Below are 144,179 nucleotides of genomic sequence, written 5' to 3' on the forward strand. Positions count from 1 at the left end.
ATGGGAGTGTTATAGAAAAGTAAAGTTTTTAGTTCATGTGATTTGTGGAGTAAGCTTGATTGATGGCTGTAGCAAAGTCCAATGCTTATATTGAAATATCTCTCGCATATGTGATATTTTCCGCGGCTACAAAGGAAAAGAAGAGATGCTTAAGTGTGATAATAAATGTCTCCCAAGTAGATTGACCATAAATTGGGTTTGGACCCGTCGTAATTCTTCCCAATGTGTCTGAATCTTTATCGTCGACGTGGAGACTGGCGGTATTCTGAGTCCTCTTGTGAATGCATCAGTCAAAACAAGCAGCAAATTTCTCATAGGAATTCATGCCACGGAATCTAACGCTTTGGCTGAAAGCATTCTTCATAGTATTGCAAGCATAAATAAATCTAGCGCTGACTTTATAATTAAGATCATGTACGCTTTAATCAAGCTGCCAGGTATGGGTAAGTGAAGAAGTAAGTAAGGTACTTTTGGCTCATTGAAGCACTTTCACGATTTTTAGCTCATTAAAGGCATTTCTCCCTGTCAAGTCCTTGCCGGAAATCAAAACTGTCCTGATCGTTTTTATAGTTTTTACGGGTACCATTTCACATTGAGTGATTTTAAGAAAAGACCCGTGCTATTGTGATTCTATAACTTTGTATGAATATGGGTTGAGATACTTCATTGTTGTTTTTTTAAATAATGTATGGCAATAGTTTTAAATTATGCTTCCGTCAAAGATTTATAGTTGTATGACCAAAATAATAAATGAGGGAATGTAAAGCACTTGCCTGCATAAATTGCCATTAAAATTCCTGTGAATAAGTTTCATCTTCAGTAGAGGATGTCAGTATAATTCCTAAAAATTTGACTGCTTATTTAATAAGCAAATCAATGACTTGTGTTACATCCATTCCGAGAAATTTAATAGCAGAGCGTATCACGAAAAATAAAATCGGCGTTGAGAGTATTCCGTCTAGACTGAAATTTTAGTGCTATGCGCAGTGGCTGGATTGTGAGATAGAGTAACTTTACAAAGCTATCAAAAGGTAATCGTTAAGCTATTTTACATAGCTGCAGTCGTAAAAGTTCTTCGTAACGTTACTGCCATAAAACAAAAAATTGCCTCATGTTCAAAAGTTACTCCCATCAAAAACCTTGCTTTTTTTCTTTTTTCAGAGCTTAGAATAAAACTTACTTGAAAAAATTGGTTCTAAATTTAACAGAAAAATATACCTCTCTACAATGACTTATTGATTTATGACCTGTCAATAATATTTTGCATTTTTTTCGAATAATCAGTTGTCTTTGGTTTGCGCTCGTAATCAGTACTCTTTACGGCTTCAAATGCAGGATTTGTAAGCTGAGCTAGCACCTTTCATTTCTGTGGGTGTTTGTTTGACATCTAATTGGGCAATTTTCTTAATAACATATTAGAAATGTGAGTGCTCTTGGGCCCCATTTTTTTTCTTCCTCCGTTTCAATCGATGCTCTATTGTTTCTTCCCGTTTCCCCTTTTCCTCTTTCTACTACTCATTACTCCGCAAACCGTCTTGTGGCGGGGACACCAACAGTTGACAAATATGAAGAAAATGCTGTGACGAAATCACCATTAGCATTTTATTTAAGCCCTATATTTTTATGGACAAAAAGAATTCCCATTCCTAACCGTTCTTCCACACATCTCTCTTAGTTTATCGTTTCTGTCGGATATGGGTTAATATTGTGGTTCTAATATAATATTCTCCGTGTCACTCTTAAAGATATCTTTTTCGTGCTCCCTAATCACTCTTCACTCTATCCATAATCTGAGAATACGTTCCGCTTCCATATCGTGCTAAATAGCGCTCCGTATCTATATTCGGTTGTCATATTTCTAATCTCTTACGGCTTTTAATGTCGGGTTTGTAATCTAAACTGGCACATTTTACTTTTATTCCTCTGTTTATTTGGCATCTGATTCGGAAGTTTTCCTACTACCATGCTATAAAATCAAAAGTATCACAAATGAAGACGTATTAGGGTGAAGATATCAACGTTTACATTATTTTTTATTGGAAAGTATCAACCGTCTATGACCACCGTGAGTTTTACGTCACTGAAGACCTTACTATAATTACCTTGTTTACTTTCAGGGAATAATCTCTTCGAGTACTCCACGAATTTATTGTCAAAACGAATTCCGTATTGGGATTGAATTTATGCTGTCGAATAGTATTTCGATGGTACTCACAATTGGAATATGTTAATTGTGAGGGTAGATCCTTTAATGAATACCATCATTTATAAAAAGCATTGCAAAAATAATTTCTACATTGGGGAAGATATATAACCAAAGGTACGACATTTAAAGAAAGAGAAAAGGTACGACATTTCTTAAGCTTTAAAAGAATGAGTAGTAAATTTGGGTTAAACGCCTCCTAAGAAAGAATTATCTTGGTCCTATCAAAGTTCCGTTTGATATTTCGTTCAACTGCAACACTCACAAAATCCAGCTCACCTCAGTTCATATTGAAATGAGAAAACTGGTAAAATTACACACTAGCGTATTTTATACACTGACTAGCATTTCAACATAAAGTGAAATCATATAGGTAAATTCAGCTCACGAATTTCAGCGACATATGTATAAACGGGGAGGAAAAGGGAGGGTGTAAACGGGGTGGAGGGATTCAAGAGGGAGAGAAACATTTTTTTTAACGGGCAGAGAAAGGGGGGAAACTTTTAACTTCAAGGCAAGGAATGGCGTAGACACCTAACGTAAAGAAGTGATTAAGAGATAGCAGATTAAAAGAAAAACAATGGAAAACAGGCCGCACAATCGACAAACGGTTGACAGAACACCAGAGATGCCTACGCTTGTTCTACCCACAGAAATCAGCGGTGGCAGACTATTGCCTGGTCCTCAGCTACAGAATGAATTTAAAAAATATAAAAAATAAAGGTTCTATACCGCAAGAACAATTATTGGGATCGCATCGTCAATGAAGCGATAAAAATCCGTCAGTTTCCGGTCCCCACCCCACTGTCTGCCTCGGCTCTCGCTCGCGACATCTGGTGTAGATAAGAGTGGCCTCTCTCTCTGAAAGAGCTTAGTGTCAGTTGAGACGTCAGTGTTGGTACAACATGCCTAAGTATCGTTCTATAGGAAGAGGGGCTCCGCGGAGACCTGTGGAGAAAATAATAAAGGATTGTACTGTGTTGAAGGCTAATCATTCTGGTGCTGTTAACGTGTGGGCTGGTGATACCATTGGAACTCTTTTTGGATTTAAGTTTACGTTTGCTGTTGGTAACGACCATAATGCACAAGGGTCTTATTGGCTCACTATTTGCTTTGCAAGGATTCCTAATAATGTTACAATGAATATTATATTATCAATGAAAAACAGACCAAGGCTTCCAGCTTAGCAATGCATCTACATAATCTATGGAAGAGCATAATCAATAACTAAATACTAAAATAACACCAATCGAGAAAGAACCGATCAGGACACTCGAGGATATAAATAATTAAAATACCGACAAGAACTTATCGCCATATTCTACCCGTGAAGACTCATCCTTCGAAACGTTGCGATCAATTGCCCAAAACTACACTCGGTGGGAGGCCCGAACTTTATACCTTCTGAAATTATAAAATGTTTATAATGCAGGGTTTAGATAGCAAGCAAGTTCATAAAAATGAAGACGTTGAAGTCAACATAAGTAAGGACTTAATGGTCACAGTTCAACCAAGGGCCTAATGGTCACACAAGTGAATTTCTAGGAAGAGCAATGATAAAATGTTCATAATAATGTCAGATAGCTAGCAGGTTCATAAAACGAAAGACATGGAAGTCAACATAACTGAGGACGCTAAAGCACAGTTCAATCATGAGCAAATTAAGAAAAATGCTTATAGAGAAACCAGGTTAAAAGAAGGAATCTGAGGGGAATGTGTGGAAACGGAGTTCAGACTTTAGGGTTTAATTGCCACCGAATAACATTGAGGAACGCAAAATTTCTCCTTGTCGTCGTTTTCCCCGGCGGAAAAATCGCCTCGTTACTGTTTTCCATTGCACTTTACGAATTCAAACTCTACGATAGAGTTTTAAAATGAAGGCACTAATGAACCAACGTAATAGATAAATCTGCACCAATGTATTGGAGTGTGGTTCAAAAAACGATGTATGTTGAGTGAAAAAATACGATAGATCCATGGTAATTTTACGTGCAAATACGATATTTACGCACGCAATGGATATTAAAGAAGTGGATGAATTCTGTTATTTGGGAAGCAAGATAACTAGTGACGGGAGAAGCAAGAAAGAAATTATCAGCAGAATAGCCCAGGCGAAGAGAGCATTCCACCAAAAGAGAGACCTGCTTACAGCGGGAAACTTAAATATGGAAGTAAAGAAACAATTTAGAAGAACCTAAATCTGGAGTATGCTCTTATACGGAAGTGAGGCATGGACAATGACTGCAGCGGAGAAAGCAAGGATAGAGGCCTTTGAAATGTGGTGCTACAGAAGAATGATGAAAATCAAATGGACCGACCGAGTTAGTAACGAGGAAGTCCTAAGAAGGGTAGGAGAGAAGAGAAGCCTCATGAAAACCTTAATAAGAAGACGGAACAACCTTATAGGCCACATCTTGAGACATGATGGCCTGATGAAGACAATCGTCGAAGGACAGGTGGAAGGCAAGAATGGAAAAGGAAGACCTCGAACAAAATATATGGAACAAGTAAAGAGAGATGTGAAAGAGAAGAAATACGTAGGAGTGAAAAGATTAGCTGATAGGAGAACTGAGTGGAGAGCTGCGTCAAACCAATCCTAGGATTGTTGACCAGTGATGATGATGAATGGATATTAAGAAATAAATAACAGATAATGGAGAAATATTGCCTTAATAAGCTCGTCGCTATCAAATATATAAACACAATTTATCACCATTGTGTCGGCCATTTTGAAAATTTACGTCACCGACGCTAGCGCCGCTAGTGGTGATTTGAGTTGCCAATACGCCGGGAAAACTCAAATTCTACGGATAACAGGTATTCTTTTATGTTCATCTTGGTTCATCCGATGGATTTGGGTATATTTGCATAAAGAATGAATGTTACCCTTTTACCTTATTAGTTAAATTAGGAAATATTTCTGATAGGGGAGGTCAAACATCTTCATTCTCTCCCCTACCTAAGCCACAGTAGGTATGTCGCAGTCCAAAACCCCGGCCTGCATATAGGTCACGCACGCATGCATTGAATCGCTCCATCCTCCTGTGTTTTAATTGGCTCGGATCCCACCGTTCATTCTCCTCTCATCGAATGCACGTGTCATTGTGTGAGTGCTCGTGACGTATGCACTCACGGCACATCACCCTTTCTATCCTCGGCCCTCTTTCTCAATGAGCGCTGGCACTAGATCGATCCTTCGTCTGCGTTTTTTCTCTCTTTTATTTTTACGATTCTCCGAATGAAGGCTCACTACGTGCACATGTGTGTGAACAGGGGAGCCCTTTCCGCGCCGTCGTCTTGCCTTGCGCTGAGGGGGCGTTGGATGTTTAACCGCGGCTTCCTTTCCGTGAAAGTAGGCTGATCCCCTCCTGCTCAGAATTATTCACACCTCTCCCACACTCTCACCTCGGTGACGACATTCGGTTCACCGCCTCAGAGATGTTTCAGTGGTTTTTCTGGACGCGTGGGGTTTTGTTTTTTGGTTTTCTCTCCTCGCAGGAAATCAAGTCTATTAAGAAAGACCCTCTCTCATCAACGGAAATATTCACCTATAGCTAATAGCCTGCTCAGCTTTGTTCATCTACATCTACATAATACCCCGCGAACCGCCTAAAAGGCGTGTGGCAGGGGGTGTTAGAACACCAGCCGTTTACAACTAAAAAAAATTAAGTGCTCTAACGAGGTTGGGACTAGCGTTTATTAAAGTTCTTCATGGTTCGGGGGGAAAACGAATTCCCATATCTATCTGTTCGGCAAAACATCTCTCTTAATTTATCACTTCTATCGGACCTTGAAATATAGTGTGGCTCTAATACTATGTTCTCTGTGTCGCTCTTAAAGATAGGATTAAGATTCATCTGATGGATTGGGGTGTATTTGTATAAAAGAATAAAGGCTACGCTTTTCCTTTATTTAATACATCAGTCAAAACAAGCAGAGCACTTCTCATATTTTCTCAAATCGTGCCACGGAATCTAACACTTTGGCTGTAAGCGCTCTTTAAATTGTTGAAAAAAATATTTATCTAGCAATTACTTAATAATGACGATTATATAAGCTTCACGCGAGCTACAAAGTGGAGTGAAGTGATCAAATACCTGAATTTAGTCGAAACTAGAAGCCTGAACGTATTGGAAGACCTCCCTATTAGCGATGACCTCACTTCGTGACTTTCACAGTTTATTAAAATCACAACCGGTTTCGGCTATCAAGCCATTATCAAGTACAGTATTTTTTTGAAGATAAAAAACAACGTTTTTCTCTCCTCATTCCGATCCTTAGTTCGCTATTAATCTGCGCTACTCCGTTAAACACTTCGAGTGCAATGGGCGTAATATTACGCCGCGTGAAATCCTTCGATTTCTGCTACGGGTGTCCATCTGTCTTTTGAAAAATCTTAGCCTGCTATTCTTTAAAAAAATGGAGTGAACCTCTAAATTCATAAATTAAAAAAACAGAAGCCAAATTCATTCTTAAAAATGCTACGAAACACCTATTCCCCGCATCAAAGGTTGGTTGTTAAGAAATAAAACAAAAGTTTTGAAAACGGTCTACAATGGGGTACAGATCTACAGTATTAAGGTCAGCATGGCAAGTGTTAACCGTCTGTCCACTGTGTAGGGATGCAATCGGGTCGCAATGTGATCCATGAAAATAGTATAACAGACATTTAGGTAAAACATACAGTTTCCGGCGTAAATTGGTGAAAACTATTGATTTTTAGAGTCATTGATAAAAGTACTTTTGCATTTCCCACACTTCTTTATCTCAACTGACCCAGGATTCAGCACTCTCACATTGAAATAAACGCATAGGTTGTCATCCAAAGGCGTGTCCCTTGAAAATGCATTTATGTGCTGAAACCTGTTTGAAGTAAAGAAGTGTGGAAATAGACAAGTACTTTCATTATTTTAATAACGGAATTTTGTTATTGTAGCCTAATTTTATTAGTGAGATATTTTATATGCGTTAACATTGTTATATTTCTAACTCCTGAGTTTTCAACTAGGCCTTTGATCATGTAGGCAGTATCAGATAGAAACTTAAGGATTTTTCCACTTTTTTTATTTTTTTAAACCCACTACTAGTAAATTCTACCGATTCAAGCGTGATAAAGTGGAATTTCGGCGTATTGAATATTAATGGTAATTGCACTTTTCATCATATTGTACTAGTCTTGCACCAGATGATGGCCCTGTGAGGCGGGACGCGTCGCTCGTACGCATGAAATAATTGTGGGAAAGTGCAACTGCCTTTTTTTTCAATTTGTCGAATTGCCACCATATCACGCCTGGATCGATTTCATCAATATAAATGTGTTATTGCAACCTAATTTAATTAGTGAAACATTTTATATACGAGAACGTTATCATATTGCTAGCCTCTCAGGATTAAATTTGGCCTTTTTATCACGTTAGCAGTGAATGATAAAATTACTTTTCCACTTTCTTAATTTTTTTTAACTTGCTAATGGCCGTTACTCACAAAGCACTTTTCACCAGATGATGTGCCCTGAAGATGTCTCTGTGATCTGAAACTAGTAGTGTTTTTTTAATAAAATATGGAAAATTGCTTCTATTATGGATATCTTCAAAGCTTTAATTTCCGTTATTTTCTGAACAGACCTCGTATGGAGTGAATTGTCCCACATAATATTTTAGTTATAATTTGATTGCACTGTAAAAAATTAATATTGTGTTGATGCCAGTCTCTTCAGCTATTAATTCCAAAATTAAATGTTATATTTATTCCACTCCCCGTAATTATCTCATCAGAACATAATTAAGAATTAGTTGTGGCTTAAAGAAGAAGGAAACTCACGTGCTTGCATAAATAACCTAAAGGACTTTTTATGCGATACATATTGTAACCTCAATTTTTTTATCACAAAGTTTGCGAAAACATTCATTTTATTTTGAAAATTTCCAATGATTTTGAAATCTAGGAGAAATTCTATTTCCTAAATTTCGAGTATATAGGGTAAAAACAAAGTGTCTACCGTAATATTTGTGAAATTAAAATGAAAGTATGATAATTTATATAAATAATACTTTATATTTTATGTGACTCCAAATATTTTGTTCAAACATTTTCCTAGACCTTCGGAAAGGTGTTCATGACGTGATATGTGTTATATATAAATAATAGGAAGGACTTCAACCGTTTTTCTAAGATATTCCTCTGCATAAAAAGTAATTACTTCTTCAGCGTGGAAAGTGGTTACAAAAAACATTCTTGTTTTGGGGATATATTTTAGGTGTCAGAATGAATAACAATATAGTAATGGTTATTTAGACAAGGTAAAAATTTATACATCATGTATACAAAACCAATTTCGGAACCTTTGGTAATTTTTCATTTATATACGCTCAAGTACTAGCTGCCATGGCATAAAACTAATTTCGAATTTAGAGTACATATTCAGGGTCAGTGTTCTGAAATCCATCCTTGAATCATAAAAAATGGGTTTACAAGAACTCTATTATTAGTAACTCTTGCTGCAAGAATAGTCTCTTAACGGACACTGTTTTTGGAACGGGGTAGCATACTTTCAAGGTCTGGATCATAGATATGATGTACACATACCCATCACGTCCTCTTCTTTTCTGTTGGTGGAGTCAAGTAGGTTGTTTACAGATGCTCGACCCAGGAAGCTGCAAATGTTGTTTTTAACGATTTCCTCCTCTCTGCCAAATCCAGGCATTCCTCCTCCGTTACGGTTTAATTCAAGAATTGCCTCATACTAAGCCCTTCTAATCCACTTCCTCTGCGCCCTTCACGCAAGGAAAATCTGTCGTTCTTGTAAGCAGCCAAGGCCGACCCAATCTTCTAGATGCATGCATTCTGAAATGTGAGGTTCTAAAAATAGATTCGAAGAACCGGCAAAATAATATTGTTCGTTAATGTTTTTGCAAATTGTTAACTTTATGTGTGGCAGCCCCTGAGGTTGGACGTGTTTTTATGAGCTCGGCGATAATCTTTTGTGAAAAGAAATGGATCGAAGAACGATTGCAAAGCAAAGAATTATCAGCTAATAAGGTGTAATAAAGTGTGTGAAATGTTAAAAAAGACTTATGGTGGGACTGATATATGAATAAAACCAGAATTTACATCTTCACCTCGGCTTGCCTGCATCTTTGTCTTAGAATGGTACTACATCCTCGGAGGTTAGGTTTTTCCTCGCATAGTGAAGCTCATGATTATTTTTATGGGTTTAAGATGCGATATTTTCATAAAAAAAGCATAAATATTGCTTTCAATTCTCGTGCCATTTATTCCTTTACTCATGCGACTTCTCAACCTCTCCTCCTACCTCAGGGTCAGGGGCAACAACTGAAGTTCACGGATTCGAATCCTGGCTAGGTAGGTTGTTTTCACTAACAATGGCAGATCTATGGGAGGGGGGAAATAGGGGGCTATAGACCCCCCCCTTGGGTATCCGATTTACACTAGATAGAATGTAATTTTTTTCTGATCCCTACTACTGATGGGAGATTACCTTGTTCCTATCCTGGATTCGCCACTGTTCACCACCCAGGTTTAGGCTGTATATGATTGTCCAACAACCTCATTTGTGTTAAGAACACTGGGACTTTTATTCTCTTGATTTAATAAAGAGGTAATTATAATTATTTTTAATAACTATGCTTTGGTCATCACTGATCAGTTCACCATTCTGAATCATTTTTTCTTGTTCAAGAATTCTATCATAAAATTATCAATCACGCTCGCTCTTAAAAAGTAACCTGCCGACGTACATTCCATCCTCTTCCCTCCATGGTGAATTATATACAGCATGATATTTGATGAAAGTCTTTTTCTATTTTTGAGCTATAATTTTTCTCCAATTACTTTTGCATGGTGGAAAATCAGAATAGTTCTACTCTATCAAATGTAAACAAGATGTTTTTAGGCTTATATTTGTTTGAAAATCAATCATCAATCTCCATTTTTCTCGACTAGTGTCTCTCTTAATCATTTTTACTTAAAAAAATAAACTTGCATTAAAAAACTTGAACAAAGGATAGCTAGAAACAGATATTTATATTTTCGTTTGCCTGGCATTTTCCTAAGACTCCGCTGTTTACCACCGTTTTGTGACTCAATCCATTGAGGATGTTATTTCATTATCTTTTTTCCATTTTTACCTAAGGCAAGTGATTCTATTTTATCGGAAAAAATTAGTATCTATTTCTTCCTTGATTTTTGAAAAAAATTAACAGTTCTTTGCATATTTTAAGCTCTGTGTAAAGTGCAACCATTGTGCTATCCCCGATAATTAAATACCATGATGGAAATTCAATGATATTCAATGTTTATAGCATAAAATTTTATAAGAGATAAACTTTAAAGACGCATGAACACCGAAGCGAAGGTTTAATGGTTTTAATGAATAGAATTTAAATATCTCTAGAATTTGAAACTTAATATATATGCTAGTAGGTTCTTAGCTTCTTGTATCTCTGGCGAAGAATACTCAACCACTAGAGATTTGCGTCTTTTGCTCTTTTGTGCCCTCACTTCATATCCTGGAGTAACTCTCCGAGGATTCTGATTTTTTTAAGGGAGTAGAATTTTGTAGCGAATTTTACTCATATGCTGACTCTATTTGAACTTCTCAGGTTTTCATTATCCTTCTTCTTTCATTCAAATCCCTACTCCACATTATGTGGGTGGCTTACAGATAGTTTTTTCTCTTGGCTCCGTGAAAATGGAATGCTTTTTTATACGCTTTATCTTAACTTGCTTCTCCATTTTATCTGTTTCATTTCTGGCATCCTATAATTGATTTTTAATCAAGTTTCGATTGTCGGATAAGCTTGAACTTTTGCACATTTACTTGCTTCAGATGACCATATTAAATTTAATAATTAAACATTTGCAAATAAGTTCCATTGTGTTCTCATTAATTAACTAAATTCCCATATGAAAAAACTGCTTTCAATCTTCGATTGATCTTTAAATATTAGGTAGCTTCACCGATTACATAATTCACCACCAAAAAGTTTATAACTTGCCCTAAAAAGTAAAATATAAGCTTATCATCACTCGAAAAGTAAAAAATGGTTGTTGATTAGGTTTAGGTATTATTATTGCGTGCCAATGCTCACGTACTCACCTACTGAAACATTTAAATTACTTGCTATTTTATTAAAACTGAGGATATAGTATTGTAATACTAACATTTTTAAGAAATGTACTTTTTAGGCCATTTAATTATTTGTGTTAACGTATTGCATTTGATTCTTCATTTCTTGTATGCAATTCAAAGCAACACTACAGACATATAAATATCCCACATGCTAGTATGAATAAGAATCAATGTATTAGGAATCGAGAGTAGGAATCGGAATTGAAAAAAAGTGAAATTGACTCATCAATGATTTAAATATCAAACGTTACATGACAACTCTTTTATGCGAGTCGTATGTCTTAAAAATTAGAGGCGTCAAGCGGGCGTTGTCTAAAGTGGAAATTGAGAACTTTATCCTTGCCTTCGCCGGAGTCTGGAGGACTGCGTGGGTGTAAGACCAGTAAGCCCTTTCTTCATGCCTCTCTCCAACCCGACGAGTAAGAGAAGTCCCGATTCGATCCAAGTAAAATCGGGGGTAAATCCCATTCCGTCCGACTATTTCTGGCAATCGGATGTGAAGTCATTCTTTGGGTTCATTCCTGTCTGCACACGAAACAATAATGAAAGCTCGGTGTCTCTTCTAGCTGAAAGCTTTCCTCCAGTGCGAAGATTAGACATCAAATGCTGTGGCGTGGAAGATTTATTTACAGTCAAGTGTGAGGAAATAATTATTGGCAACGCAAATGCTTGCTATTATTTTCACGCGTTTTTAGCTCTTCCTCAACTCCAAAATTTAAACTCCTAACGCGATCAGATATTCAAACCTTAAACGCGATTCAGATGCGATTGTGCAAAAAATTAAATGAATCTAAGGCACCATTAGAGATTATCAAATTCCATTGCAATAACATCGATTATATTTTTTTCATCTTCACGCAATTTATGATTTGCTATGGTATCAATGATAAAGTATGCCAATTGTTAAAAATTTGTGATTAATAACAAGTCTTTTAGCCCATCTAGCAAATATCTGATTTAATTACTAGATAATAAGTTAAAGAAGACGTGTATTAGATTTATATCTTAAAATCTCCAAGCTATCATCGCTTCATCGGCTCTTTTTTTAATCGATTTCTGAACTTATAGTGAAAACATCACCTAAACTTTTGAAATTTTTTGTGTGGTGACAATAAGTTACTAAGCGTAAGCGACACAATTTCAAGCAAGGAAATTCGTGGAAAATAACAAAAACATAGAGACATAATGTAAAGTTTTAAAACATAAGCAAAATACTTTCAGTATTTACGAATTGGAAAGTTATTTAAAGATCATTGAATGATTACGCGTTATACAGTTTGGAGAAAAATTGTATCACGAAATTGTAACACTGTATAGCTGATGCCCGGAGGAAATAAAATGATTTGATCAAAATCGCACTATTTTCAAATTATAGACACTTTGAGCCAAGCGCTCCGATTAGCCACGAGTTTTGCCTGTTGCCGTATGCTCTGGATATTTCATGCTCTTCATGCCGGAGATCGCAATGTATCCGAGGCATGCGGCAACAGTGCATACTCACGACCAATCGGAGCGCTTGGTTCAAAAGTTCAGTAGTTTAAAAATGGTGTGGTTTTGTCCTGAACATTATCGGTAGTTTTAGTTCTGGCATCTTGCATCAGTTACCTAGGATTGAAATTTTGTGAAACATCATTTCTCCACCCTGTACATAAAGTTGTTAATCGCCTTAATAATCTTTGCTCTGTGTCTCATATTTTGCGAGGTATCGTATTTGGTAAAGCGCTCGGTAGTTGATTGCAGGGTCTAGGTACATACGTCAATAGTCCGAAGACTTGACCCGAGGTTAGTATCTATTCAAATCTTCTCTGATATTTTTATACTAATCTATGTCTCAGGCTCTCTACGTTTTTCTCTAAAATAATCATTCAAATTGTGAAACCTATATCACTGTATCATCCATTTTATCTCCATAAATTTGAGATTGGCTAATAGCATGCTTATTTACAATTTGTATCTAAAGCCAATACATAAATTTAGATACAAATTGTAAATAAGCATGCTATTAGCCAATATCAAATTTAAATTTGCTTTTTTTTCACTATAAACCATATCTAATTTATCTATGAAGCCCCGCAAACTCTTGCGTGTTTATCATTCTCATACATCTTCTTGCCGCAATAATTTCTCCTTGAATTCCAAATATAATATCTTCCGTTACATAGAATTCCTGCCTTCATTACGCCCTTTCATATTCATACATTTGGCGCTCGGAGGTGTTTATAACTGAATCTCGACGATATGCGCGACTGTGGAACAGGGAGCATTCGGAGAATCTCTATCTTGTATTAGGGAAGTTGTAAGTTGAAGCTCAAATAGCATTTCCTCTGCTGAGCGTTCATTCAAAAGCTTTATCAGTGTAACCCTACTCTCAAAATTTAAGTCCATTAAATGTCTTTGCAGTCCCACAGGTAGAACTCCACAGTGGTGATAACATTATTTTCGGTAATGGTTCAGGTTACAATCAAGAATTTGCTTCTGGGATGTATTATATCAGGCTGAAGTAGTGTCTTTTGAAAGAGAAGTTTCCACCTTGAGGCGTCAAATTCAGCGTGAATTGCTGTTGTTAAGGCTGTTACGATGGGAAATATTTTTCCCACTACGCAGAAGGGAGCACTGTAAGAACGCTTGCGTTTTTCTATGGCTGATAAAACGAAATTATATCCCCCTTCTTTGCTGGGGAAGGTAGAGACCGCTGAATACAGAAACGCTTCGAGTAATATTTTAGGTAAGATTTATTTATCGACCGCGTTTTAAAAACCTCTTAAGTGCTTCATACGTGTATTTACATACCATCTTCCTTTTTTGTTTATGTATTTCCAACTTCCCCGTAAACAGCGCATAACAGCCTTTACGACGGGGGTGCCAACTTTGGCAAAGCACAACATATACATCTATGCCCTGGATAAGGATCACCTACCCAGGATTCGAACCCGCGACCAACGGATTGGGAGGCGAGGACTTTACCTCAATGCCACCGAGGTCAATAATTCTTTATTTAATTTTATTTCCACTTCTTTTTTCTTTAGTATATCTTCATCGTAAATTACTTATAAATCAAAAGTTCATCTGGAAAACATTTTTCGTCTTTCGGCAGTTGTTCAGTATTACGATTGGTATTTCTCAAGGTGATCCCTCCAGGCCTCTGGGGTCACCTAAAGCTCCAAAATTGGTTTTGTACCTATGATATTTAAATGTTTTCATTACTTAAGGAGCAATGTAAAATAAATACTAGCGCGTTTTTTAAGTGCCGTTTTGAACATTAAAAAAAATAAACAATAAAAACATTTTTAAGAAACATTAAAAACACTAAGCTCTTTGTGAATTTTTTTCCGAAAAATCCCACCCTTAAAACATTGTTTGTTTTTAAGGCACATTTTTGTGTTCCGTCATCATAGAAAATTGCTACCTGAGTTGACATCGCCGGCAAAACTGTCGTTTTTAAACTATCTTGGGTGATGACGGATGCCACAATTCCATATGCTGCAGTTTTTATGCAGGTGTAACCAATTTTTCATTGCCTGTGACAATTTTACTTTTAAAAATCCTGGAATTTAGCATAATAACGTTGAAAGAATTTCAAGACATGCATGACAACTCCCATCCATATGCAGCCAATTGAACTCAAGATATCATTGAAATCATTTGGTTGGGAACGATTTTATCATCCTCCATACTCTCCCAACCTAGCGCCAAATGATTGCTTTTCTTCATCTGAAGAAACACCTACGAGTTGAGCGCAATAATGACAATGAAAGCGTAAAAACGACATTTTTGCAGTGGCGGTCAGCTCAGGCGTCAATGCTCTATTACGACGGAATACAAAAGCTGGTTTTTCGATATGATAAGTGCCTTAATATGATGAATAGAAGCGGTCGTAGCTTTGTGAAAATCCTTTATCTAAGGAATAGAAGAAATAAAAACTTGGCTATTTCCAGATGGTCCCATGTGAAAAAAGTTTAGGTCGGCCTCCGTGGCGTCGGGGATAAGTCTTTTCCCACCTTGCCGAAGGCCGCGGGTTCGAGTCCCGACTGGATAGGTTTGCACATTCCAGGATATGGTTGTGTGTCATCGTCTGTTGTAGATTGTTAAAATTCCAGATTTAAAGGCCTCATTGTGCTGTTTTCGGGGGTAATTGAAATAATTTTTTTTTTAATTTACTACTTCTATTATTACGAAGTGCCTTAATATTGACGGAAATTATGTGGACAAGTAGTTAAAAGTATGGAATGTTATGTAAAAATTAAATTTTTACAAAAAATTTATTGTTTTTTATAATATTTCAAAATGCTCCTTATTTAAAAAAAATCGCGCCTAGTCTGTATAAAAAGGTGCGTTAAACTGTTAAATTTGATGAACCCTGCGTTCCTTTTTCATCCTGTTTCGTAAAAAGAGTAATTTAAAATATCCGTTGATTAATAATGATTTTTTAAAGAATATGATTATTCATAATTTTCTTCTTATCCTATATCCTATATTTATTATCTTTTTTGAGTGGTGACCGAGAAAGAGAATTTTCAAATTTATTTTTGCGGCTGAACTGCTAAATAAGCAGTAAACAGCCTTCCGCGGATCAAAGCGGGCAGGATATATACGCGATCGATACATGCAAATCGCCTTTCAAGTCTTTTATGCTTGCAATGGTTTATTTATCTGCCGTAGACTTTTGAGGCCGACATGAAATTCCGAACGCTATATCACATAGCAGCGGCTATTTCCTGGTACTTGGTGGTTCTGATTCACAGAACCTTTCCTCTCGGAGCCTTTTTTGGCTACATTCTTGCAGCTTTGAAGATAGTGCTCGATTTACGGTATAATTGAGGCCTTCACATTGTAGAATTCCATTGTAGAAATTAAATTGGTAAAGAAAACTTTGCTTTCTACCAATTCAATTTTATTGTCGGCAAACTTCGATACTTTAGTCTTAATGATGATACAGGGTGTCGAAAGTAATCGGCGAAAAAATCTTTTTAAATAATTTTTTAATCAATTTTAATAAATTAGAAAAGAATTTAGAAAGCAAAGTTTTTATTTTCGTAAATTAACATAGGGCTCCATAAAAAGCGTAGCACCAGGAGCATTATTCATTGGAGGTAGATTTTCGAGCACTGAATTCGCCTTGATTTATCAACTCTTTTTTATTTTTCTATCTAGTCTTATGTTTGATGAAACATTATAGTGGAACAGGAATATTGCCACAGCTCCATATATTAAAAAAAGGTCTAATTATATTAGTTTACAAATTTTGGAAAATAATTTCGTCGTAAGGTAGAGAATGAAAAAGAATGCGTTGTCAGATTTGTCAAGCTGTTATAAATGGTTTGAGAAAAAAGTAATGGATTCATGGATGGATGTGATGGATTTGACTTCTATTTAGAAAGCATAATGGAAATCATTTTATAAGGTAATTTTTAGGAGCTTGGTCTCAATGGTCTAGTCTTTTTTCCCATACATTCATGATATAAATAAAATAAATAAGTTCAACAATGAAACTGGAGAGTTAAAGATTGAATTCATGAGGCTTTTGAAGGAGGTAGCCACAGTAGCGCTAGCATTAAGTGCAAAGCTGTTTGCCCGGTTTGTAAACCCTTCAGTGATTAATACTTACTTTTTAATGTTCGATTTCATTTGTGATTGCGTGATCGTTATTTAATTTAAATCCTTACATTGCATTTTTCAGAATATGCAAATACTATATTGGCTACAAATGTTTACTGGATTTTCATACATGCATATACCCAGCGTATTTTATTGTTTTATTTTTTGCCTATTGTGCAAAACTTTGAAAATATATATTAAGTATTCATTGAGCTTGAGAGGATGCAATTATTTATTTACAAGATAGCACACTTGACCCTCCCTTAATTCTGCATCAATAGCTTACCTGTAAGTTTTAACGTGCATTTACTCAATAAATTTCCAGCAGCTTCTGACGACGGCATCGTTGACATAGCTACAGGTTTGGGATTTTACATAAGCATGGGAAAATTTAAAGTTCAATGAAATCCCTTGATAATTCATTTTATGTTTATTTGGCGTTGAATAGAGCAAAAAATAATTCTTGCCGATTATTTTTCGTGAAAAATAAGTAAATTGAACTGCAACTCAGCACCAAAACAATAACTATTACATAAATTATCATAATCATTGGTCCTTTGACACAAACACACTCTTCAATGAACTCATAAGGGATGGCTTTATAATGGAGATCGGTCTTTTTTATTATATCTACTTTTTAACATGATAGAGGCACTTTCCCAATGGAGGAAATATTTTTTGCTGAGAAAAAATTGGAAATTTAAAAGAATGAATTCACATTTACGTAAAAAATTTCGGCAGTGCATACACAGTTGGATGTCATTAACGCCCACAAAATGACACTGGTTTTTAGCATCATAAGACTCGATCATAAAATTTATAAATTAATCTACGTGGTTTCACTGAAAATATACCACGAATCACCATCATATTGCGTATAAAAATGCACTTCAATTAACACTGGATCACTATTGTCTTTTTTCACTGTTAATGTTATTTTTTTATCACACATGTGCGGCCAAATTCGCTGTTCTTTGTTCTTTTCAATCTTATAATTCTATTAAACACGCACTTAATTACAGTTAATGTAATTTTTTCTGCCTTAACTCACATTCGTAATCGTGAACTTACCACAGAAAAATAGTCCATCCACAATACTATCACGTAGTAAAAGTGTCAACAATTTCCAAATTTGCGATTAATTGGCATGTAAAATCCATTCATACCCTCTTGGCGATGCATTACCCACACATGTCAATGAGCATTGAAGGGATCACGCCACATGTTTTATATTTCGATAGGGTCAAACGTGATGATAGTATTTTTCATACCACTGAATGGTCGAAAGACTGTTGTACGTACATTTGTGCACACCTGAAATTTTATGAACCCTGTTGCGCATAGTTCCATTGCGAAAAATTTTATTTTTCGAAACAACGCGAAGAAAACGCTATTTTGACATTATTTTGAGAGATTTATGCCCAGATGCGTTTTGTGGAACACCCAGAAGCCTAAGGAATAACGTTGTGTTTTTATTTCTTTTTTAACTATCTCAGAATTACTGCTCTTGTAAAGACAGATTTCTTTGACTATTTTACTTCGTTTTCTTGTGATGTCGAAATTGTTTTCAGTGCATTACAGCATCCATCCTTTGATCCGGATTCAGACCTGCATATTCATGCAGCAACGTTACCAAAACATCGTCGGCATGAGAAAAATACAGGGTGAGCTTAAAGTTTTACCCTGATTATAAAAACTTACTACAGAATAACTGTTTGCCATAATATTTTTCTGGGGCTGTACCAAGGACAACATGTTCACCACACCAGTTACTGACGTCGACGAACTGAAGACTAGGATACAAGATGCACTGGATAATGTGATGGGACACATGTTACAAAACAACTGGCGGGGACTGGAATGCCGCTTCGACATTCTCCGAGCTACCAAGGAGGCACTTGTTGAAGTTTTCTAACGTAAGTGGTCTTAAAATAAAGTATTAACATTGACGTATGTAAAAGCATCAAATTTAAGTTATTATGTGAAACCGCTATTCTGTAATAAATTATTATAATCATGGCAAGACGCTCACCCCATCTAACGTGGGGTATCATCCCAGTCAACTTCGTTTTTGTTTGAAAGGTGATTATGGAAGAGGTTATGGACCTCGGATTTGGAGTTCATGAAGGAATAATGATGGCGGCAAAGTGGTCTAATACGAATAATAAGGTTTTCTTGGATTTCCAACCGGGTGAAAGTGTCCAAACCAGAGAAAACATTCTCCAGTTCATTCGCGGGGAAAGCACAATATCTATCTCCTGGTCTTGGAGAAGTTTCATGCAGGATGATACACACGATCAACCATCTTCCAGTGTTACGAAACATGCCGTACTCGACTCACAAAAATATCACGACTTCTGAATAAAGGGCCATAATCTTCCAGGCAACAATCTTCCACTCTCCTCGAGCTTGCGCGCGACACAGTACGAGAGCAGAAGTAGAAGAGTTTTTTTTTCGCCTGCGAGACGGAAAAAAAAGCACAATTTCTTACACTTCGCGTAAGAAATAAACCCTATGCTACGCTCCCATGTCGTGCTCGTGCTTCAGCTTCACGGAAAGGTCGGTGAGAACGTCTCTGAACACGAGCGAGTCCAAGTTCTCCCCCAGAGTCACGAGCAAGAACCAGTCACCCAGCCTAGTGTTCCTCACTATCGTCTCACATATCTCGCGGCTGACCAGCCTGAAGCGACGGTTCAGCAGGAGGACTCTGGTCCTCGGCGAGGCTATGGCCAGGAGACGCCACAGGAGAACCAGCGTGGTGAGGAATCCCAAGATGAGGAACCAGAACCAAAGGAAGATGTAGATCTTCTCGTTGACCACGTTGAGCGGCAGGATGCACACCGCGTCGTGCCTCTCGACTTCTCCGGACGAACCGAACTTGTGGAAGGTGCACTTGGCCATCCTGGGGAAGATGATTATCATGGGGTCGATCCTGTCCTCTTGGTCGCTGTCCATGAATTCGATGACTTCGAGGCCGTACGTGAGGAATGCGCCGTCAAAGAAGCGGTCCATGAGGAACATCTGACCTGGAATTGGAAAAGGAGAGTCAGCCAGAGAGTCACCTTGCGATACCATTGAGCTTAAAGCAGTGTTCACAAATATAATAATATTAATAGTAATAATAATAATAAAATGCCTTTATTCGGGCGAGGTTGAGACTAAAAAGTCCCCTCTTCCACCTAACCCCTCAGTAGCGTCAATGTAAACATGTTAAAAAATAATAGACAAACGTTTATAATGCAAAGGATATATTATATACAATATCGGGTGTTTCAAAATGAATAGCGGGGTTTGAACGCATAATATTATGTATTATTCTAAAATTACAGCTATAAATCATGCATCAAATGAAAGATTAGCTCAAACTGATTTACAGAAAAGCCTACAAGTGTTCATTGTGCGCACCATTCGTCACACGGTACGCGTCAAAACGATATGCGATTTCTTTCCAGCGTTAATTTGTCTCTCTCAAGTAATTGTCGCAACAGCTGCTTCAATCCTGTTTCTTAATTCGGAAAGGTCTTCAGGTTTGGAGGCGCGGATAGTATAATACCCTGAAGGATCACAACCGAACTTAATACGGAACGCACGTTGGGCAGTAAGTACAGATTCCGTCTTTGAAAACTATCAAACACAAAAAGCTTTCTGTTCACTTCTGTTTCTTTCTGTTTCCGCCATCTTTTCTACGAGTCCTTTCTTAAGGATGATGGCAAAAAAATTGGGTACGCATGCGCATTGTTGCCAACAAACAAAACCGTTGGATTTTCTCTTTCGTATGATAATTCGTTTAAAGCAGCAAGTTAAGTCTAATAAATATTACAAAGCAATAAAAGCCCCTATTAATTTTAAGCACATGGTACTTTACATGGCGTAACTGGACCTATTATGAACAACAAAATGCATCTATGGGATGTACCTTCAATTGCAGTATAAACGGCGCGTCAATATTGCCATCGTATTTTTGGATAGTGGGTTTTTATGTCCCTTGACAAGACTATTTTCCTTGCGACTAGTCAATTTCAAAGGTTCCGCGTCAATAAGCAAATGTCTACTATGTAACCAACATTTCGTAACCGACATACCGTAAACGGACAGTTCGTAAAGAATGACATCTCGAAACCGCGACAATTGGTAACCAGACAGCTCTTACTGAATGAAATCGAACCGTTAGAGCCGCATTTGATATTATTTTTACTACACCTTTGACTTTGATTGATTTTACTATGTAAATATTGCATTGTATTTTTTTTATTTTTAAAATTCAATTTTTTTAATAATTTGGTAATATAAATGTCATTTATTAAGAAAAAATAACAGAAAATTCGGCCACAGTGAATGAAAAACAGCATTAACAAACATCGTTCCTGATAAGAATGAAGTTATATCGCTACCAAAAACGTGGTTGATATCAAGGAGGAAATCACTTAAATGTATGTACAAAGATCAAAAAGTATGTTTTCTCTCCGTTTGATGGATTGATAATTTAATTAAATTTTTGGAGTCAATTGTCTTAAAAATTCAATTACAGTAGATAAATTTCATATCGATCCTTATTATTCAAATCGAATTAAAGTTCTTGAGCCAACAGGTAGAGGTCCACGTTTTTGCACACCAGACAGTAGTCCTGTAACTAGCGTTTGCAAAATTCGGACCATCCTTTTGTCGTCTTTTCCGGGTCAAATCCTCCAACTCAATTTTAACCCACTCTCCGATTCGCTATCCAGCTTAAATTTTCAGGATAACTCAGAACTAGATGACAATGCAATGTTCTAACACTTTTATTGCGATTGGAACTGTATCTCGATTTTTATTCAGAATTTAAAGTTTTAATTGAGATTAGTTCAAAAATGGCCACCAAAGTAAAATGGCGGTGCTGCGTTCATTAAAAGGAAGGAGAATTATAGTAAATCATTACGACAAATTGAAAAGTTGAAGTTTGTTGAAAATTTTTCGCGAGAAAAGCGCAGTTTTTTGTAAAACTTTATTTTTATATTTTTATATTATTAATTTTTATTAAAGTTGGGATAGTAATTGTGAGATGAGCATAAAACGTGATTTTAGTTAAAGCTGACATCTAGGAAACCCTTACAACCAAATCCATGTTCCTTAATGGCAAATTACTCCTGTTATTTCTCGCCTCTCTAACTAACGTTCAAGCAGTCAGAGCCTGTTTACTTCTACATGCTCTTGGGCTTGTTTCCAGATAGTCATACGGTTCCGTGATCAATTAGTCTGTCCGTCATTTAACGTTAACCTAAGCCAGGGATGTGGATAGTTGGAAAGGCTGCCAGCCAATTACGGCATCTGAACAATGCAGTGCGGGTGACGTATAGTCGATCCAGAAATTATGGCGAACCATGCACAGATTTCGAATTGACCTAAATTCTTTCCCGATAATTATAAAGCGAGAAGATCTTTTCTCCATAATTTAAGGCAGCGTTAGTTCCGTTTGGTTCTTCTAAATTTGCTTAGCCCGTTATAACCCAATGTTTCTTCTAAGTATATACAAAATGATTACATATTCAGCTCTATTCAAGAAAGATTTAAGCTACGTGTTTTTTTGTGCCGTAAATTTTAATGGCGAAATATGTAGCTGCCACAATAATTATGAATGAGTAGAAAATGTTCACATCATTAAAATGAGAAATCTTGAAATTTAATTTCTCTAAGAAGAAACACTGTGTTAGAAAGTGTTAATGGATACCCTGATCAAGCCATGATGATGATGGACGACACGGCCATCGAAACGCCTGCAGAGATGGAGAACATCATCCGGTGGGAAACCCGAAATAACTTCAACATCATCATACGCCGGAAAAACCTCAGATCTTGCTTCAATGGATACCCGCCTACGGAAATCAATGTAGGCATTTATTTATATTATTATTAAATGTATTATTGCTATAATCATTGTAAAAATGTTGCGCACATTAATTCATCTTCTATAACCTGAAAGACTTCTGCTCTATGAATAAGATTGTAAAGTTTTGCAGTGAACTCTCTTCTCATTCTTCATCTTGTATTAAGTTTCCGTTAGAATATGGATATTGTGGTAATGCTTTGGTGTATTCTTTCTCGTACTCCTCGCTCATTGGTAATTTTAATAGGATGACTTATTATTTTGAGTTTGAGCCAAAGAAATGAAGAAGCAAATAGTTGACTGAATTTATATTATTGACTGCTGAATACCGTTGGTACCAAACAGAACCTGCATGGTTCCAACCTCAATAAAATTAACCTTTCTTTAATTTGGCATATGATTCGAAATTTAGGTGTCATTATAGAGGCACTATAAACGGATGCAGCAGGAGTAAAAGTGGGGTTAATGATATTTTAATCAAAGGGGTTCATGGATGACCAGGCGTTGATTAGCCAGTCAGCGAGGGGGTTGCGAACTCTGGTGAATACGTTAGACAAGCATTGCGAGGGCATGGGATCGGGATTAATCGCAAGAAGACCAAGGTTATGCGATTTTGTGAAGCATTGCCAGCTAGGAATGTGAGACTTTATATAAAAGTAATTGGGCAAGAACTTGAGCAGGTAGAGCAGTGGACTATTTGGGCAGCACATTAGAGGAGAAGGGATACAGCAGCTAGGAAATCAGAAAGAGAAATGCATTATCGGAGAAGGTATGCAAGAACAGAAAGGAGTTCATAAGAGGATGTAAAAATTAAAAGAAAATACTAATGAAAAGTCTGATTCTGAGTGTAGCGCTTTACGTTGCAGAAGCACTGGCACGTAGGAAGGAGGACTTGAGAAGACTGGAGGTGCTCGTGAAGTGGGTCTGGAGAAAGTAAAGTGGACGAAGAGGAGGGGGAACGACGAAGTGCTGGACATGGTGGGTAAGGTGAGGCAGCTTCAAGATGAGATACGGAGGAGACAGAAGTTATGGATGGAGAGAGTACTTAGCGGGGAGGGTTTGTTGAAAACGGTGTGAGTGAATATTGGTTAAACGAGGGAGAGGAAGGAAGATAATATGATTTGTAGATAGAACGAAAGAGAGTAGGCCATGTAGTGAATTGAAAGGGTAGTCTATGATGGGAGGAGAGACAGCCAGAATACTTCTTAATTACTCCATGGGAACACATTCCATTACAGAGATGGACATTTCGAACGCCCGAATGAATTTTTCAAAGCTTAATAAACACTTTATTAGGAAAAAATTATTTCCAAACTGTAAAATAATAATATTTTGAGATATTGTCTCATAACTGACGATTTAAGGCTTAAATTTTCCATTTGATATGGGAAATGAAAGAATAAACATTGTGAGGTTCACTAATGTAATTGAAAAGTACAAACCGGGTTTCATAACATTTTCAAAGCTTTAGAAACTTTATTAGGAAAAAATTATTTCCACACTGTTTAATAATAATCAAGGGATGGAGGTGTTGAAATAATATCAGAAAATTAGACTGATTTTCGACGAGTTGACTTTGTGGAAGTCCATGGATAATAATAATTGAAACAGCTGTAGTAATTTTACATACACTCCTTTTATCTTTCCCTACCGGTTTCAATGCTTACGCATCATTTTCACTCTCAGGTCTTGTCTTTTGTTTTTAAGAAAGATTAACTATGATTAATTAAAGATGTAAAAAATTACTACAGCTGTTTCAATTTTTAATATCAGAAAAGTTAACTCCTGTGTGGAGTCAAAAATTTATTCCCTTTAAGATGACATTTGATAGATATTTTCAAAAGTGTATGCCGTTCAATATTACCTGTATGTTAGGCGAGTACTTACCTACAAGGTTGAGGAGAGCGAGTAGTTCGCAGAGGTAGTATTTGTACGCCCACCAGTTGTGGTTATTTCTGTTCTCCCAAAGATAATCTAGGAGCAACCTTTTCTTATGCTTTCGCTCGCCCTCTGAGCAGATCCCAACGTCAAGGTCCATCATCAGAGTGGTTATTTTTCCTCCCTCACAAGATTTCCAAAACCAGCGTGGAGCGTAGAACAGGATTGCCTGAAGGAAAGAAGCGATCATATTTTGAGAGTGATCGACATACTTTTCTGAAATATCCGACTTAAGATTTAAAACATTAAATGAAACACTATTTTAAAATACGGTTTTTCTAAAAGTAAGTAAAGTAAGTAATATACGATTTTTCTAAAAGTAAGTAAACGGTAAGTGTAACCAGAGAGGAGAAGTGTAACGTAACTGTTTTTGACAATTTATTTGAAAACAGTATAAAATGCTTTAAAAATTAAAGTAGTAAGCTTCTCATCTCTCGGATAGTATAAGCTTGGGTGCTGATTATTTCTATTGGAAATATGTGTAAAAGAGCCTAGTCGGTGAGCAAGCTTTGGTATTCAATATTATTGTCTACACGTAATTCGCACGCTTTATTCTCCGAAAGATAAAAAAACTTATTTTTTACTTATGCTGTTTTTGGAAAAAGCGTGTTTTTTACCTTTTTTATTTCATTTGTATTTTCTACTTTATACTGAGGAACCATTTAATCGATTAAATCAGAGCTGTTATAGAGATTTGAGCGAAAAATATAATACTAACGTCATCTATTGTCAATGATAAACGAAGATTTCGTATTGTCCACAACATATCAACCGAGTGTTACACGTGTTTCAATTATTATACATACAATCATCCTCAAGTACTAATAGAAACTAACCTGAGGATGTACCTTAGGTATGTTGTTACCTGAGGATGACTGTTTAACAATTGGAACACGTGTAATACTCGGTTAATAAGCTGTGGACGATACGATGTCTTCGTTTATCATTATCGTTAGTTATGTTCCACGACATAACTCCTAAGAAAGTTTGCCATCTATCTTGACAATTTAAAAATATTTTCCATATAGATATTTTGTTAATTAATTCGAGCACGATGTGACAAAATTTTAAATTTCTAGTCATTGAATATTGCATAGCCATCAGAAGCAGGCACGTGTGCAACATTTCATACCGATCCAACAATGGGAAATAGGTCAAAATCGATTACAAAATTTCATTGATGAAACAGACAAATAAAGTTAAGATAAAGCGTGTTATAAATACTAGGTAACAAACATGGAATTTCATGAAGTTTCCGTAATACTTATAACGTTTCAATGGTTTTAACGCTGTTGACTCTTTGGTATCTTGAATACCTTTGGTGTCCTATAAGTAATAAATGGCCTAGCTGGAAGGCAGGTGGTAAATTTAGTGTCACAACGTCGCGTCAGTCAGATTACAACCGTTGGCCCTGCGGCACATCTGTTTGCCGAATAAAACGGTTTAAAGGGGTATTCGAGTAAAAAGGTTCCTCGGAGGAAGTAAACAAACTTAGCGAATTTAACTCAAAAATTGTATTCCAAAAGTTTTTTTTTCAACTTTCAATTACACCTTATGCAGCAAATACGCCAGTAAGACTCCATACTTAACTTCAAAATTATACTAAAACCTGCTTTGCGTAGTTCATCGCGTGTTTCAGATTAAAACTCTAGAAATTCGAGGCAAAACAATCATATTAAACTTGTATGAATCACAACCGAGGTCTTGCTTAGACCGGTCAATTATCATGGCCAATGTGAAAGGCCATACAACAGTCCTATTTGGGGCTTTAAAAGGCAATGAGTTATCGTGAGTAAAAATTGCTCACTTACAAATATGTGCAGTCAACACTTAAATTAGAGTTGAATTTAAGTATTGAATACTTGAAAAGTATGCGAACGGGGTTGACTTTTATTTCCTTAAAGAAATGCTCCATCATCTGCCTTTAGCCCGGGAATATCAAATTGGTGAAAGTGTCAAATTTGTCGTTACGTTCACAGAAAGTTTTTACCGGCCAAAATTCTATTGAAGCACTTTCATCCGTATAAAATATATAATTCTCGAAGTAGAAAAATTAATTAGGAGGAAGTCATATGGAAACTATTTCCACTTTTTCGTACAACCTATTCTGTATTCAATAAATCCAAGTCATAATTTCATTTAAATATGTCTCGCTAAATTTCTCCTCTATATTAGGGAAATATCGAAAATATTTCAAACTAAAAGTTTTTATTTACGTTTTTGATCCAATTATACGAAGTTTGAAAAAAATAATTGCTAGAATTTCATCTGATTCAATATTCTGATGACAACTTTTTGGAGCAGCAAGGCTAGTTAAGTTTCAGCTTTGTTTTGATGACGTAAATGTACCATGTTGTGACTTAGTTGAATTTTTTTCATAGATAACCGTGGCAATGTTTACGGTGGAGACAAGATCTAGGCATCCCTACCGTTCGCTGACAGTGGAATCATTTGGATTCTAGTTTTTATTTATTGTTAGTAATTAAATCTTTTTTGGTGTACTGAAAAATTATTTTTGAAACTATTAAATTTTTGTGAAAAGCGTTTGGATCAGTGGCGCCGACTCCATGGGGCCTGAGGGGGCCCGAGCCCCCTCAAAGATTCGTTTGGGGGGGCGTAGCCCCCTCAATAATTCAAGAAAATAATTAAGTTATATTATGCTTTGTGAAATCACAAAAATATATTGGTAACTTTTTTTCCCATGTTTGACGATAGTTACCTTTTAAAATAAATTCAACAATGTGTTAAAACAAATAATTATAAGGTTAACTGAATCAGGTGGTGTGAATCATGACAGCTTTTCGGCGCTACGACACACTTTGAATTTAACCTCTTCCCGGGGAAAGACCTCCGATATGGGCCCCCCCAATATTTTTTATAAGTCGGCGCCCCTGGTTTGGATAGTAAATCAACGAACTCGGCTGTAGAATCTGGAATGTTGCGTGATTGAGTGTATTTATTCCTACATTTTACTGTATTATTTCATCAATTTTTACGGCGTTTTTGACTAGCAATATTTGAAGTGTAGATTGCCCGTGCATTCCCGGATGGGTTCTGTCTATAAATTTCTATGTGAGGATAGGGATTGAAGAGTGTATTTTCTGTAGGTCTTAGGCATCCAAAGAGCACCAAAATTTTAAAGCCCTTTGTGTATAGGTTGAGATTATATGTATACACATCGCATTCATTACCAGCTCTTTCGAAGGAATGTGAAACATAAGATCGTAAAGCTGATACGGTCATAAAATAACATTTTAACGAAATCCAAAGAGCATTGTAGCATAAAATGTCGGGCTCTACCTACCTCGTTGAAGACGAGAAAAATTCCATCTTGGATCAACATTTATCGATGAAAGTTCCGAGTTCGTAGCCGCAACTTAAGGAAAATGTAGGATTTCTAAATGCTAATGCAGGTGCGGTTCTCATAGGTAGAGTTCGAGGGTGCTGTAAAGCTATGTGAATGTATAAAACTTCGGTTGTTCAGTTTAGAAAAAATTCTCTATTCTTGCATAAATATGCTATCTATTTACAAAATGATCCATTTTGGGATAACCAAACGGCCTTTTCATCTCTGTACCTTGTTTAGACAATGTCAAATATGATAAGTTGAGATTTGGCTGAAAATAATATCCTCATCACATCATGATCGGGAGAAAAATAGCAGAAGCTGTGGATTGCCAGTGTACGTGTTCCCTTGTCTCTTCGAAGATACCTTCGTTGCCTCCCTAGGACTTCAAATAATCCTTTTGAAAAGTTACATTTCCGAACTTTTGATGTTACGGGCTACGATTGTTAGTGCATTGATCTTTTAATTTCGTACAAAATGTGTGATGACCACTACTAATACACGACGATTATTTCAGGATAAATTACTATTGTATATTTCACTTAATAAACACTATTTAATTCTCTAACGTGTTTTTGTGATGCCAATTTTATAGACCAGCTTTGGACACCAGGTTCGACAGTGCGAGCGATGGAGTGTCGCCATTGAATTTCGCAAGTTGCCTCTTCAACCATTTCTAACCCAGAGCTGCTTCTGGGAGAAATCAAATTTCAATATTTTTCATTTTAAAAACTTGAAATTTTGAACTCAATGATTATTATCTTAGGAGCTTAATATTTTACCATTACAATTTATACTACAAAATAATGCGTAGTAAAGATATTTCCTAAAAAGAACAGGAAATGTATGCATTTTTGATGTTGCTCAAAAACAACATAGGGTTGTACTAATGGGTTAAGGCATTTCTTGCGTACCCTCGAACTATTATTTTTTAAATTCTTATCAATGATCGGCTCTTTTGAAGGATTCTAAAAAATAATTTTGCCATATCTATAGATTTAAAATTATATATTTCAATTTTTCTTAATTTTTTGGATATCAGTAACTGAGGTAGGTAAGATATAGTGGAATTACATCTTGAGTTAACGAAAAAGTGAGATGAGACTTTTTCCACAAATTTATTGTGTAGCGTACGATGCATTTAGACCGTCAGGTCATTCTCAAGTACACTGATTTTCACAAGCTACGAAATTTCATCTTAAAAATAGCTTTACGCAGCTAATCCGAAAACCATGGAGAGAACTGTAATCTATGGCTGCAAAAGCCTCAAAAGATATATGACGAGGGTATTACTTTCACCTAAATCTACTCTAATCGCGTTTAACATTTTTTATGCAAACTACAGGAAAAAAGGCCGTTTGAATAGCCCCTGATGGATCATTTTGCATTGTAGATAGCATATTCGTGTCAGGAACGGAGAATATCTTACAAACGATTTGCCAAAGTTTTCTACACAGTGCACTTGAGAATGATCAGACGGTTGAAAACAGTGACTTGGAAGAAATTCTCCGTTCTTGACATGAATGTGCTATCTATGACGCCAAACGATCCATTAGGGGCTAATCAAACGGCCTTTTCTTCCCTGTAATTTGCCTAAAAAATTTAAACGTCATTAGAGTAGATTTAGGTGAAAGTAATACCCTCATTATATATCTTTTGAGGCTTTTATAGCAATAGATTGAAGTTCGCTCCATAGGGAGGTTTCCGGGTTACAACCCGCCTTGAGCCTTTATTACCGTATTTCTATATACATACTTAATTTTAACAAACACTTGAACAAAATTACTTTTTTTGAGCTCTAAAAATACCGTTTTCAACATCGAGAATCCTGGGATGTTTTCCATAGATTTTGGAAGGGCCCCAAAATCATTGGTAAACCATTTCAAAATTTATATAAATATTTATCTACATCTACATAATAACCCGCAAGCCGCCTAAAAGCTGTGTGGCAGGGGGTGTTAGGACACCAGCCGTTTACAGCTAAAAAAAAATTAAGTGCTCTAACGAGGTTGGGACTAGCGTTTATTAAAGTTCGTTCGGGGGAAAAACGAATTCCCATATCTATCCGTTCGGCAAAACATCTCTCTTAATTTATCGCTTCTATCGGACCTGGAAATATGGTATGGCTCTAATATTATGTTCTCTGTGTCGCTCTTAAAGATATCCACTCTCAATTGTTCAAGCAATCTAAGCCTACCGCGCAGCCTCCGAGGAGATTTATTATTCTGTTATTATTATGTCTGCATATTAACCGATGCAAAAATTATGACTCGGTATATTTTCCCGAGAGAGGGGATCGTTTCAAAATTCTGGCTACGGTTATGGTTGAAACGCGTCGTACGGCACTCAATAAATTTGTGGAAAAAAGGCCATATTTTTTTTCTTTAAATCTTCAGAATGTCAGAATATGAGGACATTCTCGATATTAGTGATGCTCATTCTATAGATCAGCTTCAGGAACTACATTCTACCGCACGGGCGAGTCCCCGTCGTCGCGGCGGTGAGTCGTCGCAAGACCACGAATTGTCTCTCTCGTTCGAAAATTTCGAGAAAGGGGGAGTTGAAGAGGGAGAGTCGTCTTCTATGCGGTTAACCCTTTTCGGAGGAGCGGAGTAAGAGAGGGGAGGGAGCGTTTATAAAGGCGAAATCTGGCTTCGCGCCAGCTTCCTTCTTCTCCTGGGGACACGTCTGTATTTAAATATACAGTTACCCAAGTTATCCGTTTTCAAAGCCAGGGTCCCCCGGGAGGCAGGCAAAACCCTTACCCATTCCATCCCACCGACGCCTGAGGAAGACTTCAGCCTTGGTCTTGTCGAACGGAGTGATGAAAAAAGATTTCCGTGGCATCGCAGCTTTGAAACGTGAAAATGTTCCGACGGCTATTGAAAGAGATTCGTTCATGCATCGCAAAATAGAAGAAGCCTTGATTAGATTTGGAGCGCGTGGGCGAATATGAGTACTCTTAATATTTTTAGAGCAACATTCGCTCTCTCTCGGGAAAAAATACTCGTACAAAATTAATAAAATAAATTTGTTGTTTTATTACTAATTTTATTCCGTGTTATAATTTTCGCATCGGTTAATATTTATATAAATGTATTTACTATAAGGGCAAGTCCATTATTATCCGCAATTTACATACATATTTGTCTATTTTTTATAACTGCGGTTTCACGTTAATGATGCATGCTTTGTTTATTTGTTGTCACGTCTTTGCAAGTTTCAAGTTGCTAGGTTACTTTCTTTATCACTGTCGTAATGTTAATCGTGGCTGCTCCGCTTTCTATTTGCATCAAAGAAGAGCAACGGTCAGTTATCCTTTTTCCGTCGTCGGAAGGCGTATCAGGGGTCGAAATTCATCGAAGACTTTCGGTACAGTACGGGAACAAAGTTTTGCCACAACAGAGTGTCTACGAATGGATTGAAAAATTCCAAAATGGTCGCGCAAGTGTCCCAAAGAAGTTGCCGGACGACCTTTTACCGCCAAAAATGAAGAAGACAATGAGTATTCATATGAAATGATTCTCTTTTACTATTGACGAAGCGGCACATACCATGCAAAATAGTCACATTTCTTCCTACGAATATTATGTACTTTTATGCAGTACTGTAGTATTGCATATAATTTTAAAAAATAGCCAATTTAACTATCTAGGAGTACCGTTAACGGACGACAATAAAGAAGAGATAAAAATTAAAAAGCCCGACCTCCAGCAGCTGTCAGTTCATACTGGAGCTTATTAAAATTATGAAGAAATAAACTCTTGTCAAAAAGAACAAAAGTGAGGATTTATAAAATAATAGCCATGCCTTTAGTATAATACGGTCCTGAAGTGTGCGCTTTTACAAAAATATCACAAAAGAAGCTCATAGCGTTTGATAGCAAAGTTTACGAAGTAAAGTCGGTGCCATGAAAGATGGAGAAATAGAAAATTAGCAGAGCAGAGAGAATTGTACAAAGAACCAAATATTGTGGGAATCATCAGAAGCAGGAGATTATAATGGCTACGTCCATAGAAGAAGTGAAGAGACAATGATGAAACGAGTTCTTAATTGGAAATCAGAATGTTTAAGACCGGTAAAGAGACCGAGAAAGCGCTAGGACGGCGAAGTAAAAAAGGATATGAGGAAGATGGGAGCCCAGCTTGATATAGCAGACCACCATAAAATGTGGAGGCGCCTAGATGGTGAGGCCAAATGCCATTTAGGTTTCCAATAACCACAGGAATAAGTAAGGAAAAAGAAGAAATATTTATATAGAATTTTTATGCTTTTAACCCATAGTCCCCCAGAAAACGTATTGCTTGTGATTTTGAAGATATTTAGGTACTCTGCTCCTATGGTGGTCTTTATCTAGTGAAACATTTTGCTGATAAATCAACTTCTTTCTTTAAAATGACCCTTGGCCATATGGCTAAACTGGGTGGTAACGAGGTGAGAATATAATGCTGTTTAATATCTATAAGTGACCTTGATAGAAACGATGAATAGAAAAGAAAAGAAAATTTTTGGATGAGGGAAAGTTAAAATAATATCGACAATGCCGTTTCCAGTTTACTTTAATGATACTTGAATGTATTTTACAGACAGTAGCGTCCATATAAAACTTCATATTCGCACCCGTCTCTTTACGTTAGTGGTCTTATTTCGATCGGCTTCAAAAATAAACTAATCTGTGGATCAAAGTATTACAACCTTCAACAATATAGCTGTGACAGCTCGACAGCAAAAAAGGGGTGCCGGTTTTCTTCAAGAGCCTTATATGCTCAGAATTTTAGGAATGTATCCATATGGCTGCGGTGGACGGAAATGGGTTGATATTCTAGAGAAATATTGTCTCATAACTGACCATTTCGGGCTTAACTGTGATACTTATATATGTTTGGTATGGAAAAAAAGAATAAACTTTGTTAGGTTCACTAATGTATTTGAAAAAGTACAACCCGGGTTTCATAACATCTGTTTCGTAACTCCTGATAATGAAACTACGTTTTGAAATCCGAGTCGAGCTTTTTGAAATATATTAGTGAATCTAACAAAATTTATTCTTTCATTTCCCAGAATATTGTCTCTCACGGCGAAATGTGCCAAGTATAACGTTTGCATTGGTTAAGATTTACATAGAATTTTATGATCGGCAAAATATCTTTCAAATTATGAAAAATAAAGTGGTTACCGTGGGTAGGCTGCACATCAAGATTTTTATGGTAATTTTTGAGAATATTGAAACGAGGAAACCATTTTACTCCTTCTTTTTAATTTGCCAAAAAGTTTTTTTTTAATTCAACTCCAGCTATGCATTGAAGCATATATTTTCATAGTTTCAATTGGATAAAATTCTATTTATTTACGTTATGCTTCATCTCAGTACCAGTGATTTACTGGGTACTCGAGTCTCCGAAGGGAAACGAATCTTTTGTTTCAAATCTCTTCTCTCAACTACAGCCAAAAAAATACACAGCTGCTAATCGCAGAAGACAAACTCTTTTTCATTCCCCTCTACCTTGGGAAGAGGCTTCAGCCCTAAATTGTTTGAAGGGTTTGGTGAAAAAAAGATTTCTAAGGCATCGCAGCCTTGAAATATTCCATGGGCTATTTGCAGAGGTTCGTTCGTATACAATGGAAACGCGGTGTTAGATTTGGAGCGCGAGAGATAAAATGGATAACTTTAATATTTCAAGAACAATAGTCTCTCGTGGGATAATGCACCAAGCCACAGTTTTCAATCTACTCGATTTTTCTTTCTTTTGTTGCTAGAGGGAAAGATTTGCTTCAAATATAATAAGCAAAGCGGTAACAGTGACTTGGAAGCAAATCGAGCTTTCTGATTAGGTATTAAAACGAAAAATATATAAACTTCCCTTCTTATTCATCTGATTTTGAGGGCAATGTAAATGTAGATATGTATTGTATTTTTGCTGATTTGGTACTATGTATACGGGGACATGTATTGTGTAAAAATGTTTTTTTTAAGGGCTTTTTAAAATTTTGTGGTACTAAGTATTTTGTTTTGCATTTTGGTTTATGTATATTATTTTGTAATAACTTTATGTTACCACCCGACTTCATGGTCGACTTGTAACCAATTATTTAATAATAATAATAATAAATAGTATTTTTAGCTGGTTCATTTATAAACCCTAGCTTTACTTCGAAATATCCCTTGACCTAGTTTATATCGGATGAAATTCTATTGACGTATTTCTTGTCTTCGTAAACTAGTCTGCTTGTAAGTTTTATAACTCTAGTATATTTTTTTTGTGAATGTAATCGGTACTTTCAGTATATAATCTCTTCGCAACTACTACTCCAACAACGAATAAAAGATAATTGGCTTCATCATAATCGTCATATCAAAAAATTATTTGCCATAAATATAGAAACGGCATTACTTCCATACCCATGAAGATCGATGCATACGATATCCTGCACTTAACCTTCTGGAATGGAAAAGATTGCTATTTAATTGAAGAATAACAAATTTATTGCAGTTTTTATCTGAGCTGGATGTAAATTTATTCCCATACTTGATTGTTCATTTCCGGTGCTTTTGAATTTTTAAATTCATCGAAATTTTAGTCAAATTTAACTTCATTTTTAGTTAGAATCAAGGGAACAAAAACATGCTCGGTGACGCTAGTAATATAAAAGCAAAATAACTTTTCATCCTATCGGTACTACATTTTAAGCATTAAACTTTGGTGATCTGTCGGCCAATATGATCCACATGATGGGTAATTCAACTTAAAAGTTGATGAGTGAAATACGAACTCTCCAATTTTACCATCTGCCTCACGCTTATTTATAATTTGAATTGATTAACAGTTGGACATTTACGAAAATTAATTTATCCTCGAGTTGTCTTTATTTCACCAGAGCTTTGAATTTACATCCGCGCTCTCTTTTAATGAGAGCTCATGTTTCTCTCACAAAATTTCCTGGGCGTACGCATTAGCGTTCCACATTAAACGCATGCTTAGATGCTAAAATGCATCACATTCAGCTAAACTCTGGCTTGAATCTATATTTGCTTTTGTTTATCAATAGGATTAACTGTTACCTTTGCGGGTCGTCAAGGTGTCGGCGGTGTTTTCCGTGCGTGGAGAATGGTCGCCGGCAATTGCTAACGGATTAACTTGGGTCTCACGAACCTTCAGTTTTAGGTTCAGACATTATATTTTCGGATGTGCAATTCACACATAGCCTTTTCATACTCGACCCTTCATGATGTATCGCAGAGTATTTTTAATGATTTTTTACGTTGAACGTGAGAGAACATAATTGTTTATGTCGCCAATGTACAACGCCTGACATATTTCTTATTGCACACTTTTTCTTGACTTGTTTCGTCTGTTTCTATGTTTCATCGCTGTAATTTTTTAATTGATTTCTAACCCATTTCCCGTCGTTGCATGGGCTTTAAATTTGCGCTCTTAATTGCTTCTAATTACAATGCAATATTTAATTATCAGAATTTAAATTTGTCCGACTGCGATTTAATTATTTAACTAAATTTGCGCATGGAAAAACAGTTTACATTTTCTCGATACATTGCCATAGTGATATTTTTTACACATTCATTTCTTATACAGAATTTCGTATAGAAAATAAAATAAAAACAGATTTAAAAAGACGTGTCTTTTCTAAATAAACAGTATAAAATGCGCTAATAAGTAAAAAATAAGCATTTTGTCACTCTTAGAATTAAGCGCGGGTACTGACTGGACTTAAATCAAGGATGGCAATTGAAACGAAACGACAGTCTGAGGGGATCGGGTTGGTGTGGTGGCTAGAGTGTTGGCTTCCCACCCGGCGGGCTCGGGTTCAAATCCCGGGGGTGGCAGAGAATTTTCAGCGACTGCCCGATCCCTGCTTGAATGTTGTGTGGAGGACATTTCAAGCGCAACACTCCATCCGTCGGATGGGACGTTAAGCCGTGGTCCCCTTGGCGCCTTTCGTTAAGAGCAGGCTAACGCCGACGCCAGGTTTCTCTCCACCCTTCCTTACCTATCCCTTACCTCATGGCGCAAATGACCTAAGCTGTCGGTCGCCTCCTCCAATTACCATACCATACGAAAGTCTGAACCAGTAAATTTTCAATAGTACTGGGAACGAAACGTAGAAACGAAACGAAATGGATTTAAACCCGTAGACCTAAACGCAGGGTCGAAACGAAATCGGAGTTTAAACTACTTCGGATCGAAACTTAACTAAACCTGTGGGATGAAACGACACAAAGATTATGTTCCGCATCGGGGAAACCGATTGCTTCCCCTTCGAACGGTTTAGTTTCGACCCACACACCGAGTACGAAGCATGGTTAAATGAAGTAGAGGTTCGGCCTACCGCCATACCGCCATGGGGAACTCATATTTTTATCTTTAACAGGGGAACGGTGAACGCAAACTGGCCATTCGATTTTTAAGCTCAATGTTTTAAACTCTCTACACGTATGCCAAACGTAATGGGTCGAAACTATTGTCTCGTATACCCTTCCACTCAACTTCTGGGATCGAAACTCAACTATGAGCAGCGGAGATTCGATTAATTTATTCTTGCTCCCAGGATTAAACTTTGTTCCGGGTCGAAACTAAACTACTTGGTGACTTTTGGATATTTTCGTGCAGGAACGAAACTAATTTTATTTTTATTTTGCATAAACTGTTACCACCTGGCATATAGCCAACTTGTAACTTGTACAATATAATAATAATAATAATATCCTAAACCTAGGACTCATATTTGTTTTCCTCCAGGTTGAAACGAAACATTTTCGTTTCGTTTCACTTGCCATCCCTGGTTTATATATTCATATTGCGTTCCAATCCTTAATCCCGTCTTTTTTACTCGTTTCTAATAAACCTAATCAGCCCTCATGCTTTACTATCCAATGATAAGCTTACCTTTTAGTGCATTTTATATTGTTTTTGGAAAAATAGTATTTTTCTTATTTTTTTATTTTTTTCCATCTAGACAACATTGACATTATTTTAACGGCATACATCAACAGATTGCTTCATGTGTCCATTTAATTACCTTGCATCACAATAATGATGCAATTATCTTCTCTTCTCAGTAGCTCAATCTCAAAATTAATGTTCATTTATTGATCCTAAATTATTTTTATAATGAAAATTGCATACTAATAATTTCCAGAAAAACTGTGTTTAGTTGTGTAAAAATGACCCAGCGAGTTGTTATGTGCTCTTCTAAGCGTTAAAATACTCCACAGATTAACGCCTGTCATATTCATGATAAAACCGGCCAAGCAGTGCAATAAATGAAACCGTTACATTTTTATCTTCATTTTTATATATGAACAGAATCTCGTTTCTAAGCAAAGTCAAAGATCCTCCCTCGGCTTGAGAGTGTAATTTAGCAGTCTCCAGTAATGAGACGCATCTTGAACGTAGAGGAGAGATTCCCGATTTTTTCTTTATTTCTTCTTTTTAGAGAGCTAAAAAATAAATTTGAGGGCATGAATCGTCCATCCACATTGAGAGGGATAGCGAGATAAAAAATTTTTTTAATGGAGTACCAACCCACGTGATGGAAGCTATTATTTCTACTCGGGCTTCCCGCACTGATAGCAGTCTTCATTTCCATTCCCTAGCCTCCTACTAGTTTTTTTTTCCTTTCTTTCCATCTTTCTATCGTAGCACGGCCGAAGGTCATTCGTCCATTCGGTGCATCCAACGGATAAAGCGGGGATAGTACCGCACAACAGTAGTTGCCATTTGATGAGCGCCTCCTTCCACCAAATGATTTAAAGGATCATAAAATGGAGCCCGTGGCCATTAACGTGGAGCTCAGTTTTCCTATACCACCCTCGCAAAATCCTTACTTTCGTTCTCTCTGTTACTCGGGCAACACAAAGCCTGGGGTCCGCCATTACGTAACCTTTTCCAATTTTAAACTGCCCTTAAAATCGGAAGGATACGAACCTAGTTTATGCCCGAGAAAGCTGGGTTGTTTGGGGTTTTCAATTTTATGGTCGCTTAGATGTGCTCCGTTTACTCTAATGGTGGTGCACCTTACCTTTTGGACGGAAAAATTGCTGATAATAAATTTTACTTATTAAAAGTTTTTTTACGGTTCTTCTGTAATCCAGATATCTTTTATTTCTCTTACTTAACCCTTCCTAATCCAGAGCTGCATCTGGGAGAAATGAAATTTCAAGGCTTCTCATTTTAAAAATAAGAAAATTTTCTACTCAATCATAATTATTGAGGCAGCTCCATATTTCACCATTAGACGTTAATGCGCCAACGAACAAGTAGTTAAAATCTTTTCAGAATAGAGCTGAAAATGTATGCATCTTTTATATTATTAAGAAGCAACATTGGGTTATAATGGGTTAATGCTCTCTTCTCATCATTCCGGTACTTGTTGTCAAAACATCTTCCTTTTCCTTATCATCATTTTGAACCTCGTAGCTAAAAGCTTCGTGAAATTATGCGAAATATCTCAGAAACTCAGGTCATCGTTATATGAATCTTTTGAATGAGAATTAATATTCATCAATGATCCTAGGTTATATTTTTCGATCCCGTCGTTTATATGTATATCAGTGTTTGTGACTCTATAACATGAGCATGAAGGTATTTATGTCAATAAATACCTTCATGCTCATACCTTCAATCTCTTCCAGTATTTATGACAATATTGCTACATAAAGCGTTCTTGGAATACATTGCCGTTTATAAAGTTCAGTGGCCAAAATTTTAGGCGAATTCCTCAAATATTTACATTGATTTGAGCCCAAACTTCGACATGTGGTGTTCGAGAAATTATTGGATATATGAACAGTTTTATATTTTGCTTCCATGAAACATTCAATCGCGAATTCGGAAAAGAAAGAAAGCTTTTCAAGTTTAATGAAATCATTGTTGTGTACATAAATTATTGAGTTTTCATTTCTCATATAGTTTAATGAAATAGGCTGTTGATTAGAAACTAAGCATACAAATTTGCTTCGGGCACTTTTCGATGCTTTCATCTTTATACCCTCCTATATTTCTGAGCATCCTGCTTTTAATACACATGTCCATTGTTTTATTAAGGATGAAGTATCTACCGAATGATGTGTTTATTCGTGTAACAGGTCTGTAGCATTTTGTAGTCTGTAGCATTCGTGTAACAGGTCTGTAGTATTTATGCATTTTGTTGGTGCATTGCCGTTGCCTTGAATAATTCAGCTTCCAAAACCGCTTCTAATCCATGCATTCGTCATCAAATATACGGATGGGCTGTAGTATTCAAGACAGGAACGGACAACGATTTCATTCCGGTCGTTAACATTGTTGCTTCACGTTTATCACCTCATACTGTTTCACTGTAAACATTTATATCTCTCCATTTTCGTTTCATGAGGGCCCAGGGGGCTGTAAAATCTTCTAGCCTCTCGCCTTATGCCTCCCTTTAGAAAACAAGCTCTATTGTCGGAGATTTGATGAGCAGTAATTAACTGCTGGCCATCTCAATCGTGTTTTCGCTATTAATCCCCGCACGTAATCCTATTATCAGCGTGGTCTTGAGTCTGCCCTCGCGCTCTCGTACTTATCTTTTGAAGCAAGGTCATACGAAGGATCCATATACACCAAGGATGTAGTTAGCCATGAAAAAATATTTGGCTTAACCGGGATTCGAACCCGGAGCTCCCGATTGCCATTCAGGCGATTTAGCCAATTACACTGCCAAGCTTACTCATCTTGGCTTGAATAATGAAGCTCTCTAATACGCTAGTGGCAGGAGGCGAGGTTTTGGCCAATATTGGCTAATTGGTGTCAGGACTAACTAGCAAATGGGAAATCTAGGTTCGAGTCCCAATTAAGTCTAATATTTTTACACGGCCAACTTCACCCTTGGCGTATATAACTTAGCATCCGTGCGCGCGTCGGCGTGCTGAGTCACTTTTTTCATTCAGTACTACTTAGGATTCAATTTTTATTGGTGGATGATATAATTCAAACAGAAGCTTGAGACATCAAATATTTTATCCCCTAAATTCAAAGTGGATTATTCTCCTAGAAGAGGCCTTTCCTTTAATTCTGCATAATGTTACTCGGGAAGGATTTTTTATCGCAGTGTTTTAGGTACAAGTTTTTCTGCTCAAAGTAAAGAGTATTTACCCTCAGTCTCAACAAATTGTATACTTAATTTGGCTATGGTACTTTGCAAAGAGTAGATGATGAGATCATACTCCACTTAATAAATTAACATCCCAAAGTACTCTGAAACTGCTTTTTTCTCTTATTTTGAAAAAGGCCATGATACTGAGTTGGTACGGTTGTTCCGTCATAATATTTTACTTCACAATTCAAAATACCTTCGGGCTTTCCCTAGTAATTTTATAGTGGGTTATTTCCATTTGCAAGCTTATGTTACCAGAAAACTTCCATTACCAGATTCCATTACGTTGAATCTCAGAACTGTTATTTCCCCTCAAGGTAATATTTTTTCTGAATGCTCCACGAAACTGGAAACCTATTTCGTTCGTAACAACATAGCAAAAAATTTGTGTGAAATCCAAATTGTATTACTTCAACAAAAAATAAAGGAAATTTTATTAAGACCTAGAATAAGACCTGTTACCAACAAACACAAGCCTTAATTTATTTACATAATTGTTTATTCTTTCCTCCTCATGTATTTGGGAATGCTCATCGTTAGTGGATCTATGTGTGTCAATAATATTTTGAAATAATATCGCTGAAATATTGATATGTTTCTGCGTCTTACGCGAAAGACTTCGAACAAATCCTTGTTTTGTTCAAGTCGCTTATCGAGATCATTTTAGGCATATTTACTCGGTATTTTTTGGATGAAATCTTACGTTCACTCGTGTTCATAGTAAAGGCTTTCGGAATATATTCGTCTTTTCTGGCTAGTATTCATCTCTCTCCAATTAAATCCATCTATTTTTCTGACTCTCTCTCTTTACATGTGCGCGCAGTTACCTATTCATACGTGATTAATTTTGTAGAACTAGAAATATCGATGTAGCGTCATTTTTTTCCATTTTTCCGACGAAACTGTTATGTACCGTGATTCCTCATCCTCTTGTGAATACTTGAAATGCTCCTTCTTTGGAACATTACGTAATAGATTTTAAGCGGAAAAAAATATTCATATGGACATGGTTGTGTTCAGTATAGCATATATTTTGTCAGTGAAACTTGGGTGGGTTCAGAATGAGTAAATTATGCATAATTCTCTATAAAATAATTCATTTGGATCAACTTTAGCCATATGTTGATTATACTGGACAGCATGATTCTCTGAACCCTATTTATTGTTTATTGTAATTTCTTTCCATAATTTCTATGGTGACAGAGTATCTCCCTGCTCCCATTCAATGTATAATATCTTCATGATCTCAATTTTGTATGTAAATATTTAATTCTGTGAGTTACGGCTTCGTTGAGTTGTTATTAGCCGAAACTTATATAAGTTTCAAAATTGTCTCCCCCGTTGCGTTAAAATTGACTCTATCCCTCAACTTATATGCTGCCTTGCCATTTAGGCGTCTTATTAGGCATTACTTAAGGGCGTGTGAGCCTAGTTGATATACTATAGTTGAGGTGTTGATACCAGGATTCCTTGTTTCGAAGTTCAGGTCAAATAACTTTCCATGGGAGTGGCCTAGCGCCTGGCCGGCTAAACATGATTGTGTGAAACTCACATGCCCGTAACTTAATTTGGTGTGAGATCTACCATCATTAATCCAAAGCAACCTTCGCGTTGAATCATAGACAGTGAAAGAATATAAGTTTTATCGTCTTTATAGTCTAAATTTTGTTTAGAAAGGAATATCTTCATGGCCGTTAAATTGGAGAAAATAATACCCATATTGTTATATACTTGCAGTTATAATGGCGTATTCCAGAAAATCTAGCTAAGAGATATCAGGCTTAATGGCTTCAGGAGGGCAAGATTAAATGTTTCCTAAATAATATCGGTATCAGATGACACAATTAGGGTTTACTTCCGACCCTTTCCCTATTATTGTCATCTTTTTTAATTAAATAACTCTTGGGCCGCCGTAATGCAAAATATTTCTTTATTAATCCATTTATCTCCTAGTGTTTTGTCGTTAATTATGACTTTTACCTTTGACATACGATTTTTATTTTCATTTATGGTACATTAATAATATTTTTGTAAGTACTTAATTTATTGAAAAAGTATTATTGATATTTTTATGGTATTGGGAAGAATAATGCTCATAGTAATTGCTCAACTTCAACTTAATCCCCTATTACCTACTACTTTTCATTGTGGGTGGTCACGAACTGTTTATAACTTTAGTTACCGGAGTATTATTCTTCTTTCTTGGATAATATTTATCTCACTCTAACTATATTCATCCTTTTTTCTCTCCTGATCAATATATGTAATCCCTTGCAATATCCTTTAACGTCCCGTTATGTCTGCTCCTTCCTTCCATACATCCCTTTGCGTTCCTTCTTATAATTTCCATTTCCTTTAAATATGCCAGGAGCTCTCTAGACCGTTTACCTTCTCCGTCATTGTCTTAACCTACTTCTCAAAGACCTTCAAGCTATTCTCATCCTCCTTTCTTAGAGTTCAGTTTCAGTTGAGCCAGACTATACGCTCTGTATCACAGTGTTCACTAACCTTTTGTTACGGTCTATATTTGGCGTCTTAGTCATCAGCGTTCTGATAGAAAATGTCTTTTCCTACGTACCTAATTAAAGATAGTTTCTTCCAAAAGAAAATCTATTGATTATGACTTCAAATTTATTCTACTTAGCTTTATCGCCATAAATAAGCAACTTTCAACGTTCTCTCCTGAAATAATCAGATTTATTTAACCATCCGATGGTCAGTTTTACATGAAATGATATGGTACTCATTTTATCCGTCATGAAGTAGCTACTTCAGAGGAAAATTAAATGGCAGCTGTGGTAGTGAAAATTTTTCTCGAGGTCGTATTCGAGATTAAAGCGCTATTCTCCAATACTAGTGCTGTTAATTGAGGATATATGTCCTCTCAATTGAAGCTTATCTTTCCTGTGCTGTAACACCATACATTTGCGTGAAAAATATACAGAAATAAATTCAAAAGCGTGTCATGATTCTGCATTTAAATTACTCTCTGACCAGTATTTAACGTAGGCATGTTATTATTCACAAGGTAAATCTTTAAATTTGCCAGTGATTACTATGTGGACTTTGAATGTCGGGGATGTTGTTATACTTTTTTTACAGGTAAAATCGAAAATTATGAAAAAGAGAAAAATGAAATGGTTAATATCATATCCCTATCTTCTGCAACCATCGGTAATGGTCTTTATAGGTCAAACCAGGGTATAGAAAGGCTATCCTGCTGAGGATCAGTTTAGTAGTCAGAGAAGCATTTTTTCAACGCTAATATTATTTTATACATGCCCTTTTTAGGAATTGCAGTGTGTTAATGAGCGTGTGACAGTTGTTGGCGATCATTTTTCGTGGTTCTGGCAATGGTCGTGTGAACTTAATAACAGTCTCACTAATTACAAAGTAAATGTTAGCCATACAGTGTACTACCTCATGTCACCATGAGAAGAAAGTGCCAGTAGGGTTCCTAACATCGGCAAATGTTTGTAGAAGACAGATCAGCTCGTCTCTCGATGGAAGATCCAGAAGAACTGGTAGAAGAGATGGATAACTGATAGATTTAGATAGATAGACTGACAAGACTGAAAATACTAGATATCTTTAAGAGCTAAATGAAGAGCATCATATGAGAACCCCACTATATTTCCAGGTCCGACGTAAACGATAAATTAAGGTACAATTAGTGGCGTAACTAGGAATACGCTTTAGGGAGGATATAGGGGCCTGGGGGGCGATCCTTCCCCTAGGCAACGGAGGGTCTGGGAAATTTTTTGAAAAAATACTCATTTCGATGGCTCAAATGACTTACCACCATGATATTAATACGTGATCTTTAACTTTAAGCAGATGCAGTTGTTATATGTCAAAACAAGACAATAGTTATTAATATTTTTTTTATTTCTCTGAAGATTTGGGGGGGGATATATACCCTCATCCCCGCCCTTGGTTAAGCCACTGGGGACATTAAAGAATAATTTTTGATCTACTAGCAATGTGATGTAATCAGAATTTTGACTTTGATCGAATTTAATAATATAGATATTAAACGCATAGCAAAAAGTAATACTTAAGTTAGCGATCCATTTATTTTGCATTTGGCCGCCCCTTACGTTCATCCATCAAGTTCCAACATACGCCACAGATAATAAAGATAATAATGCTTTTCCTCCGAACAATAAAGGACTTAAATAATTGCGGGGTGTACTTTCATCAAAGCATATTAGCATAACATTTTTATTTGTAAACGGATGGTGTTCTAAACCCTCTTCCCCCGCCACACGCCTATTTAGGCGGCTTGCGGGAGAGTATGTAGATGTAGACGAATTGTCTGAACGGTTTTTTTCCGGGAAAAGTATTGAATTTTACAATCATCTGATGTATTGCACGTAGGCGTGAAGCCGATGGGTCACAGTGAAGAATTTCTCCCTCGCGAATTGAGACTTCTTTCTCGCACCATTTCCTTTCCACTCCCCAGTTCCCTCCCAACCCTTCACCCATCTTTCGCGATCGCATACACGCATATGCACGCGCTATGACTCTATACTCCTATTTTTGGACACACCCTCCCCAATCTCCTCTCCCCTCTTCTGTGTATATCCCTTGGCTTCCCCGCGCACCGTCTTCTCCCTAACTCCTCGGCTTCCTCTCCCAGGATCGCCCCTTCCCATTCATCCCCCCTCCTCCCCTCACTTCGCTTTCCTCCTACCGTTACTTTCAACTCTCCTTACTTCGTTCCCACCCATAACCTCACCAGTTTATTCTTTTTTTTTCACTCTTTTCTGATGCTCTACTCCCCTCAACAGCAGCGATTCCTCTACGTACACACGCAGTCAGAGACCCCTAGCCACCCCGATCCCCTTTTCTTCTAAATATATACTTCACTCCATACTCTCTCCATTTGCAATATTCCTGTCACTCTGTGTCCCTCCATAACTCAACTCCTCCTTAAAGTTCTCTCTTCTCTTTTGGTTTCTCTTTTTTATTTCTCTCCAGCCTCACAGAACGACGCGTGGTCTCTCATGTACCCACGTGTTCCTCAAGGGAGTGATTTCGGACCACTTTTATTTTCCATTCCTGTCTACTACGTTGACTTAAGAATTGAACGTGCGATTTTAGTATCTTACTGGTACTTCATGATAGCCTTAGTGTTTTCTTTTTTAATGCATGTTTCAGTACTCAAAAGCTAGTTTTTCCGTCATTTTCTTTGTTACCTACAGGAGTCAACCTCGGCTTCGGTGACTCTCCTCGCTTTTCATCTTCTCCGTACCACTCTCCCATTTCCTGTCTCGGTCTCTCCACATGATCTCCCTTCTATCCTATTCGTAGCCTTCCATGTGTACCTACCTCAGCGGGGGGTGTACATCCCTACTTTTTATTTTTCCCTTCGAATGTTCGATCTCATGCCGTTGAGTAGCTTACAAACAGTAACTGCGTTTGGATAAGGCCTTTTTAAACGTTTCAGTCAATGTCAATCTTTGTCTATGAAGTCCCTCAAACTCATAATAAAAAAGAAAATTTCAATTTGTTATCTGGTAATGGCATTATCCACGCCTAGAAAATTGTTATATTTCCGGACTCGCGTAATTTCACTTCCTCTTTTTCGGTGATAATTTCTGTTCGTGCCTTAGGTATTTTTTACTTCTTTGTTAAAACTTCCCTCGGTACGTTAAAAAGTGCCATGTATAAGTGTGATTAGTTAAAATTGCTGTAGGTATTTAATGTACTAGTTTTAAAAGGCTTACTAGAAATTTCTACCATATTTAATGTATATATAGAGTCTTAATTATCATATGGTTGGTGTGTGCCAGATAATGTGAAACCCATGAATACGGATGTTTTAATTAATAATTTCGGTGTTATTTCATTTATCATGAGAAATAAATTGATGTAAACCTAATAGTATTAAGTAAATCAACTCTCAATGCAGCTTAAATCTCAGATTTTTGGGTTGGCGTTCGATAGTAATGAGGAATAAATTAGTCAAATTCTCAAGTTATTCCTAGAGTCCAATTTTTTCCATCCCTCGTGAACATGGACGATTTTCATTCATGGATTGTCAGCGTCCTCATCTGATGTCCTTCCTCTGAATGTGTTTCGCTGTTATTATAAATTTGACCATAGAGCCTCTTATTGTATTTTAAATTATTCTTATCTCTTACGGCCGGTTTTGCGATGTCTAGTTAACGATAACCGTAACTCAATGCACGCATAATCTTTACTTAAAAATAGTTGGAAGTCACATCAAAGATGCGTAGTTCGTAATAAAAATAAATTGCACTAGTGGCCTTTAACGGAAGAATTTGTCAACTTCAGTTTTCAAACAAAGTTCTAACTAGGGATTATAAAACCAATTCTGCACTATCTTCTGGTTGTCTTTTTCCCTTTCTTTCCTTTCCTTGCATCGCCTTGAAATCTTCGGTCATGATACTATTGTTCTCATCGTGTCTTCAATTTATTTTTCCTCCAAAATTTTGCCTATTGTAAAGAAGTGTGAACAGCCCCGTTTTTCACTTATCTATATATTTGTTTTCAGAAATCGACTCGTATATTCCATGTATTTATTACATGGAATTTTTTTCTCCATATACTTTTATACTCCATATGTTCATTCAAAAGTAATTAAAGGTCATTTTATACTGTATAACTCCTTGGCGAATGCCCTTGAATGAATGCAGATCATTTGACTCATGATAAATCTTGACGACGCTTTTTCTTGATGTCGCGAATGGACAGTTGAACTTCATCCAAGGTATTTAGAGGTCTCTCGACTCAGGTGATGGGATTCAAATTAACGTCCGGTCTGCTAAGTGTAGGGTGTTGATGTAATTTTAACTAATGGAGACAAATAGCGGTGCATGCCATCGACTCAAGCCTATCGCACGAACAGCACAGAAGAAAACATCGCAGGTTTAATTGAAAGAAAGAGAGGTTTTATTTATTATCTATGGTATACTGCGTTGTAAAGTGATGAATGGTCGTACGGGGCGCCCAATCGCAAAATAAATTGATTGCTAAGTTGAGTAGTTCTTTTTCAATGCGTGAAATACCTATGACATTAAAATTGGATCAAAATCAAAGTGATCAGTCGATCATAATTCTTCTACCTACTGTCAGACAATCATCCGTGAGTGTGCATAACAAAATCACAGGATAAATATGTATAGAAAGACTTATTTCATCTGTCCTTATTTGCTTTTTATGCCTTTTTCATTTTGTTGGAGCCGCTACCGTAGTAATAGATTTTGTCCCTGTATTCATAAAAAAAACACCTTTTAGTTAATATAAACGCAGAGGTAATCCTTACGCGTGTAAACCTTATAACTCCCAAAGAAGCTTTGTATTTAGAAAAGAGATGTGTATTTTACAGCCTCCATCTTCCCCTAATACCTCCGGTATGACTTAGCATCAAGAAAGCAATATCTAATTGATGGAAGTATGGAATTGATATCTCCCGAATTCGTGAGTTGTCATTCTCTTATTTCGACTTCTAACGCTCCTTGCTCCTGGTTCCTGTCTCGCAATTTTGTCCTATCAATTCTTCCACGATCGGTAGTTGGCTCAACCTGATCGATTGATCTTTTCGTAATGTCTTCTATCTTTAACCCTTTTATTAATCCGCCAAAACCTTATGTCATGGGCCTTCACCCATATTTAATTCATGGGCCAAAAATCGATTTTACATCATCCGGAGGGCCACAATGCTCCACGTCACTTTTCCACCACATCAATAAAATAAAAAAAACATTATTTCAAAGTGCAATAATCTTTATTGGTTAATATAAAAAGTTCAATCAATCAATATGATATTTGATATTTTTATTTTTGACGAGTGTGTCGATATATATTTTACATTGTGTGACGCGATAGAATATTTTCTTAAGCCTCTAGGGGCCGCAAGAAATTAGCCGACGGGCCGCATGCGGCCCGGAGGCCGCTGTTTGATGACCCATGCCTTATGGGCTTCTTATTTAATTTTTGATTGAAATTGGCAAAGTTGCTAACATAAAACTCAGCATAAAGTGTTTTGAAAATAGTTCGTATATCTCATATAAGCTGCTAATTATTTTTGAAAAAACACAATCTTTGCTTCAAAATTACGCGCAGGTAACCGTAGAAAAGATTGTTTTTGTGGACTTTGAATGAGAATTTTCAATTTCTGACTCAATTGCACTTTAAAAATAAACGTTGAGTCTATTTCACGATTTAGACGTTTAACCGACTACCGACTCTTAGGAGGTTTGTTTTAATTATTTTTATGTAATGAGCCCTCATTCCTTCGCCTTTATCTTTTGAACGCTTCTATAACCTTTAAACCCATCTTTTACCCGGTTTATAAAGGACGGAGGGCTTCTTCTCTGGTGCAAACCGTACGTTCTTATGATGCGGCCACAAGTTTCCCATGGAATGAATGTTTTCATTGTACTTTAAAGTGTAATCACCCATGTTAAAGAGAATTTCGTGATCTCCATTATAATCCATCACCAACGTTAGATATCTCCACACAATTTACTATCGGACTCAACATGTTAAAATAATAAAAATTAAATTTAAAAAATAATATAAATAAAAATTCTATTAATAATTATGTATTTACTTATTTGGTCAAAAATGATGATACAATTAAAATTTGAAATTTAATTAATAATTTTAAATGACATATTTATTTTTAAAAACATTTAAAAAAATAAATTAGCTATATAATTGAACCTTTTTCACGTTTTTCTGCGGAATTTTCCCGTGGTGTTAATATTTGGATTATAAACTTGGCTTTAATTAATTAATTGATTCCTCAAATCTTCATTCTAATCCATCGCCAAAGTTAGATCTTTCAACAACTTTGATTCCGCACTTCGTGTTTAAATTAAATACAACTTTTTAACGCATAAATATACTTTTTCACGTTTTTCTGCTGAATATTTTATTGTGAAACACATTGTTCTCCATATATTTTAGCTATAGCAAAAAATTTCTATTACTCAGGACGGCAAATTCATTTCTTCAGGCATATACAAATATCAATTCAATGTATGCTTGTTGTGACGTGCCTAGTGTTAATATTTGGAACACAAACTTGGCTTGAATTGATTTAATTTTTTCTTTCGATTCCGATGCGTCCCAAGCAATACCATAGTATCAGTGACAGTCACATTTTAAATGACTCCACCAACAAGTCCGCACTCCAACCAAGCTCTGGTAATCCCATTTAACCAAAATTGAAAATACAGGATTTATGTGGTGGATTAATAATCGGTTTTTTCCTAAATCTGTCCACAAGAGGTCGCATAAATTATCTCCCTTCCCCTGCCGAATGTCACATCTATCAATAAATCATGTGCCCCCAGGACGGCCGCATTACAGAAGAAATATGGGTTTTCAAAAGTAAATCTGCAGTCAAAAGCTCGCTTCAAACTGTCCAGGAAGACGAATGACTTTAGGAAGTATTCTGAATGCCCGCTTTTTTTACTCCTAAACAAACTGAAGCGCTTTCGTATTTCAGCTAGACTATTAGTCGTGGGGCTTAATTTAAAAAATAATAATACATGCCTCTTTGATGTGTTTGCTTTCTACTTCCTCTTTCCTGTTTTAGTAAATGTTTTCACTTCAGCTTACTCGAGCTTCCGTCTGCATAGATGTGACTCTGAGCGGAAATAGCCCTGGATCATGGTATTTCATATCCCGTCTCTTCTCGTTTCCATAGATATCAAACTGTAACCCACTCCTGGTCTCACGAGACGTATTCATTAGATCCATCGAATAATGGATACATTTAACAAACCATACATCGTTGTATTTAACCGATGCAGGTCTTGTAAATTTAAGAAATCTACCATTTTTAGTTTTATAATTTGGGGTAATCAAATGGCTAGAAGTTTTAAGAATCTTTATTCTACAAAACTGACCTCCGACTGTTGAGTTACTGACTCATACAAGTTTGGGGTAAACGAGACGAAATACGGTAAAAAAGTTGGTCAACCGACCCCCTCCAAAATCGTCTAAAACCCAAGGAAATTTTTTCGAGGTACTAAAGCAAGGGGACTTCATAGAGGAGGCCCAGTTCTATCCTATATAAGGCTGATTTCTATTACCACTTCGGTCGCATTTTAATCGATTTTCAAGAATGTCCGCGGCGCGGCGATGAGTGCCACGCGATCCACTTTTTCCAACATGTTGCAGTATAATATTTGTAATTGCGAGGAATAGCTTTGAAAAGTAATAAATGTGATAGATCACATCATATTGTGTATAAAATTCGGTTATTACCCCTAATTTTACCTTATTTCCTCGTGAAACTCGGATCAATTCGTCCGTCAGCGACACGAGCGGCGACTATTGTAAATACCCATTTATATGCGCGGTGGGTAATAACGCTTTTAGACGCCGACATGAGGGTAATATTCGTGCACTTAAGTTTCCATCTATTACAGTGTTGCCAACCACCTTTGATTTTTGGTGGCCTTTGGGGTGAACGAGACGAGATGAAACAAAAACTCATAGAAACAACCTCCCACAAAATCGCTTAACCCATTATAGCCCAATGTTGCTTCATAGCAACATCAAAAAATAAATTTTCAGCTCTATTTAGGAAATATCTAAACTTTGTATTATGTTGTGGTGTAACCTTTAATGAAGAAATATTTATCTGCCACGATGATTATGATTGAGTGCAAAATTTTCAAGTTTTCAAAGTGAGAAATCTTGAAAGTTGATTTCTTCCAAAAGCAACTCTGGGTTAGAAAGGGTTAAAACCCCACGGAAAACATTTTCTAAACACTACTATTTCTATCCAAAACTGTTTTGCCTACTGCCTCTACTTTTTTGGGCATTTGGGGGTCAAAAAATCGGTGGCAATGCGGAATTTGAACATCGTGGAGAAGCTTGTTAATCGCACCAACGTCATTGTGGCAGCGACTAGTCCACAACTTGTAACAGTATGAAAGCATGGAAGCCAAGAACTGTTTGGTTTTCCTAGGATTCAATTTAATTAGGTCTGCAAATGTTTTTAGAATGATAAATCCAATTTTTTTTATTCTAACGGTAGTATTTTTATTTCACAACTTCAGAGTATCGAGTGGTCAAATATTGCATTCATGCTTCGCTGGGCCATGTCCTTAAACTGTAATTATTTAGTGTTCATGTATTGTTTTCACCATACGTATTTGGAATGGTTCTAAGGATAATGGGTTATCAATCAGCTATCCAAATGGAGCGGAAATAACCCGCGCAACTATCACTTTTTGTGATAATTATAATTAGAAATTATTCTCAGATCGGCATTCAAGGCACGAGAGATCGTTTGCATAACCTCATTTATGTATGAAGCATTGTTTTAATTCCAATGGGGTATCCAGCCTTGTAGATATTTTATTCATTACTCTGGATTTTTAAGGATATTAGTTATTAATAAGGTTGGACGAAAATATGTGCGATTCAAATTGTCTGAAATTGTCTTGGGGCTTAAATAAACGACAGCTTTGAACGAGTATCAACAATACGATTTCGCCTCATCTCACCCATTTTGAATTCAGCACTGCTACCTCCTGAAGTATTGCAATCCTAACTTTGGTCAGTTTTAAGTATTGTGCCCTTTGATAAACTTGTCCGTAGTTCATGCTAACCACGGTATGTTCATGTGGATATAGGTGTAATGATTTTGAAGCGCGTGGTTTTTTTAAATCATTTTTTTACCTTCAGTATAATCACTATTGATGGAATTCCTCAACAGCGAGTAGGTGCGCAAGGAGCCCAGAATAATAATTCAGTTCCCCCCCCCCCCCCCCCCCCCCCCCCGTCATCTCAACCTTAAACTTGGGGAGGCTCGTCTAGACTAATAATTTTAACGCCCACGTGCCAGCAGCCCCTCCGGCCCTCAGCGGGGCTCGGATGCGTCTGGTCTCCTCACGCGGAACGTGCCCGGACTTAGATTAATGCTCCGGCCCACGCTTAAAATCGGCAGCGGTTTTTCAACATCACGTCGTGGAGACAGTTTCCACATCGGGCCTGTGAACATTGGGCCAAAAAGGGACAAGATGGGTCTCGTAGTTACTATTGTTGAGGAGATCCGAAGCTAATTAAATAAAAGTTAATTTCCGGAGAAATTAGCTTTCTAAAATTTAAATTGCCCTCATTATAAGCATCCACGGTTAAGTCGCAGTGGAGGAAGGGCTTGTTACTTCTTCGTTAAAAGTTTCGCGGTAACTCGTTACCTAAGTTTTTAAAAACTTTATCTGCTATGTTGCCATGTCAATTTTTGGGTGGGCCCACCGTTTCCCGGCCGATGCTGGTTATTTTTTCAAGGGAATCTGTTTTTCTTGTAATTTCCTTTTCAAGGGAATCTGACCATCATCGGTTGGGAAACGTTGGGGCCACCGCGGCGACATAGCCCAAAAAGTCATGTTACTTCTTATGCATAGTTTTCAAAAATTTCCCCATGCCCGTAAGGCAATACTCGACCCCTCCTGTGGTTAATGTGAGATGAACTTAAGGTTCAATTATACCTACATCTAGATACTACTTTAGAGAAGTAGGTATATATATAATAGAAGACGTATAATAATATAAGATAGAAGTCCTTTATCGTGCGAGGGAAAAATGAATTCCCATACCTATCCACTCGTCTAAATATCGATCTTAATTTATCGCTTCTGTCGGACCTGAAAATATAGTCAGGTTCTATTATGATGCCTATGTATCGCTCTTAGAGATATCTATTCTCAATTGCTGAAGCAATCTAAGCCTAGCGCGCAGCCTCCGGGGTTCTAGCGGCTCCCTACATATTTCGTTTAGCATCTGTGTAACTTCCCATATCACTTTTTGACGTATCTCCCAGCTCTCGTTTGTATTTTTACTAAGTTCACGGTTTAAGTCTTTCTGCATTGAATGAAGGTTAAAGTAAAAATTCTTGGTATTCTGTTCTTGGCCGCGACTGAAAAAAATCATCAACGGACGTGTTCCAATTGTGCACTCCGCCAAAATGTATGAAATTGCATGTGTATGCTCATGTATATTATCCCTATCGCATTAAGTGAATAAAATTATTTTCATACTTTTTATTTTGGGCTTCAGTCTTAAGGTCGGTTCATATCAATTTTGACAAAGCTTTCTTTTGGCTCCTCCATATGAATTTGAAATATTCAGGGCAGGGGAATAATTCTTTTTCCTTTCGACTTTTGGACGAATTTTCTTGGACAATGACACTTATAATAAATAAAATTAATATAATAGTAAAAAATTAATTTTCATAAAAAAATTTTAATCGTGAAATAAAAAGAATACAAGTAATTTTTTGTTCAATCAATTTATCAATGAACTTTGATGTAAACAAATTTTTTGTTATGACTATCATTCTCATTCCTTTAAATTATCGCAGCGCTGCCATCGGATTTTGGTGGCCATTAATCCGACTAATCTCCATATTTAATTTTTAATTCTGAATAACAATCGAGATACAGTTAAAATCATAATAAAAGTGTTAAAATATTGCATTGCCGTCTGAGTTGTCCTGAAAATTTCAGCTTGATAGCTAATCGGAAAGTGTCTTAAAGTTGTAAGATTTGAACCGGACAAGATGACAAACAACAAAGCGAGTTTCTAAAAATGTAAAAAAAACTTGGAACCCATTGGCCTTTTGAACGAATTCTCTTGGGTAAAATGCGTACTATAAACGGAGGATTACGGTAGCTGATTCGCCGTTGGAGCGTTTTATGTGAGTGTTCTCGTCTACCCTGCCCGTCTCCTCACGTCGGAAAGGATCGTCCGCTGAGCGCCACGTCGATGAGTCTTCTCCCTCGGAAAGGAATCCCTGGGTGATCTTGGGGGAATCCCCTTCTCCATCATTTTTTCCATCTTCTTGCTCCCCCTTGACTGGTCCGTCACCTGCCGCTATCTTCGCCTCACATCTCTCACTCTCTCTCTCTCTCTCTCTCTCTCTCTCTCTCTCTGCCCAGCATCCTCTCCATCCACCTCTCACTCTGAGGTCCACATCGCCTTCCTCCCCAATATTACCCTCCTCTACACACACTCTCTTTCCCTCCTGGATCTTATCTCTTTGTATGCTATTTCAGTCCCACTACGGTTTTATTCTGGATCCACGCCTATAAGTTTCCTCCCTCTTTCTCTGTAACTGTCTCTTTCTCTCTCCTAGATGCCTCAGTCCGGTAGCATCTAAAAGGATGCATCCTGAGATCTCTTGACTGCTATATGGAAATTTGAGAAGGATAGTTTTTCTCGATTGTAAAAATCGTCCCTGAGAAAAATTGGTGTATCAATACCCAGTGGCTTTGAAGGATATCTCACGCTGATTCTTTGGCAAAAATTGTGTTTTTTTATATCGAATGCGTGTAAACGAAGTTTCAAACAAGATTTACCACAGCAACTTACTTAAGAGAATTGATTACTTAATTATATTGAGTATTGATATTGGTACTTAAGAATATTGAGCCTACAACTATCTGATTTAAGCTTCATAGCTACTTTAAAACAACTCCTACGTTTCCAAAAGGATAATGTCTCCAAAGTGGGCAATATTTTAGCAAATGCGGTATGAAGAAATTATCCTTATGGAAACGTTCGAGTCGTTTTTAAGTGGCTATTAAGCCTGAAACTGTTCTTTTTAAGCCCTATATTCTTAAATGATCCGTTGAACCGGTTAATCATGTTTGAAACTCATAGACATGCATTCAAAAAGACACGCCATCATTTTGCCAAAGAACCGGCGTGAGGATTAATTTGGAATTTAATTGCTAAATTACAAGTGGATATTAACATCCACTGACTTCATGAAAAGGCATAATTTGCTGCAAGATAAGGTACCTCGTGAAACATTAAGCGTAAAATCTACTTAGTTATTGAGTGCGCTGAATAGTGTCATTAGAAAAACCACCGTACAGCCAAAGAGATAATTTCTACAATTTATAAATCATTTTTTTCGGAATGTAATATCCAGAGCATTTTTGACGAAAGAAATGGCAAAGGATCAAAACAACAGAATTTGGCAAAACTGAAATCACTGGGAAGCCAGTAAGAGATTAATTATGCGGTAAAAATAAATTCATTTTTACTTCATATTTGTACTCTTCTCATATGTTTTGGCGTCCTGAACACCCAGCGATCAAATTGCTTATTTCACTTTTGATTTATAAAAGATATTTTTTTATTTCGTTTTCGAAGTTACGAAATCTAAATGCCTTCCAGTGTTCCAATTTTCGTAATATTAAGGAACATTAATTTTTTACTTCGCTGCGACATGTTTCTTAGCTTTAAAACAAGTGCAGCGTGTCCTCTTGACTCCAGTACTTAATTTCACCGCTGGTCAATCTAAATTCCTGCGAACAAATATTAACAATTTATTGCAAGGATATTTGTATATTTCAGGATAATTTGTATTAAGGGGACGAAGCTAACTCATAAAAAAATTGACGCTTGACGAACCATCGGAAGGGTTTTGTTGCGCAGTACAAATGCTCTCACTTAATTTTGCTAATTCATACCAACCTAATGAACCATCATTCCAACGTTTCCGTTTCTACGATCAATTTGACATTTACCTTGTCTTTAACACTAGACACTAGAGGAGTCAAAATGACAATGGCGGAAAAATAAAAATCGCGAGAGGTCAAAATGACTCCATCGGTAGTTCTAGTGTTAAAGTACATTTGATTTAGCATCTAATTGAATTTACTTGATAAATCATTTTTCGGCATCAGATAATCTATGCATTAAGGTCCTTCAATTTAATGCTGGATTAAGCGTAGTCTTGGTCATAATGAGCTATGAGCTGTAAGCTGTGGTACTAAAATCAATGAAAGGATGGTATAGAATTCTTCGAGATAGTTCCAAAGATTAAACAACCTTAGCTAAGGTATTCGTTTCCCCAACACAAATATGGAGTGTGATGATGAAGCTCAATTAACTCCACCGGGAGTAACTCGTTATGAGTCTTCCGAAGACGTTATCGAAACCCTCAAGCTAACTCCAGTACCTAACTCAAAATGGAGTTCTGAATACCTTCCATAGTTGGCGATGGAATAACGACGACCTAGTCATTAGAATTCTGCTGCCATAATTTAAGTTGTACGTCACATACTTGCTTAGAGTTATTACCGGCATATAATTTTTATTCCTATAATGACTGTAAGATTTGAATTCATTATTCGGAGGCACTCAGTTCAGCTGTTATAAAGTTCATAATTAGTCATTGAAATGATGTACGTCCTCTAATTTAAGCTGAGATTTGCAGTCTAAATTAATTTTATTCCCCATGCTTGATTAATAATAAGCTACTTCTTAACTAGTTCCTCATTTTCATTTCTTCTTTCATTTTCCAAATCGGTGTTCGATCTTATTTCAAGATATCAACTTCGCGGCATTTTTTAGCTTGGCAGTGTCCTCAAACATGTTAATATCCGTCTAATGGTTGATTTTGAGGTATAATGTGACTTTTAAGTTACTCATTACCTAAGAAATTTATGATTTCAAGAGTTCTTTCTCCTAACAATTTCCCGAAATCAAGAAAGGGATTCAAAGAGGTGCCCTATTTTTCCGTTTTTATTATTTTCACTTTTCCTTCGCCTTACATCCTTACAACTTTCCTTAAAGCATACTACTCCTCCGTAATTGATAATAATAGATCTCCCACTTTGACATTTTTTCCCCAAGAGAAATAATAATTATGGGTGGTTGCGTTGAATTGGCGAAATAATGTAGCGGCCAATTTGGAATGTTTTGCGGGTATTCTAAGATGTAGAATTGGTATTTGAAGGCCAATTTCTCTTCAATACTGGTGTAAGAATTTACTAGCTTATTCTGCTATAAGTTCCTGCGTTGACGTTCCTACGAACTTAATGATTTCTGCTATCAAAGAGAATTTTAGACTGGGCTTGCTAATCAGTGTAGAATTACACTTAACCTAGTCACTCTTACATCACAAGTTTGCATTTTTCATTACTACCTGAGCTTCTGTTCGCACTTCCCCACCAAAGTTTTCGGAAAATGTATAGAGATATTTGTTATTGTTATTTTTGTTAAGCAGGTTTCCCTATCTTATTGATTATTTGTATATTTGGAAGTTCAGTGGTATCTAGTAATGATAGAAATATGAGTCATATCTTTCTTCAGTCTAATCATGTATTTTTGCCTTAGGATTTCATCTTAACGTATTCGTGATCTTGCTCCAAAGTGTACGCAAAATGCTTGTGCTAATTATATGCATATGGTTAACAAATTTAATGAAGAAGATGAAGGTTAACCGTCAAATAAGTTATGTTTAGTGTAAAATTTTCTTATATAACTTCTCTTTCTTCCGGAACGAAGCAGGATATTTGCAGGATTTTGGATAAAAAAGCATTCCAAGGAATGTAGATGGATACTATGTAAATATTAAAGACCTTTGCCACATTTTAAAACTTAGATAATCAATGCCAGCATTGATTGCTCTATTATCACACGTTTTCATTCTTATTACATCAAAACTTAGCAGCATTATATGTACCGGACTTCTTTACGCTTTCTATCATCCAATGTTTTTTTCGTTGCTATTGAAAGTCTTTGACTTCCCCTCAAGTATTTGTACCTTATCTCTTACCTTATCTTTCAACACTCAACAGACGTGAGTATCTTGAGTCAACGGCCTAATCTAAATCATAACCCCTCAATATCTCATGCTGCAGACATGCTGCACATGTGACAAATATAGACTTATCGGAGAGAGCCGTATTTTCTGTCTGGAGTGAATCATCTGAATTCTGTTTATAGGTAGAAATCTATATTGTTGGATGCCAGATATTTTAACCCTATACGCCAGGGGTATCAAACTCATTCACCTTGGCGGGCCATATTTGCCAACTCATACAGCTTGATTGCCGCATATGTATTTCAGGACCAATAACAGGAGAATTATATAAAATACTATTGCGACTATATTATAATTATTATTATTTAAAAAAGCAACTGAAAGAGAAGAAAGTGTTTATTTACTCTAATTCCTGGTACTAATACTCCCAGATACTTGACACCTCTTTGCCTGTACAAGTGCATGAAGAAATGCATGTGGGTACTATGGATGAAGAGCCAGTATGTTTTGATCCTCCAACTCCAAGAGCTGTAAATCTTAAAGGAGCAAAGGAAGCGTCGATTGCGATTGAAGAAGTCATGGTGCCGCGGGCCGCAGATTGTAAGGGAGCGGGCCACGTGTTTGACACCCCTGCTATACGTATTTTAGGGAATCAAAAAGGAATCATTTTTAGAGCATTTATTTCCCAATACTCTCCATTAGTATTTTTTGACTTCTTCATAAACAGAAAGAAATAGCTAATAATTTTACATATTTAGTGTTGTGTTATCCATATCTTTCTCAGATTTGGTGATTACAACATTAAACTTTTTTCCCAACCTACACTAATGAATACAGAGTTTTCAGGATCTCGCTGATTGCCTTATTAGGATAGAATAAGATAAAGATATGTAGACAGGAAGAGTTGGGAAGGTAGTTGGAATGCTCGGCCTGAGAAAATCGGATACTCTGACGATCAAGTACGCTAAGCCCAACTTTTTCTTATCCTATTGGTTATTAAATCTTACGTGGAAGGTTTTACCATCGATATTTTGGATATTGTTACTAAACACGAGAAAGCAACCGGAATGACATCTTACCTCAACGACTGCAGAGGCTTGCTTAGTAAGCATTTTTGGATGAATTTCTTCCTGATGATAGCTCCGCATGTTACGTTATACGTCATCATGATTGAGACTTATTTGAAAAATTAACTTTTTTGGGATTTTGAACAGCTGAATGATGGCCGATGTATTTGCAAATAAATGCAATCCAAATAAATATTATTTTATCATCAATTTAGTCCCCAAAAGGGAATATTCGAAAGTATATTGTCGGAAAAAATGCGTTGCGTTGTGCAGGTGGTCTATGCTTAGCATATTCGGTTTATTCGTAGACATAGTTAAAGTCATAGTTTTTTTTCAAATTAACTTTCCCGTGATAATATCTTGAAAGAAGAGCTAAATAAGCTCTTATAAAAAAATTTTTTTTTTAAACCAGCCTTTATATTTAGATTACAGGGGATGAGCAACGTTTATATATGACACAAAGCAAAAAAACTCAGTGACCCCGAAAAACCAAAAGTGACGTATTAAAAAAGTCACTATATTTATTAAATTTTCAGTGAATGGTAAGCCCCCTATGTTTCAAAATGCCACCCCTATGCTTTTAAATGCCTACCCCTATGTTAAAAATGCCACGAAACACGAAAATCGACCATTTGGAACTTCTTAGATCAAAAACATGTTTTGGGGGGCTATAGGTTGACTGGGGGGTGGTTAAAGGGGGGTTGGAGAGAAAAAGTTATATTTTCATGTATTGTCATCGGAAATGAAGAAGTGTGCAAAATTTCAGCGTTTTTGCTTCACAGGAAGTGAGTCAAATTTCAGTTACAAGATTTGTACCAGACAAACAGACAGGTTGGTGAGTTGATATAAAGACTGTAAAAAAAGTCCGTCTACCCGATAGTTCACGTCAGCCTACCAATTCTTGCACTAGATGTCTCGCGTGTTCATTTCGTATCTAGTATTCGGTATCATTTGATCTAGTTTCCTTCAATCTAGATCTTCTAGTTTTGTCTTCATCGTTTGAGTAGTCTTTGGCCGTACTAAAGACAGAGTTAGAACGCGTGCAAAGAAGAGCTGCCAGGTACGTGAAAAGTCGTTACGATAATCTTGTTAATGTAACTGAACTCTTAGATAAACTCGGATGGGAATCTCTGTCAGACCGTAGACTGAAAACTAGATTAAAACCTATTCGATAAATCCAAGATTAGCGTATTTCTGACGAAGTTAGCCATAATACATATCTTACGAATGGACGCCAACCTACTACGGTGGATCAGATCATATAGATGAAATAAGAGAGGGACTGTAGAACAGACAGATTCAGAATGTCTTTTTTTCCACGATCAATAAGAGATTATAACGGCAGCGTTAGGACTCACAAATAGATTAGATGACTTGTAGTTAAGCCTACTAACTTATGTAAATCATAATGCATGTTTATGAATTTTCTTATTATTTCTAACAGCATATTTAGTGTATTCTAGCTTTATTGGCCAATAACCTTAGTGAGTAGTTCGTAAGTTTTGCCTTTGCATGAATGTGGTAGTATAGTTTGTTAATATGCGAGACGTTACTTGGACTGTGTGGTGTGCATGTGGGAATCCAATTGCATGCTGGTGATTGACACCCCCTGCCAAACACCCTAGAGGTAGCTCGCAGGGTATTATGTAGATGTAGATGTCTTTTTCTTCAGTGTTACATTCATGCTTCCAGTGGAAAATTCCAGTTCTCCATTGATTTTTTTCTCGAAAATTCAGAAAGGTTTGTCTTGCAGATTTCTGGGAAATGCCTCTTAGATTGAGATATCTCTCTTACAACCGAGCTGTGCACACATGGGGCATATTTGTGTACCGCCATCGCGATTCGTTAAATGTGCGGTACTCAACGTGCGTCAGCTGTACTTATGCTATTATAAAATGAATTTTGAGACTTAGAATATTGGTATAGCCTCACAGTTTTATTTTTATCTTTCAATGAGAATGTCAACAATTAGAAGAAGATTAGTCTCTTACTCTCTAGTCACTCCTCCCCTCTTTCCTAAGGTTCTGGCAGTCATATTTTTTCGTTTGCAGATGGTGCTGTTATTAGCTGAATGGGGTAGTTAACATTCCATCATAACTTACAGTTTTGTGGCCCTTCCTATGAAATGCCAAATGGTCACTTACGAAAGTTGGGCTCTAACGCCAGTCAGGAAAAATAATAAAAGAACCCATTCCTAGCTTAACTCATCCACGAATTGCTCAATTACCAGGTTCCTCGAGCTATTTCTAGCGTGCTGAAGAGCCTAACTAGTCATCACAAAGCTATGCATCCTAGGGTGTCAAAAACTATCCTCAACAAATGGCTTGCACGGAGGGAAGCCATCTTTCAGTTCCATGCCATTGGGTTGTAATGGTCGGCAGTAATTCAGCTATAACATTGAACCTGATCTTCTAGGAGAGCGCTGAGTCTAATTTAATGCAAAGAACAACCAAACAGATCACCCAAGAAATTATCATTAACCGAGGAGTTAGCCAGGGTTGCAGCCTATCCCCAACCTTGTTTAATCTATATATATATGACGTTCTAAGAATGTGGAAAGAGAATAATGTATCACCAGGCATAGAAATAGGACCATCTCAATACTTAAATACGATGCTGTTTGCTGACGATCAGGTTATAATACAAGATAAAGAGGACAAACTCGAGATGGCAGTACACAGACTACACGAGTTGAGCAAGCTATACAACCTCTGAGAATTTCAAAAAACAAAACAAAGACTATCTCATTTTTAGGCAGCAACCCGATAAGAACAAAAATTGTTATTGAGGATCAAGTCCTGGAGCAAGTGTCGCACTTCCAGTACTTAGGATGCGAGTTAACATATGACGAGGAAAAAGATATTATAAATAAGGTTAACACTTTCCAGAGAATATGTGGCACTATCAGAAGAACTCTAAAGAACAAAACAAGAAAAGAAACACAAATAAAATTTTACAAAGTGATGGCAGTCCCTACTGTACTCTACGGATCAGAATGTTGGGTACCAAAAAAGAAGGAATAAAGGCAGATAGAATCGTCTGAAATGAAATTTTTAAGATCAGTAAAAGGCTGCACAATATTGGATAAAATAAGAAACACTCAAATAAGAGATGAACTGGGTGTCCAAGCAGTCACTGACAAATTAAAAGACTACAAACATAGATGGAAAGAACATTTACTTCGAATGCCAAATGAAAGAATTCCAAAGCAAGCGATGGAATATCAACCATTTGGCAAGAGAAGTATAGGAAGACCAAGGAAAAGATGGTGATGTGGAGCCGGAACAGGCTTAGTAGCCTAATCCTGGAAGGAAGAAGAAGAACAACCAAAAATTTATTGCACGAATCAAGTTATGAATAAAGATTCTATTAATATCTTTGTAATTTAATTTCAACCGGGAAGAAAGGTAAAAGGTTTGAGTTACTCCAATCCTTAGGAGTCTCCCCGTGTAAAAATTACCCTAAATTGTTATTATTTTTAGTACATTTCATAGGTCCACTTCATATTTATCAGGACAGGCATAATATTTCGTACTTTTTAAGTATTCCACACAAATATATCTAATGTTTTCAAAATCACGGCCTCATAGTCAGGGATTTTTAGGATAAATTTTAGTACCAAAAATTAAGGAAATGGTTTGTAGTTTTCCGAGAGTAATTTTTCTCATCCAAATAAGTAATTTTTCTTCCTATTAGAAGCATTTTACTTTTATTCGTTTGGCATATATGTGGCTATCTCTTGCATGGCGCTATTAATGAAACTAATGATGTATTTATTCCTCCACTGTGTAAATTGCTTAGTTATGATCTCAATCATTCATTATGGAACAGCTCTACCTTGTTAGCTATTGATTTTATAGTATATACACATAATTTTGAATAATTTTCTTACCTTAGAAAACAAAAACTTAGATTAAACTTAGAATGTTAACCGTTTCAAATTTTACTGCTTCGACTGTATTTATCAAATTTAATTTAAGCTAACTTTTTTTCCCTTCAATCTGATATTTTAGCCAGATTACTAATCGCGCTTAAATTATAATTCATTTTTCTTCATCCCATGTCTGTTTGACTAGCTAATATTTTGGAAAATCACTCAGGCAGATGGTTTGTAAATTTTCATTGATGCTGCAGACGCGACTCGTATCTTCCATATCTTTATAACAAGGAGCGTGCTTCTATTAAATTTTCTTGGCTAAAGGACGCTGTTTCAGTTGTCGGCATCTGCTTTAAGATGAGTGCCTTATTATCTTTTATGAACCTTTAAAAACCATATGCTCCCTTTTAATTTATACCCTTTGCTTTGATCTTAATCATTTGATAACCCTTTCCTATCATTCTATCCCAGTGTTCTTGAGGAGTCATGCCAAAAGTAATACGCATTCCCATTGATAGAGTGCCTGTGACTTTTCTATTATTGGATCTATGGTGCTGATAAAGGCACTGGGTCGCGATGACCACTAGCGTTGTATGGGCATACTTTTTAACGTCACCAACAGCAAATTTCAACCGTGCAATCGCATTATGTACGTACGATGCCGATGTAAAAATGGAGTATACTTGGAGTATAAGAAATATTATTACTGCATTAAGAGAGGTAGCTTCGCGACTTTATAAAATTATTTTTAATTCTGGTGTTACGGATTGATAATGTGAAATGTTCGAATTGATAGGGCGATAGTGATGCAATGACACTTAACATTGAGAAGATCGTCGTAAATCTAAACCGGGAAAAGAGCACCAGAAATATTCCATCGTTCGCCGAACAATCACAAAGAGTTGATATTTTCACGAATGAACCTTGGAATAGGTTTCCTCCGTAAATAATCAAAATCGAACCCACCGCTCATCCAAAATAGAAGTAAAGCAATTTATAGCATCATCCCGAGAAGCGTACTCCAGAAAAAAAAAACTTAATTCATTCGGCCACTCCTAAAATCTGGAATTGAGAATGCCTCGCATTTGTCTTAGTTGAACAATGCACATTAACATCGCTTCTAACTCCATCTTGCGGGGCTTCAACGCATTATCATAGGGTATGAACCTCAAGGCAAACCTAATGAAGCTCATTATTATGCTCCGTCTATTCTTAAGTCCTTTGTACACTAGCAGCACTAGATCTTAAGCTTCATCGGTTTCATGTCTCATTCACGTAACAATTCAGCCCGTTACCGTCTCGCTGCTAAGGAATATTTCCTTTATCGACCCCTTCAGTGGTAGTCCTTTCATTAGATCGCACCTGCCTCTGTGTCAGCGCGAAAATACTCGTAAACTTCTCTAGATGACTTTCTCTCTTCCATTGCTAATCAACATTTATCTCATATCACCCATACTTTTTCGCTATGCTAGCATGAGCTCATAAACAAGTGGTTGCAATGAAAATATTTCACGAAAATATCTTGTTCTCAGTCATTTAATAAGCCTTTCCACTTGGGAAGTGGATTTCCGAACGGAACTCAGAATATAGAAGGTTAGCAGTACGTATGTTAGTATGAGCTCTTGAATGATTGGATGAAATAAAAATATTTCAGGAAACTGCATTTTCATTAGTTGTTAAATAAGCATTACTACATTGAAAAAGGCTATCAGGCTAATTTTTTTTCAGCATCGGGCTAACTATGCATTTAGGTACTTTATTGTACTGCTAGATTAAGCGTAGTCTTACTCATTTTGGAATATGAAGTGTGAGCGGTGGTACTAAAGTCAATGAAACGATGGTATAGAATTCGTGTTGTTAGTTCGGAAGATTAACAAGCCTTAGCTGAGGTATTCGGTTCCCCAACACAAATATGGAATGTGGTGATGAGGCTCAATTAACTCCACCTGGAGTAACTCGATCTGAGTCTTCCGAAGACGTTATCGAAACCCTCAAGTTAACTCCAGTACCGAACTCCAAATAAAGTTCTGAATGCCTTCTATAATCGGCGATGGAATAGTGACGACCTAGTCATTTGAATTCTGCAGCCGTAATTTTCAGTTGTAAGTCACATAACTCATACAGTTATCGGTGGCAATGGACTTTTATTCCGATAATGTCAGTAAGATTTGAATTCATTATTCGGTGCTCAGGAAGCTCTCAGTTGAGGTATTATGAACTTCATAATTAGCCAGTCAAATGATGTAAGTTCTTTAATCTAAGGTGAGCGTTGGTGTCTCAAAACTAATTTAACGAATGTTTAAAAATAATGAGTTATTATTTTATAATTTTCTTATTTATAATTCTACTTTCACTTTTAATATAGATGTTCAATCCTATTTTATTGCGTGATCGACTATTTTGCAGACTGTATTATACAAGATAAAATGACCTACCATTTGAATTCTGTTGCCATAATATTAAGTTGTACTTCACATATCTCCTTAGGCGTCATTGAAATTTTATTCCGATACTAATACCCTGAATATACTGGTTTTCTCTCGAATCCCATACCAGGAATCCCAACCGTCACATATGAGTGCAGTCCACGGGCGTCTCCCCCAAATAACCAACCACCCGGAGAAGTGTATAAAGAGCGGCAGAAAAACATCAAATGGATAACCGCAAGATTAAAAAAGGGCAAGTGAGATTGGGAACAGATGAAGTTTCAAATTTATTATTTCCGACGCATCTCGTACTATTAAAAGAAACACCGTTACCAGCTGCGTCCGTTTGATCAACTAAAATGGGATTTTTTTTTTCTTCCTTGCATTTCTCCGAACGGTCCCCCCTCTATCGGGGCAAGGGTTAGGGTCGAGTGAATCGAAGCAGGTGCACCGCAAGTGGATTCCAACATCCACTCTCGCTTTCGGGACTCCCCACGGAGAAACATTAAAGGGATTCATTCGAGGATTCCACCTCCTGAATCATGCGTGAATCACCCGCTTCAATCCTTCATGTATTTTGGGAACCCATTTGAAAAAACAGTATCGGTCTCCGAAAGAAAGTAACTGAGACAGGCGAGATGTATTGGAATGACATCCTGATTAAATGAAAAACATAACTTCCTGAATTAATGAAAAAGTAGTTCTTCCGGTGATCAACTATTGCTCCCCAATTTGGTCAATGTCTGCCCCCACTAATCTTGCCACCCTTAACAGTGTTACAACTTTTTTTGCAAAAATTGTAAAATTTAGAAACCCAAATCTCCGCGAGTCACCTACTAGTGCAGTTTTATCCTCTTTATCCGTCCCTAGTTTATCCCTTCTCCGACTTCAATCAGACATCAAATTCATTTATAATACCCTTAACTCCCACTTCGACAGTCCTGACATTGTTTCCTTCCTCAACATTAGAGTACCTTCCCGCCACACCCGATCTACTTCTTTGCTCCACATTCCTACACCCAGGCTATCTGTAATTAAGCGCTCTCTTTTCCATAGGCTTTCCCTTTTAATAAATACTCTGCCCAGTGATATTGATCCGTTTGGTCTGACACTTAAAAATTTCACTCGTCGGGCATTAGCATATTTATCGCATAAATGACTAGATAGCCGGATAAATGTTTGTTTTTCTTTTTTATTCTATTTAAATTTGTAATCAAATCATTATTATTTAATTATTTAATATTTGTTGTTATAAGTGCACTTTAAATTGGCAGTATTGCTGTATGTGTATCTCTTTATTAAAATTAAAATAAAATAAATAAAAAGGACGATAAGAATAGGCTCTCTGAAATTTCTTGCGCTGGAAGAGTGTATAATAGGAAAGCAAGAAGCGCACTTTCCTACTGTACATCTGGACCCGCTCTTATTGAGCTTTTCAGCTTTTTCTCCCGGCACTTTTAGCCTGTATGCTTTGGTGTCTACGAGTGTGTGTGAGTGAGTGACAACCTAGGCTTGCCGGTTAAGAGGCTGTGTTTGGTCCCTGCAGCCCTTTTCCATCTTCGCAAAGCCGTGTCGGTATAAAAAGGACAAGTGTAACTCGTTACGGCTTTTGGAGCAACTCATTTTGCATTAATCTGTCAAGGCCGTAGAGCTAATTCCCTCATATTCAACTACAAATAGCAATTTCCACACTTTTATAAAGAACTCCACAACCGACCATGGTATCGGCACTCTATTTCATTTTCAATGTCGAAAAGGGTTCGAGCCGAGATAGAAATTGGCTCTCTGAAATTTCATGCGCTGGAAGAGTGGTAGATGACAACGAATTTCGTGTGTATGATTTTTTTCAGGTTTGTCTTGGTGAAAATGCAATATATCCATGATGAAATGAAAACAACAAATGGTAATTTCCACTCTTTAATGTATAACTCCAGCGCCGACCATAGTTTCGACATTCTACGTCACTTCCAATGTTAAAATCTACACTCCTTGTCTTCACACCCAAAAGGAGTGTCATTTTCAACCTTGAATATGACCTAAAGTTTGGAAATCGTGGTTGGTAGTTCTGAATATTGGTGGTCCTACTGAACAAGATATGGTTAATTTTGGAAAAAGATGCGAGGAAATGAAATTCAATTGAATGTTTAAGTGATACTGAAAACATAAGTTCAGCATGATGGATAAGAGAAAGTTCAATGACCGTGGTTTATGAAATTTCAAGCGAGAATCGCTTTTTCATTCACCACTACCATATACTCTATCAGGCCTAGATCAAATAATGTGAAATCATTTTGTAAAGAATATTTTAAGTGCGTCTTTCACAACAAATTAACATTTTTAGACTTTCCTCATTAGCAATTTGATCAATAAGTAAAAAGTTTCAATAATCACTGTGAACGCAGCTGTATTCATGAAATTAGGTTTGAAAGACTTCTAGTTGTTTTTAGACCTATCAGTATACCTAATTGCTATTTCCCTAATTCCTATTCCGTAATTGCTATTTATAAGATGAAAGAAAATAATTTTTCAGTAGACTCCGAATAATCGTATACATTTCAACTATCGAGGCGATTAGCAACAATAGTAGTGGCTTGACCCAAAGGAGGAATTAAAGGTCAATGAATACACCGCAAAGTTCGGGCTTTGCAATCATTTGAAAAATAAAACAACGCAAACGTTATAAATGAAATAAATTTTTCGTTTTTTTCATCCTTATTGCCCATCACTGTCTCCACCACGACATTCGTGACTTTTTTTATGTAGGCGGAGTGATTTATGCATACAAATCGAAAATGTTGCATTTATTTACAGTCTTATTATTTCTATCTTTTCCGCATTTAAAACGAGGGCCCGCCCTACATTGAGGTTTACATGTGGAAGCAGACTCTTTAGGACTTTTTCCAAGCCCCATTGCGAGAAAAGCCTTTGAAATCTAATTTTCGAGAAATCGAATGTGAACCAAAAGATCGATTAAACGAAAAATATCGACCGACATTTTCTCATGCCTCGTTCAGAGTACGATTGTTCCAGCGATCGTTGGAACTATCGTGCATTCACATAACGATGGTTAAAACCTGTGCTGCCCTCCGGTGCTGTAATCTGAAGTGTACAATAAAGTGACGGCTAGCAAAGCTGTTGAGGTATTGAGGGGAAAAATATTACTGAGTTTAATGCGTATTTAACGTATACTTTTTCTTCCGCCCATATTCTTTCTTACTTGGACAAATCCATATAAAAAATGGAGCGATGGGAACTACACAAACTTTTCGTCCTTCTTTTGTCGCTTCCTCTTCCGGTGTCGCAGCGCCTGACCATCGTAAAGTGGCAACGTTAGGAACTACGTGAACTATTGTCCGGACATGCATTCACACAGTTAGTTCTGCCAACTATCGTTAGGATGATCGCTCGGACTATTGTAATCTGAACGGGCAAGAAAAGTTGAGCTTTTCATTTCGATTAAATATCTGATTTTCGATAAATCGATTTTGGACCAAAAGATCGATTAATCGAAAACCATCGACCGGCATTTTTCCAACACTAAGCTCTAGGTATCAAATATTTCTCAGTGCACACATACCTGGAAGAAGAGACAGAAGCACACCCACTGGTAGTACTTGGCGTACTTTTTCTCTTGGTCACCGGAGTTTCGGGAGTTGTCCACGCCCGGATACGGCACCTCCAAGCCCACGATCTTCCCGAATGCGCTGGGCAGCGTGTACGTGGAGTGTATCCAGCAGTAGGTGTTGAGCACGTCTTCCGGCACGTCCTTGGTGTGGATGCAGTCGATGGGGTTGCCTACGTACTGCCTCGTGGTCACGATGAGCGAAAACGCTAGCAGGATCATTACGGTGATGCTGTAGTGGAGCCGGAACACTGGAGAATCGATGTGAACCCTTCTGACCTGATTGGTGGGAATCGCACGGACAGGAAGAGAAGAAAGAGAAGAGAGTGGTGATTTTACTTTCCTTTTTATTTATTCCGTAGTTTTTGGGACGGTGGAGCTATATTACAGGGAAGTGGCGGATCCAGAAAGGGGTTAAGGTGGGCTATAGCTCCCCTTATACCAATGGTCCAATCCAATAGAAATAATACAAAATACGAGGTATACTCATGAAGTAAGGGCTGTTTGGTCACAGGAGAAAAATATACTCATATGAAACACATTTTTTTGGCACTTTTAGTTGACTAAAAACCTACTTCACTCCTCAACATAATAAAAATGGCCACCGAAACCCGATGGCGGCGCTGCGATAATTTAAAAGAACGAGAATGATTGTCATAGCAACAAATTTGTTTACATCAAAATTCAAAATTATTTGATTACACAAAAATTTACTCGTCATCTTTTTGGTTCGCGATAGAAACGCTTTTTACTATACAATCGCCGTTCACTTATAAGCATTTTCGGTACCGCTGCACCAGCTTCTTTAACCCCTCTGAACAGAAGCTCGCAGCCTGAGAATTGTACCTATTGACAACACCGTTTAGTTCCTCTTCGTTTTCTAAATGTTGTCCACCGAGCCACTGATTCAAGTGCAAGAAGAGGAGGTAGTCGCTAGGTGCAGGGTCAGGACTGTATGGTGGGTGGTCAAAGAGTTCCGAAGGAAAATCTTAAATTTTCTTATTGGTTTTGACAGCAGTGTGAACCTGTGGCTTATTCCAATTGATTCAACTCTAAGGCGGCAAGCTTCTGTGCGGAGGGATTGAAGAAGCTGGTGCAGAGGTACGAAAAATAAAGAACTTAATGGCGATTGTATCGTAAAAAGTGTTTTTATCGCGAACCAAAAAGATGATGAGTAAATTGTTGTTCAATAAATTTTTAATTGAATTTTGATGTCAACTAATTTGTTGCTATGACTATCATTCTCGTTCCTTCAAATTATCGCTGCGCCGCCATCATATTTTGGTGGCCATTTTTTTAACTAATTCATCCATATTTAATTTTAAATTCTGATTAACAATCGAGATAGTTAAAATCATAATATTTTTTTAAATATTGCATTGCGCTCTGGTTCCGAATTATCCTGTAATTTCGGCTTGATAGCTAATCTTAAATTGGGTTAAAATTGAGTAGCAAATTTTGACCCGGGCAAGATAATAAACAGCAAAGCGAGACTATGACTACGTTATAAAATACCAAAAATGTGTATACTGAAAATAATTTAACAAAAAGGTAATTGAAGAAATAGTAGGTATATGTAATTTCGAAACCGAAAATAGTTGCTGGGAGGTGACCCAGCTGGTCCCCCAACTAGCCCCACCCCCTTGTCCCTATCCTGGATCAGGCACTGTGACATGATTATCGTAAAAGAATGGCGCGATTTCATTCATTCATAGGAAGCTAGTAGGGATATGATGGCAGATATTTTTCAGAGGCTGCCCTATCCCTGCTTGAGTTCCTTGAGCAGTGCAGCACTCCGTCCGTCAGATGGGACGTTATGTCGTGGTCCCCTTGGCGTCTTTCAATAGGAGTAGGCTAATTTCGACGCCGGGTTTCTCTCTTTTCGAGCGACTAAGGGTCCATCTATTGAATTTTTTTAACTATGTAAATACACTGTTTGAGACGACGAATTACAAATTAAAAAATAAAAGCTGTAAGTAATTCTGTTTTCAATTACATTATGTTCAAAACCGCACCATTCTGTTACGATAACTCTGAATTATAAAGGATGGTCACATTGTTACACAAATGAAATATCCGACATTTTCCCAATTTCTGAAATATAAGTCACGTTTCCATTTTTCCCGTTTAATTACAGAGCATTTTCTGCTCATTTTATATTGTGGGGAAAAGATTGAATATTTGTTATCGTCAACGATTTATTTCATGCATAGAGTGTTGAACTTAACAATTATTTGATCTTGAGGAAATAGACTATATATTTTAAGCGTATCATCTGTATGTAGAGCGGGATGTACACTTTCAGGCTGTAAAACAATGCGTGTTACATGATGTTTAATTTCAGGATTTTCAGCTGTTTGCATTTCAGAGAGTTACAATAAGGAATGATATGTTAAGAAATCAGAATTTATCCGGGTATTACAACGATTTACTAGGCTATGGCCAAAAATTTCCAATGTCATACCGATCTTTTTACCGATTTTCCGACATTTTTACGAGAGCTTGGCCACCCTTATTTAACACCTTTTGAATGTGTCTCTTTGGGTGAAGAAGGTGCCTTTAATTACGGATCTGAGGAATAATAATAAGAATTCTTAGATTATTTTATAGATAAAAGAAAATAATTCTCATAGACTTTAGCAGACCAAAATCTGGGGATCTATTAAAGAAGTCCGCGACATTTTTGGCGACATGTATATAGCATCGTTCAAGACTTTCAAGTTCCTACTCAAATAATGAAAGCGAAAAAAAAATCGAGATTTATCGAAGCTGCGACGTCGCACCCGAGAAGATCCCTAAAACTTCAACGTTTCGGCTCATTACGGAATATGATCCCTGATATCCCGCTGTTACCTTGTATTCCTACAACTGGCTTTGATCTAACAATTGAACAGGATGGGATGATCGGCTTGTTGGATACCTAAGTTGAATCAAGTAGAATTGTGTTCTAATTTTTAAATAACTGAATTAGGCTTATAGTTAGATGCATTTTAGCTCATGATTACTGCAGAAAATTACTTGATAAAACTCTTTAGTTTTTTGCTCAATAGAACAGAAGATTAAATAGCTATTCGTATATAATCGTGATATTTAAAATAAATGCAGACGGATCTTAATGTTGTGGAATAGATATCTGAAATATAATAAGAAAGTACCTATTTTCCGTGATCACCAAGAGTGACACGAATTTTCATTACTAATAGGTGAACCTCGAGATTACGAAGTTATTATTAAAATAAATGCTTTTCTGAAATTCTTTGAAAATCGTACAGCATCAATGTTACTCATTTAACGTGTTTTTTTTAAATCGTCGTTCTCCTATATAAATAAGCACGTACGTGAATGTATTAGTATTCGTTCAGCTTCCTAGCCAGTTTTATTCCTGATCGATTGGTAAACTCTTGGTAATAACAAAAAATAAATTGACGCAGTGGCCAAAAATATTGTTCTGTATTCATAATGCATGAAACTTGAACAATCGTTTTAAATAGCTCATGGGAAACACACATTACAAAGACTTCAACTACTTTAGCCTAAATTTACAAAAACTATGTGTGATTAAAACAAACAACTGTTTTACGTTGAACTACCACCATAGTCTACAACATTTTTTTGGGCTCAAAAGGGTTTGACACACTAATGAGAATTATTTGACAATAAAACAGAAATCAAGCATTTAATCTCATGAATTGAGTAGGAAAAAAGATATTGAAAAATGGAAGTAGATATTTGAAAAGTAGATTTAAAAAAATATTTTTGTGCCTCTACAGTAAGGATAGCACACGTTGAAATTCAATTATACACTGGGGTAAACGTTTTCCATCTTAAAATGGGCAGCACATTAAAAAACACATAATAGCACTATCCTATAGAAGTATCTCCTCTCATTTTTCTATGAAATTTCATAAGCCTAGAGTCGGATAAGTGGCTGTAGAACATTTAATTTCTATCTCGATGTCCGCCTGCACTGGAAAACCTCTTTCCATGAATCTGCTTTTTATCCTTTCCCTGGCAAGAAATAGTTTACAATTTCTGTATTTCGGCTGTTGTATTTGCTAAAAAAACATCTATGACCGATCATCTGTTTTGTAATAATCTATATATAACTTTCATATAGAGAGTTGATATGAATATCCTGCGCTCTTTTCAGATTTTAGTAAAGTCATTCATGCGTTGTAAATTTTTGTGATCTACTCCTCTTTTAACCGTCGATAATCGTTGAATAAATGACTGCCTTTCTTCAGTTTACGTCCTTAACGCATGTAGTGGGGAGCGTTCATTTTCTGTAATTTTAGTCAAAGTAGTTTTGACCGGGTGAAAAGTAAAGATAGCAATTTTTTTAGTTGTTCAGGGAGATAAATGCTATAATGTATTCTTGCTTCACTGTTTTGAACACAGACTGTAATGATAGATGTAGTGGTAGAACAAAAGGGGCATGAATTTAAGCTGGTATTTGATGATCAAATGAAAAGAAAAAGATTTTGTCCTTTTCCACCAATTTATTTTCACGGTACCACTAGTTACGACGCAGCGGCGTCATCTTCAGGTACAAAAGGTTCAATCATAGAATAAGTCCTTTTATATCACAAATGGTGATTTCAGTGGGGGAGAAAGGAGGTAAGTGGAAGGGGTGGCTGGGGAAATGTCAAGGAGGTGCTTTTGCCTTGCGAGCGGGTGGTGGGAGTAGGAGAGGGTCGGGGTGTGGATGACCGTTGGCAGAGATTTTTGGAGCGTTGACGGTGACTAAAGGTAATGGCGGGGGAGTCCGTAGGAGTAGGGGGAAAGAACGAAATTGGTGGAAAAGTATAAAATTTTCTTTTCGCTTGCTGAAAATGAAAAAAAAAAACTTCCACAAAGTTGAGCCGGAGACAAAATAGATTAACTGCTATTTGATATTCTATAATTTTAGCAAATTAATTATAGATAAAGATATACGTGAGATATAAAAGTAGATTTAGAGTAATTTATTTGATTATTGAAGTTGCCTAATTGTTCACTCGAGAAAAACAGTTCTCCCCGTGATTCCTTATAAAATATAAAATTGTTTTCTTGATGAAAATTTTCCTACACAATTTGTATTTCACCAGTTCAACATAAAATGCTGAAGAGTTTCTTTTGTGTTTATTTTTCAAATGAGATGCTCCTGAACTCCAATTTCGTTAGAACACATTGCGTGTGTCCCTTTAACTAATAATAAGCCCCAAAACAACGGCCTCAATCGCTAGCATCAGGCTGGATGATAGCTAAAATGTCGGAATTTCTGATTGTGGTTAAAACATGGGTGAGTTGCGAAGGGAGCTAGGCAATTTTAGCTTCAATCAATGAATCATGGGCTTCTTGGCCGCAGAAGAGAGAATAAATGATGAGTCGCAAGCCCCTTTGCTTATACCAGGATACTATCGGAAGCTCCTCCAATTTCTACGAAATCTGTTGGAAGGCATTTTCGCAGAAAATTGGAATGAGTATGAATCAAGTTTCGCTGAAAATTATGTAGCAGGAGAGAATGCGAAATGCTTCTACCTATGAAATTCTGCCATGCAATTTTCCTAACTTCCATCTCATTTTGTGAACAGCAGCAAGTTTGCGAATAATACAACATACTGAAGCTATAAGGTGTTCCCCTCTAGTCTTCAAATGGTCATTGGTTGCTCTGCCTCCTGGAATTAGTTTTTGCAAGATCCATTATCAGACTTAAGACTGGATTTACAAGTGAATTCCTAAATTCTGTCCTTAGATAGATTTATTTTCAGTCTGGATGAGGTTGTTAGTGAAATACTGGTAGAAATCTGTGTGTGACTTTTAACTAGGCAGGATAAATGGCATCAAAGTTATACAGTTAATTTATGCATGAGAAATTACGGACAGATTTTACGATACTTGAATCCATTTCATATCATTTTGTTACACTGCGCTCATTTATCGAAAATATTTTTGCAGAGCAAATAAACACCTTCCAGACATAATTAAGAAACAAATTACATGAATATACGCTTCCGGAATCCTAACACCATAAAACTGATGTGTTTGCGGTTAATTGGGAAAACAGTGTTCCAAGTGGTTTGTTATCGAGTATTAGAATTATAGCGATATTTATTTATTAAAAAATTAATATTTTGGCCTTAAATTGCTGATTGCGGCTACAACATAGGTGAGTTGGGATAGGAGCCAGGTTATTTCAGCTTTAATCAATGAGTCATGGGCTTCTTGGCCGCAGAAGAGAGGACAAATGATGAATCGCATGCCCCCTTGCATATCTCCATATATACCATGATACTATCGGAATCTCGTCCAATTTTCTACGAAATCTGTTGGGGGCATTTGTATACATGTATGACTTATCATCAGTGGAAAAGATACAGAAAAACAAAGCTGGTGGTTTCTGGCGATACTTCGTGGAATTTTCTAATACATTTTGCATGAATAACTTAAACTTGGTTCTTCCCCAGAATTTATTGTTGAATCACGACCATGGTTTCGACGGTTCACCTTCTGGTGAGGAATGTATGGAAAACTGGAGGAAATCTATTCCTCACCAGAAGATGACGATAACCGCCGAAACCGTGGTCTTGCTTCAATAAAAATTCTGTGGAAAAACAGAGCTGAGGTCATTATTCATTCATTATTCATGTTCAGAAAAAACAATCTAAAAAGCAGTTTTCTTTCAGAAAAAGGAGAAGAGATTGATTTAATTAGTCGCAGTGCTGATTTTCCTTGCTGAGGAGCTGACATCTGGTTTCTCTGGATTAGACGGGGGCATTGTGAAACAGAACGACGTTCGCAGACGCTAGACAGGATAATGAGGTCGAGGGTTTCAAAAAGGTCTCAGATTACGCCTCCTTACCACATGTGACCTTAAACCCTGACCTTGTTACCCTTCCGACTAACCCTCCCGCACGCCTGTTCAAATGCGTTCACGGGAAACTCTTAATGTCATCCCATTTAAAGCACACGTTGCTTAACTTGGTAAAGATCTAACTCCTTCGATTAACGAGAGAGACAAGGACACCACCATGTCGCAGTTGGGTACTTAACCACGGGCTGTTTCAGAAAAGAAACTCTGCGCTGTTAGGAAGTTCCTGTGCGAATTGCTTGGGATTACAAAGAAAAGAGAGCCTTCGGTAAGAATTTTCTGCTGCTTTTCTGACTCATTATCGGCTCCCTGAAGGTGAAATATTTTTCGTCACTGGCTTTCCTTCATATGTACATTATAAAAAGTTTATTTAGCTCTCCATCTTGCCGTCTAATAGGACAATCCATCATTAAAACCACATTTTTGTGTCAAAAAAATTTTTTTTTTTATTTAATCTATATCTTAAACTTCAAATGGCTTTAAACCGTCTAAGAAGTCACGCGCGAAAGAACGAATAAAAAAAGAAGAAACTAGAATTTTGTAAAACTAGAAAAAATCTTATTGTCAAAATTCAGGTATCTTCTTTTTTGCTAATTTATAACTGAATTTGAATAGAATGGAATGGTCTTATTATGAATCGAAGAGAGAAGTCCACAAAGGGAGGGAAAACTGCTAGGATACTTCCTGAGTATTCCATCTAAATCTACTTTAATCGGTATAACATTAAAATATTATTATAAATTATCGCAAAAAAAAACATTTTTAAAACAAATACTACATTCCATTTCCGGGTGTACTGCTGCGTGCTGAATATTGAACTTTTTTATGGTTGATATTTTAAAGAAATTGGGTTATTTATTTTATTTTTATTTATATTTGTAAACCCATGGCAACAATTGACCAGTTTTTCAATGGTACGAGACAAACATGTTAACATCTTCAGTCTCCTGACGACATAGGTACCCAGCAGGAGGAACGAAACGTTGAGTTTAAAATTCAGCTCGCAGGTGTACACCCGGAAATGGAATTTAATAGAGCACCTAATCGCTGCGAAAACCTCAAAACCATTGTTTTAACCCTTCATTTTGTATATGCACCAAAATTTCATACTAATTTTCATTTTTTACCCTGATGAAAGTTTAAAAATAAACTGAATCGTTGGAAAAAAAATTGCATTTCAATATTTCGAGTCCCGCAATAACTTCAAGATGCTGAGTATACAGGGTGGAGAAAAATTGTGGACAGAAGAGAAGTATCGTGGACAGTTGATCCGAGTACGAACCAATATCCTCAAAGATATTTAGGTCGAAAACGCACCATTTTTAAACTACTGAAACTTTGAGTCGAGCGCTACGATTGGCCGCGAGTTTTCCTTGTTGCCGGATGCCTTGGATAAATCACGATCTCCGGTTGGCAAAGCATTCGAAGTCATGTGTTGTCCAGAGCCAATCTGAGCGTTTGTTTAAAAATTTCTTTAATTTAAAAGTGGTTCTTTTTTCAACCTAACAAAGTCCGCGGTAGCCGAACACGCAGCGCTTGGCCACATCATTGACATCAAGGAAGTCAAAATCCTCGCCAAAGTTAAAGGTTTTAAACAGAGACTCGTCAGAGAAGCCATTGAAATATCCAAAGAAAATAAGAATAATTTCAACAGACACCGGCATTAAAATTAGCCGTACTTGGCAACCCGTAATAAGAAGAAACAAGCAGCAACCCACTCCCCCAACCTCCGGCTCCCCTCCCTCCGCCTCCTGACACAGATACCTATATAAAAGACCTTAAATTCCCATCTCTCCATAATCCCTTGAAAAAGCGACCAGCATCGGTCGGGAAACGTTGGGGCCACCCAAAGCATTGACGCGGCGACATAGCCCAAAAGTTTTTAATCATAAAGATATGAAGTGGTTAGAAGAAAGAGGTTATTACTAATGACCATGTTTTTCCCTTCCATTCTCCGATCCTTGACCTCCCTCAGCTAACGGGAAAAAAAAAACCCTTGGAGCACCTGACAATAGTCACCATCCCCCCCTCCCCTACCTCACCCCAGACCAACGGTCAGGTTAAAATTCCCAAGCCTCCTTTCCACCTCCACCCCCAATTTCTCAAATGTTTGCGAGTGTGCAATTGTGTGTATATATATTGGTATGGTTAATTTCTTGGTTTAGTCCTGATAATGCTGTAGTGCAGCGAAACATGTCGACTCTATAAATGAAAGTGAAAAAACTTTGTGAATGTCCACAGTATTCATTCAAGTACGACGCGTTTCAGCGAATCATCGCTATCATCAGGTAGAAATGCATGGTTTACGTCAAGAAGTCTTATATATACATGCGGAAAGGAGGGGTTATGGTTATGAGTTGGTGGAAGTGGGAGAGGGGTTGGGGGGTAAAGGATGGGGGAATGGAGTGGGGAGCCTTGACGTAAACCATGCATTTGTACCTGATGATAGCGATGATTCGCTGAAACGCGTCGTACTTGAATAAATACTGTGGACATTCTCAAAGTTTTTTCACTTTCATTTCATCATCATTAGTCAACAATCCTAAGATTGGTTTGACGCAGCTCTCCATTTCTCTCTCCTATCCGCTAATCTCTTCATAGCTACATATTTATTCTCTTTTACATCCTTTATAACCTGTCCTATATAACTCATTCGGGGCCGTCCCTTGCCCTTTTTCCCTTCCACTTGTCCTTCAACGATTGTCTTCATCAGACCATCGTGCCTCAAAATGTGGCCAACTAAGTTGTCCCTTCTTCTGCTTAATGTTTTTAGGAGGCTTCTCTTTTCTCCCACTATCCTTAGCACTCACTTTCATTTATAACTGCAATGTGTTCCACAACATCTCGCCAAACACCGTTGAATACATATGTCGACTCTAGTTTAATAAATTTTTATGTGGAAAGTGCAAAGTGTTTCACTTCATATCTCGTTAAATATTTAGGTCAAGAAGAGAAGAAAATACAAAGAAGTGATTCGAATCGACTCGGATGCACAGCAACCACCCTTCCCACCTCACGGTTGGGGGGTACGCCCCCGTAGTCAAGTAGTTTATTGTCGCGGTGGCGCCTCGCTCTTTGTTCGTCTCTCCCCGTGCCAATTGGCCGAATGCTGCACGCCTCGTTATCTCGCAGGTTGTGCACATCCACATCGAACCACACACATCCGTTCCGCTGAGGTAGATCCGCCCCGTTCCCTCTCATTACCAAACTCCCACCCCTTTTGTGATGCTCATAGCGGCGCCTGAGTCATCACCGATCCGGGCCACGTTAATTTAGCTCATTCTAGATGTGACGGGCGGGTTATAATTCTGGACCCGTGTCATAAAGTACACCCTTCGGCACTCCTGATCAATTTTGTAATAGTCCAATCGAGCCGGGGATAATTATGGCTCGGATGGTAGACGTTACGATATAGCTTTCCACCCCATAAAGGATCTAGCATCGCATTTTTGGAATCGCTGGAATGTTTTTACGAAAAGGGTGACATGTGGATAATATGACGGCGAGAATAAACGCAGACTGAGTGAGAGTTTTATAGCTGCTTTTAGCCTTTGCTAGCTTTTCATCCAGCCTTCGTAATGAGATGTGCATAAAATATTTTACTGTAGTTACTTCCTTTTTGTTAATTTATAACTGAATTTGTATAGAATGAAAGGTAGTAATCCTAATTATGAATAGAAGAGGGAAGTCCATGAAGGGAGGGGAGAATATTTCCTAAATATTCCACGCCAACCTACCTTATTTGGTAGAATACTTTAATAATAATAAAATAAATTATTCTAAAGAACGTTTTTATAAATCTTCATTTTGTTTCTGGCTCTTAAACAATTTGGATATAAAAGAAATGTATTTGCACATAAGATTTACTAAGATTAATATAACTTACAGTAAAATTATTAGAAATAATCACTGCTTATACAAATCATACGCACGTAACTACCTTCGATACTCCTGTTCAATTTTGTAAAAGTGCAATCGAGCCGGGGATAATAATGGCTGGGGGTAGACGGTACGATATACCTTTTCAGCTCTTGAAGGATCTAGGATCACATCTTGGAATTGCTGGGATTTTTTTCGCGAAAAGGGTGCCATGTGTATAATATGAAGTGGACGCAGCCCTTGTGAAAGTTTTATTTCTGCAATTAGCCGTCGTACTGAGATGTGTATAAAATAATTGTCAAAATTTTCATTTCTACTTTTTTTAACACATTGTCAACATTTTAGTTTCTTCCTTTTTGTGTTATATTATTACCGAATGTGTGAGAGAGTAGGCCTCATTATGAATTGGAGAGGAAAGTCCATGTCGGGAGGGGTAACTGCTAGAATACAGCCTAAAAACTTCATGCAAGCCTATCTTCATCGTCATCATTAATCAACAATCCTAAGATTGGTTTGACGCAGCTCTCCATTCCTCTCTCTCTCTTATCAGCTAACCTTTTCATAGCGACGTATTTAATCGGTAGAATAATTTAATTATAATTCCCACTTTCGGATTGGCTCATTTTTTTTCATTTTGTTTCTGGGTCTTAATGACTTGCATCAAAAGAAATGGAAATCACTTCACCTTTCCAAAAGATAATTTGATGAATCATTTCAACGCCTTTTAACGCGTCAAAACGTTGAATTGAAAGTTGAAAATGTGAAATTGAAGGGTGTTATTTAATTATAAAAAAGTCTTAACTCATTTACAGATCATTACTATTGAATGGAAATGAATGCACGAAGGTAGGTGGCTGAGAAGGGATGTACTTACTATAAGTCGAACGCTAATTTTGAAATCATAGTATCAAATGTCATTACATGTCATTGTGACAATTTACAACTCTCTCTCAAGAAATGAATAGACTTCGCACTAATTTTAGCACCTCAAGTGATTTAGCATTTACATATCTGATTTCCTAAGATTAATATGGCTCCCACAAACATAAATAGAAATAATTACTGTCAACACTAATTATAACACTCATTCTGTCTCATCGAAAATGATTTCATGCACCTTAACAGGACCGGAGACAATAATGGAAGTTGAATTTCCCATACAGTAATTTTCATATGAATCACCAAATTATCAATGACGGATTCATATTTTATGATGGCTACTTAAAGTTTACATCCACTGGCTCTTCCTCAAACAGTCCTACTCTGTCATTAGTTATTGATGGTATTTTTAGTTTGAACAATATTTCCTTTCGTATTTAAATTCAGTATTTTGAGCTGTTTGCCTGTGACTGAGTGCGTGAGATTAATTTATGGGCCCTAATTGTCAACATTATTTTTTGATATTGAATTATTTTTAAATGAGCTGTGTAAGCGCGTCTTCTGTGCGGTCAAAATAAAACGTATGTAAGATTTCAGGTCCTCTAATGTCCCAATATATTCTCCGTAGGCGTATAATTTCGATGTTAAGTTTTAGCCTTGAAATCTTTAGAACATATTAATTAATTTCTTTATTTGTTACAATTTTAAATTTCTTTTGCGCTTAATTTTGTCAAAATTTAGTTTATATTCGCTGAATACGCTATTTTTTTCATCTTATGGAATTGAAATTGATAATTTTGGTAAATTGTCGCTGTAATGAAATAAATCTGCATAATAGACCCTTCATATAAATAAATCTGCATAATATTCTATTCCGCTAGAGTATAGGTTGCGTATCAAGGATGCAAATTAAATCCCTGGTTTATAAGGTGTATTAAACTATTTTCGTTGTTTCAAAAATGCAACTTCAACTGTTCCGCAGACTATATCATTTATCTCAGTCAAATTTCAAATCGCAGTGACCCGCTACAATTATCTCGGAATTCATTAAAAGATTTAAAAAAATATTATATTGAATCTGATTTTTTCTGTCCATCAAAGCGTCAAGATATTAAAATCGTCACTTAGTCCGTTAGATCGTACGTTTTAGAGTAATTTTTACTCCTGCTTTCAGTCCAATAATAAAAAATACCTTTACATATGCATTCAAAAAATTTCACTCTGAGAAATAAATATTCATCGCTGCAATGGATCGTTTGATTCACTTCCCATATTCACGGAAAGAGGTCTTCCTGTAAAAAAAAAACAAAGTATGCCATGGCAGCACTTTCATGAAAGCGATATCGTGGAAAAGTACACGTGAAGTTTAGTCGAGTGAAAAATTTTGCGGAATTTTCTTCTGCTTTTGTAATTGCCAATTACGGCGTTTCCACGTTAGTAATTTGAGCAAGGCCTCACACTGTACGCTCAAAGTGAACACACAAGGTACCCCGTCGAGGTAATATTTTGTGAGTTCTCACCGTTGTCCTTTAATTACCAATTTATTAGCTCCTCACCACCTTGGGAACAGATATCTCTTTTCATAGAAAATTTATCTGGAGAGTTGCAAAAGGCTATTAATTTTGGTCTGAATGCCGTCGGTCGCTTAAATGCTTACAACCCTCTCAGAGAAGGAATCACTTCCGTTGTCGCTTTCAGCGCGCGGAGAGGAGATTAAAATGTCATATTTTTCCCAACTGTCACGGATCTTCTTCCATAAAAACCAACTTGCTAATTGCACATAATAATTAATCAAAGCAAAGGGCTTTTCAAAATATTTGCATTTATTTTACAAATCATTCAAACCGAAGTGAAAATGAAAAATATCTCTTAGCGTGCATTCCTTAATTTTCTTGATTACGTAAGGATTCTCGTGGTCATCTACAGATTCTAATTGGTCTTCCCTTCATTTTTACTAGAGGATCTTGCACAAACATACATAGAAGATGTGTCAAACATATAATATCTAGAATATCTATCACACACACAAACACAAAAAATATACGAGAGGTAAAAATAGAGAAGGAAGAAAGCAGTCTACAGTCTCATATGCGTCTGCTATCACACTGTTTAAAAATTTCGTTCATTATCCAAACATATTCATCCTAACTTATCACAGACACTAACGATGATTGCATGACAAATAAATACGCAAAGAGTAAGTCACAAACATGTAAAGTGTAGAGGGCACAAGATAGAAACATGATATGTTGACGATGATGCTCTGTCCGGAAGAAAAGTCTTCTATCTCATACAAAAGTTTCAGAACTACCACATTCAGCTTAACTAATCTCAGACACTAATAATGATCGTATCACAAATAAATACGCAAAGAGTGAATCACAAACATGTAAAGTGTAGAAGGCACATGAAAGAAGCATGACCTGTTGACGATGTTTCTCCTTTCGGAAGTATATCCACATTTCGAATCAAATATTTTCTGTGGAAGTCTAAATAATCTTATATCTCACACAAAACTTTTCAGAACTAGAACATTCAGCCTAACTTATCTCAGGCACTACTAATCATTGTATGACAAAAAAATACGCACAAAGAAAGTCACAAACATGTAACGTGTAGAAGGCACAAGAAATAAACAGGATCTGTTGACGATGACGCTCCGTCCGGAAGTAAAGCAACATTTCGAATCACATGTGTTCTTTGGAAGTTTAAGTAATCTTTTATTTCACACAAAAATTTGAACACAAAACGCACTACAACAATAAAGAACATGCCAAACAGGGCGCTCAAAATATCTTTACTATATATTATTATTATTATCACTGTGATATAGAAAAATAAAACCACATACAGGATCTCACCTTCAGCAGTGATTTCAGTCCCAAGAAGAGTTCCAGCATGGTAAGCAACCGCTCGTTCTATAGACCTCCGGCCCCAGCTCCCACTCCTGCCGACAGCTGTGTCACGAGAAAGCAAAATATGTGTCTACACACGAGAAAACCCCGGATAGACCCGCGCTCAAAAATCTTTGGCGGGCTAGAAAGGAAGGTTTTCAAAGAGACTACCGCTAGAGGAACGGGGCATGAGCCAATTGCTAATGTCATTCATTCCCTTGAGAAAAATACCAGCCCTTTTTATAATGACTAGACTTTACTTTCCCCTCAACTTTCCTGTAAGCATTTTCAATCGGAGCGACATGGAATTGGACTTGCGGATTCACGAAAAAAACTTAGGTTATCTTTGATGCTTGCCGTGAGTTAATAATATATTTTGCTAAAACAGATTGAATCTTATTAGTGAGTGATGAAATTCATTTGATTGCTATAAATTTGAAGAGAAAGACAAGCCCGGCAATCGGGAGATCCGGGTTCGAATCCCGGCTAATTGTAAGTCAAATATCTTTTCATGGCGAACTTCATCCTTTGGTGTATTTAACTTTTTAATGGCTAGGCTTTACCTTCCACTCCCTGTTCTATTAAAATTTTATCTCACGTTTGACTAATATTAATTTGGAGGGCATTACCAGCATATTTTTAAGACCAGACTATACTTTCCTCTCTACTGTCCTACAAACATTTTTATCGGAGCGGCATGCAACTGCACATATCGGCTCACGAGAAAAATTTAGCAGTGACTATGACACTCTTCATGAGTTTAAATTATATTTTGCGAAAACATGTTGAATTTTACTATTGATTTACTATTTATTCACCCGGATGAAAAGGTCAGTCCTCTTTGACTTTCCCCTCCACTTTCGTACAAGCATTTTTAATCAGAGCAGTTTGGAATATGGCGTACGGGCTCAAGAGGAAAATTTATCAGTACCTTTGACACTGTCCATGAGCTAAAACTGTATTTTTTACCATAGCAGATTGAATCCTACTGATGATTTACTATTTATTTGGAGGAAAAGATAAACCATCGTTAATGGATAGACTTAACTTTCCCTCCACTGTCCTACAAGCAATTTTAATCCCTGAGGCAGAAGGTGTATTTAACTGAATTTGGCGTATGGGCTCACGAGGAAAATTAAACAGTAATTTTGACGCTTTTCATGTGATAAAATTTGTATATTTTATCATAATGAATTGAATTTTACTAATAATTTACTATTAATTTGGAGGAAAACTCCAGCCTTCTTCAATGGATAAACTTTACTTTCCCCTATACTGTCCTACTAGTATTTTTAATCGGAGCAGTATGTAATGTTGCGTACGGGCTCACGAAGAAAATTTAGAATGATATCGACCCTCTCCATGAGATAAAAATATATTTTTCCATAAAATATTGTATCTTGCTTATGAGTTATTACTAATTTGGAGGAAAAAGGCAGCCATATTTAATGTATATACTTGTCTTCTCCAGACTTCTATAACTTCACCAGACGCTCTACTGTCCTTAAATAATTTTTAATCGGAGATTGAACGTACAGGCTCACTAGGATAATTTAGAGTATCTTTGACGATCTCCATGATTTAAAAATATATTTACCCATAAAAGATCGAATCTTATTAGTTAGTGATGTAATGCGTTTCATTACTGCAATATACAGCAATAGGACTACCATTGGCCGCCCTGCAATAGGAATTTGTTAACTTTGGCGCTTACCTTTAGTTAAAAATATATTCTGCTAAAAAGATTGAATCTTATAAGTGAGTGATGGAATTCATTTCATTTCAATAAATATAAAGGAAAATACCATCCCTTTTTAATTAGACTTTATTTCCCCCCCCCCTTATCCCATTAAAATATTATCTCACGTTTGACTAAATCTCCAATAATTTTGAGATCCGTTTTTTTCCTATTTTTTTTTGTTTCTGTTCACATTTATTTCTCGCATCATTGGTGTTTTTACTAGCCATCTTCAGTCAAAATTCCCCATAAATAGTTCTGTTCGTCAGTTAGTTTTCGTCATTTCGTCATGATTGACGATGACCAGCCCTCTTGAACCCTTTCTAACCCACAGCTGCGTCTGAGAGAACTCAAATTTCAAGATTTGTCACTTTGAAAACTTTAAAATTTTGCATTCAATCATAATTATCGCGGCAGATAAAATATAAGGTCATTTCAATTTACACCACAAGATAATAACTAACCCATTATGACCCATTGTTGCATAGTAGCAATATTGGCTTATAAAGCCATTATCTTGGAGTGTCCTTGAGTACGGGATCAATAGGAATTTTTAAGTGGTAATTTTGATGCTCTCAGTGAATTACAGGTGTATTTAACTGATTCAAGTTAGATTATTGTTCATTTTGAGACCTTACACACGGTTTAGCCATGTTTATTAGAGGAAAACTTAAATTCTCCTGGACTACCTCGGCACATTTCTCGCGTTTTACAAGTCAGGGTTGCCATGTGTGTTGGTAAGTAAATTTTTCGAGGGTTACTTATAAGTATATATAAATAATGTATAAAAAATGATCTCTTCAAATGGAATCCAATTTATTGATTAAAAATTATTTAAACATTCCCTCAGTTCTATAACGGGTTACCTAAAGAGATTTAGAAAGTTTCGTCTGGTCACAACGTAGAACTTAGGTGTATGTACTTCTACTTTTATTATAATTAACATGCTACAACAATATCTTACCGATAGCGACCAGAAATCCATCAGTGGATCTCAATTTGAAAGATAAAATAGACAAGAATTGTAATTTTATAATTTATAAAGAAAATTTGATTTTAACATAATTTTATATTCTTTTTGCCTGCTCCATAATTTTCCAGCAAAAGTTTTCGTGTATGTTTCATCCATACCAATGATAAACTAGAAATTTTACTCTGTCGCATTTATAATTGGGAATATGGAAATGGGGAAACAATAAACAGAAAGCATTTTTATTGGACCGATTATTAGTTATCTAATTTTATTTGGATTTTAATAAGTTAACATTTTTGGTCCTTAATATCATTCTATGAGATGATTAAATCTATTACTATTAAGGTCAATTTAGTCTAAAATTGAGTTATGTGCTGGCTTTCGTCCATTTTTGTTTATTCACTACTACTAAGGGATCGAGACAACTGCGGTAACTTTTATAATGCTTAAAACCGAGCTCCCGGGTTGATTGCCGTGATAATTTGAAAGTTTGTCAAGAATTTTGCTACAATATGCAAGACTGAAATTCTTTAGTTTCCGACGAAAAAACTTAGTTATGTATAGAAAAGTGTGTTGCCAAGCCTGCTTATTTTTGCATATGCATTCATTTCGCTGTGAACAATGTGAGTGCTTGAAGCTGGAATGTTGAAAAAACTCCAAAATGGCAACCAACATAAATTTTTAAAAAGATTTATTGTGATGGCAGTGAATAAATTTTGTCTTATTTTGTGCCTTTTGTGCTAACGAAAAGCTCTCCTAAGCTGTAGATCTGAATTAACGTTAAAGTCATGGGGCATAAATAAACTATATTAATTCTTCCGATAGGGTATATTTCATCAGGCTTCTACAATCAAGATAAATTGCATCAGTCCTCCTGATCCTCTTTATTGAACTCTATATCCATTTCGTAGCTATGCGATATTATGATCGATTTATATATAGGGTAATAATGACTTCTTGATGATAGGTGATGGAGAATAAAAATTACTGACTAGCAAAGCTTCCATTACTTCTTACTGGCGTGTTCGAAAATTTCATTGAATTTAGAGAATCTGGGCCTTCGACATTGCGTTGAAGATTTATTTTAACTCAGTCTGTTTAAATTTGTGTAACTCTACATCCTCGTCGATAATTGTGCTTTAGTTGTTGACGATTGACGAATTTCTTTATATGAAACTTAAAATCACCCTAATTAACTAGGTATAATGTATTTGGCGCAATGTACTTGACGATGAATAGCATTGAATATTCCTGTTTGAGTATTAATTAAAAATTTTTGTGTAAACTCGGTGAAAAGTAATGCTCACTGATCAAATAAATTGACATTGCCATCATCAGCAGAGATTTACTCAAATCCCTGCCTCACTTCAATAGAAGTTTCTCTCTAAATAGAACTAATCTCTCATTACCTTGTGGTCCGTTGTTTCCACGGCTTATTGGCATCTATTCGTGTTTATTTCCCTCGTCATTAATGGTTTTACTAGCCATATTTAATTTAAAAATCCCCCCTCCAAATAGTTAAGCAGTGTTTGTGGATTTTTTTCAAGTTCTGTTAGTTTTCCCCATAATTTTTTGAATTTCAGAATTAGTGTAGGAATCTTGAAAGACGTAATATACGATGGGTGTTAGCAATAAATATCATTATTGATATGGATTACACATGGTGCTGAAAATTATTATATGCGTATACCATAGTGTAGGTCGTTGTTACGCAACTCTTAATTGTAATACGTATTACAAATCAAACAATTTCCTTACACCGACAGAGAGTGGCGTACATTGCTGCAATCTGGTAAAAGCAGAGAGCTCTTTTTCCCATCCGGAAAAACCTGGTATTACTCAATACTTAACTTTAGATATGTTCATCATAAATATGCGAAATAGCGAAAAATAATTTAAAGACAGAAAGTTTTCCAACAACTGTCGGCAGTGACCACGGACCTTTATCGACCCTTTTTTTAAAGATATAATGCAAAATTCCAGTGGGGAAAATTTATCCGACTTACCTGAATCTAAACCCGATTTTTTTGCAGTCTTTTTAACAACAAAGCTATCAAGGTTTTTTTAATCTCCACTGATGAATGGTACGCCATTTCAGCTAAATTTTAGTACGCAAAATCATTTTATATTGTTTTGGCTCCTGAAAAGGCAAATAATTTTCCATGGTATGTTCGCAAGACATTCCTCCTCAATTCACACATTTCACAGTAAAGAAAATTACAAAAAAATCACTGTGCGTAAAAGAAAGCATCACTCCAACTCGACCCCTTATTTTTTCTGGGCGTATTACTCGTTTGAAATTAAGGCTAGCATTTTGAAATTTTCAGGGTTTACAAAGTGGGACCCTTGAGAGCATTTTACCTGAATCTCAAATTTGAAATGTTACTCTGGTATTTTTTTAATTTTCAATTTTTATTTTACAACGTTTTTATAAACTTGGTTTTTTTTGTCTCCTTATCGTATAGTCAAAAGCAATTTTTAGGATAACTCAGAACGAGCTGACAATCCAATATTCTACGCTTTTATTATGATTGGAACTATATTCTGATTATTAATCAAATTTTAAAAATAGTTATGGAGACTATTTTTAAAAATTGTTACCAAAATATCGCAGATGACAATAACGGCGCTGCAATCATTAGAACGAAATGGAATGATCGAAAATTATAACAAGAAATTTGTCTGCATCAAATTTTATTGGAAATTTTTCGCGATAGTAACGTTGTTTTTATTAAAAAATATTTTTATATTGTCACATTATACTTGAGATACAGGTAACTACAGGCATAATTGGCGAGATTAAGAATAGAGAAGTTTTTAAGTATCTTTGAAACTTTTGCCCAATTTTCTTATTAAAACTTTATTTTTTTAGTATAATTTACGTTTATTTTCAGTTACATTCCAGAAAATTTTAATTTAGTACCACAATTTAGATATCATCAACCCTATTTAATTTGAAAATACAAATATTAAGCCCGCGGTCTTCAAGCAATTAATGCGTCAGTGAAATATTACTATCAAAGAACTTAAGGTCGAATAGGTGATTTTTATTGATATATTCAATATATTATATTATTAACCAAGGAACTTTAAGTATTTTAGAAATTTTCTACCGAATTTGCTTATTGGAAAGTGCTTTTAATATAATTTAAATCTATTTTAAGTTACATCCGAGCAGATTTTAATTTTGTAGCATTATTTAGATATCATCTACTCTACCTACCCTGAAAATATCAAGATTAAATCCACGTTTTTAAACGAGTAATCCGTCACGAAAAAAACGAAACACTACCAATCGACTGAGAGTGATGCTTAAGGTGATTTTGATTAATATATTCTGTTTGAAACTCCACACCATTGGTGTTACATTTGAAAAAAAATCAGCAAAACTCGTAAGTAAAAAGGTTCAATCCATGCGTTCAAGGGGACAACCTTGAAATCCATGCCGGGAATTCCTCCCATGTGAGTGGCAGGTCTCAGCCTGCTCGAAATCTTTTCAGGGTCCCTGTCTGTCTCGTTCGTTCCCTTGCAAACCGTAAAGGACGTACCGTGTGCGTCGGTTCAGCTTTGGAGTCCTTCGAGAAAACAAATGCATCACGTCAACTTGTCACGACACCAACAGTTCAAACCTTTTTTAAACTCTCAAACCGTCGGCTGCTTGGCGCTCCGTCATCCTCGATACTCCTGCCACCTCTCTTATCTTTCGGGTATAGTTTCACCTTATGGCTTGGATTTCACGTCAGAAGTCAAGGCAACGGAAACAAATTTTAGTGGTTCAACCGAGGGATTGCAACCTTTCCCAGTCTCCGTCGAGTGTTTTGAGAAGTTGTTACAAGCTTCCATCACTGTACAGCAGAGGTTAGAAGGAATTTTAACCGTTTTGGAAACGTTTTTCCGCATCATCATATTGAAAAGTATTTTTAATATGATGAAAAGCCCTTTTCTAGTACATTCGAGTAGCAGATTTTTTTTTAAGATTTTGGATATCATTTATTACATGTTCACGTTATGTAATTTCATTTCAACTCAGAATTTGATAATTGCCTCAGCTGTCGAAATAAAACTTCATTTCCTGATTTTCATTGATTTTTTTTCCTGATTTTTACGACGATGCCTTTTCATAGATTATAATTATCCTTATTATAATTATGCTTTTCATTCCTCAAGTCTATTATTTCTCTGCATGAAGGCACAAGAAAAACACTTCGGTTAATAGTTGTATGACTCTTCAGTTCAAACAACGGGCATACCTATTGATGTCCTCAGTAAGCAAGCTAAGTTTTTATAAACAAAATCGGTAGATGTTGTGTCGAATGTCGTGTGGACTTAGAAAAGGGCCCACTACTTAATGAAAGTGTCTGATTTGTTTTATTTTCTTAAGCGAATCGCTATATGAATTTTAAATTAAATTTAATGTTAAGAGTGAGATATATAAGACTATACGTAAGCCGTTGACTTAATTTGTTTGAGTGACAAAAAAATTAGAAGTCGTTCTTTGATCTTTAATGAAGTAGCTCGGGAATGAAGTTATCATTTCCATCTCCAGCCATTTGATTTTGTTCAAGTATAGAATCCATACTTATCGCACCGCAACTCAGTTATCTGTGATGTTTTATGGAAGGTATCTGCATGTTTGCATTACCTTTTTCGATAAATATAATAGCCAGCAGTAATTACAATCGACCGAAACTATCCTCGGCAAAATACGATGAACTCTGCCGCACCTAACTTGCGAATCGTTGCTGCGTCATTAATTACCTGTATAGCATGGGATACACAAGTAGGCACGCTATGAAGATCTTTTTTTGGATAGAGGGGCAAAGTCTACAGCAAGACTACAGCGACTATTCAGTCTTACCCTTACAATGCTGATATTGGGCAGATCTCCTTGGTGCATAACGAGGATTTATGAAGCCGCAAACGAATTAATTTTTTTAGACACTTTTTGCAAAATATTGCATTAAAATAAACGTTTCACCTAGGCCCTTATAGATAAGTACACATAATATTTTGTAGACACGGTGTGATTTCTGGGGGGTTGTGGAATAACTTCAATTACTTTCATGGTGAAACAAAACACAGTACTATTCCACAAACTTATATTTTTACAGTCTACTAGTTTCGACGTTTACACCGTCATTATCAAGGCTAACGTTGATTTTATTGAGTAACTTTATTTAAGAATTTTCTTAGATATAAGTAGTTTGCTAGCTAGGGAACCAGCCAGCTATCTTCTGCTAAAATATTTCCTATTTTTCTTTCTACTATCATTATCAGTTCTTGTCTCTACGTCGCTCCGGTGGCCCTTAAAGCCCATTTGAGATAAAGCTTCAAAATTTTCGTCGCGCATAACGTCTGCAAGCGGTGAGTTAGCAAATTCGATTTTATGCTTTTACTAAGATTTAATCTCAGTGAAAAAACTAAGATTACTTCCGTAAAAAAATGCAAATTCCCTTCCTGTATCTAAATATGAAAAAATCATGGTAAATACCTTGACGAGTCCTCTCAGAGATGATAAAAGGCCAAGCATTTCTCCAAATAGGGATAAAACTCCCGGCCCTTCGGATGCTTTCCGCCATACTGATCGTTTTGCTTCAACTGTGGTATCATAATTCTGGTTAGCACATGATATCGGGCCCCAACAATGAATCCTTTCATTCCGAAAGAGATACGTAATTCCCTCTTTCAGATGTTTACTTATGTTGCTCCCAAAGAAGAGGGTTTGATTAGGAGTGACCAACTAGATCCTTTTCGTCCGGGTGAATCAGAGCCTCCACTTACGCTATCCGAAGTGGTTATATTGTTGGTTGCTTTTGTTAAATTTATCAAGAAGTATTTGTAACTTAATGATTGTTGCACTTTCACAATTTTCGCCGTGGTTACATAGTAGAATCACTCCGCCACTCAAGTGCCTCTATTTTCTCGCCGGAAAAGGTTTTTGCTTGTGCCCCAGAGGACAAAAATAGTGGTTGATGATCTACGGAATGGAGTTAAATGCATTATTTGCATTGTCAACGGGATATTCCTCAAAGAGGGTACTCTTGAATCAGGGTTACCGTAGGGTTTTATGAAATCGCCAGTATTTCTCGGATGCCCACCAAATTTAAGATGTATCACTCATTTCACCTTGTAAATAACCCTGGAAATGTACCTAATAGTCCACCGATTGCAGGATTATATACATAAAGAAAGGTGACTATTCATGAGAATAAATACTGATTACGATTAAACCACGGGGAAAAATAATACGAGAAATGTGTGGCTTTTGTTAAGGGAAGGTAAGGTAAACTAAGTATTTGCTGCTGTGATGCCCTTAAAGTTCGCTGCATGTCAACGCAAAATCTAAAATTTCGTCTCGTTTCTGCAGTGGGTTTCTGTTCAAAAACAGGAACTTTAGTAAGCACCGCGTAAATAGTACTTGAAACTTATTTCTGTGTCTATCAAATACTTTTTTTAACCTTTTCACGATCATTTGGATCTCAACTTCGGCCGATTAGGGAAAACTATATAAGTTCCGCATGGTAGGTAACTAAGTAAATACATAAGATAGATTTTCAGCTAGAAATGGATATAATAAATCTTAATGGACAATAAATAAATACTTAAAAACGTTCGTAAAATAATTTTCATAACCGCATAAATATTTACCTGCCTTATTTTACTCCCGCATCGCGCTAGTGACGAAGCAATCACTGTTTTTCGGAAAACCAGCCTCTATAAGGAAGTCAACCAAAAGTAAACTGAGGTATTTTGCTTTCTTAAATCCCTCTTAAGTCAATTTGTCCTTTTAGGAACTACTACAAAGCTCGACGAAGATTTTTACTTCGATATCTTTCATTCAAGGCTCTGTCACTCTACCCTCTTAGCGAAGTGAATGGTGTACCGTGCGATGACGTCAGAAGGCGTTTCAGGTCACGTGACTTCAAGCGATATTCGAGCATTTTTAATTAGCATTTATTGACGTTTGTGGAGCACTAGGGGAGTTTTGGTTTATACATTTGGACTCGTGAGAAAATTTACTATTTAATGAGACTAACTAGCATGATGAAGAAATTTCATGCATGTTCCCCATTATTTCACTGGAAACGTAAAATGTAAACGAGTTTCATGAAAGCATCAAAAATATCCTGCTGTAGAGAAACAGAAAGGTGATTACTTAAGTAGTCTCGAAGAGTATTTTACAGGGCAAGGGAACGGAAAATTTTCCAAGAGCAGCTTATTTTTCAGGATGATAATGAAAACGCTTCATGTAGTGGAAAAGTTTTAAAATCGTCCGTTGTAATTAATTAAAGCTTCTGTTTCTCAGATCCTTATTGTTCTTGTGAAATAAATATACTGATGCGGTGTATTTATCTTGTTTGATGCGGGAGATATTTGCGCTTGTAAGTCCATATTTTGTCTTTTGCTTTCAGTTTACCTCTGCAGCGCAATTTTTATCAAAGAACTCTCTTATGCATGTCGAGGAAATAAATCAGGCAAATTTGTCCCTGATGACGGCCACTAAAAGTTTAGAATACATAAAGAATTTTACGAGACGTTCCCTCATCTTTTCATGATCTCAAACTGGTATCACCCTTTTGTACGTATCCGCTAAAAGATTATTAAAGAAGGTTATTTATTTTTTTATTATTGTATCACATGGTATTAGCTAATGTCTTTGTGAAACTTGCTTCGCTTGAATTATGGTGCTCCTTTAATATTATTTGCTGCAGCAACTATTAAAAATTGGAGTTATATACTCCAAGGATGCGGTTCGCCATGAGGGGTTGTGCATGAGATCCTGTGACTGGTTGAAGACCTAACCGTTAATCGTGGGAACCGGGTTTGAATCTCGGCTAAGCCAAATATATTTTCGTGGCAAACTTCCTTGGTGTGTATAACTTAGTACCCGTGCGCCTGACTACGTACAAAGTCACTTGTTTCATGCAGTGCTTTGAAACTAAATTACTAATTAAAAGCTACAATGGCAACCTATTGCAAAATTATGCTGTGATACAGAAGCAACTCGCATTTCAATTTGAGCTGCTATAGAATGACTCATCTTTAAGAAATAAGTAGAGGCAATGAGTACTTAGCGGTTGCCTGAATTGCAGAGTTACTTCAGTCCCCATTCATGTTTCTATTAAATTTCGGGAGTACAGAATTTGACGACGTGCTCATGGATCCCATCTTCGTTTGTTGTGACAAGCTCATTTAGGTGAATTTCTCTTAGATCACACGATTTCTTCCCGCAAAATGTTTTTTAGAGCCCAATTCTACTCTCCTGATGTAGATATGAAAGTGATTAGTCGAATAAGTCGGTAGTGAATCCACCAACGTACTTCTTTCAAATATTATGGATTTTATTCCCTTGTATGAGGAACAGATTTTTTTCTGCCCATCTGTCCATGTATCTGCATGAATTTATCCTCTAATATTTGGTCAAAAGTCCAAAAGGTTGTTGTATATTCTCCCTCCAGCTAATTTAGTTGCATTGCTGATTATGTCCCGTATTTTTATCCGTGGTATGAACGCTTATCTTGGTTGCATTTGTAGCATCCCATTTCCTGAAGTGAGGTGTTTCTTGCTGTTGGCTTACTTGGTATTTAGTCACCTTTGCTTTGCCTTTCGTGTCAGCATTTCTATCTTTATATAGTTTTGCTAGTAACATTGGTTTCCTTGAAATTTTGCAATATATTTCATATCTTCCGTATCCATTCTTCAATTAAAATACTTTTTTTTGATGCACTGTACCTATTTTATTCATCGGTTATTTTTCTGACGAAGCATGTCACCATCAGCCTCACGTATCGTAAATTTTTGTGAAGTCGTTGCTATGGACCCTAAGATAGCTTCGTACCTACGGAAGACTAAAGAACGAGAGGGTGGAAGTACAGGAACGTATTGGGTTCAATCAGCGAATCGAAGAAGTGCGAAGAACTTCAAGAGAAAATTTTTCAATGGAAGCTGAAGGATTGTACTTTCAATTTCTTTCAATATTAATTCTCAAGCTGGGATAATGCTCAGAAAGAGCGCCGGAATTCACGTGACAAACTTCATGAAATAGTGGGTGGAAAAAATTTATTGTTGAAGATCGTGACCAAATCTGAAGCTGTCTCAGCAGTGTAAGCGTATACACCTTCTAATTTCAAGAGTTGGGAGGGCATGGCCGCGAAGATGGCTTGGAACCAATGAAACAGTTTTGGGGAAAAAATATATATTTGCCTAGGAGACTATAATGCTGTATTCGTCAAAGAGCAGGATGGAAGAATAATTTTAAAATATTTGTCGAGAAATCATAGTATAAGTTGAGAACGGCTTTTGGCTTTCTGAAAACAACTCAAGTCGCCAGCACAATATTTCGGAAAATGTGTTGTTAGAATATGCAAGTTAAGAATTCCGAGTTAGAAAATAAAGGTTCAAATGGGCTACGTTTAGATGCAGCAGAGATTTAGGATCCATGTATAGGACCAAAAGAGCTACCTTGAGGCAGGTGTCGGTAGTGATTAATTAATTAGTCATTAATTTTGTGATGAATGTGTGCTATTTAAAATTCAAAACACTAAAGGAAACCGTGAAGAATCTATGGCAATAGAAAAACTAGAGAACACTCTGAAACAGCTAACATTTCAATCAGCAGAGAACACAATAGCTGAGGACAGAGAAATCGGTGGAAAATGCACGGAAAAACTGTGAAAAGTGACTAATAGAAGCCGTCAAAGTAGTTCTTGAAGAAGAAAAACTGCCTTAACAAGTCATAAGAAAAAGACTTGCGCAACATTAAAGGAAGAGGACAGTGCAAAATTCGAAGAATGAGGAAAGGCAACCTAATAATAAGAGGAGGAGCTCGTCAGAAATTGAGTAGGGAAGTGTGAAAAAAGGTTCATTGTAATAATTTACAAAGAAACCTTGCACCTTAAAAACTGAATGTTGATTTACCAATAGAGTGAAGTGAAACCTGTCGATGGAACTGAGAGCATTGTTTAATGTAAAAGGGACAAGAATACAGAAATTTTGATTGAAAATGAATTAAGGAGGTACGACGAAAATGAAATAGAAAAGAGTAATAAGGTGGGCTCAGTCTTGAGATCGGAATTGGACGCATCAGTGAAGAACTTACCGGTAAATAAAAATATTGAATACATGATATTACTGCGGATCTAAATCAAACTTTTAGGGGGAAAAAAACTTGACTATTCTCAGTGAAACCGTCTTTGGCCACGTTATAAACCTCGAGACCCTATCATGAACCTAGAGTAGGCCACCTTCATTTCATTCTCAAAAAGATACCGCACGGAATAGAAATTCTGGGACAAACAGCCTCAGAAAACATGTATCTGAAATACTAGCAAGAATCGTATACAGGAGATTTGAGCGAGGAGCAGTGGAGTTCTTGGATGAAAATCAACTCGAATTCAGGAAAAGCAAGGGGTAGAAGGGAAGCAATATTTTCCCTTAGACTACTCAAACAAGAGAGAATGGAGACGAGCAAATATGTTTGTGGACACAGAGAAGACTTTCACTGGATGGATTGGAATTCAATTCTCCGACCAATCTCAGAATTGTTGACCAACGATGATTATTAGAGTTGCTGTCGGAATGCAAGCATGAAATATGTGGAAAAGAATGGAGACGACGATCGATGTGTATGAGATAGGAGGAGAAGGAAACCAAAGAGGAAGTGGAGGAAGAATTAGTTGAAAAGCGGAAACTACTGAAAATGATTAGAAAAAGAAACCGTGAAATTATTTTTTTTAAGTGTTTCCAATAGAGACTATGCTGTAGTCTGTGGTACAGTGAAGTATGGAAGAGAAGCAATATTTTCCCTTTGGCTACTCAAGTAAGAGAGAATGGAGAAGAACAGATGTTGAGTTTGTAGACTCAGAGAAGGCTTTGATTGCGTGAATTGGAATCCAATGGATTTGCAAGGCAGTAGCTTGTAGAGAATATGGTTTATAGATAGGGTGAAGAAAGGTAGACATGGAGAAAAATAATGAAATTATTTTAAAATATGTTCTTCGAATTAATGAATATTAATATTAATTATCCTCGTACATTCGCTTCGAGGAGGTGTACATCATCGCTTTTACAAATGGCAGATGCGACAGATTACGATTTATAAAAGTAGTAAATTGAAATCTACACTAACTTTTATTGTGCCAACGGCTAATATTTCTGACTTAGAAGCTAATAAGTTCCTATAAAAGTTATTTCTAATTGTTTAGGTCATATTCAGGATTGACATTACTATATTTTTGATAGTGAATCACATGAGATACAAAACAGAATAAATTAAGCCAATAGAAGTATGTAAGCCCTGATCAAGCTGCTAACATCAAACATTTTATCCATCAGAACCAAAACAAAAATTTGTAATAGCATAGTAAAACAAATCCTTCTCTATGGAACTGAATCATGAGTTACCGACAAAGGAACGGTTAAGAAGCTATTTACCATAGTAAATAAAGTTTTTAGGAAATGTTTTGGACCTGGAAGAAAATGGAACCTGACGAAAAGAATACAACAGGGAAATCAGGGACTTTTTTCAATTAGCCAGATGTAGTTTCTGAAGCTGAGAGCCGTAGATTGCGATGGCCAGAGCACATAATACGAAGAGAGAAGAGGCCCTTGTAAAATAAGTCTGGGCAGAAAACCCTGATGGAAGACAACCTCCAGGAAGACCGAGAAAAAGATGGAAGGATGAGGTGCTGATTTCTGTGGGAAAAAAGGGAGTCAGCGAGGCGGATTCAGAGGAAAGAAAGAGTTGGAGGCAGACTGTTGGTGAGGCTAAATATCACCTAGGGTATAAATGGCCATTGGAGTAAGCAAGAGTAAGTATGCTTTAGATAGGACCATAGCCTATCGACTTCATAAATATATTGCTATATCACAGTCTCAATTATTGAAGCAATATTTACTCGGATAAAATTGGTCAAACGATTTGATCGTGGTGTCGCTTAAGTAGAGGAATCTTATTTTTTTATTAAATGTCTTTGACGTATAAATTCGTTGTGGTGGAAAGTTGCGGTGCTTTTCTTTCAATTAATTAAGTAATTAATTCTTAGTAAGCTATTCGGTGTCGCAACAGCCTCAGATCACATTATATTGTGCTATTGTTTTCGTAAAAAAATAGCTGTATTTTTTGAGGAGATTTAATCGAAGAGATGCATATGTTTTTAGAGAAAAATTAACTCAATTATTGCAAAAACATGGTAAAATATGGTCTCAATGTTAAGTTTGGTCGAGGTCAAAGCCCTTTTATCGGCATCACGAAAGGTAATTTTTTAACCGTCCTCTTTTTTTTCTTCACTTCATTCTGCCCTTCAGAATCAGGTCTCACTCCTCGGGGGCATAATTTCTCAAGTGGCTCTACTAACCCATTCTAATTGACGGGCAGATGTAAGGGTAGGTCATTTTACAACCACTCCCCTTCTTTATCGTCAAGGTTATTTTTAAATAAATTGTTTCGGCAAATATAGCCCACTTCAACTCTCTCGAGGAAACGTGGTTAAGGTTTTTCCCATCGTCTGGCTGCTCGAGTTGAAGTTTACTTTACTTCTACATGTTTAAGATTCTTGCTCTCGTTATACTGGAGAAGTCCACTAATATTTTGCTTAAGGGAATCCCTTCACGTTTAATATTACACCACACGGTTAATGTTCGGTTTTTCAATAGTTTTTAATTTTTACTACCGCGTACAAAATGTATAAACTGCTCATTACTTCAAATAAAATACTTTGTTGTTATCTTCTTGATAAATGAAAATAAACAAAGCAACTATTCACAACCATCTTTCGAAATAATTTCATTATTCTTACCACTAGTATGTAATTGCAATTCATCATGATTATTCCGTATTAACTTCCCTAATATTTGCCGTTTGTATCTAAGAGCCAGTTGATAAGTTAAAGTAAGTTTGTTTTTGTTAGTACCATTAGTCGTCTTGTCTTCGGATTCGGCAAAAATTGTCTTGGTACATATTATAAGCTTAGGTCATACATATTGGTGTCAGTCGAGTTTTTTTCCCAGTGATTAACTATCTAATTGTAAGTCAATCCTCTGTATTATATTGTCATGCACTCAGTCTCGCAACAAAAACTGCTAAATATCATACTCGGAAATCATTTTTATTGACCTGGATTGAAACCAAGACTTGAATAATTCAAGCCAGGTTGTTTTTCTCCAAGAGCACATGGTGCGAATATGGTGTATCCTGGTTTGAATCAAGGTGAAATCAAGTGATTTTTTCTTTAATAAAAATTATACTTTTTGTCGATTATGCTATTTAAATATTCACCCTCCGATAGTTCTTGGTACATTTTTTGGTAGATTCCACCGTAGAAGTCATTTGCGTATGATGAGAAACTTAAAAGTATGTAAGGCGTATTATTGCATTACATGTTATTCCTCCTTTGTCCTGTATCATGCAATTCCCTTTCCCCGATCAACTTCCATTTAACCTTGAAATTATTTCACGATCGTAAATTGCAAAGATGAGAAAGTGTAGATAGGATGACCCGTATCTTTACCCTGCCTTAAAAGCTGGCGGAGAACCAAAAGTGATCATAAAGATGTTGAAATAATCATCAAATATTGTTACTCATCCAAATAACATGATTACCTCCAAATATTTTTTGGGTCTGAAAATACTCCTTAAAAATGTTTTGTACGGCATGAAATATTCTATTTCTTACTTCGTCCTGAAACAGATGTTCCATGAATTTTACGCGTCGTCGGTTGCAATAGACCCCGACGGAAACTTGTGCCAGCTATGATACAGATCATTGGACAAGACACCGTGATGATATCCTCTGCCAGACGTAAAAAATTGGGAAACCTGAAATGCTTAATCCTTGACATAGCTTATAGCGCGAGATGCCGAATTTAGATCCCAATTGAAAACATTCGGTTGATGAGTTCAATTTAGTTTCTCTCTCGCATTTCATTCTTGTTTATTTCTATTACCACCATATTGTATTGATTTCACGAGGTCCATTAAACCGAGAAATAGTTTTTGGATAATGTGCAGCCTACTGAATTCGATTGAGGAATTATTTTAGCCATTTTCAGTTTTCGTAGTCGAATTTACCTGCCATCCCATCTTTGTGATCCCGAGGAAACTGACGACCTTAACTGCTGGTCACCTCCTCCTTAAGGCAAACTAGAAATCTGTCGTTTTCAATGTAATGACGACTCACGCTTTAGTCTTTTACGACTAAGAAGCTGGATGACGAACGGTAAAGTACTTTGCTGTCTATTTTATTGTCGATAGACTATGCTAAATTGGGACCGCGAAATATGGTCTAAACTCCTCAACAAGCGGACCAACGGAAAATATGAGTCAATGAAAGTAAATTAATGGCTCACTCACTCAAAAAATAATCGTCGAATTCCAGAATAGATTTCATCTATGCTTTCCTGTTCCACAAAATTCCTTTAGCTAATTTTTCGGCGTATCAATGGCAAGATTTATAGGTGATGAAAGTAATGAACATTTATTTTTCTCTAGATACGCACAAGTTTCTGTTTTAATAATATATGCTATTCATAAAATTTATTTCCTAAGCTTTCTCGTATCTCAATCGTAAGGAAGGTCGTGGGAATATATATGTTTGTATTTTAAAAAATTATGCGTTTAATTCAAAACACCAATCTCAGGGCTTCATTCCAAATATTATTTCATAATGCCTTAAATATGCCATAATGGCTTAAAGAGCCTTCAAGTATGAATAGCCGAGAAAAAGAGAACAGTAAAATCAATAAGCTTTACAAAATAGCGAGTGCAATATGAGACTATTAGTCCTACTCTTCATTCTTTCGGAGATGATGTCTTTTGTTGATTCATACAGCCCTCAAGTGTTTCTTAATCTTTCTGGTATTGAGTTTTGTTTTGAGTGAGCCTTTGTTTTGAGAATTCTGCTTGAAATTTATGACAAATATTTTGGGAACTGGAACTGGCCTTAAAAAAGGGTCAAACTTCATTGCTTCCAATAAAAGTCGTAAATCGCATCCGTATCGTATAAGTCAGAACCTTCTTTAAGCAACTCTCAGGATGTAAGGATCTATTGTGCCTAAGTTTTCCGAGTTTTTCCTGGCTGACTAAGTTGACTTTTCCCATTTGTCCTTGTGACCAGCCAATAAATACTAATAATATAATATTTTATGCTGAATAGCCTTATTCGGTGTACTTGTTATAACACTATGTTTACGGTAAGTCTACTTTGAATAAATTCATAGTTTAAGATTGCGAAGCAATCCTTATGCCCAGTACCGATATTTCTGTCTGGAACCTTTTTTTAGAAGTAACTTTCGAAATGAAATTGTAATAAGATTACAAAATACAAATAACTTCTAGGTTTGTTGACTTTAAAAATACGAGAAAGATCGATTTCCGTTTAGATAATATGAAACTTTGATTTCACTCAAAATTCCAAAAGAACTTCATACAATTAATTAATAATTGCAGCATCGTTGAAGCATCTTTGGTGTGAAATATACCAGATTTTCAAGTTGTGAGTATTTTTAGCTACTTTAAGTTTAGTTTGCCCGGAAAAAGTTCACACACTTGCCTCGGAGTCAATGGAAATTGAACTTCTGAAAATCGACTTTCTTCCATCAATATCTGTACCTAATTCAGTTTAGAAAACAAACCACTTGTACTCCTTGGTTTTTCACACCCTCACATATAATAATTTATTACTATTATTGAAGCTTCATATACATTTAGATAAAGTGATATTTAATTTTTCTGAAATTTTCAAATTAACTTCATGTGAGTAACAGCATCTTTGAAGCATGTTTGATGGGAAATTTTCTAGACTTTCCAGAAGTCTTGAATATTTTTAGCTACTTAAAAATATTGCCTCCGGAAAACCTTCACTTTCTTGCCTCGGTGTCAATGCAAATTGAACTCTCATTTTTTTCCTCTCGAACAAGGCCGGCGCATTGGAATGGCATTACCCAATGTTCGCATTAATTCCTGACGGGTGGGTAAACACGATCGCTTTTTAGTGCTTAAGAGGAGAGCGCCCTACTTAAAGCACCCCCGATCGGTTTTAAGCAATCCATTTATTGTTGCGTGTGTTTTTCTTGGCGCCATCTACCACGCTTTCTCCCATTCAGTGTATTTAGACCTCACCATTCCCGTTCGCCGAACGCGCACTGACAGTATGACGGGTAACTGTAATGGCCATCGGGACGGGTCAGTCGTGAGAAGGGTTTGATGCTCACCCGTATAACATTTCTGAACCGCGGCGTAGTCTAATGGGAGGGGGTAGCGTGAGCGCTCTTACTTACAATTAGCATTATTGTTATCAAATTCTGGATCGGCAGAGTAAGTAATGAGGAAGTCCGAAGAAGAGTAGGAAAGTAGAGAAGCCTCATGAAAACCTTGCCAAGAAGATGAAACAACCGTATAAATCATATCTTGAAACATAATGACCTCATGAAGACAATCGCCGAGGGACAAGTGGATGGCAAGAACGGAAGACCTCGATCAAAATATATGGAACAGGTAAAGAAGGGTGTTAAACGTAAGAAATATGCAGGTGTGAAAAGATTAACTGATAGAAGAATTGAGTGAAGAACTAATTTAAACCAATCTTAGGATTGTTGACGTGCGATGATCATGGTGATGACAGGTAGGCTAAACTACCAATGGCTATCGACAGCTAATAATAGGGGGCCGCTTGAATACCTTAGAATTTCATCGAGAGGATGATAGTATTACACAGCAGCTGCAGCGAAAAAGTAACTGCTTCACATTATGCATGATGCAGCAGAATTCGTCGTCAGTTTCCTGAGTAAATGTAGAGAAAGAATTTTCATCAGTATGGAATGGCGAAATCTTGCGAAAACCTTGAGTAAAAGAGTCATTGCAGTGATTCCGCAATACAAAGTCACGTTGAGTTAGTAATGAGGAAGTCCTAAGAAGATTAGGAGAGAGGAGAAGCCTCATAAAAACCTTGATAAGAAGACGGAAAAACCTCATAGGTTCGTTCATCTCTTGAGACATGATCGCCTGATGAAGACAATCGCCGAAAGACAAGTCGATGACAAGAACGGAAAAGGAAGACCTCGAAATAAATACGAGAATACTCGTATATGGAAAACTAAGGAAGGATAAGAAAGAGAAGATATACGTAGGAGTGAAATCTTCCTATTTCCCTTTCCTTCCAATTGAATTTTTGTAGTAATTGACTCAGCCAGGAGCACTTTTATACGAACAATCTTCAAGGGAAAAGTAGATTGCCAGAACGGAAAAGGAAGACGTCAAATAAATTATATGGAATAGGTAAATCAATAAGGAATACGTAGGTGTGAAAAGATTAGCTCAGAGAAGAATTTATTGGAGAGCTGCGTCAAACAAATCTTAGGATTGTTGACCAGTAATGATGATGATGATAATGAAAGTATTCCATCGATTAAGGTAGAGATTATGTGCATTGTTTAAAATGCATTTTCCATTCATCAAGGGCATTTATTTTGTAATGGCAACATTTTAATCATATTAAACAATGAATAATGTGTGTTTCTTACTTAAATTCATAGAAGTCTTCAGTACAAGAATCATTATCATATAATTATCTAAAAACACACTTCCCTATTCATAATAAGGCCTACTCCCTTTCATTCTATCTAAGAATTCTATTTTATTCCTTCCTCTCCCTCGTTTAGCCAAAATTCTACCCTCTAACATCGTTTTCAACGTCCTTTCCACGCTAAGTACTCGCTCTATCCATTCCTACTCTCTCTTACGTATCTCAACTAGGAGCTGCCTCACTTCACCAACGATGTCCAGCACTTATTCCATCCTCCTTCTTTCCGTCCTTGTTCACTTTACCCAGTCTTCCTCAACAAATAGTATGAACGTAATAAAAAGTAACGATTAATGTTTTTTTATTGAGGATTGGCCGGTTCCTCTTTTTTTATCGGTTCTAATACCGATTCTGATCCTGTAATCGTTTTTTAGTCCCACTTCGCCGCTTAATCATTTCATTTTTATAGCTTAAAGTTGGAAATCTAAATGTGGTTCAAAAGTTTCTGGTTCAATTTAGTGGAATTTCATCATGATGGGAGTGATGCTTACGAAGTAGTGTTCCACAAAATATTTATCAACCCAACCGATCTCGATAATTTGCGCGCCATTATCATGGAGGTGAGTAGGTAGCCGTTTAAAAGTGAGATTCCGTTGAATGAATTACAAATTACGTTTTTGCCTTGATCTAGGCCGCGAGGAATACTCAAAGACTTGCAGTTTAAATGGAAACGTATGGAAGGAAATTTAAATATTGCAATTCCTTAGACAAAATAGTAGAGCTCAAAACCTTGATAACTCCTGGAATTCTTATTTGATTTCCTTTTATTTTTACTTCCATTCAGCTTGTATTTTGTTTAGATATTGATGAACTGGCTTTTCATTCTGGCGGTATCATTTGGCCGAAATTTCTAAAATTTACATTTTCTTTCTTTATATCAAGTTTGTTTCCATAAATAATAATTACTAAATAAATGTAATATGATCATTTTACAAATATGTAACTGCATTGCACGAAAGTTAAAAATACATCATTGCACTTAAAACTGCAAAAAAAGACCCTTAATGAAGTAAATATACAATTTCCGGAAAATTGGTCGTATGGTTTTTTAATAGTTAGTCCATCATTCATAAAAACTAGTGATCAATCAACAAGATATCTTGAGAACAGAATTCTTTTAACTTCCCCAAATAAGTCAGACTATTTCGTTTCTTGTTACTTACGGTATTTCAATTCTACTTTATCTCCAGATGCCATTGGAAAAATTTATTTTGGAAATAATTCACTTATTTATCACCTTGCTTGATATCGTTACGTTTCCACGAAATGTTTTGTGGCCTATAACGTCTCTTTAAGATGCCAAAATCTATGAATATCGCCAGTAAACTTCGATTTTATCGATTCATCGCTTCTTTGGTAGCTGAAGTGTGATGAATTGAATTTAGCAACGGGATTTTTCTAAAACATCCTTCACTAAATTAAAATTTTATTACCTTTCGATTCTTGGCTGCACATTATGCACTTGAAAATGTTTTTGTAACAATAAAACGCGTCGTGCTCAAATAAATTCAGTGAAATTATTGCAATGTTTCATTTAACTAAAAGTGACATTTGATTGTGTTTTAGACCCCGAATTACAGAAATAACACTGTCTATACTCTGTGCTGTGCTATAATTTGGTGCTTTTTCATTTTCCCGTTATTTAAAACGTGAATTCTCTTTACGGTGGTATTGAAAGTAATTCAACTATTTTCTTTCAAGGTACACAATCAAAATTTTTAGATTCATAGGTCAGGATCGTTCTCTCAGGCAAAATTTGTCATTAAAAAAGAAGACTTCACTTAAATCACTGTCTGAAGAAATTAATGTATCCTATAGTTAAAAAAATAATTTTCGGCCCCTCTCATGAGCATTAAAGAAGCATTACAGGAAATATATCAAACGTAGTAAGCGTTTGACGTTAATAATGAAAGTAAGAAAATTTAAAATTGCAGAGAGAAACGTTTGATGTTTCATTCTCCTAATATACCGCAGAACTTTGTTCACTGTATAACTTTCTTATAATAATGCAAAGAGATATTTCTAGTATACGGGAGGATATCAAAGCAACATGAAATCTATTGGAGGGAGAAGTTGTTGTCAGTGTTAATTTGAATGCAAGTAATGTATGCTTAAGATATGTACATAACGTCAGGCAGTTGAAGAGTCACATTAAAGAAAAATCTCGATATTTATCGGTAAATTGAAAAAGAAATTTCATTAGTTTTTGGTTTATGAATATCTAATTGTGAAAACGTTGATTATTAAAATTTAAAAAACGGAACAGTAGACGCTACGACTATTTCCTCGTCGTAAAATAATGCGTTCATTTTGATTTAAGATACAGAATCTCTAGTCCAGAATGAATTTTACGTTATTGAGAGCTGTAGTGTGAATTTTCTGAGAAAACTTTATTTATTATCTGGAAATATTCCCCTTACGTTCCTAAAACACAAAAACTCCGAGTAGAATTGAAGGAAAAGTAAAGTCTTTGACATTATATTTACATTTTATATCGTTTGTCAAGCTTGGTGAACAATAATAACATATAATTGACTTTGAAAAAACTAAAATCTTATCGCCAAGTGACCAGAAATTGACGTACAATAACCCAAAATGGGAAAAGTGGGAACTACATACCGCTTTTCGAAGACAGTCCTCTAGATCTCGATGGCGAAAATAATTTTTTAATGGGTATGATGTAGTATGTAGTTTTCGAATAAATTTTTCGGAACTGAGACATCACTACTGAAGGAACCACCGAGTGAAATATCCGCTGAAGTTCTCGCCTGGATGTGTCTGAACGTGAACAGTCTCAGGAAGTCTAAATTATCATCCCTTGTCGCATGCTTTATATACCGGGAGTGCAGGCAAATATAGGGAGTGGGGGAGTAAGGGTATTGGTAGATGGGTAACGGTCCGAAAATGACCCCAACCCCTTTCCTCCCCTCCCTTCAAATATAAAAAAAGAAATACCCCAGGGCGTGGTGTTGTGCATCTCAGGAGCTTTGTACTTCGAAATTTTTCTTTAGTGATTTCTTTTCGAAACTAATACAAAAAAACTGCGTCCGCCAAGCAGTAGGATTATCACAACTTCTAAGGGGATTAGGTGGGTGACTTCCACAGATTCGAGGTCAATTAAATGACCTGTAATAGCGGCGGAAGGGTTAATACGAGGCAAGCCATTTTTGAAGATAATCTCTAAGACTAGATAATCTCTTACTTAGGAGAAAAATTTCTTAGCAGTATGATGGTCATGAGGCATAGAATGCTTAATAATTCTATTTATCTACATTTCTATTTGTTTCCCTGGACTGTTGAGGCCTTGATCTTATAGAATTCGATTTAAAGTTAGGAAAAATAATAAACATCTACAACCTAACATTTAACCGTCAGCTAGTAGTATCATTTTCGATATTCACTGTTTCTTTTTTTCATTTGCATGGCATTTTCAGTCTTGAAAGCAGCCAACGATTAAAAGTCAAGTCATATAAAGAAAATTCGTTTTTTTCCTGATTTTCTATTTCTTCACACATCTCTGCAAGCAAATTTCGGAAAACGGCAAAAAATAGCCAATTTTAAACACTTAATTCTTTATCTTTGTTATCACTACCTAAATTTTTCAATCCAATCAAAAATTTGACGACCTGCGATTACGGTATGTACACACTCTTTTGCAATCCGTGAAGGGAAAACACGTCCATGAAATTTCACATTAGTCCATAAAGGACATTCTTGAGATGCTATGGCCATGCGATGTTCACTTTGGAAAAGAAAATAAGAAATAGAATCCCCCCGAAAATAAGAAAGCCCCTGAACTTCATGTGTGGAATACACGATATGGATAAATTTATGTATTCCATTGGTGGAAATTTTCTCCGTAAAATGAACTACAGCGTATGCCTATCATCATTTTATAAATGTAGTTATTAGCATCACACCAAAGAAAATAGTAGTAAGCGAAAACATTTTCAAATACTAGATTAATAAGGAAGTCTACCCTGCGACGAATACAGCCTAGAAATTTTTTAATAATTCCATTTCATTTCTGTTTCATTTTTTGCACCTTCAGTTTCCATCATTCGCTGTGTAGATTGAATAAACCTCTCAATCATTCCTGAAATCAGATTGAATTCTTAATTTTAAACAATTTCGCAACATAAACGTCAGCGAATATCTTCTGCTCTTCAGAAACTTCGCCTTATCTCTCAATCTTACTTTTCTCAAGTTGAGTCGAGAACAACTCGAGAAAAGTAAGATTTTTATTCTCTTTTTCGGCTACTTTTTTTACTTTTACTAGGGGTTTGGAATATATTTTTCGCACACGATGTGAAAAATCTTCTTCCCTACAATATTCATTGGAAAAATATCGGTCCAAATAAGATCGGAATGATACTTTCGCGTGCTTTCGCTTGTATCGAGAGGTAGTTCAGGAATTATAATTCTGGTTAATCATGTGTCGTTCACTCTTGCTTCAAGCTAAAATCGTAAACTTTTCCCTGGTTTGTTTCCAATGTATCTTCCCATAAACATCCTATCTCATCATATGAATCCTTTACGCCGTATTCTGATGTACTCACCTTTATTAGGTTTTTTAGTCCCCTAAAGATGTCCAGCATGGTTGTGCGTCTAATTGTTTTTGGCGTCCACGCGAATGTCCAAGGGCACAAGTCTTTGAATGGTTCGATGTGGCACACCTGTTGCGCAGTATCACCCGAAGATGGAATATTTTCATCATTTATTCCGAAACTGCGTCCAGGCCACCGTGTCGAATCACTTCTCTTATCCACTGCCGCTATTTTATCCGCACAAGATCTTGAACCAACCGCCGAAAATTACTCGAGTAGGATTCCTTTCCTCATCAGTATAACATATCCACTTTGCGGAGCACTATATTCGGATTCCATTGTCTCGCCACATGCGTTCACTTTCCTATTCATCTTTCTTTGTCCTTCTTACTTGATCTAAACATAGACAATAGACCAACTGAGACATGCCGAGGAGCTCAAATATGTCGTTTCTTCGTCTATCAACTAAATAATTGTAATTAAACAGCATTAAACTCAAGGATCAATAACATGCGGGTAGAAAAATTGGCATCGTGTAGTTAGCTATTGAATATTAACGTCGAAATTGAAAATATTATCAAATCAAGTCAAAATATCACAAAATTTACGGGCAGTTAACAAAGTTTTCGGAAAACATTTGGTGAATTTCGTTGATTACTTTTTTAAAAAAATTCAGAGATCAATTTTCAAAATCAACTTGGCTCTGTGAAAAAAATCGATGAAAAAATATTACATTTCTGTTAAATCAAACATGATCAAAAGAAGGAAAATGTCAATATTTTCGTTATGTTGCATTGTTACCTGGCGTTCACGAAATATTTAGTTGGAACGTCTATGGAGATCAATTGATTGAAATATTATCCCTCGAATGAAATAGTAAAGAGTGCGAATAAAAATTGAATGGTGTCAAAACGAGCCGTTTCACCGAAACATTTAGATTTCCAAATCAGACGTGATTTATAGAGAGCGCTTGCGCAGACCCTTGCTTAGAGTATTGGAGGCAGCGTGAAGTTCGAAATATCCTCTGTTCTGGGGTTGAGCTTTCATGAAATCCACCTCTTAATGTGGCTTACGATGCTATTTTCCGCTTAGTCTGAGCTGGGAAGATCGGAACTGGATAAACAAGCCCCGCTAGTCGGCTACTGAGCTATACCCGTAGCCCGTGAGCTCACAGCGAGACTATCGGGAACACAAGAAGGCGCTAGCAGGAATATCTTGACTTTCCCTGAAACCTGAGGTTGTTCTTATCCTAAATGAACGTAGAACTAGAAACTCTTATTGTGAAAAGTTTGGATTTTCTGAATGAATAGATGAAGGAGGTGAAGAAGCCATGCGTAGTGATGACACCACTACCCTCAGCATTACAAGTCATTACCTGATTACGCGCACGAGTTACTGTCATCTGAAAAGTGATTTTAATGGTCTCATTACAAAACAAAAAGTTGAAAGCTTTATGGGAAAGAAACTTGTGCTAACCACGCTAACATTTAATCCACTCCCAAACACCATGCATAAGTATCACAAATTTCCTTTAATTTTTATTTTCACAATGAAATCGCCTGTTTTTCTCTTATCTTGTTAGTATACAGTATTTTCATGCGTTTGGCAGTATCGAATATTGTCAAAGTCACTGAATAAATGAACTATGCTCGAATTTTTTTATCTATTGCATCACTTCTCTGAGTATTCAGTCTCCTTTTTCACTATTTTTTATTTCAATCGAACGTCGATGAGCGATTCGTCACAGCCGTAAAGAAGGCAGTGTAAGTGGTAAATGCAGGGTGAATAAAGAGAAAAATTACGAGGAGTATATTTTTTTTAAGTAGTGAGTAGTTTGAGAATCAGAAGTGAAGATTAGCTACTAATTTAAAAAAGAACGTGAGATTTAAGATACTTTTTTTTCTCATTCGACGAACACACACACCAGAAGACAAGAAAAGAGGTCACTCCCTTCCACCCAACCAAACCGATCACAGCGTTTCTTTTTTTATTATTAATTTTTTTTTGAGGGGATGTTATCAAACTATCCACAAATCACTTTGCTCTTTCGAGATCCGTCACTTCTCTCTTCTTTACCTTCGCGTTAACTTCAGCTGGGATGCTCTTAAGCGCCAACATCGCGATCTTCCCGCTTCACTCCCTAGACTCTCCATCCAGAAAATAGGGCACAACAGGGTCGAGTCCTCTAAGAATCTTTCCCCCCGGACAAGGGAGCCGCGTAATGGAAGGGAGTTTTTGGAGTTGAACCCAGTACGGTGGAAACACTCCAGCGAGGTTCTCTGACGCGAATTCACCGCGGAGTTGGCCCCATGTTCGCCGCGGAGCGATGGCAGAGATGCCCGCCACACGGAACTTTAAAATATCGCCTGGATCTTCGAAATCGGGCACCAGACTCGCTGCTCCGAGCTGCACCACTGTCTAATGCATAACACGCAGCATCCTCTCCCCAGACTGATTTCTCCTCCGCTCCGGCGTGATAGGTTATTTTTTTCTCAAAGTTTAATGCTTCCGCCTATTGTGTTTACGTTTTCTCCGCGTGGTCCTGGGATGCCGTGCGTGAGGAACTGTAGGATGGGTCTTCGGATGCGTCGAGGCTTCTGCTTTTTTAAAAGGGAACAGGTTCGACGTTCACGCGGGAGAACTTATTATCCGGGGAAAACTGACTCGTTTTTTTCCGTTTCGAAAGCGTGCCCGAGACTTGGATAAGTTGGAATCCACTCGCGCGCCGTGGGTTCCGCGAGGCGAGGACTGTCTGGTTCGGTGTTATAAGGATGCTCTATATCCGTCTCGGCCGAGTCCGGAGCGAACAGCAGGTCGGATTGGTCGGCGTGAATTTTGCCCAATGGGGAAGGAGAGAAGTGGTGGAGGGTGTTATATATACATACGCTCGTGTCGGGCGCGCGGTGTGTCTGCCTGCTTTCCTTCGGATTCGAAGATTCTTTTGTTTTCCGTCCGCCTCTACGGTCAATTAGGGCCAGATGATGCAGACGGGAAAGTGATGGCGGAGCACATCTGCATGGCACCCGACAATCCACCGCTGGAGTGTTTGGCAGGGGGTCAATCTGCCCAAGCAGGTGCGCTTCGTGTGAAGCTGTTTAACATGTTACTGTAATTGTGCGGGGATGTGTTTTACTCAGCACACTTTATGCTATTCAAGCTATACTTTATTGCTCTAATTACTTCTTTCTCCTCCAAACTACGATTCCGTTGTAAGAATTGAAATAAATACATGGTTGAAAGACTATTACATTAAAACGTAATTTCACTTCTCCAAAATTATTTTAGTAGCAAGCGTAGCTATTATAGTAAATTTATTTAGTGAATGATATTTTTAATCGTTATTAGTCAGCAAGCCTATGATTGGTTTTACGAAGTTTTCCATTACTCTCTTCTATCAGTTAGCTTGTTCATAGCAACGTATTTCTTCTATTTTACATCCTTTATAACCTGTCCTATGTAACTATTTCGAGACCGTTCCTTGCCGAAAATCGAAAACAGAACAAATGTGCTGAATGACACTTTCGAAGTTGCGTTTTCCATGGAAATTTGGTTTTCTCACCGTGAGGAATGCGATCTTCGTAAGGAAGTTTTCGAATCTGACGTAAATCTGTTTTCGCCCCCTTGTTTACACATGGGCCGATTCTGCTACCTCACAACCAACCTGCCTATCACAAGGAATCCACCCTTCGAAATGAAGAGGAATAATCCAATTTTCAACCTCGATTGAACATTCGATGAATCGCACGAGCGGACTTTTCAATCTGTGTGTCACATCAAGGATGTCTTTGAGGTATTGAGTAGATGCGAGCGAGAAAAACTAGCGATTCCCTTACTTTTCGCATTCCCTATATACAGTGGAACTTGGTTATAACAGCATCGGCTGTAACGTCAACTCGGGTTTAACGTCGCATTTTATACACACCAGCCAAAATTGAACATTTTATGTTGCACGAAAATCCGTTTATATCGTCAACAAATACTGCGACGCTCGGGTATAGCGTCAAAAATTTTGCGATTCTTAGGTTGCAACAGTGGTAGTGGTAGTGTATTATGTCCCAAAGTTCACAGAAACCATATGTAGAAACATCAAAAGCAAAAACAGGTCACAAGCTGGACGTTGAGCTGGTGACGGGATGCAACTCTCTTGTTTAATTGGTGTCTGGAGGGAGCGGGGGCTGTCCCGCATACCTGGGTCTTATCCCTAAGCAGTGTTGTATATAGCAGAACATTTGCGTTTTTACTTTGTCCTTTCACTCAGATTTAAGGCTTCTTTATTTATATCGTCACTCGGATATAACGTTAAAAATCTTCTGGTCTCTTTGATGACGTTATAACCAAGTTCCACTGTATTTACATTGTGCCATATTTTAAGAATAACTCATGTTTATCTATATATTTATACAAATGTGTGAGTATAAATGTGTGTTATGCATTGTGTAAAAATGGATTTTGAGGGCTTTTTCAAAAAAAAGTTTTTTTTCTTAGTATTTTATGTTTTGTACTTTGATTTTTTGGATATTTTTGTGTGTGATGAAACCTATCGACCAAGCTGGCACTTCGTATCTTATATTTTTGTCTTTATATATTTTCGGATTTATATTACCACCCGACTTTATGCTCGACTTTTAACCATTTTTGCTATAATAATAATATAAAAGGGGATGTCTGTTGAATGAAAACTTTTGGGCTATGTCGCCGTGTCAATTTTTTATGGGTGGCCCCATCGTTTCCCGACCGATGCAGGTCACTCGAGAAACAACCCAAAAATTGATGAGGCGGAATAGGCAAAAAGTTTTTATTCGACATGACGAGTACCCGCGAAAATCCTATATAATAATATTTATTCTACTTATTGATGAATTGCAAAATAATTTAATAGTCGATTTAAGCCATTTATTCAAATTTCAATTCGGAGAAAACAGCAGCCTTCCTCTATTTCTTCCAAAAAAACAAATCCAAATTCGTGCGTAGGTTTCCGCGGCGTTGTTCACGATGACTGCTAATTTCCGGGTTCTCCTGCCGCGTCTGTCGTTTATGGTTGACTACAGTTCCGGATACCTCTTCATATGTGAAGAACTCAGCCCATTTCGTGAATATGATAAAAGGCATTACCATCGAGAGAGAAGACATCATGGTGAGCTTCGACGTAGTGTCGCTGTTTACGAACGTGCCCATTGAAGAATCAGTGGAAATTGTGAAAAAGCTGACAAGCTCAGGAATTCCCAAGGACTTGCCCAAGCTTGTGGAGCACTGCCTGAGGAACAACTTATTCCTATGGAATGACATTGAAACAATCGCTTAGTCACGAGTCAACGAGAATTCAACAATAGTACAACATCTCTAAACTACAAAATCATACTTTAACAGATTATTGGGGAGATTAGCGATTGTGATGGCCCTCGTTTATTGCAACTATTTTTATCAAGATATGGCGTAGGAACATAATATATTAAAAATTTTAATAATTTTTGTTGAAATTATTGACGTCTAGATAGTGGTAACGTTATTTTAATATCAAACACAAATACAATGAGAACTTCTTCCTCACACGAAACAGAATTGACTTCAACTGAGCACATGGTGTGAATCGCACAGCATGCTACAACCAACCATCGATATATCGATAGTGTCTAAGCAGACTATCGAATGTAGTTAATTTGCTTTTCAATACTTCCTCTCAAACTAACTACACACAAGTTAAATTTATTGCATCAACTAGACCCAGCATTTCACACAAAGTCTTAAATCGTGGCCCTGCCAATGGCTTAGTGAGAATGTCAGCCACTTGTTTCAAACCCTCGACATGTCCAATGTTCAATGTTCCATCACTGCACTTTTCCCGTACAAAATGGTATTTAACATCTATATGTTTCGATCTCTTATGAAACTCTGGGTTATTTGCAAGTTTTACAGCGCTCATATTATCAACTAGTAACTTTGGTGAGTCTTTTAAACATGTCACTTCAGAAAATAATCTTTTCAACCATACCAGTTCTTTAGCTGCTTCACTTGCTGCCACATACTCAGCTTCAGTGGTGGATAATACAACACTTCTTTGCTTTTGACTAAACCAAGAAATGGCACCCCCTGAGTACATACAAACCACCCCAGTCCGTGAATGTCTAGTTTTTATATCACCAGCATAGTCTGCATCACTGAATCCATGCAACACTTGCTCTGGGGAATCAACTTTATACAACAATCCATAGTCAGCTGTGCCACGCAAATACCTGAATAATCTTTTCACATTTTTTCAGTCTTTGTTTGAGGGGCTCTCAAGGGATTGGGAGACAATACTCACGGCATAGGCTATATCAGGGCGTGTAGCCACCATTAGGAACATAAGGCTCCCTACAGCCTCACGATATGGTATACTGGCATCCAAGGGTTGATCCTCAGTGCCATTGTCACCACCAGAGGCACCAGGTTCGGCGGGTGTCGAGACAGCATTTGCATCAGCAAACCGGAACCGCTCCAGAACCTTCTTCGTGTATGAACCTTGGCTCACAAAAATTGAACCATTGCTTAGCTGCTGAATTCCCATCCCAAGGAAAGAACTAAGAGGGCCCATAGTGATTTTAAACTCCATCTTTAGATGCTCTAAAAACTCACTCATTTCCCCTTCATCTGTTCCAGCAATCAGCCCATCATCCACATAGATTACAATTAACAGTTTTTTGTCCATCCTATTCCTCACAAATAGGCAATGGTCAGCAGAGCTCCTCTTCATCCCCTGTTTTGCTAAAAATGCAACCAGTCTTTTATTCCAGCAGCGAGGCGCCTGTTTCAGTCCATATATGCTTCGATTTAAGCGACAAACTCGGTTTGTACCATCCTCATACCCCTGAGGTTGCTGCATGTACACTTCTTCTTTAAGTTTTCCATAAAGAAAAGCTGTTTTCACATCAAATTGTTGAAGCTTCAATCTTTCCTCAGCAGCCACACTAAGAACCGATCGTACAGTCTCGAATCTTGCCACTGGACTAAAAGTTTCTTCGTAGTCAATACCTAGGCGTTGAGTACAACCTTTCGCTACCAAACGTGCTTTGTAGCACTGGACTGCCCCATTGGCTGAATGTGTTTTCACACGAAAAACCCACCGATTATTTATGACCTTTTTTCCATTTGGTAAATCAACTAGAGTCCACACTTCATTCTCTTTCAAGGAGTTCATCTCATCTTCCATGGCACTCTTCCACAAGTCTCCATCTTTTGAATTTATCGCTTCACTAAAAGATGATGGAGATGTTGACTCTGCTGCCATGACATAGTCCTTCAGATATGCAGGCTGCTTTACTTGCCTTTTGGGACGCAGCTGGGGCATCTCTTCATCTTCAGATGGTTCTTCCTCTACTTCTGAGTCGTCCACGGATTCAAGATCTCCTACCTCCTGATTATTGTGTGGTTCAGTATTATTCTCATCCACATTTCTCTTCTCAGGATGATTACTGATTCTAAACTCTGACTTATTGGGCAAAACTTCTATTGGTTTAAACAAAACATCTCGGCTCATTATTACTCTTTTTGAGTTTGGCAGCCAGCACCTATATCCATCCCTTTCATCGCAGTATCCTACAAATCTGGCATATGTTGATTTCTTGTCCCACTTCCTCCGGCGTTGCTTAGGAACATGTACATAGCATTCTGCACCAAACACTTTCAAGTGCTCTACATTAACAGGACCTTTTTTCAGCCATACTTCCAGAGGGGATTTTCCATATACCTTTGACGGACCCGTACGATTCAAGACAAAGCATGCTGTATTCACAGCTTCCGCCCATAGTCCTTTAGGAAGATTTTGTGCATGCAACATAGATCTTGCACTCTCCACTAAAGTTCTATTTTCACGTTCTGCCACTCCATTCTGTTCTGGAGTGTAGGGCATGGACATCCGTATCTTAATACCTTTCTTTTGAAGGAGTCTTCTAACACGTGCATTGTTAAATTCAAGTCCACCATCACTCATAAAAGTTTTTATCTTGTTACCTTCATTGTCTGCCTCATTCAAAAATATTTCAAGGTAATGAGGAACCATATCTTTTGTCTTCAAAAAGAATACTCGGCGGTAACTGGAAAAATCATCCTTTAGCAGTAAGAAGTACCTACTTCCTCCAAACGATGAGGTCTCCATCGGCCCACAGAGATCAGCGTGGATGATCTCACCAACGGTATCAGGTCTGCAGTCTCGAGTTTTGTAACTATCACGGTGCTGCTTTCCCATCACACATCCAACGCAGAAATCTTCTTCTTGTTGAACTTCAATACCCCTACTTTTCAGTACCTTCTTTACGTGCTGTTTACTTTGATGACAGAGCCTTTCATGCCATAATTGAAGACTAGCATCGACTGCTGTAACGTTGACTTCATTAGAGTCCTTTGGACGTTGGACAGTCATTTTTAATTCGTACAACCCAGTCTCCGTCTTCACTCCCACAAGTTTCACTAGCCCATTTCTTTTGAAGATGCACTTTCTCGCATCCGCACTAAATTTAAATCCCTTTTCTACAGTCCTTCCTACAGAGAGTAAATTCCTTCCCAATTCTGGAACATACCAAACATCTCTAATATCACATGAAACAAGGTTTTTGTCTATTGACGCCTTCACACTCACAGTCCCACAGCCATGCGCCTTAATTACTTCACCATTTCCTATCGTGATATTCACAGGCTTAGTAAAAGGAGTGTAGTCCATGAAGTAACCCTTATTATTAGACATATGCTGAGAGGCACCAGTGTCTGCAAGCCATGCTTCTCTAGGCACATTATTACCCTCAACTAAGAAAGATAAAAAACTTGCACCCTTGCCTGAAAAATGTTTGTTCCTCTTTTTACCTTGTTCAGGGCACTTGTTCGCTAGATGACCACGCTGATGGCATTTAAAACATTTTCTAGTCTCTTCTTTACCTTTCTTCGATTCGGCTTTCACAGCAAAAGCAGATGAGTCTATTTCCTTTTCCGGAAGCCTCATCTCAATTAATCGAAGTCTCTCAATCAGAAGATTGATAGAACGATCAGGAATGGGTATACTCTCCCACACACTTTTGAATTCAAAGTATTCCCTGGGTAAAGTCGACATAATTCTGCTCATCAACAGCAATTCAGGGAGCACAGCATCGGTCAATCGCTTCAGCTCGTCATTCAGGTCCGTGAAGTCCTTCTGGAGACGAGCAACGTACGCTGCGATGTCTTCGGATTCCTTTTTCTCCGACGAGAAAAATTTCTCCATCAACCGATCCACTCTTTGGCCCGAACTTTGCTCATATACTGACAGCAGCTTCTTCCAAATTTCTTCAGCAGTGGCACATGTCGCAGTCAATTCAACATCAGCATCACCCATGCTACTCACGAGTATAATTTGTGCCAGAGAGTCGGCTTTTTCATACTCTCGCACAGCAAGTCTATGCGTAGTAATTTCACCTTCAGAAGCAGCCGTGGCAAGTATACCGGGATATCTTCCTCCGTGAACTACATCGGCCACTTCGTGATGCTTCAAGAATAATTCTATTTGCCGTTTCCATCTACTCCAATTTTCCGCACCCTTCAGTTTTTCAATATTGGCTCGGAAATCCATTTTATAGTCCGTTTGGAACATAGAACCGAAGAACAAAGTTGCGATTGGAGTTCACAAAAAATAACGTTCTCACTAAAACTGACCGCACATTTCCGGTGATTAAGCAGTCTGGGTCCATAACCTGTTGAAATTATTGACGTCTAGATAGTGGTAACGTTATTTTAATATCAAACACAAATACAATGAGAACTTCTTCCTCACACGAAACAGAATTGACTTCAACTGAGCACATGGTGTGAATCGCACAGCATGCTACAACCAACCATCGATATATCGATAGTGTCTAAGCAGACTATCGAATGTAGTTAATTTGCTTTTCAATAATTTTCAACGTGATTTCGAAAAACGACTGGACGCGAGTACAATATGGCGGACCGAATTTAACTCAAATAATATCTGCTACGTGGCTCTGTTCTGTTGAGGACTATCACAACTATACGTAACTGTTGTGGAATCGACCTGATAAAAACATATCCTTTGCATAAAATTTTGAAAGTGCACATTATAATTTAATGACATAAAATATTAACATGAAATTAAGAAAGGATAAAATTGAAAGTAAGGCACTCGTTTTCTTCAGCACCCCGAACTGGTTTTAGCTATAGTGGCAAGAAGAAAAAACTTATGTATGTAGCACAAATAGCTTCAGTAACAAATAAAGATACCGATTGTTATGAGGTACTGAACCTACGCCGAAATGACGGCAAGGGGATGGTGTACATATTTCCGGAGGGAGAAGACAGATGCTGGATTGACAAAATGGACGTCGTTCACCTTGATCGTCAGCCTAAACTTCACATGGTTGGAAAGCGCACTAGTTACGTTTTTCATAATGCAGTGAATGTACAGTAAAATAAAAATTAGTGCAAAAGAATAAAAATATTTTTCACCTTTAACTATTGCTTTATGTCATTACTTGTTATTTGATCATGCAGAGGCTACATTTTTTGTTTTAGCTTTTCATAATTTTTGAGTGTTAATTTAGAGTTGTTAGAAGTTAAATGGTCTTATATTTTGAGTTTGAAATAAGTCTAAATAATTGGTTATTCCGTCATGGTAATTCCGTCACAGTAATTCCCTCAAGGTATTTCCGTCACGGTAATTCCGTCACGTGTTTGTTTTTGACTATTATATGCATATTAATAATTTCTAGTTTTGACAAACTGTGCGATCTTAAGCAATGCCTCAAACATTGTTCATAGCCATGTTGAAAGTTTTAAAATTCATCTTAGATTCACAGAGTTTGAAGATGTTTGAAGTCATTGCACCTAGCAGGTTGACATGAAAGTAATTCCGTCACAGGCATACTTTACACAAATTTAGAAGATATTTGATGATTAATTTCGTTTCTCTATATGATCATCATCTTCATAAAAGAATTTTGACTATGCATAGCGAGAAGTGTTTCAATATTTTATTATTTTACAATTTTATTGAAATATCGTATTGCACAATTCTGTCCAAAGGTAATTCCGTCACGCATGGAATTGCCCAACTATTATGAACAATCAGACGGAGCAGCAATGGGTTCGCCCCTTTCCCCTGTGTTGGCCAACCTCTTTATGGAAAAGTTTGAGGAGGAGGCCGTGAATACCTACCACAAGCAACCAAAGCTTTGGCTTCGGTATGTTGATGACACGTTCATCGTATGGCCACACGGTGCAGAGGAATTGGACAAATTTTTTATATATCTCAACAAACAACACCGAAGGATCCGCTTCACAATGGAAAAGGAATGCGAAGGCAAGTTGCCCTTCTTGGAGGTGATGATTAAGAGGAAAGACGATGGCAGCCTTGGACATGCGGTGTATAGAAAGGAAACGCACACGGACCGATACCTGAACGCAGCATCACACCACCATCCCGCCCACAAGGCCTCGGTGGTAACATCTCTAATCCACCGAGCCTTCATCATTTCCGACGCCGAATCATTAGATTCAGAGAAGAAGCACCTGACCAAAGCACTAATCAGGAACGGCTACGACCGGAAAATGGTCCTCAAGAGGGCCGCTAAGGTCAAAAAGATGCACTCACAACCATCTGAAGAACGCCAGGCCACAGAGGAGGAGGAATTGACCAAACCTGCGGCACGGCTTACAATTCCATTCATAGCAGGAGTGTCAGAATGTATTGCTAGGATACTAAGGAAGCATGACGTAGTCACAAGGTTCAATTGCGTGACCAAGATACAAAACATTGTACCTGGACCAAAAGATCGTATCCCGCAGGCACTATGCGAAGGCGTGTACAGTGTACACTGTACACAGTGCCATGCTCCTGCGGAAAATCATATGTTGGCGAAACATGCCGAGGAATGGCCACAAGGATGAAGGAGCATGTGAGAGCTACCAATAAAAAACAACTGCACTTGTCAGCCATTGCAGAGCATGTTTGGAGTGAGGCCGGCCATAACATTGAATTCGAAAAAGCGAAGATAGTGGCAAAAGAGAGTCGATACTACCCAAGGCAAATCAGGGAAGCAATTGAAATTCACAAAAGACAAAATATTAACAGGGACAACGGCTACCCAATCAGCAACGTTTGGAAGAGAGTTCTGACCAATCAGCGCACAGGAGGAGATCGGCCAGTGCTATATAAGACGGCAAAAAATGAAAACTTCTCACCTTCGACCTGAAGACGGAAGCAGGATGGCTTCCGAAACTGTAGTCAACCATAAACGACACACGCGGCTGGAGAACCCGGAAATTAGCAGTCATCGTAAACAAATCCAAAATAACAAAATGCGTAACTTTTATGTCTTTCTTGTCGTTACAATGCAAGTTGAATGCATAAATGAACAGGATAACATAAATAAAACATATCGCAAAATGTTAGAAGGAACTTATCTGACAAACAAGAAACCAAAATACGTAACTTATCCCTAACAGTGCTGACCTTAGTACTACGGTGCCGGCCATTTTCAATACTTTTGTGTTATTTCTTAACGATCAACCTTTGATGCGAGGGATAGCTAGTTTGGTATCATTTCCAAGAATGAATTTTCTTTTTTTATTTGTATATTTAGAGGTTTACCACTTTGTTAAAAAAATGGCAAACTTCGATTTTTCAAAAGATGGTTGGCGTAATATTACGCTTGTAGCGAAAATCGATAAAAAAGATAATCGTAATACGAATATATTTTTAGTAATGGAAAATTCAGTATTGTTATTTCTGCGTCACTCTTTTTTCTCGCCTTATTTGAAAATTTCTACTCATTCATCGTGCATTTTGGGGTATCATTGATCAGGAAATTCATCCCAGGTGAACTGACTTTGGAGGAGGACTTGTAAATATATTTAGAAATAAAAGATTACCCCTCGTGAATATATTGAAATGAAAGGTAATTGCTTTTTCCACTATGATGACCCCTGGTGGATATTTTTGCAATCTTTTTCCACGTTTTTAAATTTGCATTCCTTTTTTGCAGAAGGTTTATCCTATATTAATTGCTTGTTTTGTTATTTCAATCTTATTTTTAGTAATGGTAAAGTTAGTTTCTTATCTTAGTACATTATTAATTATAATTATAATAATATATATTATATAGATAATGATTTTTGGCCAACACACCCTCAAAATGGTTCATGAAAGTTTTCCTGAAAACGTTTTTCTTCTGAAAAGGCATGGTTAGCGATTATAAATGGGTTTTTAACGTCTGTTATCGAATTTGTTTTCGCTATTTTAAACATTTACTTGGCAAGGGGATGCCTAACGCTATGTTTTATCGGAGTAAATATCAGGCCCAGAAACATTTTCGCAGCAAATTCTTCTCTCGACAGGTATAAATCATCCCGGTGGGTGGTTTTCCTTTGAATGAATGCTCCTAAAGAGAGATGGGTTATTTATGGAAAGTCAAAAACCACGTGTTTAGAGTAACATTGCAACTTGCTCAGGAGATAAATTACCCTAAGGAGTTCAAGATGCCCCCTCAAAATTGCGAAACTACCAGCGATCTATAGATAATAGGGTGGTTTCCTATTATTTTTTTACTGCCTAAATCGAAAGATTATTACTCCTGGAGTACGTATTTCACGCTTTTAGATTTTTAAATGACGATATCTATTTTTCGCGATCAAATGAAAAGTGAAAAATTTCAAGCGCGCGAAAACGCGACGGGTAAGGAAATCTCTCCGTGTGACGTATTTCTGGTTCCCCCTCCCGCCTGGTAGGTGACCTTGATCGAGGCTCTGAGCGCTGATAGGACGCAGGATGCTAACAGGTAGCTGAGTACCTTCCTGTCTGGTAGCGCATGGCTTAAAAAAGGTTTATTAATACCTTATCAAGCGAAGAAAACTTTCCGATCTTAGCCAGTTTTAATAGGTGATTATTAAGACATGTTTCCCTGAGCTCTGTGCCTCATGCATGCATTGGTAGCCTCTGACGATGCATAACTCCTATCCTCTCGTGTAGAAACTAGGTCCCTGTGACGTCACGTGGAGTGGAATCGCATGGGCGCCAATCTGGCCTTTTTCAAATGAGGTTAAAATTTGACCCTTGCCATTCGTCTAAACCGGTATTTCAAAAACCAAATAATTTGTGTTTTATGAATACACTAATGGTGGGTAACGAATCGCCATCAATGCCTTTTGTTTTCTTTGATGAAGGAAACTACCCTATTCTCTCATTTCAGGATTTAGGATAAGATGCATTCAAAATCCTATTATCGATATATTCGTACTAGAGTATGATTGTCATTGATATTTTGTGGCCCCATGTATATCATCCAAACGCATCAAGCAGTTAAGCGTAAGAGGTTTGTGTATGTTAACCTTTGTGTTTAATCATGTGCCAGCATTGACTAAATAGGACAAAACGGTCTATTTCTTCATTTCAGATGGTAGCGGTCGCCAGCAGTAATTCCATACTCCTGGACATTAGAGTGGAATCGGAATGCGCTGAAGAAAATCTTGCTTTTTCATGCCCTAGTCTCGTAGCAACTGCAGTAGCCGAGGGCTAAAAGTCAGAATAACAATGAAAAGTTTAGCAAATTATAAGTGTTCCATTGGTTGATGTAGAATATAAGTGAGATTACTTTTCCTTTGACTGTCCTACTTTTTTTACAATTATGCATTAGACTATTCAATGATTTCCTCGTTCACTAGCATATTAGCAAAAAAGGTTGACCTGACGGTTGTGCGAAATGTAGAGTCCCAATTGCAATTCATCTACGTGATGTGGAGAATTTGTTATCATGTAACAATACAGTTGCAATTTAAACTCAAGGAGGTACGTGCAATTTCATCTCCTTGTTTTTACTAAGTTCTGAATCAAATGATCTACTTCTACCTATCTGAAGAATCGCTAAACCTTTATTTTCATGGAACGTGAATATCCAGTAAAAGAGAAGTTCGTCTGAGAATTTTCAAAGTGTGATGCAGTCCATGATTTTCTTCATTAGGTACTTCGTATTTCATAATTGAATGCTTCCCTAATTGCATGAAAATCCTCCTGCAACAATGGTTATTTCCCTCATCGCTGGCTTGCCGATGCAAAAGGAGTGATAGAGTGGTATATTCTCCTAAAAATTACTATTTTTAAACATTTACGGTCGTTTTGGAGAGATTTTGTCATTTTCAAAGGTGAGAATGCCTTCGTACTATCCAATAGGTTTTATTCCAATATATAATTGATTTCAGCCTTCACAATATCAGATTGGTCACCCATTATTTTCTCCTTAGATTTATCTCTAAACCGAAGCTATGTAACATACTCCTCTTAAATGGGATTTGATAAAATCTATGAATCATAGAAGGATGCTCTATCCAAGATAGGTTTTTTGCAGTTGACATAGATCATACGTCCTTCTCCATCTTACTCGGTGGTTTTGGCGCCTCTTTTAAAGGCTCAAGGGGAACCTGTAAAGCCTGGAAAACTATCCACCCCCCCCCCCCCCCCCCGTAGTTATGCCTCTGATGGTGAGAGTAAAGCAATCAAAGTGGTTATTTTAGCCCATTGGTCCTCCAACCATTTTCTTTAGAAGATTAATCTATGAAGATGGATAAAATAAGGTAATTGAAATTATTATACATTGTGACGGTTCAGACCTTTCACAGTCCTTATCATTTTTTCCATCCCAATTTTTTCCTCATCCATCTTAACCCTCACTCCTTTTTTTGTCCTTGGCTCCTGGCATCCATTGGTGGATACCATTCTGTGAGAGAGGTGTAGTGTGTTTCATTTTTGTGGGTATAGTCCAGTGTGACCGTAAGTTAGGGGGCTAGATGGGCTTTTCAATTGGCCACGAAGAATTGTGTAGGCCCTACTAGAAGTGACTACCCCTCATATTCCTCCCCCTTCCCTAGTGTTTCCCCGCCCCTAAAAGGCATCTACATAAGGCTACTAATGAGTAGTCCAGGGGATTACTTTTTCAAGATTATTTGAGGAGAGACTGCTGGATGGCAAAATAATTTAGCTCGGCGCCGTCCAACACGGACAGACTCGAGGTTTCCCCAAGGATTGGGGCACGAATATTACTAACGGGGATTCTCAAGTCGGCCTTAAAATGTGTTGTCACCCACCGCGCATTTAAATGGTTTTAGGAAAGTCGAGACACGCGTCGCTGACGGATAAAATTGATCCGAGTTTCACGGGGAAATAAGGTATAATTGGGGGTGTCGACCGAAATTTACATTCATGATGATGTTATTCATCAAATTCATAACTCTTCGATGCTATTCCTCGCAAGGACAAACATTATACTGCAAAATATTGGAAAAAAAAGTGGACCACACTGCACTCATCACCGCGCCGCGGTCATTTTAGAAAACCGATTAAAATGCGACCGAAATGGCAACAGATATCAGCCTCCAATGGGACAGAATAGGGTGGTTTCCTTTTATTTTTTTATTGCCTAAATCGAAAGATTATTACTCCTGGAGTACGCATTTCACGCTTTTAGATTTTTAAATAACGATATCTATTTTTTGCCATTAAATGAAAAGTGAAAATTTTCAAGCGCGTGAAAACGAGACGGCTAAGAATGAATGCTGGGAAAATTCCGCGTGACGTCATTCTGGTTCCCGCTGCCGCCGTGTGAGGTGACCTTGGGGCGAGGCTTTGAGCGTTGATAAGACAAGTTTTAATAGGTGATTATTAAGACATGTTTCCCTGAGCTCTGTGCCTCATGCATGCATTGGTAATCTCAGACGATGTAAAACTCCTATCTACTCGTATAGAAACTAGGTCCCTGTGACGTCACGTGGAGTGGCATCGCATGGGCGCCGATATGGCCTTTTTCAAATGCGGTTAAAATTGACCATTGCCATTCGTCTGAACTGGGATTTCTAAAACCAAATAATTTGTATATTATATGAATACACTAATGGTGGGTAACGAATCGCAATCAATGCCTTTCGTTTTCTTTGATGAAGGAAACTACCCCATTTGATCCGAGTTTCACGGGGAAATTAGGCATAATTAAGGATGCTAACCGAAACTCATATTCATGATGATGAGATCTATCAAATTCAGAACTTTTCAATGCTATTACTCGCAATTAGAAACAATATTATACAAAATATTGAATAAAAAGTGGATCGTATTGTACTCATCACCGCGCCGCGGACATGCCCCGAAGATGATGGTAGAGGCAGCCATCGAAACGTCGGCCTACAGTCATCACACCCAGTAGAAAACCCGAGAAGAGTGCACCACCACTCCATGTGTATTTATAAGGGTTCATGGGGATAAGGAGGTTGAATGGGGATGAAGGAATTATTATATTATTTTTATATAACGTCATAGAGGGATTCCGCGAATGGCTGATTTTTAAGCCTCAGTCCATACAGTCCTCAGTCATCTACAAAAAAAACAAATATACATTAAGAAAAGTGCATCTGTATTGAGAACAACAAACAATGCATAACCTCAAAAGCGACACTTCATATATTCATAAAACAAATGTTTCCTCAGGATATTTTTTACAGATTTTTTTAATTTCTTGTATTGTAGGTATTTTATTGCAGATGGCAGTTTGTTAAGGCCGCTATACCCGGCGAATCATCATACGAATGATCACGTGATAATTCGCAGGATCATACGAGCAAAATAGAACATGTTCTAATTGTCACTGAATGATCATGCGCATGACGTCGAATTATTTCATTTCATGATCATTCACCGTGTATAGCGACCTTTATAGAGGTGAAAATCCCTGGTATGTTACGCTTTGCAATCTTTTTGTTGTTCTACGGCTTTTTTTTATCGATTGTTATTGATGTTCTGGCCGCGTTTCCGAATTTCCAACGCCTCGCAGACTAGTTGGGGTTTGAATTTTTTTTTTGCCTTGGCGAATGAAATCAAGATACTGTGTCGATGAATGGGCTGCGCATTTTTTCGCGAAAGGTATACATGCAGCGGATCCATTTAAAATAATTATTCTTCCCTTCAGATAGTTAATAGGCATTATCAGAGTTAATCGTGCGTGCCGAGACCGCATGTTTCGCCACCGCCGACTGCAACGGTTGTCCCAGTCAGTGGCGCAGCGAGGGGGGGGGGGGGGCTTTGGGGGATAAAAAAACCCCCCAGAGCTCAGAGAAATTTTTAAGTTTAATCCATTTTACTTATTTTGATCAGTATTATTTATAGAATAGCGTTAGGATTTATCAAATATCCCTCAGAAAGCCGTAAAACTCGCCATTTTGAACCATTATTCTCCAAATTTTTCTGGAGGAGGGCCCAAACAACTCCCTCTTACCCTGGTGGGTATGCAATACCCCCCACACCCGTAAGTATTAGTTGCGCCTAAACCCCCCCCCCCCCCTAACCTTAATTCCTAGCTGCGCCCCTGGTGCCAGTCGAATGGTACGCATTTGTTCGTCGGGCAACAAACCAATACGCACGCGGGACGCACCCGAAAAACTTCATCAACAAGCTGTAACGACTCACAAAAGCTTCAATGTCAGTGATCTTAATTAGGTTCCGCTCCTCTTCATTTCCTGAATCATCACGCTAGTGCGTGCCAAGAGAAGTGGAAGTCAAAATTTTCTAGTCGGGTGAGCCTTATTTGGATCTCCAGTGAAAGAAAAGAACTGTGATACGTGTATCATCCCGATTAGACCTTGGGGAATGGTCTCGCGTTGAATGAAAAAATTGCCATGTCCACCCAATGTAAACGGCTGGTGCCCTAACATCCCCTGCCACATGCCTTTCGAGGCGGCTTACGTAGTAGTATGTAGATGTATATAAATGAAATCAAGATACTGTGTCGACGAGTACTGGGCTGCTCATTTTTTCGCGAAAGGTATACATACATAAATCGGATTCAGTTAAAATAATTATTTTTCCCTTCAGATAGTTAATAATAAATTTTTCAGGATTTTTTCTACGCACATAGATATTATCCCTTATAAATTGGATCAATTAAACGAATAACATTATTGTTTTCCATTAGACAAAAATACAAATTTAATGAAAAATGAAATTTTATAGCTGGATTCTTCATCAAAGTCTTCAGTTTTAGAAATTTTTGTCTATTCAGCTCGTAGCTTTAAATTATCTTGAAAATGTAAGAATGCATAACATTCAGGAAATTAATTTTCTCCCCCTGGAATCGCGTTTCACCCACTGTGCGGCACTTGAATGTTTCATCTCGTTAATCATATAAATAATCTATATAGATATGACAGCAGTGCTGCTCTATGAAGTATGAAAATATCGGTCAGACAGAAAATTTCATAGAATACAATGTCAGCAGAATGGTATATTTAAGGAGGGAAAAAATAAACTAAGCTCATATTTCAAAAAAATGAATTAGCAAATTTTCTCGTCTATTTATAATAATTTTTCATAAATAATTCATCATCAAAAAACATTTAAGTTTAGTTACTATTCCATTATTAGCAACTATGAACAGGAGCAATAAACGTTGCTCTTTATCACTGGTCAAACACATCTACATTTTCATTCTACCCCGAAAGCCGCCTAAAAGGCCTGTGGCAGGGGGTGACAGGACATCAGCCATTTACATGATAAAGACAAGTGCTCAAACAAATTTACGACTAGCACTTATTGCAGTCCTTAATCGTGCGGGGAAAAAAACGAATTCCCATACCTATCCGTTTGGCAAAATATCTCTTAATATATCGCTTCTGTCGTACCAGGAAATATAGTGGGGCTCTAATATGATGTCCTCCGTGTCACTATAAAAGACATCTATTCTTAATTGCTCAAGCAATCTAATCCTAACCTGCAGCCTCCGAGTTTCAAGCGGTTCCCAGCCTAATTCACTTAACACCTAGGTAATGCTGTGTGCACATCCATAGCAGTTTTTGACAAGTCGCACAGCTTTCCTTTGTATTTTATTAAGTTCACAGATTCCATTGGCGTATCCAAAATCAAAACTAGGGGGGGGGGGGCAAACTAGCTGTGGTCATTCAAGCTGTAACTTATTTGCACAGAAAAGTTTAATGAAATCAAAATTTTAAGGAAATTATGACAGCAATTTATTAGTTTTTATAATTATATGCATGAAAAAAATGATGATTTTTTTATTTTGGTTCTGTCTTATACGAATATCATATTTCTTCAAAAGAAAAGTTGTTCATAACTTTTGTTTTGAACTAAATTTATTTTTTCTTCTAGGGGGGGGGGGAGTTGCCTTCCCCTGCCCCCCACTGGGTACGCCCATGACAGATTCATGGAATAATTCTCCTGTAGTATCCCTTGTACTAATTGTATTGCTCTTTCTGCTGTAACATTAACAGTTTTGATGTTTTTGACTTCTACTTTTTATGGTCCAATCTACCTTCTGGCCCCCTCTAGGTCATTTACTATCCTGTAGGACCCTATAAGTCTGCAAGAGACAATATTCCTGGGGCTCATGAATCTCCCTGACTCAGATGTATGTGCATGGCGGCTTATGGGTTTTGCACATGAGCTATCTAGACATTCTGAGATCACTGGCAGCCAAACTTACCAGCCTTCAAAACACTTACCAATGGTAAATGAAAAGGTCCAAGTATTTCCCTCAGCCCTCTTAGGAACATGAGATGGGTGATGAAGATGGCGAAAGATGTATTGATTTCCTGAAAAATCAAATGCATGAACTTTTATTGGTTCTCCCACCATGTGAGTCACTCCATTCCCGTCAATGCTTCGATTGCCAACTGGATAATCATCCAAAGGACTCCTGTATGCCATTATGCAACAGTGAAGTCAACGAGAGGTTATTCCACTGCTAACAACAAAATATGTCATAAAAATCTGTCAATACAGCAAATACTTACTTATCATCTTACAACAACCTATCCATAGAGCTGTTTAGGCTTACTCCTCTTCATCAAATCTGACTTCTCTGTCCTATGTACTCTCTGTCAGGAACCTGGTACCTCCTGATTGGTCACGTATTGGATTCATAATGATAATATTTCAGAAAATTAAATATATTATCTTTGTTTTCTGGCTTGCCTCGTATTTAATTTTTAAGGATGGTAGCTTCAATGATGCTGTTTTTTATATTGAAGCTACCTAAAGCTCCTTTTATTTGTATTGTTTAAAAAAATGTTAACATTTAAGTTTGGAGTAATAAATTCATTCATTCACTGTGTGAAACTCCCCAGCCCTCCTGGATCTTTTTGAGGATTGGTCATCAGGTGCTGCTTAACTGGTAACCTGAATGTCTTTTCGTGCAGGTGGATTTCAATTACCTCTATTTAAGGCCTGTGAGGAACTTATGTATATGATGTTATGCTGATATCATTTTGGTTGGTGTGGGAGCTACCAGATCACCATTCAGTCTCGTAACTGCCACTAAATTAGTGGATAATTAGGTGATGTGTTTGTCTTATTTAGATTCACTTCGTGTAAATGTCAAATGATACTCTACACACTTCAGTTTTGGATTCTCCATCTAGCTTTGCATAACCTTGTGGCCTTAAAGCTGGTTAACATTTCTTCATTGTCTCTCCCAGATTAATGTTAAGCCTAAGTTAGTGGACAACTAAGAGTAGTTGCTTTCTTAATTAGACTCAGATCCTGTGAATAGCAAACAATATTCAACACACCTCAGAGTACATGGTCTAACAAGCTTGATTTCACCTCTTTTCCTTGATGTCGGTAGCCATTTTCTCTTTGTCCCCAAAGGAGCTCATAGTTCACCTTCAATCATTCTGAGTGGAGGGAAAGGGGGAAGAATACTGTGTAATGGAAAGTGAATGAAAATTGGAAATCCATTGGGAATGTGGAATGATGCCGGGTGGCTACTCAGATCACTTGCTTTGATTTTCAGTTTCCTTCTTCACCAGCTTTTTGGAGAAGATGTTCTGTATTGTGCGCCTCGATACAATTTGGCAAGTGTTGAAAATTGTGGAAAACTCTTGGATTCCTGCTGATTGGCACTGTACATAATAATTTTAATGGTAGGCATGCACCATGTAATCATATCTACAGGAGCTTAAGTTAAGGTTCTTGATAAATTGCCTGCAAGGGTATTAAAAAAAATTACTCCCTGTTTACTAATTCGTCTTCACATCCTTTGAATGCTGCAAGATCATTACTCATCAATTTTCTCAACCTCGTACTTATACACTGCAAAGAGTAAAACAACAGGAAGTGTTTAAATTTACCTTGTCCAAATTTGTCATAGCAGTAGCATGCCACCATAACATCCTTAGGAGGAGCAACCAATTTTCTTGTAGGATAAATCATTGAAGAGAAGTAAAAATTACAAGTACATTCAATATTTTTTACTGTCAAAATGCAGTATTCAGTTTAAATTATTTAAGATATAGTGTGTTTTTTTAACCTCACCTCTGAAAATAAAATACAGGTAGTGTTATACCCTTTAAAATAACTTTTAAAACTATAAAGTGCGAAAGAAATTACAATAGGGGAGTGTCAACTGCTTCTGAATACCCACGGTAGAAATTGATTAAGATTGATCAATTTTCTAGAATAGACATGTACTAACACTACAACTATAAACATATTTCAGGTTATGTCACGTTAATTTCTATTTCTTAATATTATCGCAATACACATTTTAGTGCATTTGAAAAGTGAAAGAGCAAGAAAAACCAGGAACCAGAAAAATCACTCCAGTGATCTACATTCCCGATTTGATTCCTATTGATTAATTAATTTAATTGGTTGGTGTACTAATTTTGCTGGGGTGATGATGCTTGGTAGACCTCAGTAGTTTCTTACGTTAGGATTACAGATCAAATATCCAAGGTTGGATAAAAATGCACTATTATAAAGGTCTGAAACAATTTATCTTTGAGCTTAATTAAACAAGAGCTTTGAGCTAGTACCAACGATATGACTGTGCAGTCTCACCCATTCTGAGATTGTTTCATACAATTATAATCGCACATTTTCATCCAACTTTAATTATTTATTATACTTAAAAATCCAGAGTACTAAATAAAATGTCAAAAAAGGCTGGTTACCCAAGAAATATCATTTTCATGGTAACTGCAATGTGCATCCAAAAATGTTTGCATTGCCATAGCTCAGTAACTAAGGGGTTGTCAACCCATATGTTTATGCATAACAAATGCTTAAAATTGTCTTCCTTACCACCTTCTGAAGTATTTCATATTCCTCCTGAAATACCCTGTATATGGAATATGTTAGGTGAAGCAATGCAAGACTTACCATGGAGTAGATATTGACAGTGACCACATCCCAGTGGCAATAGTAATTCACCTGAGATAGAAGAAGGTGAGAGAGACAAAGAAAGAACCGAGATGGAATCTGAATCTAATGGAAGATAAGGAAATTAGGAGGAGGTTCACAGTTTCCATTAATGATAAACTATAAAAGCAAGGAAGGTGAGCCAATGTGAGGAAGAGAGATGGAATAGTCAGCAAGACCACTACAGAGGAAGCAGAAAACAACATGTGAGTAGGCCTGTTGCAATCAAGAAAAAATGGATTACCTACTGATTGCATCATAGCTTACATAGAGGAAAGGAGGAACTACTTGAGTGCAAGGAATAAAACTGAAGAAAGAATCTACTTGAGTATAAGGAATCAAGCCATCCGAGACATGAAAAAGGCCAAAGGGAAATGGATTGGAAGCTGCTGTGAGCAATAACAAAAACATGATGAATAAGAACTTGTAAATGTCAAAATCCTAATCAGGGGAATTGTCAGAGTCAGGAAACCAATCTCCAAGGAAATCTTGGAGATTCCAATGGGAAATTGTGGATGGAAGAGATCAGCAATAGATGGGAGCAGTACATAGAAGAACTATAAGTAGGTCTGAAACCTGCGGCAGCGTAGCATTCCCAGATGACCAAGTGGAGGAAGACAGCTGTGGTCCAGATATTCTGAGCAGAGGATTTGAGACAGTTATCGAACTACAGAATTGTAAAGTTCCTTAAGAAAATAAAATCAGCACAGCTCAGTGTTTGGGGCTTAACTATGATAGGAACCATAAAATTATGGAGGTTTCATTTTATATACCAATATTAATATCAATTAAATTTTTACAGTTGTAAAAAGTTGGGCTAATAATGAGGACTATGATACATAAGATTGCTTTCATCAGGAATTAAGTCATAAATTCTATTAAGCTAAACTTTTAAACAATTATAGTAGCAATGGGGTCATCAAATTCTTTTTTTTTTGGAAGTTCCTAGTGCAGATTTTTTTATGTTTCTTTAGAAAACAAACCAGAGAAATAAACAGCTTCAATGCATAATATTTGAGCCAGATTAATCGTATTTAAAAATTGCAGCTTTAATTTGACCGTCTTTCTGGGAGACACTACGTGAAAGATGAGATATCACAATCAAAAGTCAGTCCCCACATCCACAGTTAGGAACTATGTACTTTTATGGCAGAGCTGAAAGTTTGGGTATCGTCATCAGTAGGGTAGCCAGGATTTTGAAATAGGGGGGGGGGGTTTACCAGAGATTTTGCGGCCCTTGTGGGGTGCATGGAAAACACCCTAGGGCAAATGGAGGTCCTCCCCAGGAAAATTTTGGGATTTTTGATATTGAAAACGTGATTTTTAAGGTCTCAAAAACAGTAATTTTGTTCGAGTATTTATTAAAATAAAGTAAAAAAAATTACACCACTTATTTTCATTGCCCTGTATGGCTTGAAATGGTCAGTGGGACACTGGGGAGTATCCCGGTGCACCCTCCAGCTGGAAATCTTCGTTACCCCCTAGCAGTCCTTCCCCTGTATAGTGCTGGTACCCTCAGGCCATGGCCGTCCACCGCCCTAAGAAGGGGTCCAGCAAGGCCCTGGGTTAGGAACTATGAAAAACCCTCCCATTAGAACTGTGCTGACCTCTAGAAAATTTGTTTACATAAGCCTTTGAGAATGGAATTTTAAGTACTATCTAAGACAAAATTCACTGAAACTCTTGGTAATTTTATTTTCATTGTACTTTAATTTACAGGCTTTGTACTTTTTTTGGACAAATTACCATTTAATTTGGGGGGGGGGGCAGGATTCCCCTGGCTCCTCCAAAACTCCTCCCAAGGTCATGACCCACCCTCCACATTTTATCAAAATGTTTTAATTTTAATTAGTTCAGTATTTTTGTATTCTTGTGAAAGAGTTAAGAGATTGTACTTGAAATTGAATGGCTACAAGTCCCATACATGAGAAAAGTTTGAGTGGTACTTATCATAGAGCATAGCACCCTACTGTAAAAAACATGCTCAAAAATAAAATAAGCTGTGTTGTTGAGAGTAAAAAAAGAAATTTTAGAGTTCAAAATGCATAAAAACTGGGTATTTTAAAACAGGAAGAATGATCGTAGGCTTTCGTGGCATATAGAATCTTGGAAGTTTACCCAGGATTACCTCCCAGTAAAGTTCCCCATCATGGCCAACGTTTTGATGCACAAGGCTTTCATCGTCATCAGAGCATCTGATCATCATCATGACAAGTTGGACGACTTGTGCATCGAAACGTCGGCTGTGATGGAGAACCTCACCCGATGGAAATCCCGAGTAACTTTCCATGGTATTTTATTACATTTTACTCAGGAGAACACCCCTATCCTTCCGCACCCAGATCATGACCTTCCCTCCCCTAATTTTCTACTGATCCGCCTCTGGCTACAAGGCAAAGCATAAGTTCCTAGCTAGGCAATTCTCATTCTGATTGGTAATTTGATATATGTACCTTCAAACATATTAAATAAACCCTCATTTCATGGCACATTTGATTAATGAACAAAAAACAGAATTTTCACATGAAACAGAGTCTAAAAGGATGTCAATGTAATAATTGTCTTGATAATGCCTGAAATAGGTACCTGATTACTAAATACCATCATCATTTATTGCTCCTATCAAAGGAGTGTCTATAAATCTTACAATATGATTTATGGCTTAAAGTAGTTGACTCTATCTCCCACTGTGGTTGAATTTGATTGGGATGAATAAGAAGCTGTGTGGAAAGTACAAAGTGGTTTCTTTTAGCTTATTTAACAAAAAATTGATGTATTGGAACATTCAGTTAAAGTCCGGCCTCATTAAATTATTACTTTTACCTATGTAGGAAGGAGATAAGAGGAAACTTAGTAACGGTTCTAGGCTGATCGTAACAAAAGGCACCAGGGTACTATGGGTTTACATCGTATCCAGTCAAGCTCATACAATGTTCATTGTATCACACCAGCAATTATGTACCCTTTAAATAGTTACATTCATGTTAAGGGTGTTAAAAGCTGTCACCCATGCTGATTCATATATTTGCAGAAAAGAAAGTGAGCAAGGTCTATAGGAGAAATTAGATCTGGAGATTACTGTGGTTGGATTTGAGGTGGTGTCAGAGGATGCTCACAGATTTTTCAAGATTGCAGAATTATCTGCACATATTTATGTCCTTTATGTATTCTTAATAAAGATATCAACATAAGGAGCCAGTATTAATCTGGCATAAGTGATGCATTTATTTGATCCGTTTAACTTTATGAACCCCCACCCTTCCCTCAAGTTTGATCCACAAAACCTCCCTGTGGCTTCTTCAGTACACTGCAAGCTGTGAGACCTACATGTGGACACCCCTGATGATTCGGGGAAGGATGATTGATGAGAGAGTATGAGAGAGAGAGAAGCATGGGTTCATTGCCAGTGGAGAATGGTAGGTCATCTTCCCAACTATAGACATAAAATGCTGTGGAATATGGGACTGGTTTGGATGACAGTGAAATGGATATCATATTCAATGCAAATCTACAGTAACTGAAAGAAAACTTGAGATATAGTTACAACATTTTTCAATTCTCTATGCCATAATGTGTTCTGATCATGAAATAAACTTTATACATTTTTCTACTGATGGCATGTGAATCAGTGGTGCAGCGAGGGGAGGTTTTGGGGGTTAAAACCCCCCCAGAGCTCAGAGAAATTTTTAAGTTTAATCCATTTCACCTAATTGGATTGATATTACTAATAGAATAGTGTAAGGGTTAATAAAATATCCCTCAGAAAGCCGTAAAACTCACCATTTTCAATCATTTCTCTTAAAATTCCGCAATTTATTAATCTCGCACCTACCGCTTATCCTGGTGGGTATTCCATACCCCCACACACCCCGGTATTAGTAGCACCTAAACCCCCCAGCCATTCCTAGCTGCGCCCCTGATGTGAATATTATCTGGTATTGAAATACTCTTTGCAACTGTTTCAGGGAATTTGTCTTGTAAAAATTACTGAGCTGTACTTCTATATCTTCTCTCTTATAAAAGTTTTTAATGATGGAATTGTGTATACAATCATTTTTCTGTCTTAACTAACCTATTATTTGTTGATATTTCTAAAAAATTGTTTGCCAGTGTAACACTCCTTAATGATTTGTCATGATTTTTGTCATGGCTCACGTTGTTTGAAACTCATTTATACCCATTATTTCACATAAATTTCTTGCATTTTCATAACGTACCTGTACCAACACTTGTTCTTCTCATTTAATGTCTGAAACAATTCAAATGAAGTTAACTAATGTTATGTTTCTTTCTATTCTTTTTTAAGCACGTCTTCATGAAGAACGTCATTCAAGAAATATTTTATTCTGCACTGACTTATGGTTTGCTAACTTATGTTATTCTTATGAAACTGTATAGCGGATACAGAAAAAACTCAAGGGAGGGGTGCAAAAAATATCTTGAGCTACCTTGACTTCTATCGTAATGAAAAATAATCAAGTCACATATGCAAAGTTTAAGAATGTTTTACATAAAATGATTATACACATATACAAGACAATGCCATCTTATGATAGGAAAGAGTTACAAATGAGGTTCTGCAATGTTTGGCAATACGGTCGGCCCCGCAAGGGGAGGGCATACGCCTCCTGCACCCCCCATATGTATCCGCCAATGTTATAAAAGATTGTACATACAAGTTACCAATAAATATTACTGTTGCCTTGTTACCTTTGCTTTCATTTATATATGCATCTACTTAAGGTAACCCTAATCAGTGGCACAGCAAGGGGATCTTGGGGGATAGACCCCCCCCCCCCCAGAACTCACAAAATGTTTACATTTTACTTTATTGGATAAATTTTACTTAGGTACATAATAGTTTAAGGATTAATACAATATCCCTCAGAAAGTTGTAAAACTAACCATTTTGAACCATTTATCTTGCAAATTTTATGGGGGAGGGCACCCGTACCTCCTGTACTCCATACCCCCCAGTATTACTAGCTCCTAAAACCCTCCCTAGCTTTAATTCCTTGCTGCGTGCCTGACCCTAATGTTTAGACTGTACTAAGGCCTTGGTAGGTCTTCCCTTCAAATACCTAACCAATGAAACTACCCTAATATGGCTTAGGCGGAAGATGGGACTGTTTAGTCTCAACCTTGCCTGAATAATAAAAAGGCATCTCTTAATCCTCAGAAACAGATATTTGGTGATTACCACTTCCAAAAAAGGAGTTAAGGTATGTTTACATCATACAATTACTGTGAAAGGCCAAAAATAATAGACTTAATAAAAGAATGGAATCAAAAGAGATCGTATTTAGTGATTTGTATTTGATGGCAATTGTTAAGCAGCTGATGCTAATGTAATTTGAACTTGTTGTAGGCAAAACTCTTTCCTAGCAATGAGGTTTTCCATGGAATGGGAACCTTATGCTCTAGGCACTCAAAACATCATTGAATCTCAGCGAAAGATGGGCACTTTAACATGTGCCATTTGGGAGTCTGGTCGCATCCAGCTCACAAGCTACCCACCGAGGATCAAAAATACTTCATCTCAATGTGCCGAATAGGTTTTCCAAAGGCTTGTAATGCATGTTCTTCTTCCCAGTGAATTTGGGCGTAAGGAAGCTGTTTTGCTTAAAGATGAACGATTTTTTTTTCTTGATGAAAATCCTTTTTCAGCAATTGTTTTTTTTAATGGAAAATAAAAGAATAAATATTATAAGGTTCACCGATATATTTTTTTAAAAGCACCATATAGTTGGCAGTTCATCAAGCATTGGGTGTTTTTTTTAAATATATTGGTGGCCCTTGGAACTATTTTAAATACACTAGGTCCAATAGTTAAGCATAATGTTACAAATATGTAGTGAAACAGGAAATAGACAGCAAACCTTCGCATACCCCTTTCGGAGAAATGGGATTGACTGATACAGAAGCTCTTGGTCCATCTGACGCATGTGCAGTCATTGAGGGTAACCATACACCCTATTAACAGCATGTTTTGTGGTGGAAGACATTTCCAAGTTTTTTTAGTTGCTGTCCAAGAAATACATTAGCTATCAGAATCTTTCTCACACTGTTTTTTTGGACAAATTATGTGATATATGCAGTGCGGCCGACTCCATGGGGCTTGAGGCTCAAAAATGTGTTATGATGATGAAAAAATAGGTGTCAGGCTTGTTGATTTTCCCCAGAGTGTCCAGCTATCAAAAGTTGAGTTTTCAGGGTTTTAATGTTGAATACATGACTCTTCTAAAATGTATTGAAAAACTTTAAACCTCACCACGTATTTATAAAATTTCCTGGGGCCAGCCTCATCCTGGTATGGGCCCCCCCAATATTTTTTATAATTTGGCACCCCTGGACCCATATTGTGTGATTCAGCATCCATTTGTTCAGAAATCAATCTGAAATTCCTACCGGTGGTATGGTCATGTAATATTGCTTAACTTTTGGACACTTCGGTGTATATTTTATTAAACCTTACATAGTTTATTCATTTATTCTTACGAAGTAAGGCCTGAAGATATCAGTTAGACCTTTTATTTCTTTCATTTATAAGGTAAGTACATATCAATGCAGAAAGCAGAGGAGAGCATACAATTGGCATCTAAGTAACTTAAAATAGGCTAGTAGGTAAGTGAATTGCATCGAAATGCCAGCCATGTAAACATATTTCACAAAGTGGCGTAACAAGGAAAATGTTTTGGGGGTGGATGGGATGGAGTTGGGTGGACACCCCCCACCACAGGCACAGGGTTAGGGAAAAGTTTTGAAATAATTAAATGCTTAGAAATACATTTTACATGATATTAGCACTAATTGTTGAACATTATGCAGATGCAATTATTACCTGTCATAACTAGACAGTAGCTTCAAATACTTTTTTAAATTCTTTGAGGCTTTGGGGGGGATCTATGTATCAGTCTTTAGCTCTCGACATAGCATAAAACACCAACAGCTGGCTTCGAAAATGTCGTTTTCAGCCGTTGAGGGGAGGACGATACGCCAGAAGATATGGGTAGTCAACAAGCCCGAAAGTTGCGGGAGGCTAGGAAAAACGTAAACAAATTCTAATGACACCATTTACGAGCTAACCTCCCGACATAGCATACGACACTAATATCCAGCTTCGAAAATGTTCATTTTAGCTAAAATCTGCGAGAGTTGAGGCTGGTATCTCTGCGGAGAGGATAATATATAAGAAGGTATCCCTGCAAGTTGCCCCACTTAACTTGAGCCGATGCTGTCCGGGGGGGGGGGGATTGGGTGGGCGACTACTCACCCTTCTTCTCAATGCACTGATGCATTACGATCAGCCTGCCGTTGAGGGGAGGACGATACGCCAGAAGATATGGGTAGTCAACAAGCCCGAAAGCTACGGAAGGCTAAGAAAAACGTAAACAAATTCTAATGATACCGTTTACGAGCTTACCTCCCGACATAGCATACGACACTAATATCCGGGTTCGAAATTGTCCATTTTAAATATAATCTGAAGTCGCAGATGCTAAATCTTCGAGATTTGAGTCTTTTATCTCCGCGGAGAGAATAACATGTAAGAAGGTAGCCCTGTAAGTTGTCCCACTTAACTTGAGCTGTAGCTGGTGGCGGACGACTACTCACCCTTCTTCCCAATGCTCTGTTTGTGGTGCTCAGCGAAAGAGGGTATAGGGAGGGGGTGGAATGCGATCAGCCAGCTGTTGAGGGTACGGCGATCTCATAGATACAATGGACAGTCAACAAGCCCGAAAGCTGCAGAAGGCTAGGAAAAATGTAAACAAATTCTAATGACACCATTGCGAGAATACCTCCTGATTTAACATACGACACTAATAGCTCATCTTGGGAAATGTCCATTTTTAGATAAAATGTGACGTCCCAGATAATCTGAGAGTTTTGATCCTTGTTTCGCCACGTCGAGAATAAAATACTAGCAGGATTACAATTCAGGGAACCTCTTTTGCGTCGTAAGATCTCTCCCTGTATTTTGGGATATTTAAATTCTGGCAGAACAAGATGAGATGCCAAACTGCATCATCTGACAGATTAAAATGCTCATATAGCGATTTATATATGTTCTCACCACGGTTTTCGAGAGAATTCTGATAATTAAGTCTTCGAGTAATTGGGAATCATCACGTTAGAGAATAGATATTGGTCACAATCAGTACCTGATCAAACCTAAAAATAGGTTTCCAATATATCAGCAAAAATCAAAAATTAATCATATACAAAAAAAATCAATCATATATAAATTAATTAGTGAAAGCTTTATTTTCGTAATTTCAAAATCCAACCAAATACTACATCATGGTTGGCTTAGTAATAAGGCATACAATTACTTTGGTCGGCCGAATCTTTAATTATGCTTTTCTCTTTCACCCGGGCCATGATGCTTATTCTATGTATCCTCAATATTTTCAGAAAATGACTTTGCCATTTGAATCCCAAAGGTACCTCTCTTGACTTTGCTTGTCAGAAATATAAATATCAATCATATATTTCCCTTATCTACTTCCTTTGAGAGCCATTATGTTCTCCACTAGAAAATACCTTATGTATACACTGGATATGATAACAGATTGGATATTTCACTGATGTATGCAGTTTCATTTTAAAGAATTTAGGAATCAAAAATGGACAACTCATTTTTTATTTACTTGCCGAAACAATGAATTTATGTATCTCATTTTATTCCTACAAGTCTTTCCTGAATGAATTATATCCTACTCTACATAACTAATAATGTGAACTTACCTTAGGTTCCCTCCTTGGAACCTTGAGAAAACAGATGCTATAATTCATACTTTGCATTCAGGGTCCAATCCTGCAGTATACAATTGTAATTTTTATTTTATGATCAAGGACAATGAGGAGTGAAAAGGGTTATTAACCTGGGGGTGTTTTCACCAACCGATAGGCATTCCAAAAGGTAGATACCACTCCACTAGTGAAATAGTCCATTTCCGGCAAGACAGTGGCTTTCTTTCCTAAAATAGTGAAGTAAACATTTCCCAACTTCCTACACCAGTTCTCACAGCAGGAGAGGTGTTAAAGTGAGATTTTGTCTCGATATGATTTAATTTAACTAACAAGTAACTTGTAAGTATTGGAGGCATATACTTGTAGGTTTGGAAATATTCAGTGTTTAACAAATGGATGAAATATGATGCAGCTAAATAAGGAATGCTACAGCATTGAAAAAATCCCTGTCAAAAATGAGACCAGAAGTAGGTAAGGTCAAAGCTAGATTAGATATGGAACTGAATTTCCTGATCTCGAACTTACAGGTGCAAGAAAAAACTGGACATTTAATGCAATGAGATAATTCTACGAAAACTTGACAATAAATTTCATGTTTACAACATCAAAAAATAATTAGTGCTAAAAACATGAAACTACCAAATAGTATCTCAAAATTTTTAATGTTCCATATCATTTCCCTGCCAGTTCCAAACATTTTCCATCGAAACATCACATTCCCAACTTTCCCATTTAAGACCTGAAATTTATCATTCATTAAAGTGGGTTATAGAAAGAAAGGGTTATAAAAGAAAGGGTTACATTTAAAGACTTTTTAATCACTGTTATCTTAAAGAGAGAGCTTGTGAATGGTATAAAAAAATATGCAGTATATTTGACTAGAAAAACCATGTTCATTCCTAATTTAGTTCAAGTAGAACTTCCTTTGTGTGAAATAAGCTTTGCACACTATTTTTTTAACAGAACTGTCAAGCAAGAAAATAGTGAACTGCGTCAACCCTAAGAGAATTTTCATACCACACATCGGAACACATCTAACACACAAGTGAAGACATCAGGACTGGACTAAGAATAGTGAGATCCGAAGATCAATATAGGTATTCCTCAACGCTATTGATGTTCCATAAAATAGAGAATTGTTAAGTGAATTTCATGTTAAGTACATGTCAGGAAGTTCAATTTCCAATTTGTGCACCATAGGCTTCCTTTTCTGAGAACTATTTAAAATCCATGAACATCAATGATTTTGACATAGCTTAATGATGAAAAATTCAAAAGGGTATTACATGTTGTAGAGCCAATTAGGTCATGAATAGATAAGGTAAATCATGTTCTTTGCTTTTCCCATGCTTATAAAGAGGTGGTATAAAGATGTTAGTATTTTCAAGTTCCTAAATTGTGGTAAATCAGAGAGATTGTTTGAACAAATAGAGACAACAATCTTGAGAACCAGTCATGATGGAGCAAAAAAAGAGTGAACTCATCCTGTCAGGGGGCTTCAGGACATTCAGGATGAACAAGGTATGCGTTTACAAACCACTACTATAGATTAAATTCCTCTGAAATATATGAATTATATAGAGTGGCTATTATTAAATGGTTGCACAACAACAAAATACATATTTAAATATGCAGCAAGAAGTCACCCCTAAGAAATTGAAATGATTTGGTACACTTCATGTAGCTATGCTGTTATTCACTGTAAAATATTTAAAAACTTACTATGGATGTTCAGATTTGGAATGTTCAGTATGACATGCATTAATTTTTAAAACAGAATAGGTTAGCCCTTAGGAACACAAATTTCTAAAGGCCGTTGTACACGGTATACGGAATTGCGCAATCTGACGTACGTGCGAAGGTGAAATCAAAATTGCATCGTGTAAAGCGGTGAATTGCTAGAACACATACGAGAATGCGAGACTGCTAAATAGCCCCTGTTCTAATTCTGTTCATGCATTCGCGCAATTCCACGCCATTTTAGAAATTAATGCAGCTCTAACCTGTGCAATTCCGTGCCCCATGTAAAACAGCCTTAAGACACCCAAAAATTTTGTTTATGGCACAGACCATTTCCAAAAGTGCCTAGAAAATTACCTTTACAAAGCCAATATCAAATCCATTGATTTACCTTCAGAAGCACTGAGTGATCCCCTCTGATCACTGAGCAGGTGAACAGAGTTACATGATGGAACTGATCAAACCCATGATGTCCTAACAACCACAACAGAAAAATTCATGAATAATTAGCGGTTGTCCAGGGAAATTTTACAAATTTTCAGGTTAATCTTACGTGATTACTCTTATGTAGGGAAAGAAACAATTAGGTATTATAATCCCATTATGAGATAAAAAAGGTTTATTATTAAAGATATACTTCTTGGCTTCCAGAGTGAAGCCAAGAAATTGTGTACACCTACACAAGGACCTCAAGAATTTAGCTCCATTCAAATACTAGAGAAATTGAGCAACTTAGCAGATACGGCTGTTCTACAGTCTTTCTCATATTCTATTTTTATGATCTGATCAACCTTAGTATTTAGGCGCTTGAAAGATATGGTCAACTTCGTTGTAAAATGAACTGCTCTTGAATTTAGAGCTGAGTCCAGTGTTCAATCTACGGACTGATAGGTATTCCCATGCCAGTTGTTCTAAGACATCACAAACACTAATAAGAGAATCTATGTATATCTACAAGATCCAGAGTTGAGATACATTAAAATAGATGGGAAATCATTCAACTTCAAATTTTTTTCTCAACTTGTACATTTTGAATGAGGATTTGGACTTGGATCCCAGATAAGTTTTTTCCCTCAAAATACTTTCTTTCATTCCCATGTTGTTCAACTTCCCATTTAAAATGCATTTGATTCAGCATGTTTGAAGCGCTGGAATAGGCTTCAGCCAGGCTTCAACTGCTCCCATGCACACTGCATTGACCAGTAATCCATCGTTTTCAGTTTAGTGCCACTGACACATATCAGAGTCAGTTTCCTTCATGACAGTATCATTGTTGGCACTAATAGAAGTAACTTCACTGTCTACTTTTCAAGCTGCTCTACCATCTACTTAGGGAAAAACACAATTAAATTATTTTAATCCTACAAAGAGGCAAATAAGGCTTATAAAACTTCATTTTTCAAGTTCTCTAAGTAATAATATTTATTGTAGAACACATTACAAGTTCACTTCATGCACGTGCCTTCTGCAAGGCAACAGTCTTCATAATTTGAAAAAAAAAATAATATCATAATTTACACACAATTGAAAAAAACAACGATTTCAAATGAAATTCCTCTTCAATTGGCATTTCAACAATGCAGGAACTGTATCAGAAAAAATTACTATTATCATAGAAGCCAAAGAATCTTTCAGTTCACCAATGTTTAGCATCACAAAACAGCCACCATGGAAAAGGTTATAAAAATTTTTCTTGCGTCTCTCACCTAGCATAATAACTTTGTAAATATTTATAAAAGACTATTATCAGGCTTGTGTCGGAGCCCAGGAAGGCAATAAAGCACGGGTAAAAAATACCTTTTTACTGTGAACCAACTTCCTATTACAAAGACGTGTGTATACAGCTCTCACTTCACCAGACAAATACATTGGATAGTACACTCAAACATTCTACACTGTGTGCTAACATAGTCAATTAATTTCTCAATTAAAATGCTTCCTGAATCACATGAAAAATTCAGTGTACGAACTCTGTTCAATGCCCAACCACATAGTAGCACAAATATGTTATATCCACCATAGTACATGGGCTGGAGGCAGCACCACTTTTTATCAATCGACTGGTCTGTGAACATCTAAACATTTACCAAATTTTGTCTTTTTCTTTCGTAATTTGCTACAAAGGAATGTTCATGTTAGTAAATGTAAACATTCAAGAGTGAAAAATGTATCATCCACAGTCAAAAGTATGTATGTCTTAACTGCATGAATGCTTGCTTGCTTGGAATGATAAAATCAATAGAAAATTGGAGAAGTCACCTGGTTAAAAACCATCTTCACAAAGAAAATTTCCTGAAAAAGTGTGAGCAATCACCACAGTGTAATATTTGTTGTGCTCCCTTGCACTTCGCGCAAGGGTACAAAAATTA

General features: G+C 37.0%; 2 protein-coding genes across 9 annotated transcripts in view; both read right to left on the reverse strand.

The window, feature by feature from the left end:
• Positions 1-17,364: 17,364 nt before the first annotated feature.
• On the reverse strand, positions 17,365-110,940 carry LOC124165548 (innexin shaking-B-like). 7 transcript variants are annotated; one of them, XM_046543001.1, is made up of 5 exons: positions 110,187-110,940; positions 83,244-83,339; positions 68,730-69,053; positions 24,697-24,916; positions 17,365-19,975 (listed from the first exon to the last, which is right to left on the reverse strand). In XM_046543001.1, the coding sequence occupies exons 2-5, from the start codon at positions 83,280-83,282 to the stop codon at positions 19,467-19,469; spliced, it is 1,092 nt and encodes a 363-aa protein (XP_046398957.1). In that variant the 5' UTR covers positions 83,283-83,339; positions 110,187-110,940; the 3' UTR covers positions 17,365-19,466. The 7 variants fall into 7 exon arrangements, with proteins under 7 accessions (XP_046398957.1, XP_046398955.1, XP_046398956.1 ...); XM_046542999.1 differs by having other exon boundaries at positions 108,123-110,940; XM_046543000.1 differs by lacking the exon at positions 110,187-110,940 and adding an exon at positions 106,183-106,347.
• Positions 110,941-143,205: 32,265 nt separating this feature from the next.
• LOC124166093 (innexin inx1) overlaps positions 143,206-144,179 on the reverse strand; it is a 12,166-nt gene continuing 11,192 nt past the window's right edge. For both annotated transcript variants that reach the window (XM_046543714.1, XM_046543715.1), the window contains exon 4: positions 143,206-144,179. This exon is cut by the window's right edge and continues 2,074 nt beyond it. The gene's annotated coding sequence lies outside the window, so the exon portion shown is untranslated.

Source organism: Ischnura elegans, chromosome 9 (assembly GCF_921293095.1).
Source record: "Ischnura elegans chromosome 9, ioIscEleg1.1, whole genome shotgun sequence".
NCBI lineage: Eukaryota > Metazoa > Arthropoda > Insecta > Odonata > Coenagrionidae > Ischnura > Ischnura elegans.

Bases quoted from the DNA above. Each gene is read 5' to 3' on its own strand.
- LOC124165548 (XM_046542996.1), bottom strand. From the start codon at position 110,228: ATGTTGGCGCTTAAGAGCATCCCAGCTGAAGTTAACGCGAAG. The intron at 69,054-110,186 runs GTAAAGAAGAGA...CCCACCAATCAG, and splicing joins CAGCTGAAGTTAACGCGAAG to GTCAGAAGGGTTCACATCGA. The intron at 24,917-68,729 runs GTATGTGTGCAC...TCTTTCCTTCAG, and splicing joins GCTTCTGTCTCTTCTTCCAG to GCAATCCTGTTCTACGCTCC.